The 144,179-nt window shown below is 42.8% G+C and overlaps 1 protein-coding gene, 1 long non-coding RNA gene and 1 pseudogene across 7 annotated transcripts; 1 reads left to right on the top strand and 2 right to left on the bottom strand.

The window, feature by feature from the left end:
* Positions 1–43,840: 43,840 nt before the first annotated feature.
* Positions 43,841–69,896, bottom strand: LOC138749323 (uncharacterized). The gene is made up of 4 exons (XM_069910539.1): positions 69,863–69,896; positions 69,685–69,720; positions 51,591–51,626; positions 43,841–45,007 (listed from the first exon to the last, which is right to left on the bottom strand). The coding sequence occupies exons 1-4, from the start codon at positions 69,894–69,896 to the stop codon at positions 44,265–44,267; spliced, it is 849 nt and encodes a 282-aa protein (XP_069766640.1). The 3' UTR covers positions 43,841–44,264.
* Positions 46,838–46,958, top strand: LOC138750039 (5S ribosomal RNA; annotated as a pseudogene).
* Positions 69,897–78,136: 8,240 nt separating the features above from the next.
* On the bottom strand, positions 78,137–143,250 carry LOC138749868 (uncharacterized). 6 transcript variants are annotated; one of them, XR_011348905.1, is made up of 4 exons: positions 143,097–143,250; positions 139,390–139,509; positions 104,736–104,980; positions 78,137–79,549 (listed from the first exon to the last, which is right to left on the bottom strand). It is a non-coding gene; the product is annotated as an uncharacterized lncRNA (long non-coding RNA). The 6 variants fall into 6 exon arrangements; XR_011348903.1 differs by lacking the exon at positions 78,137–79,549 and adding an exon at positions 87,688–88,438; XR_011348901.1 differs by lacking the exon at positions 78,137–79,549 and adding an exon at positions 97,961–99,353.
* Between the last annotated feature and the right edge of the window lie 929 nt (positions 143,251–144,179).

Below are 144,179 nucleotides of genomic sequence, written 5' to 3'. Positions count from 1 at the left end.
TCACATATACAAATAAATAAATAATTCATTCTAAACTTCAAACCCTTCTCACTTATATATGGTTCCACTAGAGCTGGCAACTGCTGTGTTTCTCAACAGGAAATTGGGTCTCTGGCCTTCTTTCTGATGACTATAATCCCACAATTTCCTTGCTGGCTCTGAAGGAGATTTCACTGTTGGCTTTAACTTCTGCAGTGGACTACTCTCAGTGATTGATTGGTTGACAGCACAGCCATTACAGGGGCAGAGTATAGCTCAGCATAATGTGTAACCACATGGTGACCATATTTTGACCACCTGGAACCGCACCAGTGATTGGGACCCGGGTTCGAATCTTGCGCTGTCTGTAAGGAGTTTGTATGTTCGCCCTGTGTCTGCATGGGTTTCCCCTGAAGGCTCTGGTTTCCTCCCACCGTTCAAAACATACTGGGGTTGTCGGTCAATTGAGTGTAATTGGGTTGTGTGGGCTGAAAGGGCCTGTATGTCTGTGCTGTATGTAGATGTGAAAATCAGAAATAATGTGCTTACTTTGAAGTACGGCTCAATATGCAGTCACAACTTTCCTATTCTCTCCGCTAATGCATTAACCTTTTAGCATCCAAAAATGCTTGGGGCTCTTTGCTGTACTTTTCTTTGTATGGATCATTTGCCCTGTTGTAATATTGTAGTTGAAGACATTTACTTTCAGGTCAGCCCCATACATGGCACAACATTTTATCCAGACTCTCCGGTCATTTTACGAATGATATTGGAGTTCTTCTTGGACATAAAAGCAATACATCATTTGGGGTCAAGAGCTTCGTTTTGCTACTCTAGGTAAGCTCAGTGTAGAGGAGATTAATATTTTGGAAGCAGCTTAGATGGCCTATTAGACTAGCAATTAATGGGTTGTCTTATAAGGAAAGTTTGAAAGGCCAGGCTGAAGTTTAGAAGAATGAGAAACAAATTGTTTGAAATATATAACTTGGTGATAATCTTGAGAGAATGGCTGCTAAGAGGACATTTCCTCATGAGGGAGAATATTGACTAAGGATCACTGCTTTAAAAAAGACATCAACATTTAAGACAGAGGAGAAATTTTCTCTCAGAGGACTGAGCAGCTTTGGAACTTTTCCTCAAACAGTGCTGGAAGTAGAGTCTTTGAATAATTTGTTTAGTCAAAGGTGGAAAGATTACACAGGAAAGACAGGAGTGCAGAGTTGAGACTGTGGTCAAATCAACCAGAAGCTTATTAAATGTGAAATCATGCTCAAGTGGTCAAGTGGCTCCTAAATCATATGTTGGTGTGCTCCTTGGCATTGACATGGATTGGTGGCCAGTTGATTAGCTCCCAAAAACACATCGCGAGTTTCCTATTGCAGCGTCATGTGTTTGTAATGTGCAGGTGTGGTCTCAGCAACAGGGACCTAGAGTGAGTCACTGGTGGTGGCATGGAGGAGGAGCTGAACAGATGGATCAATACTCTAAGTGTTAACTGACACCCTGTTTATTCTTGCAAGGAACTGCTTGTAAGTTATGTGGTAATAAATGAAAAGCATGATAGAAGAACACGCTGAAATCTTTAAAACGAGAGCTACGTAGATGTAATAATGATTTAATAGACAGTAAACACAATGAAGCAAAACCGCAGACATTTGCAGATAAATGAAAAGTGCGAGTACATGTCAGCCATTGGAATACCAGAAATTTGCCCTTACAGAATTCACAAATTACTCCCCCAAAAATTAAATAAAATTCACTCTCACAGAATTGATGTGAAAAAATATTAAATAAAGGATCAATTTTTGCAACTTACATTTCTTGACGTGTGTGCAGACGACACAGCTTCACCATTCAGAAATACTTGGAACAAGACCTCTGAAACCTGTATAGTATTGAGAGTAAGAAGTGATCTGTCTTATTGGGTATCTAAGGGCAGCAAAAACATTTTTAAGTTGCGATGCTTATTTTGATAAGCATCTTAGTTTAATGTGGTGATAGGAACAGATCTATTGTCTCAGAGAATAAAGGAGAACCTTTTATAGAAGGCACATCCTGACTAAAATCTAACCTCATCACCGTATGGGAGAAGAGGGGCCCCATGCTGGCTGGAGTTTGGTCCCTTTTAGTTCCAACGGAAAATAACCAGTATCAGCCAAAACAAGTCCAACAAACATTGCTTACTGTATGCCAAACAAATCAAGTATCTTAAGCTCAAGTTTATTTGTCACATTATGTCCAGTTGAGTGAGAAAGGTTCTTCCCTCACCTGTTTAAAAGAATTTCTCAAACATTTATCCAGCAGTATAACCATCACAATTTACAGAGAATAAGACTGCAAGAAAAGAAAGAGTAATCAGTACCAAGCAAGGGGTGCATAATAGCACTGTTATGGGGTTCATTCAGGAATCTGATGGCTGTGGGGAAGAAATGGTCATGAAGCCTCTGGGTGCACGCTTTCACACTCTTGAGCCTTCTCCCCAATGGGAGGACAGAGACCATTTTCATAGGTTGCGGTGAATCCTTCAGCATGTTGGCTCTCTTTCCTCATCGATGGGAGATGTTGATGGAATCTATGGAGGGCATTGTGTTCTGAACTGCAACCATGACCTTCTGCAGCCTCTTCTGAACAGAGCAGAGCACCTCCCATTGGGCACTGTGATTCTGGAACTACCAGCACCTGAAATGCAGTCACTGGTCATTTATCAAGTTGTTGCCCAAGGACACTTTGCTGTGTGGACATTGATTGGAAGTTTTATGCTCCTTAACTACCAAAGCTAAACTTTTCACGAACAGTCAATGTAGGGGTTTCTGCCTTTAAGACCAAAACATTATTCCTTGTCTTGTGTTCCAAAAACTTTGTTTAGCCAGTGTAATTCCCTTCCAATCTTTCAATCCTTGATTACATCACACCTTGAAGTGAAGCTTATTTGCCAAAGATCTGCCCAAGTTTTACCCCATGTCCTTTTTGCCACTTCCTCAGTTCGCTGTGATCTGAGAATTTAATAGCCTTGCTTTGAGGCTGTGATTGGAGTTCTGAACAAATACCCTCTTGAACACAAATCCCTAGGATGCTTCACTCCAATCTTTCTCCTAACTGTTCACTACTTACTTACCAGCTGCAGAACCACACCAGGAACTGGCTGTTGAGGCTTCATTAATATCTATGAGACCAACTTACAAAACAACACAGGTATATGAAATGGGAACCAAAGTAGACCATTCAGTCCTTCAAATCTAGTCCATCATTCATGCATGATTTTCTCAGCATCATTTTCCTCCCTATTTCCATATCCTTTGATTTTTAATATCCAAATATCCATTGATTTCTGTTTTAAAGCAACCTTTTTCTTCCACTCACATACCACTTTAAATGATCCCCATGCCATTGATGCTCCATGATTAATAAGGGATTGTTACACCACTGAGCACCCATCGGGAATGGTTAAAGTTGGATGTGAGTAGAAAGAAAAAGGCTGAGCACCACTGTTTTAAAGGAACCCAGTGATTGCAATTCACCATTCTCTGAGTGAGCCAATCTAATATTCATCTTCTTCATTGTTTGCAGCGTCTTTGCTTTCAATGACCGATCTACAAGGACATTTCCCAATCGAACGCTATTTAAATAATATACCGCTATCCTTTTCTTTCTACCGCAGCAGATACCCCCACGTTTATCCACGTCATCTTCCGACTGGCCTGTTTTGGCACACTCATCAAATCTGTCATGGTTTTCATGAATTTTGTCTTTGCTCATTTTCATAATTCACATTCCCATTCAGCAAACTTCAAAATATTATGTGTGGTTTCCTTGCAAAAAACTATTAAGCTATATTTTGGTGCCGAAACACAGACTCCTGCGTTATCCCAAAAGAGGCCCATTTTCTCCAACCATCTATCTAATCCATGTCCTTCTACTATTGCCCAACATCTTGTGCTTTAATTCTGAATTCCCTGCTCCTGAATTCATAGCGTCTTGTAATGAAGGCAGATGCGGTATTTGCATGATCACTTGTCCATTGGCTTTCAGGGAAACAGGGAAGCCACCTATAGGTAGCATCAACACTGCCCAGTCTTTCATCAGACAGTAAATACACTGCCTTTCTCGTTTGTGTTATTTTTAACACTATATTTAACACTATTTTTAACACTATATTCCATTTTCCATATTGCTACTTATCCAATTGAACCATGAGATCACATATCAAGAAAACTCACAAGCAGCATTCTCTACCTCAGTCCTTTGAGACCACTGAACTGGGCCCCATTTCAATTTCAGTCTGATTCACTGCTAGGCAGAAGCCCCTCCAACAAATTTTTTTGCTCATTTGGGTCTTAGATTAGGTGCCTTCACCCTTGAGCCCTGATTTCATTAATGTTTCTACGTGGAAGCTGTTACGTATGAAACAAAGACACCCTCTTTTTAAACAGAAATTAATACTCCTAATTGATAAGGTCCAAAGAGTCTATTTTGTTCAGTGCAATTAAATAACAATGATTGCGTAAAGGCTTGTTAGATAATCCTGCATCAATATGGAACACCTCAATTGCATTACATTGAGATAAATTACAATGAATTACAATCTTTTTAATTATACTGCAGATGTGATTTTAATAAAATAAAATTTGCTTTGATTTATTTATATAATTCCATTAGTGTAATGGTAACTGGTTGGGTTGTGATACAGAGTGTAGTTGTACCAATGGTTCAGATTATTCAACAATGGCTGTGTGCCTGTAGTTAATATGATTTACTTCACTGACTGACTAAATTGGTGATTTTAATTTTCAAGCAATAATTGCTCACCTCACTGTGTAATGTGTATCTAAAGCAATTCTGCTGGAGATAATGGTTAAAATGCAATTTTCAATTCACTAGAACTCTCTCAGTAAGAAAATGACTAAATGCATTCCACCATCTCTTTATTCAGCTCTCGCTCCTTCTTATTTTTTTCTCAGATATGTGCATCTACTGGAACACTGCTGCTTTGTATTCATCCTCTCTATCTCGTTCTTACTTGAAGCTCCTTCTCCCTGTCTCTTCAGTGTAGGAATTCCCTGCTAACTCCCATTGTGCTCATTTCTAACAGGGTTTTTCCAAACATACTAAATTTTACATTGGATAACTTTAGTCGGCATTAATACCTTGGGGGTAAATTCATTTAAACAGAGCAGAAAGCAAGAGCAGTATTTTAACTGGTTATTAAGAAGAGAAAGATTCAATTAAGATTCGGGGTTTTAACATTCCATATCATTACAATCATGTGCTCACACAGTAAGCAGTCAGATTTAGCCCAGGTTTTTATCAACACATGCTAACAATAATCAGTGTGATTAAAGTTGTTGTTTCAATGCATCAAAGAATCACCTAGCCAATAAAATAATGCTTTGTCCATTCTGGTCCTCTGTCCAATACTTGCAATGATACCTTCTCTATCATTATCCCTATCCATGATAGGCCGAATTAATGCTATTAAGATGATGGTCTTACCTAAATTTTTATATATATTCCAAGCTATACCTATTTTTGTTCCTAAATCTCTTTTTGATAAGGTCGATTCTAAATTGTCTTCATATATCTGGCAAAACAAGAATCCTAGATTGGGAAAAAAATATTTACAGAAATCTAAACTGGAGGGAGGATTGGCATTACCCAACTTTAGAGTTTATTATTGGGCAATTAATATTAGTTACTTAAGGTATTGGTTGAATTATTCAGAATTATCTCTAAATCCCCATTGGGTAAATTTAGAAATTAAACTGGTACAAAATTTCTCAATTAGTTCTATTTTGGGAGCTGCTCTCCCTTTTACTCTTACTAAACTATATAAACTAATTGATAATCCAATGGCTAAACATACACTACGTATATGGTTTCAATTCCGGAGATTTTTTGGCCTAAGTCATTTTATCTTGGAAACCCCTATTGTACTAAATTTCTTTTTTCATCCCTCTCTAATTGATCAACCTTATTTACTCTGGAAAGTTAAAGGTATAACATGCTTTTCGGATTTATTCTTGGATAACTCTTTCATGTCATTTGAACAATTGTCCATGAAATATGATTTACCTCGATCTCATTTCTTTCGATATTTGCAGATTAGGAGTTTCTTAGTTTCGACTTTACCCTCTTTTCCCAATCGGGAGATTACGACTGTTTTAGAGGATATACTATATTCAAAATTCCCTCCAAAAGGTGTGATATCTAAATTATATAATATAATTACAAAAATAAATTCTGGGACTTTTGAAAAATTTAAAAATGATTGGGAAAGAGAACTCAACCTTCATATTTCCAATGAAAATTGGAATAAAATTCTGCGACTGGTAAACTCCTCTTCTCTATGTGCAAAACATTCACTGATACAGTTTAAAGTTGTTCATAGAGCTCATATGTCTAAAGATAAACTCCATCGGTTTTATTTTCATATCGATCCTATATGTGATAAATGTCAATTGGAAATAGCTTCCCTTACACATATGTTTTGGTCCTGTCCCTCTTTACAGAATTATTAGAAGGAATTTTTTTCCATTATATCTACCATTTTGAATATTGACTTACAACCACATCCCATTACTGCAATTTTTGGATTACCTATGATAGATTTGACTTATTTATCTCTTCCTGCGGATCGTATGATTGCTTTTCTTACACTAATGGCTAGAAGATCTATACTATTGAATTGGAAAGAGGTTAATCCTCCCACTGTTTTCCAATGGTTTACCCAAACTATACTATGTTTAAATTTAGAGAAAATTAGAAACTCTGTCTATGAATCCCCTTCTAAGTTTGAGTTAACCTGGCGACCATTTATTCAATATTTTCATTTGTGGTGAGCTGATCTGGCTCTGTTTTCTTTTTATGATTATGTATGATAATTGGGCTGTTAGATGAGATCGGAGTGATCAGCGTGGTTTAGCTATATCGGTAGGTTTTTTTTTAAGTTTTTAATTCAGATTTGTTTTTTCTTCCTTTTTGGGGTTTTTTTTTCTCTCTTTTTTTATATATTTTTATTAATTATATCATTTTTTTAGAGATAGTTCATACTCTAAACTGATCTAAATTTTTTTGGATATATTTTTATTCTGCAATATTATTATTTAATCTCTGTATTAATTCATTATTTACTATGTATTTTTCATATCTCTTTGAACTGTATGTGTTTATAAATTATAATAATAATAAAAAGATTGGAAAAAAAAGACACCTTCTCTATCAACTTACATATATTCTTGATGCAATGTATAGAATACAGTGGCATGGTTAACAGATGCTTCCTCATGGTGTCAGAGACCTGGATTCAGATCTGACCAGTGCAGTCTGCATGGTGTTTTCACATCCTCACAAAAGAATATTCTCTCTCTCTCTCTCTCTCACTCGCATGCAAACAAGAGCTAGAGAGAGTGAGACACACTAATGAATTAAATTAGTAACTAGATTATGGAGCTGTGCACCTGCAGTCAGGAGATCTCAAGGCCAATTAACAATGGAGCTGGTTGAAGATGGCAGGTGCTGGGAGATAAATAGGACTCAAGAATATCTATCCATGACTTAACAAGGTGAGATGTGTAACATCAATTGCCATGCATTGATGTCTTTAGACGCACATGCAGACATTCCCCAAACATTCATATATTCCCAAAACATAAAGCTGCTAATGATTATTGGACTTGAAGAGCTCCTGCGGTGATATCACAAACCAGCATTGATTTACCTCTGATATCCACACTTGTCTCCAGCAAATCCATCCATTGGACTGTGCCCCTTTTAATGCCTGGTGCGTTCCGTTTTAATGAGCACATGTTTGAACAAATGTTGCTTGGTGGGTCTGTGCATTCACTCTCACCCCAGCTTTAGAATTCAGCTGTATGATGAATGTTTGAGCTAAGATTGCGATGTGATCCTGGTGAAATGCAAACTTGAAATTGTTGAGCAGGTTACAGTGAGAAGGCACCACTTAATAGTGCTAAAAGCTTCCATTGCTTTACTAATGATTCGATGGTCAGTATCCTGACATCCCTTTTGTTACTGGGACATAACCTGAGCTATTTTCCACTTTGTGAGGTTAACGATAAATGAGTTTATTGTCATAAATATTGTGTAATGTGCATATGCACCAAAATGTACATATGGACAGTGTTGTAACTGGAATGGCTTGACTTTGATACACACTTGGAATACTGTACACCTCATTACAGGAAAGATGTGGCTGCTCTAGAGAGGAGATATTCAAGGATGCTGCCTGGATTGGAGAGCATGCCTTGTGAGGACAGATTGAATGAACTTGGTCTTCTCCTTGGAGTGACAGAGGGAGAAGGGTGACCTGATTGAGGTGTTGAGGATAAGAGACATTGATCATGTGGATGGTCAGAGGCTTTTGCCCCAGGGTTGAAATGGCTAACACCATTGGGCAAAGTTGCTTTTAACTAAGCACAGGGGAATACAAGAGATAGGTTCTCCACCCAGCGAGTGGTGGGGGCATGGAATGCATTGCCTGCAATGGCGGTGGAGGCAGGTACAATAGGATCCTTGAAGAGACTATTAGATAGGTACATGGAAGAGAGAAAAATGGAGGGTTGTACAGTGAGAAACTTCTAAGTAGTTGGTAGATCAGTACAACATTGTGGGCCTCTACTATGCTATAGAATTCTATTTTTGACGTCCAATGTAATAGAAAAAAAAACAGAAAATTCTGGAAATACTCAGCAGGTTGGGAGGAAACGAGGTGAAGAGAGAACTAATGTTTCAAATCAAAGGCCCTTCATTGGAATTGGGAAGGGGGGAAAAGAAGGTTGTTACATTGAAGGGAAGTTGAAGGAGGGAATGCCTCATTAGGGTAAACTGTAAATGAATGGACATAGTTATAGACTGAGAAACATAGACAAAGAATGAAGAAGTTGCAAAATGCTGAGAAAGAAGACATGTCCAGTAGGTCAGATTGGACATGTTCTTCACTTCCAGAGATTAAAAATGAGGAGATTAAAAACAAACAAACTGAACCAGTATCACTGGTGTACAATGGATGGACATGGAGACATAAGTTACCTGATGCCAGCTCAGTCTGTAGAGGTGCTAGCAAGCCATGTTTGCTGGCAGACATTGAAGCTTTCACTACTTTCAGTTAATATTAAGAGAGCGTCAGTGTTATCAGAGGTCTCAAGGTCCCAGTAGCACTAACTGCTACTGTGATGAAATGCTTTGAAATGTCAGTTATGGCCAGAATTAACATGTAGCTAAGCAAAGATCTGGACCCACTACAATTCACCCATCATCACATACACTCCATGCCAGATGCAATATCGCTGGCTCTCCACTCAGCTCTGGATCGCCTCGAAAACAGCAACTCATACAAATGGCTGCTCTTCATCGACAACAGCTCAGCCTTCAATACCATTATTCCTTCAGTGATAGTCAAGAACCTGCAAACTTTAGGCTTCTGTACCCCCCTCTGCAACTGGATCCTTGACTTTCTCATTGGAAGACCACAGGCAGTATAAATTGGAAACAACGTCTCCTCCTCATTGATTATCAACACAGGCACATCTCAAGAATACAGGCTTAGCTCACTGCTCTATCCGTTATACACCCACGACTGTGTGGCCAGGCACAATTCCAATGCTATCTACAAGTTTGCGAATGACACCACAGTTGTCAGGAGAATCACAAATGGCAATGAGGAAGCATACAGGAGGGAGAGAGATCAGCTCGTTGAATGGTGTAACGACAACAACCTTTCGCTCAACGTCAGCGAAACCAAGGAAATGATTGTGGACTTCAGGAGGAAGTCAGGGGAACATAACCTAGTCCTCATCAAGGGCTCAGTAGTGGAGAGGGTCAAGAACTTCAAATTCCTGAGTGTCAACATCTCCGAGGATCTGTCCTGGGGCCTCCACATTGAGGCAATCACAAAGAAAGCTCACCAGTGGCTAAACTTTGTGAGTTGTCTGAGGAGATGTGGTATGTCACCGACGAATCTCGTAAACTTCTTCAGGTGTACCATGGAGAGCATTCTGGCTGGTTGCATCGCTGCCAGTTATGGAGGCACCAATAATCAGGACAAAAATAAACTCACAGGCACCAGACTTCACTCCATCGAGGACATCTGCATGAGACGGTGTCTTAAAAAAGCAGCATCTATCCTCAAAGACCCCCACCACCCAGGCCATGCCCTCTTCACTCTGCTACCATTGGGATAAATGTAGATGAGCACTCAGTGGCACAAGGACAGCTTCTTCCCCGTTGCCATCAGATTCCTGAATGATCAATGAACCAAAGGCACTGCCTGACTTTTCATGCACAATTATTGTTATTTTTTTTTATATTGTTGTAAGATGTGACGCTGCTGCAAAACACCAAATTTCATGACTTGTTCATGTAAATAAACCTTGTAATAGATCTGTGTTAATAGTATATTTAGGTTAAGATTAGCTATATTTCTTATAAATATGTTTTGAATAATGTAGTAGGGTTGGTGACAGGGTTACACACATTATTGTGCTCAGAGCAAAGTGTCATCTTGGAGTTGGAGTGTCTGGAGGAACCATAATACCATTAATACCATAATGGAACTGAAGTGTTTTTAATTAAAACTCAAGAAATGTTTAGAGGCATTTTGTGTTGACACAATATTCTTGGAGAGACATATAAATTAGACTTTCTGGAACCATAACCACTAAAGGCCTCTTGAACAAGAGAAATGAAACTCAGAGCCATTTGAGTGATATACTTAAGCCTCTTGAAAAAGAGTCATGTCGTCTGCAAGCCAGAGTGGGAAGATCACATGATTTACAAGAAACTGAGGTTTAAAATTCCAATAACTGATACATGTTTTCCTGGAATTAAGACTGCCCTCGTCGGTGATGCAATTTCTTATGATTTTTAAGAGTATCTATATATATATATGTCCAAAGGCAGAGGTATTTTTAGACCAGAAGAAGAAGAAGAAGACTGACGGTATTCCCTAGAGAAGGAGGAGGTGCTGTCTGTGGCTTTAGAGTAAGCGACCACTTCTGATCATCTCTTTTTGTTACTAGAGGGCAGTCTCATCATGGAAAGAAGCTCCAGAACTCCTTAAAAGAGGAAGTGAAGAAAACCAGCATGAGAGTTTAAAAAGAAATCTCTTCCTGGGGAAATAACTCAACAATATTTTACTGCTTTATGCAACAATTTAAAAGAATGATGTTTCATAATCACTTCTGAACTACAATTTAATATACCTTCAAGTTCAACATGACTTTCAAATACTGAGCCTTAAAACTAACTTTTCAGACTCAAATTTAAACTGAAATAGTTTGGACTTTAAGACACAGACACATTATATTTGCGCATAGTGGGGTTTAATCTTAGTAAGTTTAGAGTTAGGTGAGAACTGTCATGTGGTTATTAGTTTAATAAAAACTATTATTTTGAATTTACCACTGTCTGGTGAATCTTCCATTGCTGTTCCTGTGTTAGTACTAATGGGGGTCAGTTGGTTCGTAACAATCCTGATTCTGATTGCAGGAATTAGCAAAGGATATCTGGGATAGCTGCCAGTTTTAGCATAGAATATCAAGGCATTTGTCAGTATAAGCAGATAATTTCCTGAAGTTTTGCCATACTAACTACTGGACCAAACTAGCACAGGATGTCTTGTTTGTCAGTATTAACAGGTAGAGTCTGAAGGTGTGTCAAGATCAGGATATCTGGGACAGTGTCAATATTAGCCTAGATGAAGAGGATTCTCAATATATTCGTACAAGATGACTGGGGGTGTGTGAATATTAGCATAGGGTGACTGGAAGTGTATTGATATTAGCAGATGATGCCTGGGAGTATGTCAATATTAGGACCAGGATATCCTGAGGTGTGTCAGTATTATCATGTGGTGTCTGGAGTTGTGTCAATATTAGTATAGGATATTTTGGAGTTGACTGAGAGCATGAAAAATATTAGTACAAGCTGACTGCAGGTATATCAACTCTAGAAAAGAATTTCTGCAAGTGTGTGGGAGTCCGACAGGTTGAGGGTAGGTGAGCTGAACGTGTGTCAATAATACAGTGGCTCTTTGGGAACATGTCAATATAAGCACAAGATGTCTTAGACTGCATTAATTGTAACAAGGGATATCTGGGAGTGTTTCAATGCTTGTCAATATTAATAGATGACGTCTCTGAATGTGCCATCTTTAGCGGATGATATCTGGGAGCTTGTCAACAATATCGCAGGGAGTGTGTAGTGTTAATGTAAGAGATCAGGGTATTTGGTCAGTATTAACAGGCAATTTCTTGGTCTCTCTAACCAAAAGGATGTCATTGTCAATAATAGCCAAGGAAACAAGTGAGCATGTTAATGTCGGTCAGGAATGTATGAAAATGGGTTTAGATTCACTGAAGATATCTGAATTGTGTCAGCATTAGCGTTTGATGTCTGTGTGTTAACATCAGCAGGTAATGCATGACAGTGCGCTAATTTTGGCATGAGTTGTCTGGGAGTGTATCAATAATAGCAGGTGATACTTGAGGGCTCCAATTATTAGCAATGAATATGAGGGAATGTGTCAATATTGAATAGGATAACAGAATGTATGTCATTTATATTAGTACAGGATGCTTGTAAATAAGATGTCTTGAAATAGACTAGATTTTAATGCCATAGCTCATATCATATTGAAAATCAAAAGGTGCAGTTGCTAGAAATTTGAAATGAGAACAGAAAATGCTGGAACTGCTCAGAGAGAAACAGTTCACGTTTTATTCCACGTTTTATTCCACGTCCCTGGTTAGGGTGTGACACAGCTAGATGGAGATGTCCTCTAATAACATGGAGGTTAACTGATTTATTTAATTATCCACAGATGTTTCCTGACCTGCTGCGTGCTTCCAGCATTTTAGTTTATTATTTCATGTGTTAATATTGACAGGTAACATCTGTAAATACGAGCAGAGGATTCCCCAGTGGGCTGGCACTATTTGGCGTGTTTTAGAGTTTGTCAATATTAGCGATGGGTGTGTGCAAATATCCCACTATGACTTGTTCAGAAGTTTCTGCAATGAACAATCATAGGAGACACGAGAGATTGGAGATCCTGAAATGGAGCAAAAATTTAACAGCTGGAGGAACTCTGCAGGTCAAAAAGTATGGGACTAAAGTGCGGATGCCTTCCACTCCAGATCATCTAAAATGTGCTTTCTATAGGGGAGGCACAGTTAGCGTAGTGAGGGAGGGCACGGTTAGCATAGTGAGGGGGGATGGCACGGTTAACGTAGTGGGGGGGCGGCACAGTTAGCATAGTGAGGGGGGGCAGCATGGTTAGCATAGTGAGGGAAGGCACGGTTAGCATAGTGAGGGGGGATGGCACGGTTAGCATAGTGGGTGGGACGGCACGGTTAACGTAGTGGGGGGGCGGCACAGTTAGCATAGTAGGGGGGGCAGCATGGTTAGCGTAGTGAGGGAGGGCACGGTTAGCAGAGTGAGGGGGGATGGCATGGTTAGCATAGTGGGGGGGGTCGGCACAGTTAGCATAGTGAGGGGGGGCAGCATGGTTAGCGTAGTGAGGGAGGGCACGGTTAGCATAGTGAGGGGGGATGGCACGGTTAGCATAGTGAGGGGGGATGGCACGGTTAGCATAGTGGGGGGGAACGGCACGGTTAGCGTAGTGGGGGGGGGCGGCACAGTTAGTATAGTGAGGGGGACAGCACAGTTAGCGTAGTGGGGGGGCACGGTTAGCGTAGTGAGGGGGGCACGGTTAGCGTAGTATGGGGGTGGCACGGTTGGTGTAGTGAGGGGGAGTTGCACGGTTAGCGTAGTGAGGGTGGGGCGGCACAGTTAGCGTAGTGAGGGGGCGACACGGTTAGCGTAGTGAGGGTGGGGCACGGTTAGCGTAGTGAGGGTGGGGCACGGTTAGCATAGTGAGGGGGTGGCAGCATGGTTATCATTGTGAGGGGGGGCATGGTTAGTGTAGTGAGGGGGGATGGCACGGTTAATGTAGTGGGGGGGCGGCACAGTTAGCATAGTGAGGGGGGGCAGCATGGTTAGCGTAGTGAGGGGGGGCACAGTTAGCGTAGTGAGGGGGGGCAGCATGGTTAGCGTAGTGGGGGGGGCGGCTCGGTTAGCGTAGTGAGGGTGGGGCACGGTTAGCATAGTGAGGAGGGGCAGCATGGTTAGCGTAGTGAGGGAGGGCACGGTTAGCATAGTTAGGGGGGATGGCACGGTTAGCATAGTGGGGGGGACGGCACGGTTAGCATAGTGGGGGGGGCGGCACAGTTAGTATAGTGAGGGGGGACAGCACAGTTAGCTTAGTGGGGAGGCACGGTTAGCGTAGTGAGGGGGGCATGGTTAGCGTAGTGTGGGGGGCGGCACGGTTGGCATAGTGAGGGGGAGTGGCACGGTTAGCGTATTGAGGGTGGGGCGGCACAGTTAGCGTAGTGATGGGGGGCGACACTGTTAGCGTAGTGGGGAGGCACGGTTAGCATAGTGAGGGGGGCATGGTTAGCGTAGTGTGGGGGGCGGCACGGTTGGCATAGTGAGGGGGAGTGGCACGGTTAGCGTATTGAGGGTGGGGCGGCACAGTTAGCGTAGTGAGGGGGGGCGACATTGTTAGCGTAGTGAGGGGGGCACGGTTAGCATAGTGAGGGGGGCATGGTTAGCGTAGTGAGGGGAGTGGCACGGTTAGCGTAGTGAGGGGGGCTGCACAGGTAATATAGCTGTGTGATAGTACAGATCTATCACCAATGTACATAGTGTATATAGTTACTGTATCTAGACTGTGCTTACAGCGATTGGCTGAGAGCTAAGCCACACCTATTGTCTGGGCCTTAAAGGGTTGTGTCCCTAGCCAGGTCGGATCATTCCGGACTGGTCGGCCACCTGTGAAGAGCTCCTGTCTTTTGCTAATAAAAGCCTTGGTTTGGATCAACAAGTCTTTGGTTCTTTCGACGAGCTCTACAAGCTGTTACAGGGTTCAAATCCCGCGCTGTCTGTAAGAAGTTTGTACATTCTCCCAATGTCTTCAAGGGTTTTCTCCAGTTTCCTCCCACCCTACAAAATGTACCTGGGTTGTAGGTCAATTGGGTGCAATCGGGCAGCACAAGTTTGTGAGCCAAAAAGGCCTGTTACCATGCTGTATGTCTAAATTTAAGAAATGTGGATTTCCCCTTACTGTCCTTAATAAAGCCCATACCCTTATCTCCTCTATTCCTCGTATTTCCACTCTCATCCCACCTCACCCCCCCCCCCCAAAGCAGAACAAGGATAGATTCCCTCTAGTTCTCAGTGTCAATCCCACCTCCTCCACATCCAACACAATATCTGCCAAGATTTTTGCCAACTTCAACACGATTCCACTACCAGCCACATCTTTCCTTCTCTACCCCTATCCCAGGATCGGTGCCAGAACAAATGTTAGAGGGGTGCAATAGCCTGTTGAGGGGGGAGGGTGCTATTGGATGCTGGGACCTATCTGCCAACTAATGTTAACACCACCTACCCTTCCGATGTAGACAAGGGCACTGCCTTTATTGCATCAGGTGTCACTAGATGCTATTAATGCTTGACACACACTACTGAAGCACCTGGGGTCCAGTGGAGAATCGCTAGCATGCGCCATGCTAGACACTAGTGACACGGGAGAGGGTGGGGGTGGGTCTGAATGCAAGCGATGGCCGCAACTGTATGGGGGGCACTGCACCTTGCTTGGGGGGGCAATGTCCTCGGATGCCCTCCCTTGGCACCGACCCTGCCCTATCCACTTTTTTCAGGGATAAGTCTGTCCAAGACGCTCTAGTACACATTTCCCTACCCATCCACTCTATCCATGATGAAAAAACAGACCTTTTTGGTGATGCAGAACTTTGCATGCACATCGTTCAACCTAATCTACTCCATTTAGTGTACTCGGTCTGGCTTCCTCTACATCAGTGAGGCTAAACACATACTGGGTAGCTGCTTCACCAAACACTTGCTTTGCTTGTGGGTGTAAACGAGCTTCCTGTGCCCAAACTCCCCCAACCATTTCAGTAATGATAAGTCTGTTCTTACCTCATCCACTGTCAGGGAGAGGTCACATGGGAACTTGAAGAACAACACATTGTATTCACCCTGTACAACCTTAAACCTAATGGCATAAAAATCAATTTTTCCAAGTTTAGTTTAAGTTCCCCACCAATGTTCCTTCAAATTTTTAGATGTCAGTTGGGCACAAAAATCTTACTTTGGGCAATTTTTTTCCTGGGACTAAGGTGTGTGTGCACTGAATGCTTGTGCAAATGTAAGCTTGAAATTGTTTCAAGATCATTTTGGCACAGCCTATCTCTCATGGTTATTGGCATGTTTCAATCTAATATGTCCGATTGCATTCAACAAAGTAACATATTTAGTTCAGAAAAACCGACAAACTAGTTCATAGAAACAGTTAGCTAAGAGATTATTTTCAACAAGTATAATTATTAATTGCTAGATTATTTTAGGTAACTAACCTTTTGTGCCCAAAGTAATTTCCTTTGTGCACTGGTAACAAAATGTGTGCGCACACACACACGCGCACACACGCGCACACACGCGCGCACACACACACACACACACACACACACACACACACACACACACACACACACACACACACACACACACACACATTAGAGGGAACAGTGCCTCACAGTTTCCAGCTTTTCTTTACCTATTCCTGTACTCACTTTTCCCCCTCTATAACTTTTCTTCACCAACAACCCCCCCAACCCCCCCACCCCCACCCCTATGGCCTCTCCCTCTATCTCCCTCTCCACATCTCACACCTTCTGTCCTGTCACCTCTGGGCCCTTCCTCTAAATTCTCTCAGCCTCCCCCCCCCCACCAATATGCATAATCTCACCCCATTCCCATTAGTCTTGATAAAGTCCAGAATTATTAAAACACTGACTGACCATGATGATGAGTTCCTCCAGCAATCCTGCATCTGCTCAAGATTCCAGCAAGTGTAGCTTTAGTGACTGCATGCCTATCAGTGAGGACTCGCTGGTGCAAAGGGCCTGTTCTCGTGCTGAGCAGTCTTAAGCTGGAGAATTTAATACTGAGTCTGGAATGTTGCCACATTTGGAGATGGAAGATTAATATTGCTTCTTGAGCTTTCATTGGGCTGTTGTTGTAACAGTGGAAAAGGCCACAAACAAAGAGGTTGGAGTGGAAGAGAGGTGATGAATTTTTGTAGGCAACTGGAAGCCCAAGGTCACTTAAGTACTGAACTGATGGGAATCAACCCAGGTATTGCAGATAGGAGATGATGGTTGCGAGGGAGGTGCATGTTAAGGTTTTGGATGAGTGAGGGGATAATGGAGGAACTGCTCAGCCAATGGAGCACTGAAATTGCTCAGTCTGGAGTTAATATACGAGAGTTCAAAATCTTTTGGAAGTCAGCCAGTCCAGATATAGGTGATAAAATGTAAGTGGAATTCGGCAGCAGTGCAGATGATTCGAATATGGGATTGAAGGTTCAAATCTGATCATAAACATTGTCGTGTTTGCAAGCAACCTATTTTCACGAGAATCTGCAAAGAACTTGGACATGAGCCTGAACCTATGAGACTGAGGCCTTTGTAAAAGGAGTAATAGAAGTAGTGAATGGTCCTACCAGGTTGCATGTTCAGTCGTCAATGAACTAATGAGGCATTGCATAAACTGTCAGAGGGATTGGCCTTCCATTTATGGAGTCTGTATAATGCACTATTATGAATCATAAATCCACAGAAATAGCATTTTTCCCCAAGTTTTAAGATTCACGTTGGATCTATCTCCAATCGCATTAATTTATGGTATTTTAAAAACAGCAGCCTCAGCAAAATGTGGAATGTTTTGGTCTATCATTAAGGAAACCATAAAGCAAATTTGTTTCTGGTCTGAGCACTGAGGCAGTCAGCCAAAAAATATGTATGAGTTGGGCAGGGAAGAACATTTAACTAGGATCACACATTTTAGTGTCATGGCTTAATAACTGAACAATTAATGCTATAAATTCACAATAAATTAGCTATTTCCTTCAGGTACAAAAGTAAAATCTAGTAGATGCTGAAAATCGGAAATAAGGACAGAATATATTGGAAATACTCAGCTTTCTTCAGTAGCTATTTAGGTTCTGAGATGGTTATGGGTAAGTCTGGACTTTGCAGAGGGATCACATTATAAAATTATTAAGCAGGAGCAGGGAAAAATAAAATGGGATCTGGGGTTAGTCACATCTGCCAAGTGGAAGTCATTTAACATCCAACTGGTCAGAATTCAGGAATGCTCCAGTGAAGGAAAAAAGAAAGGATGGCAAAGTTCAAGAACTTTGGATAGTGAGAGATGTGGTAAATTCAGTCAAGAATTAAAAGAAAATGTATCTAAGATTTACAAAGCTAAAATCAGACAGAGCTCTCAAGAAATATAAAGAAAGGGACAACATGGTTGGCATAGTGGTTAAAGCAATGCCTTTACAGCGCCAGCGATCGGGACCAGACCTGAGTTTGTACATTCTCCTCATGTCTGGGGGCTCTGGTTTCCTCTCACCCTTCAAAAATGGACCAAGGTGCAAGTTAATGGGGTGTCAACTGGGCATAATGGACTCGTGGGCCAAATTGGCCTGATACAGTGCTGTATATCAGGAAAGAACTCAAAACAGGGAATCCAAAGACAGAAAAGGGGGCATTCAAAAGTCCGTGGCAAGTAAGATTTAGGAAAATCTCAACAATATTATACATACATTTTTTTTAAAACCATAGCTAGGGAGAGGTTAGGACTTCTCAAGGACAAAGAAGGGAATTTATGGCTGGAACCAAAGTGGCAAGATGCTAAATGAATACTTTGCATCAGTATTCACTAAGACAAACATGCAGGATTGGGAATCATTGAGAGGTAATTATTGAGAGTAATTTTCAACGGCACACTGAAATCAACAAAGGGGAGGTGTCTAGCCAATTGAAGAGTATTAAGGTGGATTCCCCCAGATTCTGATTAGACACTATTTACTGTATTGCCATGATGGGAACTATCCCAGGTTTATTTAGAAAGGCAAGAGAGATCGCTGGTGTCTTTTGTATCCTCTCTAGCCACAGGCAAGGTTCCAAAGGTTTAAGAAGACAATGAGGATAATTCAGAAAATTACAAATTGGTGAGTCTTGGGAAGCAAATGGAGAGGTTTTCTTAGGGATTGAATTTACTTGGATATGAAAAAAAAACATTTGGCTTATTCAGGATATTCAGCATGGCCTTGTGCACAGGTGGTGATATCTTACAAACTTGATTGAGTCTTTTGAGGAGGTGACAAAGGTGATGGCTGGGGCTAGTGCTGTGCATGTTGTTTACATGGATCCCAGTCAGACGTGTGGCGACGTCCCTTATAGTGGGCTGATTCAGAAGATTAAGACTCATGGGATCAACAGTGATTTGGTAGACTGAATTCAAAATTGACTTGGCCATGGAACAGAGGGTGGAGAGGTCAGTGGCGTTCCATGGGAATTAACACAAAAATTTGTTAACACAAACTCTGTTTGTCATATGTAAAAATGATCTGGAAAAAATGTCGATGGACTAGTTAGTAAGTTTGCAGATGACACAAAAATTAGTGGAGCTGTAAATAGTGAAGGAGGGTTGTCAAAGGGTACAGAGGGATATAGATCAGTGGGAGATATGGGCAGAGAAATGGCAAATGGAGTTTAACAGAGACAAATGAAAGGTGTTGCATTTTGAGAGGTCAAATGTAAGGGGCAAGTGTACAGTAAATGGCAGCACATTTTAGAGCATTGATGTGCAGAGAGATCATGGAATGCAAGATCATAGCTCCCTGAATGTGGCAACACAAAGAGATCGCTTGGTAGTTGGGACAGCGAGTACAAAAGTCAGGAAGTCATGTGGCATTTGTATTAAATTCTTAAGTATTGTGCTCAGTCAAGTCACTATATTACAGGAGGGCTGTGAGGGTTTTGGGGGGGGGGGGTGAAGAAAATGTTCTCCTAGATGTTGCATAGATTCAAGTGTATTAGCTAAGAGGTTGGATGAACTTAGACATGTTTCTCTTGGAGTGTCAGAGGCTGAGGGGGGTGGAACCTGATAAGATTATATAGAATTATGAGGCAGTGTCTTGGAAATATCAGCTACTAGAGATGAGATGAAATGGAGAAGGTTTAAAGGAGATTTACAAGGCAAGTTTTTCTTACAGAGCATGGTAGTAACTGGAACCCCCTGCCAGCTGGGGCCGATGTAAGCAGATACAATAGTGAGGTTTATGAGCCATTTAGGGAGATGCATGAACACAGAGAGAATGGTGAGATATGGTAAAAAAACAAAAATCCTAGAGAAACTCAGCGGGTCTCACAGCATTCATAGGGAGGCAATGATAAATGACCAACATTTCAGGCCTAAACCCTTCATCAAGGTATAAGCAAAACCCAAGTAGGCACCTGAATATAAAGACTGGGAGAAAAGGAGCACAGACCAATGAGAAAACGGTGATAAATGGGCATGGATAGGAGGAGAGGATAAATGAAAATTGATCAGGGGAGGGGGTGGTTCATTCAATGGACTGTGGGCAGGCAAAAGGGTCAGCATCATGGTTAGTACAGACAAGATGAGCAGAAGAGCCTGTTCCTGTGCTGCACTGTTCTATATTCTGTCTGTGAAGAGAGAAACATAGAGTTAACATTTCCGGTAGTTAATAACTTACATCAAAGGTAATTTCTGGTTCAGTATTTCCACCATTTTCATATTTTAAGTTCCTCCAAAAGTCCATCCAGAATCACAAACAGAAATGAGGAAGTGTACAAGAAAGAGATAGGTCAGCTACTTGAGTCGGGTCACACCAACATTAGCAAAACCAGGGAGTTGATTGTGAACTTCAAGAAAATATCTGGAGAACATGATCCAGTCCTCATCAAGGGCTCAGTAGTGGAGAAGGTCAATGATTTCAAATTCCTGGGTGTCAACATCTCTGAAGATCCGTTCTGGAGCTTCCATGTAGATACAATCACTAAGAATGTTTGTGTGGTGTCTGAGGAGATTCAGTATGTCTCTGAAGGCTCAAAGACTTCTGTAGATAGACCATGGCGAGCATTCTAGCTGGCTACATCACTGCCTGGTATGGAGGTGGCAACTCTCAGGAGAAGAATAAACTTCAGAGGGTTGTTAACTTGGCCTGTGACATCACAGGCACCAAACTTCACTCCATTGAGAATATCTACAAGAGGCGCTGTCTTAAAAAAGCAGCCTCTATTCTCAAAGATCCCACCACCCAGGCCATGTCCTCTTCACTCTGCAGTGAATCAGGATAAAAGTACATGAGCCTAAAGACCAGCATTCATTTGCACAAGGGACAGCTTCTTTCCCGCTGAGCACTAGTTTTATTTATTTTTGTGCAGTCAAGTCATCTTTATTTATCGTTCATACCATGCTTGCACAGTAAAGACGAGATAGTGTTTCTCCAGGACCACAGAGCATTATTTACATAATATGAATAGCTTAAATACATTGAAATATTAAAATATTAAGACATATGGAGTAAAAGTCCATGGCACACTATCCACAAATCTTCTGGGAATTCAGCATCTAATGGCTTGGGGGGAAAAACTGTTGCCCAATCTGGACACAAGGGCCCAGGTGCTATGGTACCTCCTACCAGATGGCAGAAGGGAGAACAGTTTACATGAGGGGTGTGTGGAGTCCTTCACATGCATTGAGTGTTGTAGATGTCCTTCATGGTGGGAAGAGAGCCACCAATGACCTTTTTCCACTAACTTCACTATCCTTGGCAGGGTCTTGCAATCTGAGGTGGTACAGCTTCCAAACCAGGCAGTGATGCAGTTGCACAGGATGATCTCGATACATCCTATGTAGAATGTAGTGAGGATGGAAAGTGAGAGATTAACTTTCCTCAGCCTTCACAGGAAGTAGAGGCGCTGCTTGGCTTTCTTGACTATGGAGCTTGTGTTATGGTACCAGGTAAGATTCTCCACCGTGCATTCCAAGGACTTGATAGTCTTGACGACCTCAATGGTGGAGCCGTCAATGGTCAGTGAAACGTGGTCCCCCCGGGCCCTCCTGAAGCCGACAGCCATCTCTTTTGTTTTATTAACATTCAGATACAGGTTGTCAGCTCTGCACCAGTCCGTTTGCAACTATACCTCATTTCTGTACGCTGACTCGTCATTCTTAATGATCAGTCCCACCACTGTTGTGTTGTCAGCGAACTTGATAATATGGTTCGAGCTGTGTTTAGCTGCACAGTTGTGGGTCAGCAGAGAGAACAGCAGTGAATTAAGCATGGATCCTGGGAGGCTCCCATGCTCAGTGTGATGGTCCTGGAGGTGATATATAAGGTGTTTGTACTGTGATGTCGCAAAACAAGAATTTTTTTTAACTTGTTCATGTCAATAAATTATGATTCTGATTCTGAAACATGCCACTATATCCTCATTAATTCTAGCTCAATTTTATGGGACTCCTGTATAGCAGCTCTATGGAAATACCCTCATCCCATGCACTGCATCCAAACAAGGCGGCAGCTCACTGCCACATTCTAAAGGGCACTCGGGAATGGCAGCCCACTTTGGTCATATCTATGAGACCCATACACTTTAACAAAAAGGCTCATTAGATATCACAAAAAATAATCTGCGGCAGGAACTCAGTGGATTGAGGAGTATTAGTGAAGTAAAATAACAGCATTTTGGGTCAGAAGACTTTACTTCTCCTTCTCTCATTTCTGCTGCTTGGCCAACTGAGTTCCTCTAGCAGATTGATTTTTTGCAACATCTGCAGCCCCGTATTTCACAATGTTTGCATTTCTTTATGATCTCTCTCTCCAGTTCACTTCATTTCATAATTCTAAAAACAAAAACCATGTGTTCATTCCTTCACTGCCATCAATTAATCAGAGGACCTAATTTACATCAATCCTGGCCTCACCCTATTAACACATTTCCTTTGTTCTAGTCACCACTCCCACAATTAAACACTAATTAGCCCTTTCAAACTGCAGCACCTGGATTGCCCTCCTGGGACCCGGGTGAGATTACAGGGTGCTGTATGCACCTTTTAAATTGCAAGGGGATCAACCCATTAAATCACCAACCCGGCAATTTAAGGGGGATCCCACCCCCATGATGACGCGGTAAGTGACGCTTCATGCACTCTTGGGAACTATCACCAGTCAGTCTCCCCGCCCCTGTCGCCAACCCCCTCAGTCGCAATAACCCCCCCCCATTAGTCACCCACCTTCAATCATCACCCCTCCAGTTATTCACCCCACCCCTGTCAGTCACACCCCCACCGTCAATCAACACCACCCCGTCAATTGCACGCCCTCCTCCCCTCAGCAAACATTGAGTTGTCATTGCGAACGGGAGTGGTGTGCGCGACAGTTCATGGCCCTCCACTCTTCCCCGCCATGGCAGTGATCTCTCACTCTCCCCCCATGGCAGCAACCTCACTCCTCCCGGTTATGGGCCCCCCCTCTCCCGCACCACCCCCCCCCCCACGGCAGCAACATCTTACCCCCCACCCCCACCTCGGGCCCTACAGCAGCAACCCCGATTGCAGCAGGCACTTCAGCCAGGGGTTTCCTTGTAACACCAGCGCACAAATGCTGATATCACCAGAGTAACCGGGTCGGCCATTTCCCTTTTCAAACCACCAGACCAGGATACCAAGGTAAGGTTTACTGGGTTCCCTGACTACCTCTGAGGTAGGTCAGGGACCCAGTTGGACCTTTTCAAATCGCCATGTAACTGGGTCACTAACCTAGTTAACCCCATTTTAGATGGCAGTTTGAAAGGACCTATTGATTTTCTCACATTTTTGGCACTCCAAAAGGGATCTAACCCATAACATTAATTCTGTTTCCTTTATCACAGATGCTGACTAACATGTTGAATGTTTCCATCATTTTATGTTATCGTTAAAATTGAGTTTGCTTTGTGGATATTTTGCGACATTTTTACTATGATAAAGTATGACAAGAATATGAGAGCAACTTTCAGTGGTTAGTCAAGCACAAAATACACCATCTGGATCAATTTATGTTGTTTGTGGGCCAATACAATTAATTATGTTTTAGGTAATGATGGCCTGTATTATGGAATTGGTGAACAATGTTATGCTGTGAGTGAGTAGATAACATCTGGGTATACCACATGCAAGCCATTAACTAAATACATCATTAACGAGAACAATAGAGATGTCAGTGCTTGAACACCAGCTAACCCAGGCATTACTGTGCTACTAAAATTTCGGCTACCAAATTGAAGGGCATTACTGCCGCAAGTACAGACCATGGAGAGTAGGGAAAGGGAAGACAGCGATCCCTGCTTGTGTGGGGTCCTACATCCAGGTCGTGATGCCAATGGCCACGTACAGGCTTTAAATAACCTGTTAAAGGAGCCAACGGTGTTTCTATTAAACATCTTGAAAATCACAGTGGTCCGAGCCCAAGATGGCACCACCCCGATTTGGCAGCAGACCTTGCGGGATCAGCAGACCAGTGCGGGGCACCAGAAGCAGGAGGACATCTCCCAACGAGAAGGATAAGTCAGGAGACATCCGTACAGGGAAGATGACCACGGCACCGGATCAGCCAAGTGGTTAGCAGCTGAAAGATCCAAACAAGATTTCGGCTGCTGGAGACTGCCTTGTGGGAATCCGGCATCAGGACCTGGATTCAGGGCTCCTGAAGGGGCCTCGGGTGCTGAATGCTTCCTGATTGTACTGGAAGTTTGGATCTGGGTTCACCAGTGGATCAAGCAGGAGACTGTAAGGCTGCAGAGGTTGTGGATGCGACTACACAGATATTCGGTGATTCTGAAGGGACTCCCTTTTGCTTCGCTTCCTCTTAATGTCGGGGGTGTTGATCTATGCTAGTGCCTGCCACCTTGTGTTCCTTTATAGCTGGCAAAAATTGACGAACTTTGTCTACGATTGCATTTTGTGTATTAGTACATGACAATAAAGGAATCTTGAATGTTGGCTTTTATTGCATGGAGAATGGAATATTGAAATCGTTAAGCCTTACTACAACAGTGCAGAATTTAGAAAGAGACAATATCTAAAGGACTAAGCAGTCTTGTTCTCCGATTGAGGATAAAATTGCTTTCATTGAAGCATCTTGGAGAAAGTTCATTCGGTTGATTCTTAAATCAAGGGTTGCCTTATGGGGAAAGGTTGAGCAGATTTGAGCCTGTACTCAATGGAATTTAGAAGAGTGAAAGATGAACTTACTGAAAAGTCAATGATTATTCCCAGGGTTTTTCAGAAAGGACCAGGATAACAATGGCCTTTCTTGCAGAATATCATCAAGGGAGCTACAACAAAAAAGGATTAAGTATATGTTGTGTACTTGGAGAGAAAGTAAACTGGTTTACACAATGACCTCATCAAGTCACCTATATTTATCGTTCATACCATGCTTGCACGGCAAAGATGAGATAGCGTTTCCCTAGGAGCATATTTACATAAATATAAGTTAGAATAGAAGTTACACATATCAAAATATTTAGATGTATATAGTAAAAGCCCATGGTACACTATTCACAAATGTCCTAGGAATTCAGGAGGCTGATGGCTTGGGGAATAAAACCATTGTCCAATTTGGACATAAGGGCCCGAGTGCTATGGTACCTCCAACCAAATGACAGAAGGGAGAACATGAGGGCTGTGTGGAGTCCTTCACAATGTTTATTGCCTTTTGCCTGTATTGTAGATGTGTTGTGTTCTCGCACCAACCCTCTTTTCAATCTTCTTCAGCATGATGCTGAACCAAGCCATGAAAGACCCCAACAATGAAGACGCTGTTTACATCCGGTACTGCACGGATGGCAGTCTCTTCAATCTGAGGCGCCTGCAAGCTCACACCAAGACACAAGAGAAACTTGTCCGTGAACTACTCTTTGCAGACGATGCCGCTTTAATTGCCCATTCAGAGCCAGCTCTTCAGCGCTTGACGTCCTGCTTTGCGGAAACTGCCAAAATGTTTGGCCTGGAAGTCAGCCTGAAGAAAACTGAGGTCCTCCATCAGCCAGCTCCCCACCATGACTACCAGCCCCCCCACATCTCCATCGGGCACACAAAACTCAAAACGGTCAACCAGTTTACCTATCTCGGCTGCACCATTTCATCAGATGCAAGGATCGACAATGAGATAGACAACAGACTCGCCAAGGCAAATAGCGCCTTTGGAAGACTACACAAAAGAGTCTGGAAAAACAACCAACTGAAAAACCTCACAAAGATAAGCGTATACAGAGCCGTTGTCATACCCACACTCCTGTTCGGCTCCGAATCATGGGTCCTCTACCGGCACCACCTACGGCTCCTAGAACGCTTCCACCAGCATTGTCTCCGCTCCATCCTCAACATCCATTGGAGCGCTCACACCCCTAACGTCGAGGTACTCGAGATGGCAGAGGTCGACAGCATCGAGTCCACGCTGCTGAAGATCCAGCTGCGCTGGATGGGTCACGTCTCCAGAATGGAGGACCATCGCCTTCCCAAGATCGTATTATATGGCGAGCTCTCCACTGGCCACCGTGACAGAGGTGCACCAAAGAAAAGGTACAAGGACTGCCTAAAGAAATCTCTTGGTGCCTGCCACATTGACCACCGCCAGTGGGCTGATAACGCCTCAAACCGTGCATCTTGGCGCCTCACAGTTTGGCGGGCAGCAGCCTCCTTTGAAGAAGACCGCAGAGCCCACCTCACTGACAAAAGGCAAAGGAGGAAAAACCCAACACCCAACCCCAACCAACCAATTTTCCCTTGCAACCGCTGCAATCGTGTCTGCCTGTCCCGCATCGGACTTGTCAGCCACAAACGAGCCTGCAGCTGACGTGGACTTTTTACCCCCTCCATAAATCTTCGTCCGCGAAGCCAAGCCAAAGAAGAAGAAGAAAAAAAGAAGAAGATGTGTTGTAGATGTGTTGTAGATGTCCTTCATGGTAGGAAGAAGCCCCCAATGAAAAGCGTGCAATAAGGGAACAGCTGTCATCATGGGAGACTTTAATTTGCATATAGATTGGACTAGTCAAATTGGTAAAAATATTGAGGAGGAGGAATTCCTTGAATGTTTACGGGACGGTTATCTAGACCAATATGTCGAGGAACCAACTCGGAAGCAGGCCATTTTAGATTGGATATTATGCAATGATAAGGGGCTAATCAACAATCTTGTTGTACGAGGCCCTTTGGGTAGTAGCGATCACAATATGATCGAATTCTCACTCGACATGGAGAGTGATGAAATTAAAACCGAGACTAAGGTCCTGAATTTAAATAAAGGGAATTATGATGGTATGAGACGGGAGTTGAGTAAGATTGATTGGGTGGTGTTTATGGGGGAGTTGACTGTGGATAGACAATGGAAAGCATTCACAGATCTAATGGAGAAATTGCAAAAATCGTTTATACCGGTTTGGCATAAAAATAAACCAAAAAAGGTGACTCAACCGTGGATAACAAGGGAAATTAGAGACAGCATTGGAGAGAGCATATCAATTAGCCAAAAAAAGTACCACAACCGAAGACTGGGAGCAGTTCAAGATGCACCAAAGGAGGACAAAGGGATTAATCAAGAGAGCAAAAATAAATTACGAAAGTAAGCTTGCGGCAAATATAAAAACCGACTGCAAAAGCTTTTATAAATATGTCAAGAGGAAAAGATTGGTGAAATCCAGAGTAGTTCCTTTGCAGTTGGAATCAGGGGAATATATAATGGGGAATAAGGAAATGGCAGAACAATTAAATTCTTACTTTAGTTCTGTTTTTACAAGAGAGGATACAAATAACCTCCCAAGGATGTTGGGAAACATAGAGACTAATGCAAGGGAGGAACTGAAATAAATCAGTATCTCTAAGGACATGGTCTTGGGGAAATTGATGGGATTGAAGGCAGATAAATCCCAAGGGCCTGATAATCTACATCCTAGGGTACTTAAGGAAGTGGCCATTCAGATAGCAGATGCTTTAAGAATTATTTTCCAGAACTCGATAGACTCAGGATCAGTACCTATGGATTGGAGGGTAGCTAATGTTACCCCACTATTTAAAAAGGGGGGGTAGAGAAAAAGTGGGGAATTATAGGCCGGTGAGCCTTACATCAGTAGTGGGCAAAATGATGGAATCCATTATTAAGGATGTAATAGCGGAGCATATGACTAGCAGAGAAGGGATCGGACAGAGTCAACATGGATTTACAAAAGGTAAATCGTGCTTGACAAATCTATTGGAATTCTTTGAGATGGTAACAGGTAAAATAGATGGGGGAGAGCTAGTATACCTGGACTTCCAAAAGGCCTTTGATAAGGTCCCGCATAAATGACTGGCTTACAAAATCAAGGCTCATGGGATTGGGGGAAAAGTATTGATGTGGATTGAGAACTGGCTGGCAGGTAGAAGACAGAGAGTTGGGATAAATGGCTCATTTTCTGAGTGGCAGGCGGTGACCAGTGGGGTGCCACAGGGATCTGTACTGGGACCCCAGCTGTTCACAATTTACATTAATGATCTGGATGAGGGGATTGGATGTAATATCTCCAAATTTGCAGATGACACTAAGCAAGGAGGTGTTGTGTGCACGGAAGAGAGGGTCAGGAAGCTCCAGTGTGATTTGGATAAATTGAGGGACTGGGCAGATACATGGCAAATGCACTACAATGTGGATAAATGTGAGGTTATCCATTTTGGTAATACAAACCGGAGGGCAGATTACTATTTGAATGGCAATAGATTAAGAGATGGGGAAGCGCAGAGAGACCTAGGGGTACTTGTCCACCAGTCTCTGAAGGCGAGCATGCAGGTACAGCAGGCGGTTAAAAAGGCAAATGGTATGTTGGCCTTCATATCAAGAGGGTTTGAGTATAGGAACAAGGATACCTTACTGCAGCTGTACAGGGCCTTGGTGAGGCCCCACCTGGAGTATTATGTGCAGTTTTCGTCACCTTATCTAAGGAAGGATGTTCTTGCAATGGAGGGAGTGCAGAGGCGATTCACCAGGCTGATACCTGGAATGGCAGGAATGACTTATGAGGAAAGATTGCACAAATTGGGATTGTAATCGCTGGAGTTTAGAAGATTGAGAGGGGATCTCATAGAGACATATAAAATTCTGGCAGGACTGGACAGAATGGATGCAGATGGGACGTTTCCAATGATGGGAAAATCCAGAACCCGGGGCCATGGTTTGAGGATAATAGGCAAACCATTTACGACCGAGATGAGGAGGAATTTTTTGACCCAGAGGGTGGTGAATCTGTGGAATTCATTGCCACAGAGGGCCGTAGAGGCAGGTTCATTAAATATATTTAAGAGGGAATTAGATCTATTTCTTCAATATAAGGGTATTAAAAGTTACGGAGAGAAGGTGGGGACGGGGTACTGAACTTTAAGATCAGCCATGATCTCGTTGAATGGCGGAGCAGGCTCAATGGGTCGAATGACCTACTCCTGCTCCTATCTTCTATGTCTATGTCTTAATGATCTTTGCCACTGACTTCACTATCCCCTGCAGGTCTTGCAAACCGAGGAGGTAGAGCTACCAAACCAGGCAGTGATGCAGTTGCACAGGATGTTCTCAATACATCTTCTGTAGAACGTAGTGAGGATGGAGGGTCAGACATGGACTTTCCTCAGCCCGTGCTCAGTTTGATGGCCCTGAAGGTGGTATTACCGATCTGCACTGCCTGAGCACTCCCTGACAGGAAGTTGAGAATCCAATTGCAGAGGGAGGTGTTTAGACCCAGCTGGCTCCACTTCCTTATCAGATACTGTGGTACAATTGTGTTGAATGCTGAGTTGAAGTCAATAAACAGCATTCAAACATACTAGTTATCATATTGAAAGCATTCAGTAGTATTTGTATAAAAGGCAAATCACACATACAGTCTCCCCGGATAATCTGCAGACTTTTCTACATGATTTAGCATACTCATTGCATGAGCATCTACACCAGCCATTTGCAACGGGGTCCCCACGTCCACCCCCCACTGGGGGCTACTGCACATTTATGGGGGGCCAAGGACTGAAATCCTAATTTTTTTAATGTTTGTTCTGTAGTCGGTAGGAGAGGAGAATGAAGGAAACTAACTAAACTTGACTGCTTCACAGGTAAAGGGCCCCAAAAACTTCAAGCCAGGTCCTAAGGGGGCCATGGCAATAAAAAGATTGAGAATGGCTGGTCTACACCACCTATTAGCCAATCCCCATGTCCATGGTAACAGGAGAGAACATTTCTTCAGTCCATGGCTCCATCTCCAATGAACAGAGATTCTCAAACATTCATTTGAAGACTTATGAGGGAGTGGAAGGGTAGGGCTAATCAAGTACAGCACAGTTAGTATAGCAGTTAGTGCAACACCTTGACAGTATCAGCGATCGGGACCAGGCTTCAAATCCTGCGCTGTCTGTAAGGAGTTTGTGTGTTCTCCCTATGTCTGCATGAGTTTTCCCCAGAGAAGCTCCCGTTTCCTCCCACCATTTAAAAAGTTCTGAGTGGTTGTAGGTTAATGGGGTGTAAATTGGCCAAAATAGCCTGTTACCTTGCTATATGTCTGAATGTCTAAAGCACACATGTCAAACTCTGGCCCGCGGGCCAAATTTGGCCCGCGATATAATTATATTTGGCCCGCAAGATCATTTCAAAAATGTATTAGAGGTGGCCCGCTGGCCGCCGCGCCAGTATAGCGCATGCACAGTAATACAACAAATCCCAGAATGCATTGGTGTCAGCCTGCTAATTGCCCCCACCTCCTCTGTTTACGTTGCAGGGTCTCACCGTGGACTCTGGTTTTGGGGCCTGGCCGGTGTCAGGGGAAGCCAAGGCCGCTTCCCAGCGCCTGGAACCGGAGGGCTCGGGCCTGACCTCACCAGGACCGTTGCCCACTCCCCCTCCCTGCCGCAGGCCGATCCGCGACTCATGGTGACGGGGCCGCTGATCCGCCGAGATGCCGCCCTGCAGCGAGAGCCGATGCCCCCGCACTGTCGTTGTCCAACCCGATCACCCGCAAACCCCGCCCTCCCGCACACAGGCCTGAGTAAGGATTATGAACTTTAATCTCAGGATAAAACGAGCTTCCAATAGTTTCATGTCACAGTGATAAATATATTCCTGGTTAAAAATGGTCCTGCACCTGGATACAAGCTCATTAGGCATAAAACTTGAAAAGTGTGTAAATCAAAGGATATCTGTACCAATGGAAAAAGGGCATGGCAAATAACCCTGCTAGAGTTCATGCCCACAATCAGTCACCCATTTGATTGTTTCAGGAATCATGTTATTCTCCCACATTCTCAATAGCCCTCAGATTTTACTATTCGACAGCACACTCGCAACATTTGACAAATCCTCTATAGAGAAATATTATTTATTGAATATTTTATTTCTCATTTGTTAATGCTTCTGGAAAGAGTTTATCCAAAACTATTATTAAACATTTATTTTAATAAGAAAAATTTAACATTACATATGTTGAAAGAAGAGAAAACATGCAGATGTTGTTGAAAATTTTCAATAAATATTTAGTTCGGCCCTCGACTTAGTCCAAGTTTTTAATTTTGGCCCTCCGTGAATTTGAGTTTGACACCCCTGGTCTAAAGTAAGAAATTTGGGATCAGGATGCCCAAAGGAATGGATGGAAAGGAGAATAGGGAGGAAGGTGAAGGCAGAGTCAAAACAGAGAGCATTGTCAGACTGGAGAGTTAATCTCAGAAGGATTTTAAACATACAGATATCTGCTCTACATGAGGCAAACTTCCTGTGGAATTGGCATGAAATTATTAATAGGTAAGGGAGGAAGAGTGAGCAGCTTCAACTGGGTTTAACAGCTCAGTAATTCCACAAGCACTACAGCAATCTGTATTCAGTTGAGTGGTTTTGCTGAGTATTTTTCAGGATGGAAGTGCAGACTTAAATCACTCCTGTCTGTTTATTGATGAAGGAACTGTGCTCAAAACTACAGCTACTGATTGCACTCCTTAAACCCTCGAAATCTAATTGTGTTGATTTTATCTCTGGTCAGATTTCATTGTGCTGGCAATCTCCTTTTGGAGGTATCAGATAATTTAACAGGTCTGCACCGAAGATTTCAAAGTCCAAGAGCTGGGATCTCCTTCAATGACTTCTCTCTGTCTTACATAGGAGGAGACTTCTCTACTATAAAAAAAAAATTCCTAACAGATTTTTCATTGTCATTGCATGCACTTCCAAGAGCTAGAATACCGCACACAGTTTTGGACAGCACATTGCACCGATGATCAGGCTGCACGTCATGATGTGTTGGGTTTTCCAGGCTGCTGAGGGAAATGGGCACTAGCCACCTGTTCTGGGAGCTTCACATCCAAAACTTCCTCCAGGGTCTCTTGGTCTGGGCTGGACAACTATAATCGCCTATCCCTCAGCTTTCCTGTCCTTTCCTACTCTGTTCAAAAGAAAACAACATCCTTTCTGTTATTCCCCTCATGACAAATACTCCAAGCCGCTCATTATTCTCATAAACCTCTACAATTTTTAATTTGCTCATCTACTTGTGGCTTTTTATACACATTCTGTACTGACTTAACATTCCTTCCCTGACATTTCTTGTCTGATTGAATGACTGCCTTAACCACAAGGTAACCAGAATTGCACATGATAGGTGACATCAAACCACTAATTGACATGTTTAATGGTGGACTATTCTTGGAAATTCAGTAACAAAATATTCCAGATGCAGAAAATCTAAATTAAGACCAAAAAGTGCCGTCTAAACTGAATTCCAGCAAATACACTGATGACCCTGAAACTTTGCCTTTTCATGGATGCTGTCTGACCAACTGAGTATTTCTGGAATTTTCTGCCCTTTTCACCACTTTGCTTGCATGTCTGCTGTTCCTGGCCAGCTGGTCCTAATACCTTGTTATTGTAGTTCTGGGATAATAGGACAATTCTCCTCCCTTCCACCTCTCATCAAGGGCTTCAGTCTGAGAATCTGGTCCACTTTCTCCACACTGTCTTTGATTGGTTCCCAAGGCAGGTTCAGTCTCCCGCTACAATGCGCATTCCTATAAAACTTATCTTTAAATAACCCAAGATACAAATAACATTGGGCCTCTGGTTGATGTGTGTATCCAAGCAAAAGAAAGTGTTGGATGTTTGAAGTGATCACTAAAATGAATTGGCTCCACAAAATTAACATCTTAGTGTCATCACTCCAGAGACACATGGGTGAAATGCACATTGTGATTTCTACTCTCCAGTTCCCATGATTCCACATTAGTTTTCAAGTAGATTTGTTCCTGAATAAAACATGATAGTGACCAACAAAGCAAAGAACTCCATAATTGCTAGCTTGTATACATCTACATGGAAATGCATTATATTTCATTATGGCCATCTTCATATCCCAATGTAAGCTGAGCACCAAGGGATGTAAAGCTACCTTAAACTCTGCCATCGGGGCCAGGTTTCTAACCATCATTCTGCCTGCTTCCCTACTCTGCAATCTCCACATTTGGAAACTGATCAGGTCAGAGTTCCACATTCAGCAAGTGTCTTACACTGCTCCATCTACAGCAGCAGAATCCTTGTATCAGACTGGATGATAGGCAGTTAGTTACAATCGATGCACTCCAGCACCAAAATCTCAATTAGTTTCTCGTGAAAATATCTGAGATGTATTTCCAGACTCCTGGGGTAATGTTACAAATCGTAACCTTTACAATATATTCAGGGCCACTCTATTACAGAGAAGTCTTTCACAAGCCCACATTGGCTATGGCATCCTATTAGGTCTGATTGATTCTATAGAGCAGTGGATTAACAGCTCATGTTATTAGTGGAGCCTTTCCCCCAATATTATCACAAGTTACTGCAAATCCTGCAGTTTCACAGTGCAGATTAGGACCTACTACTTCAAACTATCGTAAGCTGCCACGCTTCTTTCTGTGGCAATTTTCCTAATCTTCTCTCTGGCCATTGGTTAATGTCCTGCTGGTGCCCTCATTCTGTGATTATACTCACCCTTTCCCCACTTCCCACCACCCCCAACTATTTTCAAGCTCAAGATTCTTTCTCCCTGAGGATCTAGACTCTGTAGTTCACATTTGGAGATCCACAACCGGAATCTTAGAAGGGCAGTTGTGGCAAGGCTTGAACACCATCACATCCTATAGTGCCCTCAATAATGTTTGGGACAAAGGCACTTTTTTTTTCTTTATTTCCCCCTGTGTTCCACAGTTTTAAATTTGTAATCAAACAATTCACATGTGATTAAAGTACATATTCCAGATTTTATTTAAGGGTATTTATTTACATTTTGGTTTGACCATGTAGAAATTACAGCATGTTTTATACATAGTCCCCTCATTTCAGGGCACCATAATATCTGGAACATAGCAATACTATGTATATTAAACTAGTCACATTCAGTACTTTGTAGTACTTTCTGAGGAACTTCTTCACAGAGAGTGGTGGGATTGTGGAAAGTGCTGCCAGCTGAAGTAATGAATGCAGGCTCAATTTTAACATTTAGGAAGAATTTGGACAGGTACATAGATGGGAGAGGTATGGAGGGGTATGGACTGGGTGCAGGTCAGTGGGACTAGGCAAAAAAAAATAGTTCAGCACAGACTAGAGGCGCCAAAGAGGCCTGTTTTTGTGCTGTAATGTTCTATGGTACTATATTTAAACAGCATTTAGAAATACACGTAAATGGGCAAGGTATTGAAGATTACAGACATTATGCAGGCATATAGTTAGCATAATTGGACATGGAGGTGATGGGCTGAAGGGCCCATTTCAATGCTATTCTACTGTATGACCTGTGGTTGTAGTTCCTAATGGTCCATTTCCAGCTGCATTTGTTTTGGGGTTGATTAAGCAGAGCCTACCACCATTGTGAGGTTGAGCCTAAGCAGGTAGTACGTCCAATAAAGCTCAGTGCAAGGCAGGGATGCGTGTGAGGGGAACCAGCAGAGACAAACGTTACCCATAAGCGTATCAGGAGGAGTGACTATGCTCACATTCTCCCTGTGATTAATCGGGCTTCCTCCAGGTGTGACAGTTCCCTTGCACATCCCAAAGTTGTGCAAATTGGGAGGTTAATTGGCCACTGTAAATTTCCCCTCATGTATAGGTGAGTGGTAGAATCTTGGGGGAAGTTGGTAGGAATGTGCAGAGAATAAAATAAGGTTAATACAGGACTAGTGTTAATGGGTATGATAGTAAGCATGAACTCAGTTGGCTGAGGGGCTTCTATCCAAACTATATGATGCTACAACTATGGATTTAAAAAGGGTCATTCTGTTGGTTGGGAAGCCTTGGATTCTAGCTAGAAATGTCCTCCCTCCCAATTGGCTATGAACTAGGATCATGGCCCTCTACCACCTCCCAAGACTTCAACGAAAATGTCAAACTAAAACATCAAACAGTCTGCTGATATAGCTTCTCCTTCCTCAGCATCATTTGGGGCCCCAATCAGTCATCAATTCACTTGTAAATTTGCAAGAGTTATCTACTACATCTGGTGCTCACGGTGTGGTCTCCTCTACATTGGAGACATTGGATGCACACTGGCAGATCACTTTATTGAGCACCTGGGCTCAGTCCACCACAATAATGGGGATCTCCCAGTGACCACTCATTTGAATTCTCCATCCCATTCCCTTGCTGACATTTCTACCCATGATCTCATGCACTGCCAGACAGAGTCCACCCGTAAATTGGAGGAACAACCCCTCATTTTCTGACTGAGCACCCTCTAACTAGATGGCATTAATATCGACCTCTGGGTTTTGTTAAACAACCCACCCCCCACCCTCTTGCTTCCCCTGTCCTCTCTCCATTGTCTTTCTCTTTTCGCACAGATATGATCAATTCTACCTTGTCCCTTATCACATCCAATTAGCACCTTTTGTTGTTCTGGATTCCTCCCCCATTGTTTGAATTCTGAGACTTTCTGATATATCCTGCTGTAGAGCTCGTCGAAAGAATCAAAGACTTGTTGATCCAAACCAAGGCTTTTATTAGCAAAAGACAGGAGCTCTTCACAGGTGGCCGACCAGTCCGGAATGATCCGACCTGGCTAGGGACACAACCCTTTAAGGCCCAGACAATAGGCGTGGCTAAGCTCTCAGCCAATCGCTGTAAGCACAGTCATTACACTCTAGATACTATAACTATATACATTGGTGATAGGTCTCTACTATCACACCTGCTTTTGCTTTTTCTGATTTTCCTTGAAGAAGAGCTCAGGCCCAAAACGTTGGCGATATATCTTTGTCTCCTAGAGACGTTGAATAGACCAGCTGAGTTCCTCCAGCATTTTGGTGCTTTTTTTCTACAATCACGGCATCTGCAGCTGATTGTGTTTCTCTCTGCTAATGGAGCTTGTCCAAGTTAGACATGATGTACCTGATCTCAATATGGAGAGACTGCAGAAAGCATCCATCTATTCACATCCCAACGTGATTCACCACCTTGGGAGAAGAAGGGAAGGTTGGAGGTGAAAGGTAACTGTGTTAAACTAACAGTTAAATATTTATATTTTATAAAATATTCACAAACAGAAGTTCCAGACGGACGATGATCGGAATGCACAAAGACAAAATTTTTATCATGAAATCATTTTGTGATGAGTGAAGATTGGTAAGAACTTCTCCACAATCTCCATCAGTACTGAAGCAGCACAGGGCTGTGTTCTTAGCCCCCTGCTGTACTCACTTTACATCTATGACTGTGTAGCTCGGTATGACAATATCACCATCTACAAATTTGCTGTCAATACCATGATAGTGGGTTGTATAAAAGAAAGGGATGAGACATCATAGAGGATTGAGATTGAAAACTTGGCTGAATGATGCACCAACAACAACCTTGCACTCAATGTCACTAAAACTAAGGAGCTGATAGTTGACTTCAGGAAAAGAAATTCAGTGATCATTGGGGGATCAGAGGTGGAGAGGGTGAGCACATTTAGGTTCTTGAGAGTCACTATCTTGGAGGATCTTTTCTGAACTCAACACACCAAAAGCATCATGAAGAAAGCATGGCACTACTTCCTCAGGAGTTTGCAGAGGTTTGGTATTACACTAGAAATCCTGGCAAATTTCTTCAGATGTGTGGTGGAAAGTGTACTGACCGGCTGCATCACAGTCTGGTATGGGGACAGAAATACAAACAAACTGACTGTGCAATACAGGGAGAGCAAAGAAAATCAATAAAGTGCACAAGTAAGGGTCTTTAAATTAGTCTTTAATTGAGTTTGTTGTTGAGGGGTCTGATGGAGGAGGGGTAGCAACTGTTCCTGAACCTAGTGGTGCGAGATTTATGGCATCTATACCTCTTGCCTGATGGGAGCAGCAAGAACAGAGTGTGTGCTGGGTGGTGAGGATCTTTGATAATTGCTGCTGCCCTCCGACGGCAATGTTCCCTGTAGATTTACTCAATATTGCGGAAGGTTTTGCCTGTAATGTCCTGGGCTTTGTCCACGACCTTTGCAGGGCTTTACGCTCAGGGGTATTGGTGTCCCCATACCAGACTGTGATGCACCCGGTCAGTTCACGTTATTTGTTTATAGTTCTTTTGATTCACATTCATGTTGTGTGCAGTTAAATTTTGCACTACGAATTAGTGGTAATTCTGCTGTGCCTGCAGGAAGAGGGAATCTCAGAGTTGTATGCAATGTCATGGAAATACTCTGACAATAAATAAATCTGAAATGTGAAAGTTGTTAGGTGCATCAAGAAACTGCCAAATCCACTTTGTCACAGGTTAAGCCTATCTTCTATCTCCAGAAACTCATCCAATTGCCTCTTTCGCCCATTGTGTTGGGTTCCAATGTAATCTATTCTCATGTATAAAGCATTAAAGTGAATGGAATTTCACAAATTAACAAATTCACTCAGAGATGCCAAATTTTGGCAGTTTCAGCATTCACCGACCAGCATGACCATCCCTGACTGCTCTTAAGAATGTGATGGTGAAGATATTCCCACAATACTAATCGTTAACAAGTTCCAGGACTTAGTCTTGGTGATATTAGAAAATGCCATAATAGAATCCTTGGTCAATACAACTTTTGAAGGTATAAAAAAATGTGCCTAGAAATAGGATTTCACATTTTTCATGAACTAAGACATAATTGCACTGTACTATGAAATGATTGCCTCCAAAAAAAGACCAAAAGGTGCTTTTGTGTAGTTTCTGCTTCAAAATAGTGTGTTAAATTCTTATCTGCCCTGGTCTTATCACTGCGTTCCTGCAGCCATCAGCACTTTCCAGTGCAGTCAGTAGAGAAATGTGACAGTATTTAACATCCCATTGCGGCCAAACAGATGAGGCACAAGTGCTGCTGGTCGTCAAGCAAAGCAAGATGTCCATGCAGGAATACTGCTGACTTGTTATGTTCCAGGCTGGAGGAAGACATGCTGATTGTTGCACCAAACCATAACGCAGACAACCCAAAAGCTTTGTGGAGAACAAATGAAGTCTAAGAACTTCCTGGATAATGAGAGATGAAGTCTCAAGCACTAGAAATAATTGTATCTCTCAATACTTGTACTGTATATGTATTGTTTGTTGGTACATATGTCATGTCTGGTTGTGTGTTTGTGTGTTTTGCACCGAGGACCAGAGAAAGCTGTTTCGTCAGGTTGTACTTGTGCAATCAGATGACAATAAACTACACTTGAAGTGTAAGATGTTGTACTTTGGCAGAGAGATGTTTATGGTGGAGTAGGAGAGGAAATAGAGAGGAAATAGAGAAGGCAGAAGGTGAAGAGAAAGCATTGTGGGGAGGAGGAAGATAGGGAGGCCCACAACCCAATTTCAGGAGTATCTAGTACTAATTGAAGCTGGCTGGTGCTGCTTGAAACCATATCTCCACCTCTGAAAGGGAGGAGCTTTCTGACTGTTTCGACTGGAGGGGCTCATTGCAGAGGATTTGGAAGAAGCTGTGGAAAAGTTCAGCTTTTGAGTTCAATGCTCAAGCTAACCTCACAAAACTGAACACACTCCACCAAAAGAAGAAACCTATCATAATCTGACTTTTAATGCAATTCCACAAGGTTTGGTGCTCTTTATAGTTATTTCAAAATTATGACTGGTTTTGAAGAAACTTTGATTACAGCTTTTGCAGAAATTGATACTTTAGAGGAATACAACTTGGAGGATAACATGAAATGCCACATCGAGAGCTGGAGGTGAGTGGCTGGGTGCCAGTGTCAGCAACGGCTGAAAAATAGGGACTGTTGTCCCCGACCCATCCATGATCCATGATATTTTGTGCTTTGTACTACACCATTTCATTCAACATACTCAAATGTTTTTTTTTCCCTGGAACATGTCCTTAAGTGCTCTGCAGCAGTACCTGAGTGCAATCTACCCTTTCAATGCAGGCTTATTTCAGCCTGGTATCCCATCACACGCGGATCCTATCTAGCTACTAAATTAAGTCGTGTCAATATCTAAATTGACTGATGAAAGTGTGAAACCAAATGACAATTTGACATCAGCCACTCTCTCCTTTTGACTTGGCCAGAACTAACTTCCACCTTTCAAGGTCAGCAAATGAGCATATAGGTTGTCTCAGTGAATTCACGCTGTTTCCAGTTTCCACCTATGTAACTATCACCAGAAGATTTTGCCAGGTTCTCAAGATTCTGATAAACTATCCAATTTGCAATGTTTCACCCCAAAAGCAAAGTAATCCATTCTTCATGGTGTCAGCAATTTTGGCTAGGGTTGCATTATTGTAATTGGCTTGCAAGTATATTCCTAAAAATGTTTGGAACTTTGAATAGAATCATTGAATGATAAATAGGATTATCAACTTCCACACTTTAATGAACTAATATCTTCTCAAGAGGTTTGTTGTTACAATTATATCATCATTTTGAATGCACACTAACTGGCTGTTTTCAAACATATTAACTGAAAAAGGAACGGGCAGTCCAATATATTATAATTAGTCTCAAAAGATGGATTTTCTTAACATAATTACCACTTCACAATTTTCTTTTTCAGCATTTGTGTAATCTGAACTATCAATGGAAATGAACTTCTCTGCAATATTTGCATCTTATTATGAACATGCCAACTAGTGGCAAAGTAATAAAGACATTATGTAGATTAACTGAATGGCCAGTATTTCTATACAGTAGTATAGTAATATTAGGTAATACAGGGATTTCAAGCCTGGCATCTGAAGAGTAAGACACTTCCAAACAAAATTCAGATCTGGCCTCCAGATGATCAGCAAAGTTACATTCCCAACAAGTACCTAATAAGATCAAGGAGTTGAAAAGGGTAGGCAAGATGGGAGAAATTTACAATAGGTTGCCAGTGGTAAAATGGGCCTGAGCCATTCTTCAAGGCATCTGAGATCTGTCAAATCCCCGGGATTCCCATTGACCTCAGTGTCAGATTTTCAACATTCCTGACAAAGGGCTCAGGCCTGAATCCTTGAGTGCCATTTACTTCCTATGGATGCTATGTGACCTGCTTTCCCAAAGAGAGTTGGGGATGGAAAATAAATGCTGCGCTTGCCAGCCTTCTCCAGATCGGGACAATGAATAAAATCAAAACATCCAACCAGGAAAGAACAATGAGGGGACCAGAGCCCAGGGATTCAATCACTGGCAACAAGCTACAATGAAATGGAGACAGATGGCTTGGTATTTCTGCTAGCTTTATACACAGTTTTGTCTCTAATTCTACTGCCTGCATTGGCAACTAGATTGCAGATGATAGTTGTCTAACATGCATAACAGCTGTTGTACAAAGAGTAAATGGGCAGGGAGATTCTCTGCACTGGAGAGAACTGTACAATGCAGACAGAAGGGCTTGAATGGATTTGATCAGTGACTGGTCCTGTGAGGAATGGAATGACTAATTACTATAATTACAAATGACCTGTTCACTACTATTTCATCATCTCATAAATTTAGTCATTCCCTCAATAAATCTTCACCTTTTCCTCCCATCCACTCATTCCGAAGACCTTATTCCCTCAGTTCCCTTCTTCCACATCTGCCAACGTGTGCACCCTTCGCATATAACTACAGGAGTTGTAAATTACCACCTTAATTTCATTATACTCCAGTACAGAGCCCTTGTCCAGGTGAAACGACAATTTTCTTTTACCTTTGTTGGTTCAGTAATCATATTAATTGCTGCAAAGTTAAGATCAAATCCAGATAGAGTCACTGTTTTATGAGCAGACAACATTTTATTGTTTGCTTCCACACCTATCTGAACTACTGCGTACACCTTTGTAGTATCCTTTCTCTGCTTAGCACCCCAAGAACACATTGGATTGTACAGTAACTTGTTTCCTTAAATCTCTCACCCATTCCCTTGCCAACAACATGTTGGATATCCATTCTGACGACTGCCTCTTCCATATCTCTCTGTCCAGGTGACAAACCCAAGATTCTCTCAAATAATCCACCAGTCTTTGTATGTCCTTTTCTAATTTCCTCCTGATTTCCCTTTGTGCCCTCTCCAGTTTTCATCAAAGTCACAAATGACTCCTGATTTCAAATCTGCATTTGTATATTAACATGTATCAATGAAAAGGCTATTGAAATATTCATTATACTGGAACAATACTGCATAACACTATACCTTTAAACATTCTTCACATCCTTAGTACTTTTCTCCAATTCCCACTCCCTATTCTTAACTTTACTAAGTTAAAGTTGGTAAACTTAGTAAAGTTCACCAACATCCATTATTTTCCCTCTTACTGTTAATAGCAAACATCATTCACATTTCTCTATTTCTTTTAGCCCTTAGTTTCATCACTGATTTCTCAAAAATTACTTTGAAAGCTAATAGCCTGAATACACCTGACATTGTCTGGTCTTGGAAGGTAAGCATGCTCAGGCCTGGTCAGTACTTGGAGGGGAGACTGCCTGGGAACATCAGGTGCTGCAGGTTTCTGCGAGGGGCACTGAACAACTACTGCCTTACAGTAGACAAAAGTTCAAGAATTTCATGTATGTTACATTCTAAATGTACTATTACATAACAATAATGGAACCTTTAGCTTTAAATTCAGCTGATTAGTAGGAATAATAGACTCTGGTCAGTCTGGACCAAGGCAAGGCTATTAGCCACATTAGTTAAGAAAGATAAAGGATGTGTTCAGTGCCTAAGCAATATTAAATACTGAGATAGTGAACTACACACCTCTGTTAGACGAGGGATGGGGGGAGGGGTGTGGGGAAAGGGATAGCAGTGTGTAGTGTAGCAAAACCAATCTCCTGTAATCAATCCCATGACATCCATGTACAGTGATCTCAAATGATCAATAAGTCTCTGGGTCAACAGGGATTCGATTTATCTACTTAAATGTAACTATTTGTAGGCTGAGATCATAGGATGAGATCTGAAGGAAGTGTCCCGATATTGAAAAAGATATGATATCTTTTACCTGAAAAGATTTTGTGGGCTTTTAGGATATTAAATTTTCCATTGTCAAGTCCCTCTGCTTGACAATAAAATACAACAGCATCCTTTATAATCCATAATAGTTGTTTGCTAATTTGTTGCTATGGTGACTGATCAGTGATTGATTCAACTTGATCATCGACCAGATATAAATTGAGGTCCCAGATCCACAGGGACTTTTGTTAATCTCATCATTCTGGTGAAAGCAACTTCTCCTGCCTTTCCCAGCTGCTCCCTTCAACATACCCCAATGGCCAATATCAAAAGCATCAAAATTAATTACGGTAGTTCTACCAGAGTAAAGCAATCAGATTTGGCATCCACATCAAATACAGAAACTATTGCCACTGCTAATGCATTTCAATGTGAAATATCTCAGCTGAAACATTTTCTGAGCCTTAGTTTTGATTATAAATGTCAGATGATGAGAACAAGCCCACATGCGCTTACCCTTTCTCCTCTCTTCTGTTCCTGAAGAAGTTGGGAAGCATTGAATTTTAATTTTAATGAGCAAGTCCTAAATACTGCCAATAAAAGACTCTGCTTTCTAACCATGGGATCGCATCTCTGCAACGTGGAACAAAAGCAGAAAATGCTGGAAACATTCAGCAGGTCGTCGGCAGCTAGTGGAAAGCAAAACAGTTCACATTTCAGGTGCTTTGTCAGTTGATAACTATGAAGAGTTCTCCTTCTGAAACTTTAATATTTTTTTTCCCATGGATGCTATTTCTGGGTTTTTTTTCTGATTTCCAGCATCTGCCACTTCAAATTTTGATGCTCGCATGAAATCACTGAAGTGGTGGAGCAAAGTCATTGGCATTTAGGGAGAGCCAACATCTTTAGGTCACGTAAGGAGGTGCTTCTGTGATGCAGATGGCCATGTCAAACAACCAAGTGTGTCGGCTGTGGCTCAACTGACAGCAAGCATCAAAGGGGAGATGATGGGCAGGTGAGAGAGAGTAAGTGGCAGAGATACCGGGAAATAAGGAGGGGGGGGGGGCGGGGAATTGGACTGACGAGATTGCTCTGCTGGGAACTGGTGTTGATGAAATGAGTGGAGTGACCTCCTTAGGAGTTGCAATAAGTAACATGATTCATGGAAGCTGTGATCATGGGTGTAAATCCCATACCATTGATGGAAGCACTTTAATACAATCCCACACTGGTGGAGGAGTTACCCTATATAAGGCCCATTAAACTACCAGAAGATCCCATGGTGCAATACCTAAAAGTGCTGGAGAAACTCAGCAGATCACGCAGCATCAAAAGGAAGTAAAGGGTAACCAATGTTTTGGACCTGAGCTGTTTAGGTTCAGTTCTGAAATGTTTGTTACCCTTTACATCCTGTAGATGCTGCGTGATCTGCTGAGCTTCTCCAGGACCTTTTGGTATTGCACTCAACCCCAGCATCTGCAAACATTTTTGTTTAACAAAGATTCCATGGGATAATTTTGAAAAATACCAACAAATGTCAGAGAACAGCAACAAGCATCAGGAATCCACACCACCCAGCACACACTCTGTTCTCACTGCTGCCACAAGACTCGCACCACCAGGTTCAGGAACAGCTGTTACCACCATCAGACTCCTCAACAATAAACTCAATTAGAGACTCATTTAAGGGGTCTTACTTTTGCATATTATTTTTCTTCCTTTCTGTATTGCCCAGTCAGTTTGTTTACATTTCTTTATTTATTTACATGTGTATGCTGGGGTACAGTTTTTTTGCACCTCAAATAAGTGGCAATTCTGCCTCACCCTTAGGTAAAAGAATCTCAGGGTTGTATGTGATGTCATGTACGTACTCTGACCAATAAACCTGAAATCTGAACTATCCATAGTTCTTCTTTGGCTTGGCTTCACGGACGAAGATTTATGGAGGGATATGTCCACGTCTGCTGCAGGCTCGTTGGTGACTGACAAGTCCGATGCGGGACAAGCAGGCACGGTTGCAGCGGTTGCAAGGGAAAATTGGTTGGTTGGGGTTGGGTGTTGGGTTTTTCCTCCTTTGTCTTTTGTCAGTGAGGTGGGCTCTGTGGTCCTCTTCAAAGGAGGTTGCTGCCCGCCAAACTGTGAGGTGCCAAGATGCACGGTTGGAGGCAAGATCAGCCCACTGGTGGTGGTCAATGTGGCAGGCACCAAGAGATTTCTTTAAGCAGTCCTTGTACCTCTTCTTTGATGCACCTCTGTCTCGGTGGCCAGTGGAGAGTTCACCATAGAACACGATCTTGGGAAGGCGATGGTCCTCCATTCTGGAGATGTGACCCACCCAGCGCAGTTGGGTCTTCAGCAGCATGGATTCAATGCTTGCAGACTCTGCCAGCTCGAGTACTTCGACCTTGGTGATGAAGTCATTCCAATGAATGTTGAGGATGGAGCAGAGACAGCGCTGATGGAAGCGTTCTAGGAGCCATAAGTGATGCCGAACAGGAGCGTGGGTATGACAATGGCTCTGTACACACTGATCTTTGTGTGTTTCTTCAGGTGGTTGTTTTTCCAGACTCTTTTCACTATTTGCCTTGGCGAGTCTGTTGTCTATCTCTTTGTCGATCCTTCCATCAGATGAAATGGTGCAGCTGAGGTAGGTAAACTGGTTGACTATCCATAGACAAGTGGCTAAAATCACAAAAGAGAGAATGTGATTACCGTCACAGCTGCTTCTGAAATCTTTTCTGCACTAATTATACTTTCTACATCACAGCAGCACTCCATGTCACACTGTCACATTGGTTGTACAGCACCATGGGATGTGAATGATGTTATGTAAATTCATGGCTTTAAATAAGATTCAGCATTATTTCACAACTAATTAGAACACTAAAGGGTAGATGATTATTTTCAATGCTTAAAAAGTAACCACTGAGAGGCCTGGGGACTTTCCTGTGAAAGGAACAGTTAGGATTTGTGAATGACACAACATGCCCTTCATGACTCAGACAAAGCTGCTCCCTTCTGACAGACTTTAACAGCTTTAAATTTGAATAACACAAGAAATTAAAGGAACAAACTTGATCTGATTAGGTTCTGAATGTCAGCAGGTGTGCAAATAGAGGCAGACCATCTTCACTTGAAGCTGAGGGCTATCTACAGATAACAGCTGAGTGCTTATCTCATTCACTCACACAGAAACAAAAAGAGTCTGTTTGGAACGCAGCCAGAAAAAAATGCATTATATATTTGAGATCTCATAACCAAAATGTAATGAGGAAATGATTTCAATCAGTGCAGAAAATGCTGGAAATATTCTGCAGGGTGAGCAGCATCTGCAGAGGGAGAAACAAGTTGATGAGAGGTGAGTAGATTAGCAGAAACTGGAGAAGTCGATACAGTTGGAGAGTGATCAGAGGGAAAATCAAGTGTTTTTCCTCCAATTTACGGGTGGTCTTGGTGGGATAGTGCACGAAGCCATGGGCAGGGGAGCGGGGCGAAGAACTGAAATGGTTGACCACTGGGAGATCCCTGTCACTGGTGTGGACAGAGCAAATGTGCTCAGTGAAGCATTCTCCCAGTTTGTGCCCAGTCTCTCCGACGTACAGAAGGCCAAAGGAAGCACCGGATGCAGAAGATCACTCCCGCAGTTCATGTGAAGTTTTGCTTCATTTGGGACCCCCCAAATTGTGTTGAGAGGAAGTGTTGGCTCAAGTTTTGCACTTCCTACAGCCATAGGGAAGTTGCTGGGGGCTGCAATTGGTGGGGAAGGATGTGTGCCCAGGGAGTCACGGAGGGAGCAGACCCTATGGAAGGCAGAAAGGAGAGGGCGAGATGTATCTGGTAGTGGGATCATGTTTGTAGGGGCTGGAAATTAAAAGAATAACTTGTTGGATGCAGTTGGATTAGGTGTTCCTCCAATTTGCAGGTTGCCTCGGTTCAGCAGTGCAAGTCCATGTCAGTGTGTGAATGAGGTGTGGAACTGAAATGGTTGGCCACGGGGAGGTCACCGTTATTGCAACAGATGGAACAGGGGGGGGGGGGGTCAATAAAACGATCTCCCAGTCTGCGTCCAGTTTCTCTGATGTAGAGGAGATGACATTGGGAGCACTGAATGCAGTAGATGACCCCTGGAGATTCAAAGTGAAGTGTTACTTTACTTGGAAGGACTGTTTGGGGTCCCCAGTGTTGGTGAGGGAGGATGTGTGGGTGCAGGTGTAGCATTTCCAGCGCTCGCAGGCGTAGTTACCGAGGGAGTGATTAGTGGGAAGGAATGAGTGTACAAATGAGTCTCAGAAGGAGCAGTTTCTGCAGAAAGGGGAAGAGAGGGGAATGTATGTCTGGTGGTAGAAATTGCTGAGGATAATATGTTGGATGCAGAGGCTAGTCCCTTTTTATTCTGCCCATGTTCCCATAATCTCCCATGTGATTCTATCTCTCACCGACACATTTGTGGCATTTTACAGTGGCAAATTAACCTTCCAATCCCCACATCCCTGAGAAGTGGGAGGAAACTATACCTATGGCCATACTAGCCTAAAAAAAAACCCAATCTTGTCTGATCTTAGAAGCTAAGCAGGCTCAGGCCTGGTCAGTTCTTGGATGGGAGACTGCCTGAGAATACCAGGTGCTATTGGCTTTAGGGACAGCACAGTTGGCATAGGGAGTGCCTCGGTTGGTGAAGTGGTTAGCGCAACATCTTTACAGCACCTGCAATCGGGACCAGGGATCGAATCCCACACACTGTCTATAAGGAGTTTGCACAGTCTCCCCATGTCCGCGTGGGTTTTTCCTGGGGGCTCCATTTCCTCCCACTATTCAAAAGATATCGGGGATGTAAGTTAATTGGGTGTAAATTGGGTGACATAGACTCGTGGACCGAAATGGCCTGTTACCATGCTGTACATTTAAATTAAAAATAAACAGGAATAGCCTCGAGGATCCAAGCAGTCACAGGGAGAATCAGCAAACTCCACACAGACAGCACCAGAGAACACAACTGAATTTAGATGACTACCATTGTGAGGCAGCGGCACTACTAATTGCAGGACTCTGCTTCCATAAAAGGCATTACAGTTCGTATCTTACAAATGCATCAGAAATCATAGTTGAAAGACTTGGTTATTTGAACTGACATCAGCTTCTATGGTTCTTACTTTGCAGATCTATAAGAGCTTATTCCTTCCAACACCCAGCAACCAGCAGGTGAAAGGAGACAATGGGAGCCAATCTGGGATAAGCAACATTTCTGGCCAGGGAAATATGTTAATTGTCTTTAGTCTTTATGCATAGAGACAGAAACTCCAGCTTTTTCATATGCTGCAGATTCACAGTTTGTGGAGACGCTGTAATTCACTGTTGAACTGTTTCACTTTTGTTCATGCAATTATAAAAATTATCTGTTTGTTTTCACTTCAGCCAGATTCTGTTCAACCTTCTACTTCATGGCTGCCGGTGAGGACTCACCCAAATATTTGAACTCACTCCTTTTTCAACATCTCACATCAATCAGTCCTTGTATCTATTCTGTTACCTACTTACTGATCTCAACTGTTTGCTTTCTCCACAAACTCTGCAAATGATTTAAGACTGCAGAGTTCAGGTTATCTGACAACTGAAACCCATACCATTAACTATCTCAGCAATAGCCAATTGATAAGTTTTCTACAGGTGCACCATCAATAGCACACTTGCTAGGTGCATCAGAGCGTGATATAAGAGCTGCTTGGCTCAACATCAGATGAAACCACAGAAAATGATGAACGCTCTCAGAACCTAACACAAATTTCCCTCTCCTCTCAGGACTCCATTTGTATCTTCCATTGCCAAGGAAAGCTAGTCAACAATTCACACTCTGAACATATTCACTTCTCCCCTTGCGGAGAAGGCTAAGACCATGAAAGCACGCTCCAACAGGCTAAAAAAAAGTTTATTTAATTGTTGTGTTAATAAAATTATGTTTGATTACTGACCCTTGTGTCCAGACTCGTCTCTCTTTGAACCCACCAAAACTGACACTTTCTCAACTATCCACACATCTGCACCCTGGCAAAAGCCAAGATATTAATACAGTGAAGAGAATCACAAGATCCTTAAGACATAAAAAGATCCATATTTTATTGCATAGTACCTTAGCGGAAGACTAATCCCACTCATAAGCCTTCAATACTACCATCTCCCAGCATGCCACTCTAGAATGCCAACCCTGATAATGTAGTCCAGAATATCAACAAATGCCACACCAGGTTACGCCATTCTACAAAACCAGTCAAATCACACCAATCTTGAACAGAAAAATCGTGTTGTTTCACCACGCCAATGTTGATCTTGTGTGGATAAAACAAGCAGATTTTCTGACCTGAGCTTTGGGCTCTGTCCCAAAATGTTAGCTGTCCATTTACTTCTGTGGATGCCATTCAACTATCCTGCACAGAATGTTTTAAAGTGCCAGTCACCAAGAATTTGACTCTTCAAAACCCCAACCATGAGAACACCAGCCTAGCATACCTTTTCCGTTTATGTGTTTTCAAAACACCATGGCCGATCATTGGTTGTGAATACCAAGTCCAATTTTGCTCATGTAATCATATTGTTCCCAAGTACTGTCAAGTTCCCACACTGTGATAAATGGAATAAAATTAATAAGAAAATATGCAAGGATATTTATGGTATTAAGAGCAATCAGTAAGATCCCTGAAGTCCACTATGCCTGTCAGATGTGCATTACAAACTCATGTTATCTAATGTAATATTAAACCTCCTTGACACCATCCACTGTCTAATGAAAATCATTAAAAACCCCAGACCAAGAGATCTCCATCTCTGAACAATATACAAAGAGAGACAAGATATTAACATGATTTGTTGAGGAGGCCTTGACCTCACAATGACTGAAACAGTAAGCACTGTACAATTCTCAGTTTTATTGTTGCCTTCTGTCAATTTGTTCCTCTCTATCTCTAAATAATTGCCCTCTCGCTTTTTCACTCTTTTCTCTCAGATTTATATTGTAAACACTCGTTTTCCCTCTCTGCTGTACAAACGTCAGGATTTATCTCAACTCCAAACAACAGGAAGGTTTGGATTGAGTGTCCTGCTGGCTGCATCACAGTGTGGTACAGTTACTGCAGAGAAATGGATCTGAGACCAATCCATTGGACCATATGAGTGGCAAAGAAGATCACTGGGGTCTCCTTTCCCGCCCCCCCTCCCCCCCCATCAACATGATGGGATTGTTGTCTGAAGAGGATGCGTAAAATCATTGAGGACCCATTCCACCTTGCACACAACATCTTTCAGCTGCTCCCATCGGGAAAGTGGTACAGGAGGATCAGAGCCAGCACCACCAGACCGAAGGACAGCAGTGAGAACACTGAACATCCAAAGGAACTATTCACACTAAACATCCGAGACACTCATATTCATGAAATAATATTTATTTACTTATTTGTATAGATGTATACTTGTCCTGTTTATGCATTGCTTGACTGTTTGTGTGTTATGTCTGGTTGTGTGTCTGTGTGTTTTGTACTGAGGAATGGGGAACACTGTTTCGTCTGGTTGTATCTGCACAATCAGATGACGATAAACTTGAGTTGAAATGTAAAGCTATATAAATCTGAAGCAGGTCCATCTCCTTGTAAACGGGGCTCATCAGAAGTAGAATTAGTTCTGGGCACTTAGCTTGCCTTCCATGGACAGTTCACTCACATACATTATGCTCTCACTGCCTGTGATATTCCAGGGTCAACACTGGCCTCTCCAGTTCCCCATTTTTGGAAAAAATTAAGTGAAATAAGGCCTGGAGAGCAATAGGGAATGAGAAGCCTTTCCTTACATGAAGGATGAATGGAGACCAACTGCTTCCTCCCTTCCTCGACATTCTTCCATCCAGTACAATGCTTCTCTCCCTCTCCCATGGCCTACATGATCCTCCACAGCCTTCCTTCCACTTCATCTTCCATCCCTTTTCCTCTACCATGTTCCATTAGTCACCTGCCCTCTGCTCCTCCACACTGCCAGGCCACAGCTTGAGCATGAGGACTACCTTGCCAGAGATTATTCAGCCTCTCCTTGACATTCAGCTTCACCCCCACCCCTTCCCCAACCCAATCTCCAGAATGCTTTCACACGTCTTCATTTCCTTGTGCCCTTTCCAAGTTTATCTTGCCCAAGTGGCCTATCCTGCTGCCCTTCCAACCACGATCCCTTTGAACTGCCCCTTCCTTCTGTTGTCAGCCTCTTGAATGGACCTCCCATTAGTAAAAGTTAATGCCATGCACTACTTAACTGTAGGTTTTAGAAATCTACCCTGTACATTTGTCTCAAGTGACACGATACCATGCACTTTTGTCTTAATGTAACACGATGATTTTATTTAATCTTGCACTGCCTTATTTGGTATGTTGAGGTTTCCTATTTTCCAAGTTAAAAACTCACCAAATTGCTGGAGGAACTCAACTGGTCTTTTCAGCATCTTAGGAAACCGCGTTATCGCCTGCTCACGTTTCAGAAGAGGCAAATTTACTTTTTATGCAGAGAATGGAGATTCCCGAGCTGGATTCCAAAGGTGAAGGAGGCGGGGCATGTAGTGCAGTAGCGCGGCTCGCCACTGTGATGTGGAACAAACGCTCCGGGGAGTGAAAGCGCCCTATACACAACAATGGCGACTGAGGAGCAAGTACAAGCGCCAGTGGAGATCTGTTCAAGCAGTCTTAGAACTCAGGCACATCTTTTGCGCATACAGATGGGTTCTTTAAAATTCACACTCTTGGGTCGCGGGCTGACGGGTGTCAAAGCCCTCCCCTTTAGAACCACTTTCAGTGGCAATCCTTTTACACAAGAAGTGGAGTAACTTCGCTCCACCTCTGACACTAACCCCCACCCCCCCACCAGGTGGAGGGGACATGGAGCAAGTTGGACCAGCCAATCCTCCTTTTATGAAGGTAAGTGGAGAGATTTAAAGGCAGAAGAAACGTGTCTTTACAAATCACTAATTTTCACTATAAAAAGCCTACAGCATCTGTAGACTTTTGTGTTCCTATTTTCCAATGTTCACTGATATCATGAACATTTCTTTCTCAGGTATTATCCTCCTTTTTACATTGCAATTCTGTGAACTCGACCAAGAAGCCACACAGACAGCTGGTACAAGAGAACCCCTGCAAATTTATTTCCAAGTCATACTTGAACCTGACTGCGGTTACAGGATTTAAAACTTGGAATTCCCTATTCCTTCTCAAAGAGCCAGGGATGATAATAAGACACTCACCTTGCAGGCCCGCATTCCTTACATCCACTTTTCGTTCTGAGGAGACAACAGAGGCACAATTGTAAAATTTCTGAGGAAAAAAAAGAGATGTTTTGACCTCAGTGTCAAGTCAATTTGATAACAGCCTATTGTGTGCTTCAGGATCTTTTAACTGTTAAACATGCTTTGAAATGTAAGTTTTAGTTGTTGTTGGACAATTCCTAATGATAATCAGGAGGGAATGGATTGAATAAGAATCAAGCATCAGTAGTTTGCTGACATTCATAAACAATGCTAAGGGATGAGGAGTCATGTGATGGAGTAGTGGCCGGTCGGGGAACTCCAGCCCTCTCCGGAAAAGTAAAAAAAAAGACATGGAAAAAACAAAGGCACAAACACAAAAACCAAAATAAAGTGAAAGTAAAGGTGTGGAGAAAATGGCAGCGAAGAAAGAAAAGCCAAAAGCAACGGGAAGAAGAGAAGAAGAAAAGACGTCGGAAAAAGAAGGTGAAGGCCTTACCTGTGCGAGGAGGCCCGCCGTAGAGAGAGAAGCCCACTCCCTAAGGTCAGTTGAAGCCCCGAACTCGGGACTACAAAAATGGCTCACGGAGCCAAACAAAAGTACGCAACCGCGCATGCGCAAGGAGTCGCGCATGCGCGGATGCGCAAGACAAAAATAACACTGACGGGAGGGGGGACCAGCTGAGGAGTCGATCTCCACAACTGAAATTGACAACCACAACAAAGCAGCAAGAGGAAAACATAGAAAACAACGAGAACAAGAAAGAGAGTAAAAAGAAATCAAAGAAACAACAGATGACCAACCCAGAGGAAGAAGACCAGCATCAAGACACTTCTAGTAAAAATAAGAAGACCAAAAATACCCAACAAAATAAAACAAACAAACCAACAAGAAAACCAGAAGAGACAGAGGTAAATGACACAGATCCTGGATTGGACTCAGAAGAAGAAGAGGAAGAACACAGAGAAATGGAAGATGAAGGGAAGGGCAAGTAGATGGATACATTTTTTTTTAAAAGAATATATGGAATCAGTAAAAGAATGGCAGTCACAAGCATTCAGTGAAATAAAAAGAAGAGTAAAAAGTATAGAAGAAAAAATGAATAGATTAGAGATGATTATGTCAGATATAGGAAAAAGAGTGGACAAGGTGGAAGAACGAGAAACAGCCGTAGAAATGGAAGTAGAGGACTTAAAAAAGAAATTAGAAGAATCTGATAAAAAAGTTAAAGAAACACAAGAGCTGTTAGCTCAGAAGATAGATATAATGGAAAATTATAATAGAAGAAACAATATAAAGATAGTGGGCCTTAAGGAAAATGAAGAAGGCAAGAATATGAGAGAATTTATAAAAGAATGGATCCCCAGGGTCCTAGGAAGACCAGAATTACAGGAAGAAATGGAAATAGGGCACATAGAACATTAGCCTCTAAACCACAACCACAACAAAAACCAAGATCCATTCTAGTAAAATTCCTAAGATATACAACAAGAGAAAATATATTGGAGAAAGCAATGAGGAAAATAAGAGAAGACAAAAAACCACTGGAATACAAAGGTCAAATTTTTTTTTTCTATCCAGATATAAGTTTTGAACTCCTGAAGAAGAGGAAGGAGTTTAATACAGCAAAAACGATCCTATGGAAAAAAGGATATAAATTTATGCTAAAGTATCCAGTGGTACTTAAAATAGTTATTCCAGGACAGCAAAACAGACTATTCTTGGATCCGGAGGAAGTACAAAAATTTGCAGAACAACTACAAAACAGACAGAGAGATGAAGACATGTAACGAGAACAAAAATGACCACAAACTATATGTATGTGTGCATGTAGGTATATATATATATTCTTTGGCTTGGCTTCGCGGACGAAGATTTATGGAGGGGGTAAAAAGTCCACGTCAGCTGCAGGCTCGTTTGTGGCTGACAAGTCCGATGCGGGACAGGCAGACACGATTGCAGCGGTTGCAGGGGAAAATTGGTTGGTTGGGGTTGGGTGTTGGGTTTTTCCTCCTTTGCCTTTTGTCAGTGAGGTGGGCTCTGCGGTCTTCTTCAAAGGAGGTTGCTGCCCGCCAAACTGTGAGGCGCCAAGATGCACGGTTTGAGGCGTTATCAGCCCACTGGCGGTGGTCAATGTGGCAGGCACCAAGAGATTTCTTTAGGCAGTCCTTGTACCTTTTCTTTGGTGCACCTCTGTCACCGTGGCCAGTGGAGAGCTCGCCATATAACACGATCTTGGGAAGGCGATGGTCCTCCATTCTGGAGACGTGACCCATCCAGCGCAGCTGGATCTTCAGCAGCGTGGACTCGATGCTGTCGACCTCTGCCATCTCGAGTACTTCGACGTTAGGGATGTAAGCGCTCCAATAGATGTTGAGGATGGAGCGGAGACAACACTGGTGGAAGCGTTCTAGGAGCCGTAGGTGGTGCCGGTAGAGGACCCATGATTCGGAGCCGAACAGGAGTGTGGGTATGACAACGGCTCTGTATACGCTTATCTTTGTGAGGTTTTTCAGTTGGTTGTTTTTCCAGACTCTTTTGTGTAGTCTTCCAAAGGCGCTATTTGCCTTCCATCGGGCACACAAAACTCAAAACGGTCAACCAGTTTACCTATCTCGGCTGCACCATTTCATCAGATGCAAGGATTGAAAATTATATATATATATATATATATATGTGTGTGTGTATATTTGTATGTATGAAGATCCAGCTGCGCAGGGTGGGTCACGTCTCCAGAATGGAGGACCATCGCCTTCCCAAGATCGTGTTATATGGCGAGCTCTCCACTGGCCACCGTGGCAGAGGTGCACCAAAGAAGAGGTACAAGGACTACCTAAAGAAATCTCTTGGTGCCTGCCACATTGACCACCACCAGTGGGCTGATATCGCCTCAAACCGTGCATCTTGGCGCCTCACAGTTCGGCGGGCAGCAACCTCTTTTGAAGAAGACCGCAGAGCCCACCTCACTGAAAAAAGACAAAGGAGGAAAAACCCAACACCCAATCCCAACCAACCAATTTTCCCCTGCAACCGCTGCAACCGTGTCTGCCTGTCCCGCATCGGACTTGTCAGCCACAAACGAGCCTGCAGCTGACGTGGAGATTTACCCCCTCCATAAATCTTCGTCCGCGAAGCCAAGCCAAAGAAGAATTAAAAAATATAGAGTATAGGTAAGAAGTAAGAAGGGAAAGAAAGGGAAGAAAGGAAGTATGGGGGGAATTAAGAGAGTGACCTTTGTTATATATGAAGATTAAAATCTTTTCTGGGGGGGCTGGGTGGGAAAGAATTACGGTCACTGCGAAATCAGTTGACGCTTCCGAGTGAATTTGCAAATCCAAATGGAGAGGGGAGATGTGGTTGCCCGACAAGGGACAAAGGGCAACTCAGGAAGGGGAGGGGATAGTGGGGTTAAAGGAATTTTAGATAGGAGAATAATGGAAATATTTTATGTTTTAGAAATGTTTGTCTTATAATGTGTTCAAAAAAAAGAAAGCAGAAATGGATAAGAAGGAAAGGTGAAGATGAGGAAACAGAAAGGAAAGATAAACGAAGTATGAAATGGCTATGTTGAACTATATGACTTTAAATATTAAAGGAATACATAACCTAATCAAAAGGAAGAAACCGTTAAATTTACTGAAAAAAAGAAAAAATTGATATAGCATTCGTACAAGAAACACACTTAACTGAAGTGGAACACAAGAAATTAAAGAGAGATTGGATAGGACATGTAACAGCAGCATCATATAATTCAAAAGCTAGAAGAGTAGCTGTATTAATCAGTAAAAATGTGCCAATCAAAATAGAAGAGGAAATAATAGATCCAGCAGGGAGATATGTAATGATAAAATGTCAGATATATTTGGAGTTTTGGAATTTACTCAATGTATATTCGCCTAATGAAGAAGATCAAAAATTTATGCAAGATATCTTTTTGAAGATAGCAGATATGCAAAGGAACATACTAATAGGAGGGGATTTCAACCTTAATTTGGATTCAAACATGGATAAAACTGGGAAAAAAATTAACAGAAAGAACAAAGTAACCACATTTATAATTAAATCGATGCAAGAAATGCAACTTTTGGATATATGGAGGAAACAACACCCAAAGGAAAAGGAATATTCATACTATTCGGGTAGACATAAAACATACTCAAGAATAGACCTATTCCTGTTATCAGCTCGCATGCAAGACAGAGTTAGGAAAACAGAATATAAAGCTAGACTATTATCGGACCATTCATCCCTGTTATTGGCAATAGAGTTAGAGGACATCCCACCAAGAATGTATAGATGGAGATTAAACTCCATGCTACTTAAAAGGCAGGATTTTAGAGAATTAATTGAACGACAAATTAAAATGTACTTTGAAATAAATACGGAATCAGTGATAGATAAGTTCATACTATGGGACGCAATGAAAGCGTTCATCAGAGGGCAAATAATAAGTTATGTAACTAAGATGAAGAAGGACTACAATCAGGAAACAGAGCAGTTGGAAAGGGAAATAGCAAATATAGAAAAAGAATTAGCAATGAAGGAAGACACAACTAAAAGAAGAGAATTGGCAGATAAAAAAATAAAATATGAAACACTACAAACATATAAGGTGGAGAAGAACATAATGAAGACAAAACAGAAATATTATGAACTAGGAGAAAAAACGCACAAAATTCTAGCGTGGCAGCTTAAGACAGAACAAACTAAGAGAATGGTATTGGCATTAAGGAAAAAAGACAAGCAAATCACATATAATCCAACAGAGATTAATGAAAACTTCAGAGAATTCTACGAACAATTATATCAAACTGAAAACGAAGGGAAAGAAGACAAAATAGATGAAATTTTAACTAAAATTGAACTACCGAAGTTACAAACAGAGGAACAAAATAAATTAACAAAACCATTTGAAATAGAAGAAATACATGAGATAATAAAAAAAACTACCGAACAATAAAACACCAGGAGAGGATGGATTCCCAATAGAATTCTATAAAACATTTAAAGATTTACTAATTCCTCCCCTTCTGGAAGTAATCAACCAGATTGATAAAACACAAAGCTTACCAGATTCATGCAAAACAGCAATAATTACAGTAATACCAAAGACAGGGAAAGATCCACTCACACCAGCGTCATATAGAGCAATATCTTTACTTAACACAGATTATAAGATAATAGCTAAACTATTAGCAAACAGATTAGCCGACTATGTACCAAAAATAGTAAATCTAGACCAAACTGGATTTATTAAAAAAAGACGAACAACAGACAATATCTGTAAATTTATTAACTTAATTCATGCAGTAGAAGGAAATAAAACTCCAACAGTAGCGTTTGCTTTAGACGCAGAGAAGGCCTTTGAGAGAGTAGAATGGAATTATTTATTCAAAGTACTACAAAAATTCAGCCTACCAGAGAAATATATTAATTGGATTAAAGCATTATATAAGGGGCCATTGGCGAAAGTGACAGTAAATGGATATATAACAAAACAATTTAACTTAAGCAGATCAACAAGGGAGGGATGCCCACTATCTCCCTTATTGTTCGCATTAGTCATAGAACCACTAGCAGAACTGATAAGAACAGAAAATAAAATAAAAGGGATAAAAATAAAAGACAAGGAATATAAAATCAGTCTATTTGCAGATGACGTTATAATATACTTAGCAGAACAAGAAATATCAATAAAAGAATTACATAGGAAATTGAAGGAATATGGAGAAGTGTCGGGGTACAAGATTAACGCAAATAAAAGTGAAGCAATGCCAATGAATAATGCGGATTGCTCAAAATTTAAGAAAGAATCACCATTCAGATGGCAAACGCAAGCAATACGATACCTAGGTATACAAATAAATAAAAACCTCAGCCATCTATTTAAACTCAATTATTATCCACTAATGAAAAAATTACAAGACGACTTAGAACATTGGAAAAACTTACCACTAACACTGATAGGAAGGATAAACTGTATTAAAATGAATATTTTCCCAAGGATACAATACCTATTTCAGACATTACCAATATGCTTAACAGAGAAATTCTTCAAGGAGTTAAAGAAAATAATAAGGAAATTTTTATGGAAAGGGGGGAAACTGAGGATAGCACTAGATAAATTAACAGAATGGTATAAACAAGGAGGCTTACAACTACCAAACTTTAAAAATTATTATAGAGCTGCACAATTAAGATACCTATCAGATTTTTATCAAACAAGGGAAAAGCCAGATTGGACTAGATTAGAACTAGATAAAATAGGGGAGAAGATACCTGAACATATATTATATAAATGGGATTAAAAATTGGTACAACATAAGAATTCTCCAGTATTGCATCATCTGCTCAACATTTGGAAGAAGATTCATGTAGAAAGGAATAAAACAAATTACCAACTACCAAAACTAATACTGACGCAAAATCAGCCAATCCCTTTTACAATAGATAACCTTTCCTTTAGAGAATGGGAGAAAAAAGGGATCAAAAGAATAGAAAATTGTTTTTCGGGAAATAAATTATTATCCTTTGAACAAGTGAAGGATAAATATAATATAACTCACAATACAGTGTTGGCATACTACCAACTGAAATCCTACTTGAAGGACAAATTGGGAGGCAGTCTGAGGTTACCAGAGGGAAGTAATTTTGAATATTTGATGACAGACACAATGATAATCAAAAAATTTGTAACAAACATGTATATTAAACTACAAGAAAAGGAGAATAATGAAACAAATAGTAAAACTAAACAAAAATGGGAACAAGATCTAAACATAAAGATAAAGAATGAAACATGGGAGAAGTTATGCTCTGGAACTATGAGAAATACAATAAACACAAGGTTACGTATGATACAATATAACTGGATACACAGGCTATACATTACACCTCAAAAGTTAAATAAATGGGACCCAACAGTATCTGACAGATGTTTTCGCTGTAAAAAGGAAATGGGAACAACAATTCATGCAATTTGGACATGTGAGAAAGTGAAAAAATTTTGGGAAGATCTAAACCAGATATTAAATAAAAGCACAAAAAGCAATATACCAAAAAACCCAGAGATCTTCCTCCTAAGTAACATAAAAAACAAAGAATTTGGACTCGATTTGGATGGAGCACAAAAAAGATTTGTTATGATAGCACTAGCTGTAGCAAAAAAATGTATTATGTCAACCTGGAAATTAGAAGATAACTTGAGAATACAACAATGGTATATAGAAATGAATAAATGTATTCCATTAGAAAAAATAACATATAATTTAAGAAATAACATACAATATTTGAACAAATATGGGAGCCATACATGAAACACAATAGAGAAAACCTACCGTGGACATCTACCACCTAAAATGACAGAAGGAGAAGAGAATGAAAAGAACTGATTCAGTGGAATTTCTTGTTTATTTTTATTGAGTGACAACATTGTTTGACGGGTTTAATGTATCTTATATTCTGAACTTTAAATAAATGGGAGGGGAGGTGAGGGAGGGAGGGAGGGGAGGAGGGAAGGGGGAGAAAATGACACTGTATATATTTAAGAAGGAAATGTATGTATCTTGATAAATATGGTTTATAGTGTGAAAAATAAAAAATTTTAAAAAAACATTGCTAAGGGATCCAATGCATTAATAAACAGGTAACAGAAGAGTGGCAGTGGTAGGGAATATTGGCAGAGGACTAGGTGTGGGACAGTTTGTGTGTGTCGTGCAGCTCTGAATAGTAAGGAAGCGTCCCAGCCAGAGTCCAAGCACACTGAGATCGAGTGAGAGAAGAAATAATTGTAACAATACAAGCGTCTTCAATCACTGGGTTAGCTCCAGCTGCCAAATTATCGAGCAATTTAAATCAAAAAAGAACAACATCTTTCCAGAAACCTGGAAAGGATAAGTTTGGGAAGCAGCTTTGATTCTTTCTCAGGATTCATGAATATTTCAACAAACTATTTGCATTTGGCCTCTGCTGAGAAGGCAAAAGAAAGCTGAAGAACTTCAGCTGTATCTCACAGGCGGGACATAGACGGGTGACTACATCCACACAGTGAAATGTTCATTAGTAAGGCAAATACTGACTTTCCGAAGAAAGGTTCATTTTCTATTAAAAGCCACATTCAGTCAACATAAACATTTGCAGTTGTTGTTTGAATCTGAAGAGGTTGGCTCAGAAGCTTAACTCCCTTTTAACTGAAGCATTGACCAGTAAATTTACCAAAGACCTGGATTCTTGTCTTGGCTGGTGCCATCATGCTGGCTCACCTTGGTGAGTGGTGGGAGTAGGATCAGCAGTTCAGGGGCCCACACAGTCACAGGGAGTATGTGGAAACTCCTAAAAGACGGCACCAGGGGTCACAATGTAACCAGGCCACTGGAGTTGTGAGGGTGGAAGCATAAAGACTATTTTACACGTTAATAGATTAAGATCCTGGAACACCAGAGGCATGGATTTAACTTTGACGGCTGGAGAAAAACTGCAACCCACTTATTAAAGTTTTGGACTCAGCTTGTCATAATTATGACAACACAAGAGGAAATATGTCCCTTCAGGACCATACCAGTGTTCGTGGCACTAATCCTATTAGTCATTTTTTCAAAGTTCAAAGTCAGAGGGCATATATAAGATCACATTCAACCCTAAGATTCTTTTACTCCTGTGGGCCAGGCAGAATTTCTAACACAGGACAAAAAAAAATTCAAAATTTTTGCTTCCTGAAAATGTTGTCTCTACCCATATTTTTCTTCTTCTTTCTTTGGCTTGGCTTCGCGGACGAAGATTTATGGAGGGGGTAAAAAAGTCCACGTCAGCTGCAGGCTCGTTTGTGGCTGACCAGTCCGATGCGGGACAGGCAGACACGATTGCAGCGGTTGCAAGGGAAAATTGGTTGGTTGGGGTTGGGTGTTGGGTTTTTCCTCCTTTGCCTTTTGTCAGTGAGGTGGGCTCTGCGGTCTTCTTCAAAGGAGGCTGCTGCCCGCCAAACTGTGAGGCGCCAAGATGCACGGTTTGAGGCGTTATCAGCCCACTGGCGGTGGTCAATGTGGCAGGCACCAAGAGATTTCTTTAGGCAGTCCTTGTACCTTTTCTTTGGTGCACCTCTGTCACGGTGGCCAGTGGAGAGCTCGCCATATAATACGATCTTGGGAAGGCGATGGTCCTCCATTCTGGAGACGTGACCCATCCAGCGCAGCTGGATCTTCAGCAGCGTGGACTCGATGCTGTCGACCTCTGCCATCTCGAGTACCTCGACGTTAGGGGTGTGAGCGCTCCAATGGATGTTGAGGATGGAGCGGAGACAACGCTGGTGGAAGCGTTCTAGGAGCCGTAGGTGGTGCCGGTAGAGGACCCATGATTCGGAGCCGAACAGGAGTGTGGGTATGACAACGGCTCTGTATACGCTTATCTTTGTGAGGTTTTTCAGTTGGTTGTTTTTCCAGACTCTTTTGTGTAGTCTTCCAAAGGCGCTATTTGCCTTGGCGAGTCTGTTGTCTATCTCATTGTCGATCCTTGCATCTGATGAAATGGTGCAGCCGAGATAGGTAAACTGGTTGACCGTTTTGAGTTTTGTGTGCCCGATGGAGATGTGGGGGGGCTGGTAGTCATGGTGGGGAGCTGGCTGATGGAGGACCTCAGTTTTCTTCAGGCTGACTTCCAGGCCAAACATTTTGGCAGTTTCCGCAAAGCAGGACGTCAAGCGCTGAAGAGCTGGCTCTGAATGGGCAACTAAAGCGGCATCATCTGCAAAGAGTAGTTCACGGACAAGTTTCTCTTGTGTCTTGGTGTGAGCTTGCAGGCGCCTCAGATTGAAGAGACTGCCATCCGTGCGGTACCGGATGTAAACAGCGTCTTCATTGTTGGGGTCTTTCATGGCTTGGTTCAGCATCATGCTGAAGAAGATTGAAAAGAGGGTTGGTGCGAGAACACAGCCTTGCTTCACGCCATTGTTAATGGAGAAGGGTTCAGAGAGCTCATTGCTGTATCTGACCCGACCTTGTTGGTTTTCGTGCAGTTGGATAATCATGTTGAGGAACTTTGGGGGACATCCGATGCGCTCTAGTATTTGCCAAAGCCCTTTCCTGCTCACGGTGTCGAAGGCTTTGGTGAGGTCAACAAAGGTGATGTAGAGTCCTTTGTTTTGTTCTCTGCACTTTTCTTGGAGCTGTCTGAGGGCAAAGACCATATACTCCTTAAAAAATGTACTAAACCCTCCCTACCCGTAATCCTCTATTTTTCTTCCAACCATGCGACTGTCTAAGGGTCTCTTAAATGCCCATAATGTTTCAGCCTCCACCACCATCCCTGGCAAGGCATTCTAGGCACCCACAACTTTCTGATTCCTTCCCTAAACTTCCAGAGGCTCTGATAGCTCAGTGTTTAGAGCATTGGTCTTGTAAATCAGGGGTCATGAGTTTGTTCTTTGCTGGGGCCTCATTTTTGTGAGGGGCGCTTGACAAAATGGCAACACTCTCTCTCTTCCTTACAGTAGACAAAATTAAAGAGTTTCATGTATGCTACATTCTAAAAGAATTATTACATGACAATAATGGAACCTTTACCTCCTTTCACTTTGTAGGAATTGTCCTCTGGTATTTGCTATTCCTTCTCTGGGGGAAAAAAGCACTGGCTGTCCACCCTATCTATGCCTCTCATAATCTTGTAGACCTCTATTCAGTCTCCTCCCATTCTTCTATGCCCCAAAGGGAAAAGTCCCAGCTCTGCTAACCTTGCCTCATAAGACTTATTTTCCAATCCAGCAACGTCCTGGTAAATCTCCTCTGCACCCTCTTCCACATCCTTCTTGTAATGAGGTGACCAAAACTGAATTTTGAATCTGTTGAGATTCAAAAGCCCTTGGATTTCAAGAAATTGGAGCCCCTAAATGAAACCTAAACAGTTACGGGAAGAACGTGCAAACTCCACACACACCAATGGAAGACAGCATTGAACCCAGGTCACTGGAGCTGTGAGCAAACAACACTACCAACTCTGCCTCTGCACCCTCATGGACATCCAACCAACACAGACTCTCCTTATATGATAGACTCATCATCTCAGGATCGTCTGATCAAATATTGCTGCATTCTCTTTATAGAAAATGTATCATTTTTTAAGACGAGGCAAGAATTATTCAAAGTTCAGATTTATCGTTAGAATGCATGCATGGCATCACGTTCAACCACACAATACTTCAAGTGTGCCTAAGGCCTGATGTAAGTGTATTCAAATCCTCAGTGAAATGTACAAGATGGCAAATTTTTTCCTTATATATGAACAGCCTTGCACAACAGCCACTTATTAGGATAACTCAATCAGTCTGTGTAGTCTGCCTTGGTTTTAAGAGTGCATAGGTGCTGTGATTCTCAACATCAACCTTGTTACAAAGTCATCCGAAATAAACTGATTGTTCTCCTAATCGTGAAGCCCAAATCTGGACGCAAAGACTCAAAACGAAGGTATAAATTTGGACAACAAGATCTACCAGTTCCCTGCTTGGCAAACGTGTCAAAGGGGAAAGGAGGGTCCAACCATACCCGAGCATTACTTGTTCCCTTCCCTTTACAAGCCAATAGATAAGAGTCTTTAGGTCAGTCCAATTAGTGGCTGATCTACCCCTGATTTATGGAGCAGATCTGAGAAGAAGGTTTTGCTCAATAACTAAAATTCACACCATAAAACATCCAAACGTACCATGAAATTTCATTAGTTCTGATCAGCTCTGCTGTACTGAGCCCTTCTCTCCAGTCACCTTTCAAACCTAACATCAGCAGATGTGTGCAGTATGCTACAGTCTGGTAGGGATGGTCGGGGAGCTGCTGTTAACTGCTGAATGTCCCTAAAGTAATATTATAGTGCAGCTTTGTACAATGCTAATTGAGCTGGCCAGATGCTGACCTACAAGAGGATCTGACCCCTGTCAGTAATGGAAGTAGAGCAGAACAAAGGACAGATTTGTTTATCTGACCTCCTAACTTCTTTGCAATGACTATTTCTTCACAGCAAACTCATCAATAATGTCCTTGGTTTCAACAACCCTTTTTCATTGCTGCTCTTTTTACTCCTAGCAGAAAACCCAGGAGTGATGCTTGATTTGATCGGAAATGGTGCAGAATTACACCTCTTCAGTTAGTCATCAAGAGGTCCCTTGTGGTTCTTTTTTCATCTATTTGTCTGTGTAATGAGTGCTGCTGGGATATTCAACAGCAGCTGGTTCCTTTGCCACCTTAGAGCTGGTTCGTATTCCAAGAATGGCCCTGAGTCAGAATGAATCAAGTAATGCCACTTGACCAATTCAATACTAGAAACAAAATGGCATCACATGCCCTGCATGAGAGTGAGAATTGGTTTGAAGGTCCTGCCTCATCAGTATATCCATTGACCTCCAGATCAGAAACAACTGTCTGGTTATTCCTTTCCTTGTTTCTAATTAACCAGTGACTCCAAGGGCTTTAGCCACAGCATTTGATTGGTCAAAAGTGTGGGCAACAGTTCTGCTAAAGGGGCAGGCATGTAGGGCTAGCTCTAAGCAGGGTCCAGAGAAGTACAGGGGTGCAGGGGAGGGTAGCAGCTCCTGAAGAGAACTGCACATGAAGGTCTACGGGAGGTTCAACCATTGTACACTTCCGATGGGTCTTATAACTATTAAAACGAAGCTGCCAATCTTCACTTCAACAATTTTTTTTAGCCACAGCTGGGTAAGATCCACACAGGAAACTCAAGGACCAGAATGACTGAAATCCAAGAGGAACTAGAGGTGCTGAATCCAGACCCAACAAAGGAAGCATATAATAACAAAATAAATGTATATGTTGGAAAACAGAAATAAAAGCGGAGTCTGCTCAGCAAGTCAGACAGCGACAGTGGAGAGAAAAAAAACAGTTAATGTTTCCAGTTTCAGGCTCTACTCACCCTTACAATGGAGAGGATCGCGCAGTTACAAAAAGACAGCAGAAGAGCTGACGGAAACCATAATTTGTGGGCAAATCTTGTCTGAATCCAGCATAGCCAATAGGCATGTACAAAAAATTATACTGTACCATTAGGACTGGAACTCGGTCTTCACACTGGGCCAAAGCCCAGAGGAAGTTGCCGACAAATCGTGTTTAATTTAGGAGTTTCAAGAGAAGAGACAAACTCTGACTCCTCTTGCCCATATATATCCTTTCAGTGTTAGTCAGGCAAATCCAGATTCAAAACAGTGCAGCACAGACAGAAAGTTCAAGTTCATTATCACATGCACCATGATATGGCAAGAAAGTTTGCATTGTGATCAGTCCAGCTAGATATCCCATTCATGGTACAGTAAGTGAAACACAGTAAAGAAGTACAGAGTTACAAAGAGAGAGGAGAGTGAGTTCAGCAAGCAAAGGCAACGTAATTTTACTATTGCAAGATTCATTCCAGTCTGTTTATGGCAGGAAGGAAACTGTCATTGAATATGGTGGTGTGCAATCTCACCCACATGAATGTTTCATCCAACAGGAGGGTGAACGGAGTGTGGCTGGGACGGGATGAAGGTGAAGAATGTGCCTGGAATGGGATGAGTGTGAAGAATGTTCCTGGGATGGGATGAGTGTGAAGATTGTGGCTGGGATGGGATGAGTGTGAAGAGTGTGTCTTGGACAGGATGAATGTGAAGAGTGTGGCTGGGACAGGATGAGTGTGAAGAATGTGGGTAGGACAGGATTAGTTTGAAGAGAGTGGCATGGACAGGATTAGTGTGAAGAGTGTGGCTGGGATGGGATGAGATTGAAGAGTGTGGCTGGGGCAGGATGAGTGTGAAGAGCGTGGCTGGGTCAGGATGAGTGTGAAGAGCATGGCTAGGGTGGGATGAGTGTGAAGAACGTGGCTGGGGCGGGATGAGTGTGAAGAGCGTGGCTGGGGCGGGATGAGTGTGAAGAGCGTGCCTGGGGTGGGATGAGTGTGAATAGCGTGGCTGGGGTGGGATGAGTGTGAAGAGCGTGGCTGGGGCGGGATGAGTGTGAAGAGCATGGCTGGGGCGGGATAAGAGTGAAGAATCCGCCTGGGATGGGATGAGTGTGGCCGAATTGGGAGGAGTGTGAAGAGTGTGCCTGGGCCGGGATGAGTGTGAAGAGCGTGGCTGGGGTGGGATGAGTGTGCAGAGCGTGGCTGGGGCGGGATGAGTGTGAAGAGCGTGGCTGGGGCGGGATGAGTGTGCAGAGCGTGGCTGGGGCGGGATGAGTGTGAAGAGCATTGCTGGGGCGGGATGAGTGTGAAGAGCGTGGCTGGGGCGGGATGAGTGTGAAGAGCATTGCTGGGGCGGGATGAGTGTGAAGAGCGTGGCTGGGGCGGGATGAGTGTGCAGAGCGTGGCTGGGGCGGGATGAGTGTGAAGAGCGTGGCTGGGGCGGGATGAGTGTGCAGAGCGTGGCTGGGGCGGGATGAGTGTGAAGAGCATTGCTGGGGCGGGATGAGTGTGAAGAGCGTGGCTGGGATGGGATGAGTGTGCAGAGCATGGCTGGGATGGGATGAGAGTGAAGAGCGTGGCTGGGGTGGGATGAGTGGGGATAGCATGGCTGGGAGGGATGAGTGTGAAGAGCGTGGCTGGGGTGGGATGAGTGTGCAGAGCGTGGCTGGGGCGGGATGAGTGTGAAGAGCGTGGCTGGGGCGGGATGAGTGTGCAGAGCGTGGCTGGGGCGGGATGAGTGTGAAGAGCATTGCTGGGGCGGGATGAGTGTGAAGAGCGTGGCTGGGGCGGGATGAGTGTGAAGAGCATTGCTGGGGCGGGATGAGTGTGAAGAGCGTGGCTGGGGCGGGATGAGTGTAAAGAGTGTGGCTGGGGCGGGATGAGTGTGAAGAGCGTGGCTGGGGCAGGATGAATGTGAAGAGCGTGGCTGGGGTGGGATGAGTGTGAAGAATCCGCCTGGGATGGGATGAGTGTGGCTGAATTGGGAGGAGTGTGAAGAGTGTGCCTGGGCCGGGATGAGTGTGAAGAGCGTGGCTGGGATGAGATGTGTGTGGAGAGCGTGGCTGGGGCGGGATGAGTGTGCAGAGCGTGGCTGGGGTGGGATGAGTGTGGAGAGCATGGCTGGGATGGGATGAGTGTGAAGAGCATGGCTGTGGCGGGATGAGTGTGAAGAGCGTGGCTGGGATGGGATGAGTGTGGAGAGTGTGGCTGGGGCGGGATGAGTGCAGAGCGTGGCTGGGATGAGATGTGTGTGGAGAGCGTGGCTGGGGCGGGATGAGTGTGCAGAGCGTGGCTGGGGTGGGATGAGTGTGGAGAGCATGGCTGGGATGGGATGAGTGTGAAGAGCATGGCTGTGGCGGGATGAGTGTGAAGAGCGTGGCTGGGATGGGATGAGTGTGGAGAGCGTGGCTGGGGCGGGATGAGTGTGCAGAGCGTGGCTGGGGTGGGATGAGTGTGGAGAGCATGGCTGGGATGGGATGAGTGTGAAGAGCATGGCTGTGGCGGGATGAGTGTGAAGAGCGTGGCTGGGATGGGATGAGTGTGGAGAGTGTGGCTGGGGCGGGATGAGTGCAGAGCGTGGCTGGGATGAGATGTGTGTGGAGAGCGTGGCTGGGGCGGGATGAGTGTGAAGAGCGTGGCTGGGACGGGATGAGTGTGGAGAGTGTGGCTGGGGCGGGATGAGTGCAGAGCGTGGCTGGGATGGGATGAGTGTGAAGAGCATGGCTGGGGCGGGATGAGTAACACATATTGGACATGAGGGCAGTCACCACACCAAGCAGCACAGAGATGGTCCCAACAAGAAGCAAGTGTCAGACATAGAAAGAGATTTGATCAGAATACTGAGTAGTTTAGACACAGCCTCAGTACAGTGGAAGACAAAGACCAAAGCAATAGAGATAGCAGATACTTCACACACACAAATGCATTCATGAACCCCCCCCCGCCCCCCCAACACACACACACACACACACACGCGCACACACACGCGCACACACACACACACACACACACACACACACACACACACACACACACACACACACACACACACACACACACACACACACACACACACACACACACACAGCATAGCCCTCAGTACAAACAGACATAAGCAGAGTACAACACTGACATATATCAATCAATGAGAGTTGACACACAAGGAACTGCAGATGGTGGAATGTAGAGCTAAAAATAATCTGCTGACAAAACAGAGGAGCTCATGCAGAATCAGTGGGAGAAAAAGAACTGATGTCGTCTTGAGTCAGCACACTTTGTATCGACAGGGAGTAGGTCCTCCTCAGGATCAGTGTAGTAATCTATGTGTGAAGCCACAGGAGATGGGTACTTCTCATCTGCATTTATCTTGGAGAAGGACTTGGACATGAGTGAGTCCAGGGAAGAGAACAGTGATATCCTGGAGCACGTCATATTTTCGGAGGAGATTTTGGCAGTTCTGAAATGCATAAAGATGGACAAATCCCCAGGTCCTGACCAGGTATATATTGATATGTTGTGTGAAGCAAGGGAAAAATTTGCCAGGAGTCTAGCAGCAATTTGTTATCACCTTTGGCTAAAAGTGAGGTCCCAGGTGGGTGGATAATGTTGTGCTTGTATTGAAACAGGGCTGTAAGAACATGTCAAGAAACTACAGGTCAGTGGCAGTTCAGATTGCCAAACTACAGGAAGCAAGTGATTAAGCTTGCAAGGGTGCAAGAAAGATTCATAGGAATGTTGCCAGGACTAGAGTTATCGGGAGAGGTTGGATAGGTTGAGACAGGTTTCCCTGGAATAATAACAGCTGAGAGTAAGCAGAAAACTGGAGAACTCAGAGGCTGAGGGGTGAATGTTTAGGCTTATAAAATAATGAAGGGCATAGATAGGGCAGACTTTTCTTCCCCCAGAGTACTGTCAGGTGTGTTCAAAATTAAAAGATACATCTTTACTGCAAGAAGGGGCGGATTTAAAGGAGTTCTTGGAGGCATTTTTTTCCATATAGAGCGTGGGGTGTATGGAATGAGCTGCTTAGGAATGGTGGAGGGGGGTACAATTGCAATTCCCGAAGACAATTTGACAGGTGAAGGGATATAGGCCAAACCAAGCAAATGGGACCATCTTGGCTAGTCATCTTGGTCAGCATGAACAACTTAGGCTGAAGGGCCTGTTTCTACGCTGTACAAGTACATATGAAACACAGTGCAGTACTAAGATACACAATTTGAGTGCAGTACAGACAATCTCAGAGCACAGTGAATGGAATTGGTTATTACAGTATTGAAATGACACAGTGAAAGAGATGGGTGCTTTATCCAGGCAAGTCAACCCACACAAAAGTACAAAAGATACTGTAAAAGTAAAACAAAAGTACAGAATATGGTGCAACAGAGAAAACTTCAGTTAAAATAGTGCAGAGTAAGGTAGGCTGGATATATCAACTTTTACAAATGAGAGGTCAGTTCAGGTAGAGTGTGTTTTCTGCACAAGGAGGAGGAGAAGAGTGTGACAAGGTGTTGTGTGTGGAGGAAACGTGGCCTCTCTGCCTGTCTGGAATGTGTGTATTGCGATGGCACTTGTCCTCACATGTCTGGAACTTATTTGGAAGTCACCCATTAGTGCACACTTTGCCATTGGCTAATTTCAATCACCTTGGGTCATTATTGCCAACAAGCACAGACTAGCACTGTATATAGTACCAGCACACAGCACATTTTCTCTCTCTCTGCTTCGTGGTCCAAGCTCCTGACATCACTCCATACCAGGGTGCTACTGTGGATATTGCTGGAAGTGTTGTGGGAAAGGTGTGCATTACACTGAGGCTGAGCCATAGTATTGCTATAGTATAGATCAATACTTACAGACTGGAGTGAACTAGGATTCACTGGTAAGTTGAGCTGATGGCTGGCTCCGCCCCCATCTGCTCACGTAACCCTGGTTTCCCACTTAAACCCAGAACCCTTCTAAAGACTGCTGTGAAACCCTACCCATAGTTATAAGCTAATAAATGTGTATGTTCTCCTTCAGTTGCGAGAGCTTTTATTCACGCTACAATTGTATTACCTTATTCCCTAAATGATGGAAGCGCTACTCAAGCCTGGTACGTTGCTGACAGACCCTCTGTCCCCCGACGCAGCTGAGGAGTTCATATACTGGCTAGACTGCTTCCATGCCTACCTGAACACGACCAGAGACGTCTTCCACACTGATGAACTCAGGAGGTCCGCACTCGTTTCAAGGATAGGAATGAAAAGTTATGCAGTCATCAGGGACTGCACTACATATGATGCTGCCATCGAGGCTTTGAAGGATCAGTACCTGAAATCACAAATCAAAGTCCTAGTGAGGCACCAACTTGCTCTATGTCGCCAACAGCCAGGAGATACCATTGATGACTACCTGCTGGATCTGTGGACGCTTGCCAAGAAGTGCAGTTACGGGCTGCGTTCGTGAGGAAGAACAGATCCGGGACACCCTAGTCACGGGGGTCCGCTCGAGGTACATGAGGCAGCAACTGCTCGATTTGGGTAAGAAGGACCTGGCTAGTCTCATTGAACTGGCCAAATCATTGGAACAGGCCAAGGTTGAGAATGCTCAAAGCCAGCGAGCTCACTCATCCAGGTGACCCCTTCCAAGGACCAGCTTCTCCTGCTACCCCACCCCTAACAGCTGCCGCTTCCTGTGCTAGGGAGGGCTTTTTCTGCAGCAAGAGCCAGCATCCCCAATCTCATTGCCAGGCTAAAGACTCAGTGTGTCCCAGCTGTGGCAAGAAAGGGCATTGGATGAGGGTTTGCCATGCAAGTGGAAGCCCGCGACCTGCACCACTCCCAGATCTTATTCCAGCCCCAAGCTGTCTGCCCTGAATTCACCTGAACCCACTTGCTGCATTACATGCCAACAGAGGGTGGCTGAGGAAGTGAGGAAACAGCACGAAAAGGCTCGGTGGCCATCTTGCCGCAATTTTTTTTTTGTTTTTTTAAATTTTCTGCGGCGATTCAGCCGACATTGTGAGAACGAGCAGAGCGGACGCCACCCCGCTCCAGGAGGTTGACGCCATCTTACCCATGCAGGACAACCCAGGACAGTGGGGGCCACTTGAGTGAGGAGTATGGAGTCTCCGGAGACCTCGCCTCGATAGTCATAGATTAGGACAGGCCTCACCAGCTCAGCAACTCCACAGTGACTGTAAAGATAAATGGACATTCCACTAAATGTCTAATCGACACATGCTCTACTGAAAGCTTCATAGAGCTCTCCACCAACAATTATGACATTGCCTATTGGCTAGGAGCTCTTAATGACCCTCCAGTTGCCTTATCCAAAGGAAGCTGTGCCTCTGCACACACCAGCCAACTATGGTCACTGCATAATGAGCTCTGCAAGCCAGGGGTTACCAGCATGGCTCATTTTATCAAGGCACGCAATCTGCCCTACTCCATGGAAGACATCAGGGAAATGACCAGGTCTTGCCAGGTATGCGTGGGGTGCAAGCCGTACTTCAACCGTCCTGCAAAGGTGCACCTGATCAAGTCATTCAGGCTTTCGAATGGCTCAGTTTCAATTTTAAGGGACCTCTCTATCATTGATGAGTATGCCCACTTCCCATTCGCTGTTCCTTGTCCAGACTCGTTCACTTCATCAGTCATAAAGGCCCTAGATTCCATTTTCGCCCTGTTCAGGTATCCCAGCTATATTCATAGCAACTGGGGCTCATCCTTTAGGAGTGATGAGCCACGTCAATATTTGCTGGGGGCATCGCATCCAGCAGAACTACTAGCTACAACCCCTGGGGAATGGGCAGATTGAAAAAGAGAACGCCACAGTCTGGAAGGCTGTCAAACTAGCCCTGAAGTCAAAAGGCTTTCCAGACTCACGCTGGCAGGAAGTCCTCCCTATGGCACTCCATTTCATCCGGTCACTACTATGTACTGCTTCCAACACTATTTCTCACGAGCTCCTATTCAATTGCAAAAGAAGGTCGGCATTGGAAACTACACTCCCAACCTGGCTCACCACTCCTGGTCCAGTCCTTCTCAGGAAGCAATTGAGGAGAAGCAAGACTGACCCCCTGGTGGAAAGGGTGAAACTGCTCCATGCCAATCCCACATACGCCTATGAGGAGTACCTGGATGGCAGAACAGAGGGTCCATTGCCTCAAGTGCTCTGCGAGCCACGGAGCTCATTCTCACCGCCCCCAGTCAGGGCCTCGGGAGATTCGGTTCAGGAGGAAAGTGCATCCCCCTCCATCGTTGAGCCAGAGACCCAGCCCGCCTCTCCTCCCTCACAAGGGGAACAGGTGACCCAAGAAGTCCAAGCTCCCCCAGTGGTAAGGCACTCGACCAGGATCTCCAGACCCCTAGACAGCTTAAATCTGCAAATTTTTAAATAATTGTATATTTTTCAACTTTTTTTTTCTGAACCCATGTTCAGTCCCTAAATTCTACAGGAAGTGGTGAATGCAGTGAACTGGGATTCACTGGTAGTGTGTTGTGCTGATGGCTGGCCCTGCCTCCTGGCTCCGTCCCCCATTTCACATATAACCCTGGTTTCTCGCCTAAACCCAAAACCATTCTGAAGACTACTGCGAAACCCTACCCATAGTTATAAGCTAATAAATGCATTTGTTCTCCCTCCAGTTATGAGATCCTTTATTCGTGCTACCCAGAGCGCCACAACCCTTTTGGTCAGAGAACCGCGTGCGTGTGTGTGTAGAAGAGTCCCTGTTTGTATTATGTGAGCGGGCCAACTATAGGTTTACTGTTGTCGGAGTCCATTCAAAGTCCAAGGTAAATGTCTACATTGTCACTGAAGGGAAATAATGATCAAGAACCATTTAATGATCTCCCGTTTGTTTCCCGTGCGTTAATAAAAGTTACACGTGATTGTAACACTTGTGTCCAGACTCATCTCTCTGTGAACCCACCAAACCTGATACTCTTCTCAACATGACACGAGGGTCATGGGGTAGCAAGAAGTGTTGATAGAGTCAATGGAGAGGTTGGTTTGAATGCAGCACAGAGACAGACTCAAAAAGAGTAGAGTTCATATCGTAGAGCAAGATCCCACAGAGTAAGGACATGCAAAGTCCACAAAATGTTCAGAAGAGGTGCATTAGAAATTCTACAAAATGCAGTCAATGCCGTAAACTACCAGAGATTTTTAAAAAACTATAAACATTTGCAAGCCCTGATATCTCCTTTACCTCTTCTATCTTGTTCACTGCAAGAAGCATCTCATTTACTCTCCAGCGTCCACTCTGAGATGATTGTGATTAACCTTTGTTTTTTTTGAGGCATTTCATAGTATTGCCTGCTTTTACGTTGAATGTCCATTGTGTTCTCAAGGATTACTCCACTACGATGAATGATGGCATTCCACTGTGCCTATCCTGCACTGAAATTGTTCTTTAATGGTGGAAACTGCAGGAAACCCACTATTTACAGTATTTTCTGTGAAAGTTGGTATTAAACTGAACAAAACACATTGCCCAGTCATCTGGTTTAACAGGATAAGTAGATCAAATCACCTTAAAACACTGACATTGCAGAACAAAAGCGCACAGCTTGGGCGAGAAAAGTAGCTTTGATGAAGGGTCCAGGCCAAACTTAAAATAGCTTGGCATTAGGGGAGAGTTTCACATTCTGTGGCATATGTATCAATAGCAGATTAAAGTGTAACTTGTGTTTAAACAAGATGAATAGGTGTTTCACAGCAGAATATGACACAAGCCACATGAAAGAGTTGTCTCCAAGCAATAACTTAAAGAAAGGTGGAGAGGTTCAAGGAAGTAAATTCTGAAACTCAGGCTCTAAGCAGCAGATATCACAGTAACAATTGGAGATGCACGAGATAGCAGGATTAAGGGAGCTCAGAGATGAAGGAGAAGTGGAGGACAGTTTGCTTCCTTGTTTTTATCTTGAGTGAGAAATTAATATAGTAGGTCTGACGCTTTGATCCAATTTTGGTTGGCGTCAAATTTACTGATAATGTCTTCAAGTGAGTGAAATATGACACCAAAAAAATGAGGATAAATCAGGACAGGAAGTGCCCAGCCCAATCCAGACCTCGAAAGAGGACGTGACTTGGTCATTCAACAACCCAACAATCCACCTCTCTGGGTCATTCTATAAATATCGCTGCAACCTACAACTTTTTTTTGGCACGCTAAGATATAACAGCACTTCTAATCCATTAATCATGACTATTTCTGGTTTAACTTCTGTGCTCTCTGATGAAATCCTCCTCACAGCACAGAAGTAGGACCTAAATCTGTCAGTTGTTTGCACGTTTAAAAGAAGGGAGTGAGAGATGGGAGGGAGTTAAACTGTTGTCTGGTTGCAACCCCACTCATCGCAGGGAGGAAAAGGTAGACTCCAAACAAATTTCTGATTAGGGTGAACAAGTTGAAGGGCAAGTTGAAGCAGTCATCAGATGTTCTTGTCCAAAGAATCAGTCATTTAGCGACACTCTAAAGAATAAAATTCACTGTCAGGCGACTGTCCTGATAAGAGTTTTGAACCCAGGAAAAGTGATTTGCTGAAGGGAAATCAAATGCCTGCAGCAAGAATACATAATTTGGGGTGAATTAAAAATTAACCAAAAGATTGACTGGTATTCTTTGCTCAAAGTACTACAGGGCACAATGAGTAAGATGAACCTTTAATACAGACTGTAATCTGGAGAGGAAATCCTGATGTATTTCTTTAAAAACATATCCTTTTCATCTGAACCTACGCTATATGTCATGTCTTTAAAGTAACAAGCTGTTGAAGACCCCAACAATGAAGACGCTGTTTACATCCGGTACCGCACGGATGGCAGTCTCTTCAATCTGAGGCGCCTGCAAGCTCACACCAAGACACAAGAGAAATTTGTCCGTGAACTACACTTTGCAGATGATGCCGCTTTAGTTGCCCATTCAGAGCCAGCTCTTCAGAGCTTGACGTCCTGCTTTGCGGAAACTGCCAAAATGTTTGGCCTGGAAGTCAGCCTGAAGAAAACTGAGGTCCTCCATCAGCCAGCTCCCCACCATGACTACCAGCCCCCCCACATCTCCATCGGGCACACAAAACTCAAAATGGTCAACCAGTTTACCTATCTCGGCTGCACCATTTCATCAGATGCAAGGATCGACAATGAGATAGACAACAGACTCGCCAAGGCAAATAGCGCCTTTGGAAGACTACACAAAAGAGTCTGGAAAAACAACCAACTGAAAAACCTCACAAAGATAAGCGTATACAGAGCCGTTGTCATACCCACACTCCTGTTCGGCTCCGAATCATGGGTCCTCTACCGGCACCACCTACGGCTCCTAGAACGCTTCCACCAGCGTTGTCTCCGCTCCATCCTCAACATCCATTGGAGCGCTTACACCCCTAACGTCGAAGTACTCGAGATGGCAGAGGTCGACAGCATCGAGTCCACGCTTATGAAGATCCAGCTGCGCTGGATGGGTCACGTCTCCAGAATGGAGGACCATCGCCTTCCCAAGATCGTATTATATGGCGAGCTCTCCACTGGCCACCGTGACAGAGGTGCACCAAAGAAAAGGTACAAGGACTGCCTAAAGAAATCTCCTGGTGCCTGCCACATTGACCACCGCCAGTGGGCTGATAACGCCTCAAACCGTGCATCTTGGCGCCTCACAGTTTGGCGGGCAGCAACCTCCTTTGAAGAAGACCGCAGAGCCCACCTCACTGACAAAAGGCAAAGGAGGAAAAACCCAACACCCAACCCCAACCAACCAATTTTCCCTTGCAACCGCTGCAATCGTGTCTGCCTGTCCCACATCGGATTTGTCAGCCACAAACGAGCCTGCAGCTGACGTGGACTTTTTACCCCCTCCATAAATCTTCGTCCGCGAAGCCAAGCCAAAGAAAGAAAGTAACAAGCTGTTGAATAAGCAACATGATGACAGAGGTATACTAATTCTGTAGCCAGCACATTTCCAGATATGAATAAAATGGAAATGTTCATTAACAAATTTTTACACAGCTAAATTCATAAAAACATTCTCCATCAAAGCATTTTTGTTTTGTGAAATGTTGGACAATGAATATATATAACAAACAAGAAACAGGGTGACACAGTTAAAGGGAAGGTTATGTTAATCAAATTATCATGTGAGATTTTCAGATGGTAATAAGAGAGCAAAAGCCATTTTATAGAGTAAAAAAAGTGTGACCTTAAAGGCGGAGATTCTCTGCCCTCACGTCGCTGTCCCTACCTTCATAAATGCTCTGCGAGCAGCTCCAAGACATCGACTCCAATCCTTCTTCAGGCTTTGTGGCAGAGGTGGAGTGCAGCGCTCCACCTCACTTCATAAATGTGCTTCCGCTGCAAGCAGTGGGCTAGGGGCGTGCTGATGATGTTCCGATGACGCTGTCAGCCTGCGACCCGAGACTTCATATTCACATGCAAACACGGTGGTATATCAGATGCATGAGAATGAATACTCATGGCACAATCATTCATACTTAGTAATTAATGTGGATCCTGGAACTGGGATGTCATCACCCTTTGCCCACTCCCGTCATATTCAAACACAGATGAACGGTTGCCACCCAAACCAGTCACACTCTGCTTTGATTCTGATGCATTCACACTTCACTGCCTTTGTTCTCCTTTGCCATAAGTTTTAAAGCTAGAGGTTTGATGATATTGAGGAATTACTATAACTGGCTCAGTCAAGAATCCTTTACTGTGTATTATTGGGATTGCACTGTGTAATCAGATCTGCTTTAAAAATAATCTGTGATACTCTGAGCATGACAAGACATGGGAGACAATGTTGTAGAGCATGGTTGTAATGGTGACGTCCTTGGCGGTTTCGTTGTGCTGTAAGAGATGGTAGTTCCACGCTGAGTGACAGCGAGCCTCCCGCACAGAGTGAAAGATCTCACTTATTTCTGCTCCTCTCACTCACCCACCCTCCCCCTCCATGACCTCCTCACTCACTCAGGGTGAAGGGGGCTGGATGAGGTGGAACAATGCGAGCACCTCCGGCCACTTCTCTGCTTCCAGCGCCGAGCCAGAGGGGCAGCGCTGGCCAAAAAAAGGATCAATGACCGTCTTCATTACCCATAGTCCCACACGCAGTTGGAACCTCTCTGCATTTCCCAGAGTATTTATACCATCATGTTGATGGGAGACACCACGGCAAGTTGCCCCACCTACATCAACTCCAGAGGACGCATAAAAATGACACTGAAGCAGTGATCCTCCATAAAAAGAGAAAGAGAGACAAAAATAGCTGCAGTTAAGTATTAAAGTTTTGCAAGGAATACCTCACAAGAAGTCTAAGGCACTACAGGGTACAGTCAAACCATTTGGCAGAACGTATCATCACCAGAACTCACCAACTCGCACTGAGATCGTGTTTAGCTAGAGGGGACCTCTGTGTCCGATCCTTCTTGCACAGCTAGAGTTTCACTCTCACTGCATGATGCCCTCAGATGGCTATGATGACGATAAGACGATCACTCACGTCCCTATGGATATTGGATTTGCAATGATCTGAAAAAGGGTGGAGGGGTCCTGTAGAGTTATTTTTTTAACCAGCTAGGTAACAGAGCACTGTCTGATCCATATGCTTTTCCCAGGGACGCATACAGAGACGGGCATCAAATGCTGCTGGAAGATCACCATAACAGTGAATCATCTTTCATTTGGCCAAAAGGTGTTGGTATTCCAGTGCAACGAGATGCCTTTAATGGAATGCAGGCACCTAGCACATTTCAGGCTTCAGGAGAATGTACTGAGGGATGCATTGAAGCATAGGGCAAAAGCTTTGTGGGGAAGGATTGCTATCTGAGGTTCTGCCACCGGACACTGATGTTTAAGTTTAAATTTAGACCTTCTGCACGGCAACAGTTATGGATGTTCTGCTCTTGAATAAATTCAAGAAAGGCATTGATCAGTTTTGGACAGCAGTCTCTTGTGTATCCTACGTTTCTATTTTCTCTATGTTCCCATCAATTCCACCCATATTCTACCACTCACCTTCAGACCAAAGAATTTTATAGTGATCAAGTAACCAATACATCCACGTCTTTGGGATAATGCAAAAAAACCAGCACACAAGGGGGAAGCCCACACAGCCACAGGAAGAGCATGTAAACTCCACACAGATGGCACTGAACATCATGATTAAACTCAAGTTAGTTGAACTGTTACCCTGTTGCCAGATTTGGCATTGTTAAGAAAGCACGTCAACACCTCTGCTCCCTCAAGAGTTTGCAGTATGACATCGGAAACGCTGGCAAATTTCTACAGATGGGTGGTGGAAAGTGAGCTGACCGGCTGTATCATGGCTTTGTATGGGTACACCTATACCTCTGAGTTTAAAGCCCTGCAAAAAGTAGGGAACACAACTCAGGACATCACAGGCAAAACCCTCCCCACCATCGAGAACATCTACAGAGAATGCTGCCATCAGAGAGCATCATTAATCATCAAGGATCTATATCATCCAACACATGATATGTTCTCACTGCTGCCATCAAGGAAGAGGTATCGGTGCCACAAGACTCGAAACTCCAGGTTCAGGAACAGCTGCTCCCCCTCCACCATCAGAACCCTCAACAACAAACTCAATCAGAGACTCATTTAAGGACTCTTTTGCACTTTATTGATTTTGTTTTCTCTCTGCAATTACAGTCAGTTTGTTTACATTTCTTTATTTGTTTACGTGTATGTTGTGTACAGTTTTTTTGCACTACCAATAAGTGATAATTCTGCCTCGCTGCAGGAAAGATAATCTCAGGGTTGTATGTGATGTCATGTACATACTCTGACAATAAATCTGAAAATCTGACAGGAACAGTACATGTTTCATCCAGTAATGGAATTGCCAAGAGATTATGGAAATATGCAAGTTTAAAGACTGCTTAGCTTTTCAATTTGATTTTACTAGGTGGCCAGAGATATTGAAGATTTTTTCTCCTCCCCTGACACAATTGAGACCAACTAGGGTTGACTGGTAGTAAGAAGGGTCCTCGCGATCAGGAAATCCACATATAGCCAGAGTCTCAGTGGTACTGCATGCTAGTCTCAAGGCCCCAAGACCCCAACTCATTCTGGAATGTGTTGTTTGTCTGACTTTGGAAAGATTTAAGGTTCACCCTGAGCTGCAGCATGACCCTGCTCTTTGTGTCAAATTGACTGGCTCCCACCATAGTATCACCCCTCCCCCAACCCCCAGAGGTATGTTCTGAGACAAAACTCGAGAGCCATCAGCTTTGTGAAAGAAGCCATCTGATCTGTTCAAAATGTACCAGGGATGTAGGTTAATTGAATGTAAATTGAGTGGTACAGACTCGTGGGCCGAAATCGCCTGTTTCCTTACTGTTTGTCCAAATTGAAAATTTGGTCTGTCTCAGAGTTGCTGGTCTTCCAGTCCGAGGAACTGTCCACAAGTGAATACTGTAACCAAACCCAGGACCATATCCTGAAGCTTGGTGTAACCAGTGGCAAGGAAAAGATCCTGTCCCATGGGTATGGAACCTGTGTAAAATTTGACTTGAGGAATGCCTATAAATGTGAGTTAATATAATTTTGTTGCAATGCAAATGAAACACTTCCAGGTTTTAAAAATAAACCAATAATTATGAAATTAAAATAATTGCTTCTTCTGCTTGCACTTCTGGCATTCCTGGCAATGGCTAATTGGATACAACAGGAGGATGAGGTTGCCAGATTGGCTTCTGCAGTTGGAAGATATGGGGCAAAGGTTCAGCCAACACACAAAGGAAGCCACGTCACACGGGGGCTACAGCTGACATTGGGAAAACATTTTTTTTTTGACCTGCATGTTTTCTCCAAACTGGAGCCAGCCAGCATCACACGATAGTGAAGCAAAAACTCTTGGACTTGATTGCATGTGTCAGGCTTGAGAATTGTTCTTGGCCTCCTCCAACTGAAGCCAAGCTAACTCACTCTGCATAGTTAGGGACTGAGTAGGTTCAACCATGATTGCATGTTAAGGTGGTTTCCTCTGTGCAAAGTACAGCTCTCAGTGTGGTATATGTCCCTCAAGGCACTGGGCAGAACACAAGATAGGAAAATAAATAATACATATTAAAGGATAGTTAATCAATATTCATAGTTGCAGCTAGTGCAAGAAATAAAATGACATTTCAGATCATTTTGTGGTTCAAGAGTAAATTAGTTCACACTTAGGGTAGAATGTGGAGGTTCAAGATATCTGTTGAAAATATAACTATTCTTGAAAATAAAGGTGCTGGACTTCAGGCTTCTTTCTGAACCTTCTGCCTGAAGATAACAGCAAGATCATGATCGGATGATCGATATATTGTTGGCTGCCTTCTTGTGTCAGTGCCTCACATAGAGGTTTTCAATAGATGGGAGGTCAGCGCCTGTGAGGAACCTACTGTTTTTGCAACTTTCTGCATCCTTCTGCATTCCTGGGCACTTGAGTCTCCAAACCAGGCTGAGGTGCAACCAGTCAGCAGACTTTCCACCATACGCCTTGTAGTGAACTGGGAATTCACTACTGGTGCGATGCTATAAGGACTGACTCCTCCTCCCGCATATCCTGATATAAACCCTGGACCCCCGCCAAAACCCCAGTTCAGTCCACTGACCACGTGTGCCATTCTTATTGAATGAAAGTGTGTTGTACCCTCTCTGGTTTCGAGTGATCTCTGTCATGCTATAATTTTATTCAATGAAGAACGGGATGGAAGTGCTGTTGAAGCCTGCAATGCTCCTCATCGACCCTCTGTCCCCGGCAGAATTCACATATTGGCTGGAGTTAATCATCAAGGATCTATATCATCCAACACATATTGGCTGATATAGATTCCAAATGTACCTGTTGGCCACGCAAGAGGTCTACTCAATGGAGGAGTTCGAGAGGTTGGCACTCCTCTCTCGCGTTGGATCTAAAGGGATCATCAGGGACTGTATGATTTACTCAAAGGCTGTTGAGAAGCTGAAGGCTCGCTACAAAAACGTCGTCCTAGTGGGGCATCAACTCTCTCAACGGAAGCAGCGGCCTGGTGAATCCATTGAGGACTATGTCCTCATCCTACGAGCAGTCGCAAGGAACTGGAGGATGAGCAGATCCGGGACACTCTGGTTGCTGGGATGCAATCTAAATACATTCGACAGCGGTTGCTGGAGAAAGGCAATACGGCACTGCCTGACCACGTACTACTGGCCAAGTTGCTGGAGATAGCCCAACTAAGGGCTGACAATTTGGAAGATGGCAGCACCTTTCATTGGGCCCTAGGTCTGGGAGCAACATCACACATTGTATCGGCTCTGACAGTGGCAGCCTCGGGCACTAAGGAATGCTTCTACTGCAGTTGGCAACAGCACCCAAGAACTCATTGTCCAGCTAAAGACTCCATTGCTCCAGTTGTGGTAAGAAGGGGCATTAGGTGAAAATCTGCAGGGTGAGGGGGAGTGCTGAGAGGTCCAAAGCATACGCAACCCCTGACGGGCCGACTGAGGTAAGCCTGAAACCCAAACCCCCAGTCTCCCGGTGTCAGTGTTGTGCGCCATGGCCTTCCTATGAGACTGCACGGCGATAGCAGCAACACGGAAAAACCCAGTGCCCATCCTGCCGCTTTTCTAAACTGGCGCCACCTTCATCTGACGAGGAGGGAGCGCAGTCATCTTGCTAGCATTCGAATTCCGTGCCATTGACAACAGTGGAAGTAAGAGGAGGGCGGCCAGCTTGCCACATCAAGTGGCCCCCGCCATTTTATCTGCACGAGGATCTGAATGGGGGGAGTGACTCCAGTGAGAGGAATGATGGCGTCTCTGGAGTCTTGGTAGCAATGGTGTTGGACCAGGAGATACCACACCAACTGATCAATTCCACGACAAAAGTGTGGGTTAACGGGTATAAAGAGAAATGCTTAATTGACTCTGTCTCGACTGAGAGCTTCATAGACGCAGCGACAGTCCAAAAGCTCAAAGTGTACCCTGCTAATTATCGTATTTGTTTAGCATCCCCATACACAGTCTGTAAATATTGTTTGGTTCATTTATCTTTACAGGAGGGGATTTCTATAGTTCAAACTGTATGCACTTAAGAATTTATGTGCTCCAGTTTTGCTGGGTCTGGACTTCTTGTGTCACTTTAAAAACGTGACCCTGGAGTATTCTGGTCCTCTCCCTCCCATTACAGTTTGGAATGGAAGGTCTCAAAATTCTGATGCCATTTGCTGTCTCTCCGCACTGAGTATAGATCCACTTCCTCTGTTCCCCAATCTGAGTGCCGATTGCAGACCAATTGCTACAAAAAGCAGGTACTACAGCACAGAGGACCAGGCATTCATCAAGGCTGAGACACAACATTAGCGACCACAGTACCAGCCCACAGAGAGTTCAGGTGGTTGACGTAAAAGGGGAAGAAAAATCCAGGCTAGTAATTGACTATAGCCAAACTATTAATCACTTCACACTCCTGGACGCATACCCCCCTTACATTTCAGATACGGTGAATGAAATTACGCAGTACAAGGTCTATTCAACCATCGACGTTAAAGCTGCTTACCACCAGTTGCCAATCAGTTCTGAGGACCGTCCCAACACCGCTTTTGAGGCTAATAGGAAACCCTATCAGTTTCAGAGGGTCCCATCTGGTATCACGAATGGAGTCTCAATCTTCCAGAGACAGATGGACCAATTTAAGTTTAAGACCACCTTCCCATACCTCAACAAGGTTACAATTTGTGGCCACTCCCTGGAGGACCATGACCCCAAACTCCAGAACTTTCTCCATGCAGCTAAAGCCCGGAACCTCACTTACAACGCCAGTAAGTGAGTGTTCAGGACTTAGACATCTAGCCATCTTGTGCTACGTGGTGGAGAATGGTACCATTGGCCCCGACCCCAACAGGATGCACCCCCAATTGTAACTCCCAATCCCAAGGACCATGAAGGCTTTGAGGACGTGCCTAGGCTTCTTCTCATATTATGCCCAATGGGTCCCTCGATATGCCAACAAGATCCATACCCTCTTACAAACCATTTCTTTTCTACTGACAGCTGAAGCTCAAACAGCTTTCAACTATGTCAGAAGCTATGCATGCAGTGATCAAAAATGTACCTTTTCAGGTGGAAAGCAATGTTTCAGATGTAGCCCTGGCTGCAATGCTTAATCAGGCAGGTAGACTGGTTGCATTTTTTTCTAGGACCTTAGAAGGTCACAAGCTTTGGAATCCATCAGTGGAGAAAGAGGCACAAGCCATTGTACAGGCCATTAGGCACTGGAGGCACTACCTAGTGGGTAGGAAATTCACCCTCCTCACGGGCCAGTAGTTGGTGGCTTTCATGTTCAACAAAACAAAATGAGGCAAAATTAAAAATGACAAAATTGCTAGGTGGAGGATCAAACTGTCCACCTACAACAGTCTACTGACCAGGATCCCTCAATGAGCCTCCAGATGCCCTGGCCAGAGGAAGCTGTGTCTCTGCACATACTGGCCAGTTGCAGTCATTGAACAATGAGCTCTGCCATCCAGGCATCACTCACATGGCTTATTTTGTCAAGGCATGCAATTCACCCTACTCAATTGAGGATATCAGGGAAGTGACCAGGTAAACCCTACTCAATTGAGGATATCAGGGAAGTGACCAGGTAAACCCTACTCAATTGAGGATATCAGGGAAGTGACCAGGTAAACCCTACTCAATTGAGGATATCAGAGAAGTGACCAGGTAAACCCTACTCAATTGAGGATATCGGGAAGTGACCAGGTAAACCCTACTCAATTGAGGATATCAGGGAAGTGACCAGGTAAACCCTACTCAATTGAGGTTATCAGGGAAGTGACTAGGTAAACCCTACTCAATTGAGGATATCAGGGAAGTGACCAGGTAAGCCCTACTCAATTGAGGATATCAGGGAAGTGACCAGGTAAACCCTACTCAATTGAGGATATCAGGGAAGTGACCAGGTTATACCAAGTCTGGGCGGAGTGCAAGCCACACTTCTACCGCCCCAGAAAGATGCATCTGATAAAGGCATCCAGGCTCTTCAATCTGCTCAGTGTTGATTTCAAGGAACCCCTCCCCTCCATGAACAGGAATGTGTACTTTCTCACCGTCATTGATGAGTACTCTTATTTCCCATTCACCATTCCCTGCCCAGACACATCCACGCCGTCCATCACTAGGGCCCTAGACTATTTTCACCCTGTTTGTGGGTATCCTGGCTATATTCATAGCGACTGGGGTTCATCATTTATGAGCGAAGAGCTACGCCAGTTTCTGCTAGTGAGAGGCATTGCATCCAGCAGGACGACTAGCGATAACCCCCAGAGGAACATACAGGTTGGGAAAGAGAATGCTACAGTTTGGAAGGCTCTAAAATTGGCCCTTTGGTCCAAAGGACTTCCAGACTCACACTGGCAGGATGTCCTACCCATGGCACTCCACTCCATTAGATAGCTACTTTGCACTGTGACCAATACGACTCCTCACAAGCTGATGTTTTCTTTCGAGAGAAAATCAACGTCAGGGACATCCCTCCCAGCTTGGCTTATAGCACCAGGACCAGTGCTGCTTTGAAAGCACATGAGGAAGAGCAAATCCAACCCCCTAGTTGAGAAGGTGCACCTACTCCACGCCAACTCCACTTATGCCTACGTGACATACCCGGATGGCAGGGAGGACACTGTCCTAATCAGCAACTGGCACCTGCTGGAACTGAGAGTCCACCACCTCAAGGGGGCCAGAACTCCGGGTTTCTGGAGAAATGCCAAGGGGCTCAGGTGAGCTGTTGCAGGAAGTAGCTCCAGCCACCCCCCAACCAGAGCTAGAACACCCATGCCCAAGACCCCGGAACTGCAGGATGGTCAGGGAGCCCTGGGCCACCCGACACTGCGGCACTCTGCCCTCATTTCCAGATCTCCTGACAGGTTGAACTTGTAAATATTGTAATTTTTTTTGACAATCCAATGTTCTCTGTTTTCACCTGGAGGCTTCATTCAAAAGAAAGGGGTGAATGTAATGAACTGGGAATTTACTACTGGTACAATACCATAAGGACTGGTTCCTCCCCTGACTCCATCCCCACATATCCCGATATAAACCTCAGACCCCCCCCCGCCCCGGCAAAACCCCAGTTCAGTCCACAGATCATGTGTGCCATTCTTATTGAATAAAAGTGCATGGCACTCTCTCTAGTCTTGAGCATTCTCTGTCGCGCTACACATCTGTAGAGGTTCAACAGAGATATGTCACATCTCATCAGGTCCCTGACAAAGTAAAGGCATTGATCTGCCTTCTTCACTGTTGCCTCAATGTGCTGGCACCAGGAGAGGTCCTCCAAATGTGGACTGCCAGCCACTTGAAATTATGAATCCTCTCCACTAGCAAGGACCAAGGAGGGTTGAGGAATGATGATCAAATGTAACCAGGTAGGAGAGTCAGAGGGATTGGATTGGGAGACTTCCACATGGAAGTAGACAAGGAAAAACAAGAAAGGGGGAAGAAACATAAGGATACAACTACTGGAATTTGATAAGTAATGAAAGTGAAAATGGGATCTAATGTAAGATAGACAGTGAGTGTAGGATGAGTTTAAGTGGGTGTTTGATGGTGAGCACGTACATTCTGAGCTGAAGGGCCTGTTTTTGTGCAAGATGTCTCAAGACTCTTCAAGATGGCCTAATTTCTTCTCGACCTTCCCTGTTCTTTACACACCTCGTGGTAATCCAAGAGAAAGCCACTCCACCTCATCAGTATGCCCATTGATCCTTCAAGTTTACTTCTGAGTGGAACTCCCAGAAATTCTCTGGGTAGCTTGCACACCCCTTTCCTCTGGACTCCAGGCGCAGTTGATTCATATACAAATTTGCAAACACCAATTTTTCATAAACATTTAAAAATCTTTCAGGAAAATGAAATCGCAGAAGACAGGCTTTTCGTCATTTGTTTCAACCCATGAAATAGTTATCCCGAGAACACAATCCTTCAAGAGGTGACAATATTAAGTCACCAGTAATTGTCCATAACTTGTATCGTACATGACAGATGGTGGGGAGCTGGCTGATGAAGGACCTCAGTTTTCTTCAGGCTGACTTCCAGGCCAAACATTTTGGCAGTTTCCGCAAAACAGGACTTCATGCGCTGGAGAGCTGGCTCTGAATTGGCAACTAAAGCGGCATCGTCTGCAAAGAGTAGTTCACGGACAAGTTGCTCTTGTGTCTTGGTGTGAGCTTGCAGGCGCCTCAGATTGAAGAGACTGCCATCCGTGCGGTACTGGATGTAAACATCGTCTTCATTGTTGAGGTCTTTATTGGCTTGTTTTAGCATCATGCTGAGGAAGATAGTAAAGAGGGTTGGTGCGAGGGCGCAGCCTTGCTTCACGCTGTTGTCAATGGAGAAGGGTTCAGAGAGCTCATTGCTGTATCTGACCCAACCTTGTTGGTTTTCATGCAGTTGGATAACCATGTTGAGGAACTTGGGGGGGGGGGGGCATCTGAGGCATTGTAGTATTTACCAAAGCCCTTTCCTGCTCACGGTGTCAAAGGCTTTGGTGAGGTCAACAAAGGTGATGTAGAGTCCTTTGTTTTGTTCTCTGCACTTTTCTTGGAGCTGTCTGAGGGCAAAGTCCATGTCAGTAGTTCCTCTGTTTGCGCGAAAGCCACACTGTGATTCTGGGAGGACATTTTCGGCGACACTAGGTATTAGTCTATTAAGGAGCTCCCCCCCCCCACATCTCCATCGGGCACACTGAACTCAAAACGGTCAACCAGTTTACCTACCTCGGCTGCACCATTTTATCTGATGCAAGGATCAACAAAGAGATAAACAACAGACTCGCCAAGGCAAATAGTGCCTTTGGAAGACTACACAAAAGAGTCTGGAAAAACAACCACCTGAAGAAACACACAAAGATCAGCATGTACAGAGCCGTTGTCATACCTACGCTCCTGTTCGGCTCCAAATCATGGGTCCTCTACCGGCATCACCTACGGCTCCTAGAACGCTTCCATCAGCGCTGTCTCCCCTCCATCCTCAACATTGATTGGAATGACTTCATCAACAACATCGAAGTACTCGAGCTGGCAGAGTCCGCAAGCATCGAATCCATGCTGCTGAAGACCCAACTGCGCTGGGTGGGTCACGTCTCCAGAATGGAGGACCATCGCCTTGCCAAGATCGTGTTCTATGGCGAGCTCTCCACTGGCCACCGAGACAGAGGTGCACCAAAGAAGAGGTACAAGGACTGCTTAAAGAAATCTCTTGGTGCCTGCCACATTGACCACCGCTAGTGGGCTGATATCGCCTCCAACCATGCATCTTGGCGCCTCACAGTTCGGCGGGCAGCAACCTCCTTTGAAGAAGACCGCAGAGCTCACCTCACTGACAAAAGACAAAGGAGGAAAAACCCAACCAACCGATTTTCCCTTGCAACCGCTGCATCCGTGCCTGCCTGTCCCGCATCGGAGTTGTCAGTCACCAACGAGCCTGCAGCAGATGTGGACATACCCCTCCATAAATCTTCGTCCACGAAGCCAAGCCAAAGGACATGACAGATATGTTACAACCTCCAAATAAAGTCACTCATTTCTTGACTAGGCATTTTTAGTCTGTAGACCATGTGTGAACATAATTTCAGTAAGACTTCCTTATACATATACCACTTTGTAATAAAGATGAATGTAAATTTATTTATCTAATTACATACTGTAACTTTGTGTTAACATTTCTGCTCTCAGAACTCCAGCTTTCACAGCTATGTAAATTTTAAGTATTCTGCTTTTCTACTTCTTTTGCAGTTGACCACACATTTTCTCCCATTACAGACTCTCTACCATGCTCATATCCCTTACTTTTTATGTGCCCCATTGCACCCCTTTGTGTACTCCTTCTGCCTTATTTTTAAACCTTCTGTTTATTACAGGAGCGCCATTAATAGCTGGAAACTCAGCCTGCACCATCCATTAACTCTCTGGCTGCATATTGAGTTAATGGTTCAAAGCGAAATGTGTACCCTGGTGTGATGAATAAAAGGTGTGTAGATAGGGATCTGCAGTGTAATTCCTTCCTTACTCCATTAACAGAGACCAGAAAATGAAAAGCAGATGATAATTCATCCCATTAAAAATGAACAAAATTGTAATGCGAGTCAGAGCTACAAAGTATGCATTCAATTAATGAGCATGCTGTTAAAACATTCTTCCAGCCTTATTTATTCTACTTGGTTTTAAAGGTAACAAATATCAACTCTAACAGCCTAAATCATGCGTAGGAGGAATCATGGAGTCAACACCTCTGGAATAGGGGAGGGGGAGGTTTTCGGAGAGTCAGTCTGAGAGAAATCTGGAATTACAGATCAGGCAGCTCCGAATTGTTTTTTGGAGCTTAGGCATTTGAGTGGTAGGTAGGGGGGATGGGTGGGGGAGTGTTATTGGGGATGGGAGTGCAGGATGTCAAACAGAGGATTAGGTAAGGGGGTTTGAGGTGGGATCAGGAAGGGGCAGCAGGGGTTTCCCCACGGTGTCATCGAGTGGTTGCACCATACTTCAGTGTGACCCCCCACCTCCGGGATCAGGACTACTAGGGGCAAATAGGTGTGGGTGCTAAAGATGAATGTTGGAGTTTAGACGAGGGAATATGGGGGGGGGGGGGGTCTGGGCCAGGTAGGAGATGTAACTGTCAGGTGAGGTCAGTTGGGGGGGGGTGCTTAATGATGATTGGTGAGATGAGGGGGAGCAGTTTACAGCAGAGCAGTGGGGGAGGGGATGAACAGCGAACAAGAGATTGATATGGAAGGGGAGGTGACATTTTTAAAGAAGACTGATCTCAGGGGAGTTCCTAGAGCTAGACATCTCAGCCTGCACCTTTAAGAGACAAGCAACCGTGACATCCAGGAGCCATGCACGATCCAAAATCATGGTAGTGGCATCATCAAACTTCAATACACGTCCCCAAATTCAGCCTTGGAAGAACAAAAGGAAAATCACAAAATCTGCAGTAATTCATGATTTTCCCCTATGCTATTTTTTTTGTTTAAAACAGTTTCCACGGCGCCCAAAACTATTCTGCTACTTGGCTCAGTTTCTAGGGGTAAAACACATGATTCTGTTAACACCGTGGCATTGTGTGTTCTTTGGCTCAGTTTCTAAGTCAGTGTATTGTCCTTGGTAGTTTGTCATGGAAGTGGGTCCTTCCTAGTATTTTATGACTGTCACACTTTTCAAATGGATTACTAATCAAATTGAGGAGTCCCAGACATCATGTCCTCTCGGTGTGTTGGTTGTGCTGTTGTTTTGTTAGAGAAACTCCTTTAATTTCAACTCCACTGCAACTATCAACTTTCATACTGCATCAAGCTGGCCCTCTTTCCACAACAAATGCTGTGATGAAAAAGCTGTTTTTCAAAAGCCTAATAATCCCTTAAACTCCCTATTATCCACCTGGCCTATTTATTGAATACTTTATGTCAGTTAATGTTTACAATTGTTTTGTCTTAATATTCATCCTTCACCGACGTAATCAGCAATAATGAGGGGGAAAAGTCAAGATTTTTAAGAGTATGGTTTAAGATGTTCTGTTCACAGTTTCTTCTGTTTTTGAACTGCATTGGAATAACGTCAAAACAGAACTGTATTACAATGGGATACATTAAGAATAATGAAAACCTGGGAGTCAATTCCAATCCAATCGCTTGCTATTTTTTATTCTTCCCTTTATATACTAACTTAACATGCAGTCTATTTCAACAGCTATCAGGGTTTTGAAACTCCCCTTGTTACATTAATCAGGGACTGTTCCTGCCCCTCTGCTGTTTATTTTTTTGCTTTAGTAGGATAACTGTGAATATTTATTATCTTTTTTTTGTATCTATTGTCTCTTTTTAATTCAATTAAGTAGATTTTTGTAGTTTTTTTAAAATTACAAAGTACCTGTTCGATTACAGCAACTAAGAATTTTAGTGCACTTGTACTTGGAGGGAAACGATGATGATAAAATTGCCTGCACCGTTAGAAGTCAATGGGTTGAACGTGGTGAAATTGTTCTAAGGTGCATCTATTTCATTGCGAGGAGTACTGTAGGAAAGGCTGATGAGCTTAGAGCGTGGACTGGCACACAGAATAATGACGTTGTGGCCATTCGTGAAATTTGGTTGCAGGAGAGGCAGGACTGGCACCTCAATGTTCCTGGCTTCTGTTACTTTAGACATGACAGAAGTGAGGGGGGGGGGGGTGGGGGATGAAAGTGGGAGGAGTGACCTTGCTCAACAGGGAAAATAACACAGTGCTGCTCAGGCAGGAAAGACCAGACGGCTCCTCGATCAAGGCAATATGGGTGGAGCTGTGGAATGGGAAAGGTATGACCACTTTCGTGGGGTTGTATTATAGACAACCCAATAGTCAGCGAGAATTGGAGGAGCAAATCTGTACAGAGATAGCAGACAGCAAAGTAGTGATAGTACAAGATTATAACTTTCCACATATTGACTGGGACTCCCATACCGTAAAAGGGCTGGATGGCTTGGAGTTTGTCAAATGTGTTCAGGAAAGTTTTCTAAATCAATATATAGAGGTACCAACTAGAGAGGGTGTGGGGAGCAAGACAGGACAGGTGACAGAAGTAGGTGTAGGGGAACATTTTGGGTCCAGTGATCATAATGCCATTAGAATTATGGAGAAGAATAGGTCTGGACCTCGGAACGAGATTCTAAATTGGAGAAAGGCTAAACTTGAGGAAATGAGAAAGGATCTAGAATGTGTGGATTAGGATAAGTTGTTTTCCGGCAAGGGTGTGCGAGGTAAGTGGAGGACCTTCAAAGGTGGAATTTTGAGAGTACAGAGTCTATATGTTCCTGTCAGGATCAAAGGCAAGGTTAGAAGGTATAGAGATTTTGGTTTTCAAGGGATATTGGGGACCTGGTTTGGAAGAGGAGAGAGGTGTATAACAGATATAGGCAGCATGGAGAAAATTAGGTATTTGAGGAGTATAAAAAAATGCAAGAAAAATCTCAAGAAATCAGAAAGGCTAAAAGAAGACATGAGATTGTTTGGCAGACAATGTAAAGAAAAATCCTAAGATTTTCTACAGGTATATAAAGAACAAAAAGTTAGTAAGAGGCAAAATTGGACCCCTTGAAGATCAGAATGGTCGGCTTTGTATGGAACCAAAAGAAATGGGGAGATCTTGCATGTTTTTTTCCTCAGTATTCACTCGAAACAGGCACAGAGTCATGGGAAGTAAGAAAAACATGCAGTGAGGCTGTGGAACCTATACAAAGAGGAGGAAATGTTTGCTGTCTTATAGCTAATAAGGGTAGATAAATCCCCAGGGCCTGACAATATATTCCCTAGGGCCTTGAGGGGGGCTAGTGTAGAAATCACAGGGGCTCTGACAGAAATATTTAAAATGTCTTAACCGGAGGATTGGAGGGTAGCTCACATTGTTCCATTATTTTAAAAAGACTCCAAAGTCACCCCAAAAATTATAGGCCAGTGAGCCTTTCATCAGTGGTAGGTAAATTAATGAAAGATGTTCTAAGAGATCAGATATACAATTATTTGGATAGCCAGGGCCTGATTAAGGATAGTCAACATGGCTTTAGATAGTGTTTAACCAATGTTATAGAGTTTTTCAAGGAGGTTACCAAGAAGGTTGATGAAGGAAAGGCTGTGGATGTTATCTAATAAGGCATTTGACAAAGTCCCGCATGGGAGGTTAGTCAGGAAGGTACAAGCGCTTGGTATTCATAGTGAAATAGTGAATTGGGAGAAGCCAGAGAGTAGTGGTGAATGATTGCTTATCAGATTGGAGGTGTGTGCCTCAGTGATCGATACTGGGACCATTGTTGTTTGTCATCTATATCAATGATCTGGATGATAATGTGTTACATTGGATGAGCAAATTTACAGATGACACTAAGATTGGAGGTGTTTTGGACAGTAAAAAAATGCTTTCAAAGCTTGGAAAGGGATCAGGACCAGGTGGAAAAATGGGCTGAAAAATAGCAGATGGAATTTAATGCAGACAAGTGTGAGGTGTTGCATTTTGGAAGGACAAACCAAGAAAGGACATACATGGTAAATGGCAGGATATGGATAGGGATGTAAAGAAAACTTTTTAGCATATTGGCCTTCATAAATCAAAGTACTGAGTTCATGAATTGGAATGTTATGTTTAAGACATTGGAGAGGCCAAGTTTGGAATATTGTGTGCGGTTTTAGTTGCCTAACTATCGGAAGGATATCAATAAGATAGCGGGCGGAGAAGATTTACTAGGATGTTTCCCAGACTTCAGGGACTGAGTTATAGGGAAAGGACAAACTGGTTTGGAGTTTATTCCCTAGAGTGCAGAATAATGAAGGGTGATTTGAGATTAAAATTATGAGGGGGATAGACAGAGTAAAGGTAGATAGGCTTTTTCCATTGAAGATGGGTGAGATTCAAACAAGAGGACATGGTATCAGGGTGAAAGGGGAAAAATTCACTCAGAGAGTGGTGGGAGCATGGAACAAGCTTCCAGCTAAAATGGTAGATGTGGGCTTGATTTTAACTCTTAAGGGAAATTTGGACAGGAATATCAATGATAGAGTTATGGAGGGCTATGGACTCAGTGCAGGGGTCAGTGGGATTAGGCAAGAAAAAGTGGTTTAGCACAGACTAGAGGGGCCAAAGTGGCCTGTAATTCTTCTATGGTTCTATGATGCTTATGCTCCCTCCTTAAACATTAAGTATTTAAGAGGCTGTCACACATAGCCTTGCTCCTCAGTGCAGTAAACATGTTGCTGGTTAGTAGATGAAGTCAAAATTAACAAAGTATCTGCCAAGACAAATTTCTGGGCTTCAGACTCCATTTCAGTCCTGTGTCCTTTACTTACATTATTTCACCTCCGGTCAGGTTGCTTCCAAATCAAATTTCAAAGCTTCAAAAGGAGAATAATTGACAAACAAATTACCGTATATTTCAGCGTATAAGGCGAAAAAGATTGACGACAATTCAGTGTGTAAGTTGATACTAGGCCAGCCACCACCATCTTGGGCACAGACCCTGTCAATGCAATATTTAAAAAACACCGCCGGCTCCTTTAACAGGCCACTTAAGGTCTGTATGGAACCTTCAACATCAGACTGGGCAGTAAGACCCCGCAGAGCAGTACTGCATCACCACTCCCCACTCTCTCGGGTCCACACCAGGAGCAGCGTTGCCATTACAGCAGCTCTGCCATTGTTTTTTTTTTAGCCTTATGCTATTGTGCATTTAAAAAACATTGAAAGAAGTGAGCAAAGGCACTGGGGAAGCAGTTAGGATAGAAATGAGTGGCAGGCCAAGAAGGCTTGGACAAAGCAATGTCAGAGTTTCAGATACTCAAAGTGGCAGTGACGACTCCTGCTAGCACAATTGGAGGAACTGATCGTGCATATATTGTGCTTGTCAAACACCAGCAAGGAAGATACAGGTGAAGGCTCCCATATCTGGGAACAGAGCCAAACAATTACCTCGACCCAAGCAACAGTGCAGGCCTGACTGAAGGAAGCTTGATATGTTTTTGGTTGATAAACTTTTAAGACTTACAGGACGTGTTTGCATTATGTGTTATTTTTAAATCGGAATATGGTTTAGAATATTGGACATTGAAAATTAGGAATGTTTTGATTGGTTTAATTGGTGAGTTTCAAGTTAGTTGCTGGTTAAAACTTCCTGTCAAAGACAATGTTACAACAATAAACATGAACAAGTTCCCAGAAAATTGTAACTGAAATACTAAACTTCAACAAATTAGATAGTGAAATACATAGAATTTCCTTCTCATGACCATTAAGGGTTATGTGAGTGTAATGTTAGACAGATACTAGAATAGGACACTCCAAGCCTTATACCCCTGCCTTTAGGGAAGAACGGTTAGTGTAGCAGTTAGCACAAAGCTATTACAGCCCCAGCAAGCGGAGTTTGAACCCTGCGCTGTCTGTAAGGAGTTTGTACGTTCTCCCCAAGTCTACGTGGGATTCCTCTGGGTGCTCCAGTTTCCTCCCACCGTTCAAAATGTACCAGGGGTTGCAGGTCAATTGGGCAGAGCTTGGGCTCATGAGACAAAGGGTGCTGTATGTCTAAATTTAAATTTTTTAACAATGTAGCATTGATCTACCAATAACACAGAGAATTGGAAGAGGCTAGTGGAAACTCCACCAGAAATGACAGACATCTTGTTACAGTTCTCCCTTGTGCGTCATTTCATCTTCTATTTCAAATCTTACAGTGACAATAATAAGCCATTTTGTTCTATCAGGTCCATTCCAGCTCACATCGGAGAAATCTTTTTACTTCCCATTACCTCGGAAACGTATCTACTTAAACCTGTCCATCAATTCCCTATGATTCTTTTTTGCTATAAACCTTCAATAAACGAGCCAGCACACCTTTGGAGTGTGCAAAGAATACAGAATGCCCAGTCAAAATCTACATGGTCACAGAGGAAAACGTTTGTGTAGACGCCAGATGAGATTGGGTTTGAAACTGAAGTATATGAGCTTTTTAAAATTTTAGACATACAGCACAGTAACAGGCCATTTCAGCCCAAGTTCATGCCGCCCAATTTACACCCAATTAAGCTACACCCCTGGTATGTTTTGAACATGAGAAGAAACCATGTAGAATGGGGAGAACATACAAACTCCTTACAGACAACACAGGATTTGAACCCTGGACCCTACACCAACCATGAGGTAGGTAGCCTCCACATCCAAGACATCCTCCTCTGCCATTTCCTCCACCTTCTATGTGATCCCACCACCAGACACATATTCCCTTCTCCGCCTTCCGCATGGATCGCTCCCTTCATGACTCTTTTGTGCGCTCCTCTCCTCCCACCAATTGTCCCCTTGGGACCTACCCCTGTTACCACAGAGATGCTCCGCCTGCGCCCACACCTCCTCCCTCAGCTCCATTTGGCGCCCCGAACAGTCCTTCCAAGTGAAGCAACATTTCACTTGTGAATCTGCAGGGGTCATCTACTGCATCTGGAGCTCCTGTTGTGGTTTCCTCTACATCAGAGAGACTAGATGTAGACTGCGAGATCATTTTGTTGAGCACCTCAGTTCTGTCTGCCTCAATAGGGTGGATCTCCCAGTGGCCACCCATTTCAATTCCCTATCCCATGTCTGCCCACGGTCTTATGGACTGCCAGACTGAGACCACCAGCAAACTGAAGGAACAACACCTCATCTTCAGACTGGTCACCCTCCAATATGATAGCATTAATACCAACTTCTCTGGCTTTCATTATAAACCACCCTCTCCCCTTCTTCCCCATTGCATTTCACCTTCCCCCAGCTCTGTCTTTCCCTTTTTCCCATCTCCTTTCGCACAGATGTAATAAATTCTTGCTCTCCCCATATCATATCTAATTAACACCTTTTGTTGGTCTGGATTTCTCCGCAGCAAGAATTGTCTGAATTCTGAGATTTCCTGTTATTCCTTGAAAAAGGGGTCAAGCCCGAAACATTGGGAATATTCTGTATCTTTGTCTCCTATGGGTGCTGAAAGACCAGCTGAGTTCCCACAGCATTTCTGTATGTTTTTACTACAATCACAGCATCTGCAGACTTTTGCGTTTCCCTCGTGACAAGTTCTGCACCAGGAAATTCTTATTGCTGTTTACTTGGCAATGTTTAAAATGGAAGGCTGGTCTTGTTACTTCATGCTTGCACCCATCACTTTAGAGCCTGAATGAAAATTGTTAAAGCAATGCTTCATGGCTGTGTTCTTACAACATTATGATCGATAATGATCCTTCTTTCAGCTTCCCACTTTCTTCCCTATATTCCTATCTCCCCATTTAACGTCCTACGAAAGTACCATGACATCTTTCTCATCAAGTTACTTTCACTGCTTTCTTACCTGAGCTTCTGCACTGTACCATCTCATCCTCCATAATACATTATGCTCTCTGAATCCATTGCTCTGCTATCCTCCCTTAATCTCTCCCCTTCCCTATAAACTCTCCCATCCATTGTCACAGCTGTCCCACTCAATCCAATCCCACCACCCGAATCCCTGATGGGCGTCACTTCTAATTTTGCTCTCATTCAAATCCACTTAATTTCACCGCTCCACCTCTGAAAAAGTTCATTCTTAATTCACTTACATCTGCACTTTTAAAATCTTAATGTTCAGTTCATCATGAATCGCCACATTCTGCAAGCTCCCACTCTTCCCTAGAATAATGTCACCTCCACTGTTGATGCCCAAGCCTCCATTAAAGCCATCACTTTCTCTTTCATCCTTGCTGCTCTCCCAACTCCATCTTTCCTGCCCAAGGTGGCAGACATGAATGGATAATAAGAATCTGATATGGATTACCCAGGAATGCAAAGTAGTACAAGCTCCTGTTTGAGTGAAATGGGATTATCACTGGAAGGGATAGTATAGACAGGAGGAACTGAATGGTCACAGTTACCATTTATCGAGTACCAAGCACAATACAAGCCACAGCCCAGTGATAATTCGATACATTGGAAGAACTAAGGGAAGGCTCATCACAGTCTGTTCCAGAATTCAATGCGTTTGCAAAGACATTGTGATTTTGCAAAGAAGAACCATTCTGACTGCTGGAGAAAAAACAGCTTTTTGAAGCAGCTCTTTGTGACCAACCATTCTGTGTGAATGACTGGGCCCTAAGAGCTGCTTCAAAGTGCAGTTTTTTCTCCAGCAGTCAGAATGATTCTCCCTTGCAAGCCTTCCCTCAGTTCTTCCAATGTATCAAATTGTTGCTGGGCTGTGATTTATGTTGTGCTTGGTGCCTGAGTGAAATGTTAACTGTGACCATTCAGTCCCTCCTATCTATACTATCCCTTAGTGATAATCCCATTTTTCTAAAAAGCAAACTCATAATAAAAGGTAATCTACAACTGTCTTTCCATCATACAAATATTTTTAAACCCCTTTTTTCCCTATCTCAACATCTTCTCAGTCTAAATAGCAAGTGTGAGTTAATAGATGTCTTAACTAGCCTTTGGTTAACTGCTTCTTGTACTTCCATTTCTCCCCCCAGTCTATTGTACCAAACTTCTATTGATAAGGCAAAAAGAGAGTCAGTTTATTACATTCTATATTTTAGAAGCACAAGCACAGTCTATTTATCTTTACCAAGCTGCTGTTACAACAGTGCTTCTTTGGTGACTTGCAATGGGAATTTGTAAAACAGCCTTTCACTGTGAGCATTGAGGCAATGCAAATACTATTTTCAGATAGTACTGTAGCATGTAGAACAAACCCTTGTATGCTGCTACATAATTCCACTCTTCTGAGAGGAATGGCTTGCAACTGTAATGATTTTGTGCAGAAAATAATTCTATATGACCCAAATGGTAGCTTCTACAACAAAATAATTCCCTTCATAGCATATTACAATACTTCTGAATAAACTACAAAATGAAGTGCTTTGAGAAATTGTTAACGTGATAAGACGTTATGTAAAGGCACAAATTATATTCATATTTTAAAGGAAACTGGGCTCACAAGATAAAAATATTCCACACATGACAAAAAAAATCCCATAAACTGTTATAATCACACACAGGGAAGGTGAGGGACACTGCCCTCCAATGTTTTAATAATATATCACCTGGGAATAGAAAACAGCATGGAGGACATAGATAGGAAATTGTTCTGTCCAGGTACTAAAAAAACCAAATGAGATGTGAATTGGATTGTACAGTTAGCAGAGCGGATAGCGCAGTGCTGTTACGGAGCCAGAGGCTAGGACCAGGGTTCAAATCCCTCACTGTCTGTAATGAGTTTGTATGTTCTCCCTATGTCTGTGTGAGTTTCCTCCTGGGGCTCCAGTTTCCTCCATTGGGCAAAAAACGTACCGGGCGTGTACGTCAATTGGGTGTAATTTGGCAGCTCAGGCTTGTGGGCCAAAAGGACCTGTTTCTGAACTGTATGTCTAATTTTTTTTTTAAAGTTAATAACGCATCTCAAAATATTTTAAAACACCAAGCTCTCAATAATTTGCTGGTACGGTATTTAAAAACAGGAGTGATCTCCGTATATATTATAGTGGAAGATCAGCAAAACTCTTTCAGATATTCTACCCTGAACTTTTTGTAACCAACCAATGCTTATTTGTTCAATTGTCCATATCATAATCCTTCACTTGACCAGTATAGATGCAGGAAGGAACTTGGAGCCAACTCTGGTGTGGAGGCCAAAATATATGGTCACAAATAAATGCTCATAACAGTTTTGATTGCGTCTGAAAGTGAAAGAGTTGAAGATTTGCATATAAAGCCAGTGGCCGATGGTGCTAAAAAGTTGATGCAAGTTCTAATTGGCACAGGGCATCATCAAAATCTTGTTAGAAATGAACCTGGTGGGTTTTAACAGGAACACAATTGACAGTGTCCTGTCTGGCTGAATCATTACGTGGTATGGTAACTGCAAAGCATCAAACTGTCAGCCAATGCAGAAGATCATCAAAACAGCCAAGAAGATCACTGAGCTCTCCTTTTACTCCATCGGTAACATTTACCAGAGGCATTGGTTAAATAGGGCTCAAAGAATTATAGAAGACTCTGTCCATCCAGCATACGGTATTTTTGACCCACTACCATCAAGAAGGAGGAAGGAGCATTAAAATCAAGACTGTCAGGCTGGGAAATAGCTCCTTCCCGGAGGCTGTGAGATTGATTAACAGTATCACATAAACAAATGAAAATCTGCCCAAAATATTCATATACATTTATTTAAAAGTATATCGTTATGTATATGTGCTGTGTATTATCATAGAGCGGAGATAATAAATTTAAACTTGAACTTAAAGATTGTGGAATTACAATTGGGGGAAGGGATGGTGAAGATGATATTTCATGGAACTTAAGATCCAAGAGGTGTGGCGATTTGAATGCAGGGCAGATCATGATAAAGTGTGATAACATGGGAGATGGCTGCAGCTGAAGAGTCAGAAGCCCATCAAAATCACTTAAAATTTAGTCAACTGCACAGAAAGAAAACTCACATCACAGTGTTGTCCAGTGCAGTGTCAACTGTCAATAGTCCAGTGTTGGATGGGAAACCACACATTTCAAAAGGAACTGGAAACCCTTTCTCCCATATAATATTCCCAATCTGGCATCAAATCTTCATGGATCAAAAGCCTTGGGTTTCATGTTCGCAGTAAGTAGTGTGTCTCAGGGCAGGATATGCTGCTTGCTGTGCGAAGAAGTCCTGGGTTTTTGGAACCAAAGTTGAGAGAAGATATTTTAGTCACTTTAATCCTGATCTAACGGATCCAGGAGCTGGGAATTGTAGGTGATGCATTTTGATAGAAAGCACCGTGAAATTTTGGAACAGCAACATTGAGTCAGTGATGGTGAATTACAATCACAGAGTCCTGAACTGAAATTATTTTGCAAATGGAAAGTTACAGCAAATGTGCAGTGCAGCATGGCTGGGAATTGGTGGCACACTGAGTAACGTCGATTGTGAATTCAATGCAGGGATTAACATAAATCCAGTGGCGTACCATTCGGTGTATTATTGGTGTTGCCTCCTTCCTGATGTGCTGACGGACTGACTGCTGGTAAAAACTGTACACAATGTACACATGTAAAAAAATAAAAAAATATATAAACTGAATGTCCACTACAGAGAGGGGAAAAAAAAACAAATAAGAAAGTGCATAAGTAAGAGCCCTTAAAAGTGTCACTGATTGAGGTTGTTGTTGAGGAGTCTGATGGTGGAGGGGGAGCAGCTGTTCCTGAACCTGGTGGTGGGAGTCTTGTGGCACCGATACCTCCTTCCTGATGGTAGCAGCAAGAACAGAGTGTGTGCTGAGTGGCGTAGATCCTTGATGATTGCTGCTGCTCTCCAACGACAGAGTTCCCTGTAGGTCATATTTGAGGGATCTTGTTATACAAAGATTTGCTTCCTGCATTGCAAAAGTGATAAGGCTTTCAAAGTACATAAATGGCAATACAGCTCTTCAACATACTCCGAATTTGTGAAAGACCTTGTCTAAATGCAAATCTCCTTTTTATCTTCAGGATTGGATGCTGTGTTGCCTGTAACAATGTGGTGGCTGTTTCCATGTTAGTGAGAGTGTTCTGAACAATACGTGTTGTATTAAGGTTTATTATGGTGACAGTTTTACTGAATTGGTTATTTCCTAATAACTTGTTTCCTTCTCTGATATTTTACTGTGAGCAATTCATCAGGCATAACAGTTCTGTTCTGATATGCTTATTCTGAAGGACTTTCAATCAGCTGCCATGTGCTTGGAATCAGATTTGATTTCACTATTTGTTTTCAGTTATGAATAAAGGACTGCTGATGCATAGTTTAAATGACCACAGTAAATTTCCCCTTGCGTGTATGTGACTGGTAGGATTTGCAGGAAGTTCTGGGTCTATGAGAAGAACAAAATGGGATTAGTGTAGGATTAGCGTAACCAAATATTTGATGGTCATTATAGACAGTGCAAAGGCCCTGCTTCTCTGCCATCCCTCTCTGTGATTCTCAAAAACTACAATTCTATGATGGAGTTAAAGGTGATTAATGCTGAAATGGACATGGAGGGCTGCTCTTCCTTATTCTAGATTGGTCATGCCTATATTATGCCTTTCCTAGGGTTCAGGACCAGGTATATTAGAAAATCAGGCACCTTTGGAATGAGCCTCTCAGAATACTTTGAACCATTCATTCACAACTTCACTATTTTGGCACAGGTTGGGGATAAAAAATTTGAAGGAAGTGCAAGAGTATTACTGCTCTCCTTAAAGGGAGAGCAGGCATTTGGGATGATCGGTCCATGGAATTACTAAGGAAACAGTCCCTCTGGAATGCTGAAAGAGGAAGTTGGGGGGAGGGGGTGGGGGTGGTTGGTGGAGAGGAAGCATCTTTTCTGTTGGCATCATGACCAAAAACCAGAATGCAGCACATATTTGAGAGGGTCTGGATCGTGGATTAGGAATAGTTACCCGGATGAGGACAAGATTCAAGATTCCTTTATTGTCATACACAAAATGTAATGATACATAAAATGTTAACTTTCTTTTATCCGTAAAGGCACATAAAGAGGCACCACTACCATAGCCTGGGACTCCCACCAATAGAAGAATAAGAAGCAAAAGAAAGCTCAGCGCTCCTAGTCTGTACGGGGTCATCAGCATCATAACCGAGCAATAGGGCCCTGTGGAGAAGCAGAGTGTCTACGATGCCACTACAGCTGCTCCAGCAGAGTGCCATTTTTCCTCAGATAACCATAGCAGGGAGAAATCGTCAGCCAAGGAGAAAAGATGGTAGAAATTCTAGTGTGGTCAATGATATTATCAAAGCAGCTGCAACTGAGGTGGCGAGAATGTGTGAATAAAATGATTTCCCTACAGGAAGGCAGGTTTAATGACCCTTTCCATCCATCACACAGAATCTTTGACCTACTCCCATCAAGAAAGAGGTACATGGCAGCATGTTTAATGCAGCAGTTAATGCCACATGATCACAGCAGCAGTGAACTTGGTTTGAATCTAGTGATACCTGTTTGTATGATCTCCCTTGTCTGTGTGTGTTTAAACCAGGTGCTACAGTTTCCTCTCACCCTTCAAAAACATACCCTGTTTACTAGGTTTTATTGGTGAATTTGGGCGGCACCGGCTCATGTGTTAGAAGGACCTGTAACTGTGCTTTATGTCAAAATATAATAGGAAAAAAATTAAAATTAGGGCTGCCAGACTGGGAAATAGATTCTTCCTGCAGGCTGTGAGATTGATGAACAGTATCCTGTAACTGAGTAAATCATCCAAAAATATTTATATATATATTTAATTTAAATTATATATTTAAATTTAGTCATTCAGCACAGTACAGGCCATTTTGGCTCACTAGTCAGTGCTGCCCAATTTATGCCCAATTAACCTACGTTTCCAACAGTGGAAGGAAACCGGAGCCCTCAAGAAAAACCCACTCATTCACGGGGAGAACGTCCAAACTCCTTCCACACAGTGCAGGATTCAATCCCCGGTTCTGATCGCTGGCACTGTAAAGGTGTTGCACTTACCACTATGCCAATCATTCCACCCCAAATACATCTTCATGTATATACATCTTCATGTATATAGGTGATTATTATGTACTGTGTATGTGTGTGCACTGTGGCTGTTTCATTGGGCTAGCCTGAGCGTCAATATAATTATCAGTGGCAATTCTCAAATAAACCACCATGTACTTATGAAAGTGCTACGAGTCACTCAGTAATGTTGGGTCTCAAAGGGAAGTTCATTAGCATTCAGGAAATTATTAGTTTGTTTACCATTTCCCTTCTCAGCCAAACCCATTAAAGATGCTAAGAAGCCTTTAACAGGCTGATTTATCTTTTCAGTCTCTGATTTACCTTTCTGATCTTAATATCTTTGGGACATTTTTGACGAGGTTCTGTACATCATTTACTCACAAAGTGCTTTATTCAGCTGTTAAGGCAGACAAACATTTCTTTACCAAGGGCTAGTGGAAATGCATTTCCTCAGTTTATGAAATATTGTTCAACACAAGATGGGATGTGGTAGTGATCAAGCTATCGTTTTCAATAACCACCCAGTACAAGATTAGGCTAAATCAATGCCTTTAAGCTTACTGCAATTTCTGTTGAAAATTTATCTTAAATAAAACGTAAGATGACAAATCTCTGCAACTCTCTATCCTGAAGGGTTGTGGAGGCAAGAACACAGGATGTATTTAAAGTGGAAGGAGATAAATGTTTGAAAGAAGTTGAGAGAAGAGATAAATCCTGGAGCATTTTGAATGGTGGGGCATGTTTGAAAGGCCAAGGAGCCTACTTTGGCTCCTATTCCCTTATGTCCTAGAGTACATCTCTCTGTTGAAAGCACTGGGCTTAGGAAAAACTTCTCAGGGGGACTATTCATTGCTATAAATCTCCAAAATAGCAGCCATAGCATAATCATTGGGAGAGTTGTGCCAGAATCATCTTGCTGAGGCTGGTTCCATAGATGCAGTGAATGTCTGCTTGGTTAATGCAGAGCCGGCGTATTATAACGTTGATGAGAGTGCAGGGCTGCTAAGACTCAGCTTTGCCTTCATGGAATGCAGAGTCCCTTGGGAACTATTGAGCACTGTGGCTGTTTCATTGGGCTAGTAGAAGGATGCTCTTTCTTCTTAATGATGTTCCAAAGTGTTGATTTGGGCAATGTCTCTTACTGTTTTATTCTTGTTTTTCAGCCTCATAATGGCTTCTTTGACTTTCGTTGGCACAACTGGTTCGCTTGTTGAAAAATGGCAGCAATAGATTCCAAAGGTGATCATAGTCCTAGAAGCAAGCCTAGCTCTGTTATACCTACACCAAAGAAGCAATTATACATTCCTGAGTATTCACAAACATCTGAGAAGCCAAATGTTCCAAGCATTATGGTGGTCTGAAATGAGAGGACTATGTCTACAAAGTGCTGTAATTCAACATGGTCAAACCAAAATATATACAAATAACTTTGAATAAAATCTGGAATGTGCTCTTTAATTAAATATGAATTGTTTGATTACAAATTTAAAACTGTGGAGCACAGGGGTAAATAAAGGAAAAAAAAAATCTTTGCCCCAAACATTATGGAGGTGTAGTGAACTGGGAATTCACTACTGATGTGACTGGCTCCTCCCCTGACTCTGCCCTTGCATATCCCCATATAAACCCTGGAGCCCTGCCAAAACCCCAGTTCAGTCCAAAGACTATTGTGTGTTATTCTGGTCTGGCGTGCTCTCCGTCACGCTATAGGAGGGCACTGTATATTGCAATGATATCGACAGATCTTTTTGTTGTCTCGTAGTTTATGTTGAGGGTTTAGGGTAGAACAGGGAGGTTAAGAGCTTAAAAGCTGTTGGAAAAAACAAATATCAACTGTGAAAATGTCAACTGTGCTAAGGTGGAGGTGATCGAGAGCTTCAAGGTCTTACGAATGGTCAATGTCTTGGTCCTAGACTAACCATAATGATACTACAACCAAGAACGTGCACCAGAGGAAATTTGATATGCCGAGCCCTCTCACCAATTATTCCATATGTATCCGAGAAAGTATACGATCCCATTGCATCACAATTTGGCACTGGAACTGCTCTGCCCAAGACCACAAGAAACTGCAGAAAGTGGTAAATGCAGCTCAAGCCATCACAAAAACCAACCTAGCTTTCATCAACTCCAACTATAGATCTCACTCTCTGAGGAGACCAGGTAAAATATTAAAGGACTCATCCCACCCTAATCATACTCTTTTTTTCCCCCCTTTCCTCAAGCTCAAGACACAAAGATAGACAGCCAGTGCCTTTTTCCCAAGGATAGCAAACACCAGAGGGCAGATGTACAAAGTGAAGGGAGGAACGTTTAAGGGAGATATCAGGGGTAACTTTTTTTTTGCACAGAGAGTTGTGGGAGCCTAGAATGCCTTGCCAGGGATGGTGGTGGAGGCTGAAATATTGGGGCATTTAAAAGACTCTTAAAAAGGGACATGGATGGAAGAAAAATAGAAGGTTATAGGGTAGGGAGGGTTTTGTTTATTTTTGGTAGGATATATGGGTTGGCACAATATTGTGGGCTGAAAGGCCTGTACAATGCTATAATATTCCATGTTCTTTCCATGTGCTTGAGAACACAAGCCACCAGATTCAAGGACAGTTTCTTTCCTGTTATTCTTTGGCTTGGCTTCGTGGACGAAGATTTATGGAGGGGGTAAATGTCCATGTCAGCTGCAGGCTCGTTTGTGGCTGACAAGTCCAATGCGGGACAGGCAGACACGGTTGCAGCAGTTGCAGGGGAAAATTGGTTGGTTGGGGTTGGGTGTTGGGTTTTTCCTCCTTTGCCTTTTGTCAGTGAGGTGGGCTCTTATTAGGCTCTTAAATGGATATCACACTGGCAAAAGAAAGTGCCTTACATTGTCTTTTATAACTGTACTTTTCTTCATTCCCTGTAGGGTTCTGGCACTTTCCTCCATATTCTGCTCTATTTGATGACAGTAACACTATGCCTGGCACTACTGTCTTCTTTATTTGTCTAGCTATTTCTTTATTTGTTATTATTGCCCTATCTGCCGTACAGTTGGATTGTCTGGACTGTATGCAAAATAAAGTATTTTACTAAAGTATTTTACTAAAGTATTTTACACATAGGAATAAAAACCATCCACAACTCTCACTACCAGCACAGGGAATGGGATCGCCAACCATTCACAGAATTAAATGTTGCTTGATTTCTATTAAAATTGCTCTCTCTTACCACATAGGATTGAACATTGCTGGTGGTGGCAGGTGGTTCTGAAGGGAGTTTCAAACGTACATTCATTTAGACAAAGATAGGCATGCATGACTTGTGAGCCCAGAGCTTCCTGAGTGAAATGCAGTGATGTCTCTGCCAATAGCATCCACGTCCAGCAACCAAGTTCAGTCCTGCTTGGGGTTCACTTCTCATGTCCTGTGATAGGGGAGGCTAAAGATGAACAATCTCAAGAGTTGATTCATGCTCTGTAGATAAGGAATCAAAGCAAAAAATTAGTTATTTTATTTTAATATTTTAATTATGCATGGATATTTATTTTAAACATTTTACTTTTTAATTTTTTTAAAAATTTAAACGCACAGAACAGTAACAGGCCATTTCAGCCCACAGGTCCGGAATTTACACCCCATTCTTCTTTGGCTTGGCTTCGCGGACGAAGATTTATGGAGGGGGTAAAAGTCCACGGCAGCTGAAGGCTCGTTTGTGGCTGACAAGTCCGATGCGGGACAGGCAGACACGGTTGCAGCGGCTGCAGGGGAAAATTGGTTGGTTGGGGTTGGGTTTTTCCTCCTTTGCCTTTTGTCAGTGAGGTGGGCTCTGCGGTCTTCTTCAAAGGAGGTTGCTGCCCGCCAAACTGTGAGGCGCCAAGATGCACGGTTTGAGGCGATATCAGCCCACTGGCGGTGGTCAATGTGGCAGGCAACAAGAGATTTCTTTAGGCAGTCCTTGTACCTTTTCTTTGGTGCACCTCTGTCACGGTGGCCAGTGGAGAGCTCGCCATATAACACGATCTTGGGAAGGCGATGGTCCTCCATTCTGGAGACGTGACCCATCCAGCGCAGCTGGATCTTCAGCAGCGTGGACTCGATGCTGTCGACCTCTGCCATCTCGAGTACTTCGACGTTAGGGATGAAAGCGCTCCAATGGATGTTGAGGATGGAGCGGAGACAACGCTGGTGCAAGCGTTCTAGGAGCTGCACGTGATGCCGGTAGAGGACCCATGATTCGGAACATTAACCTACACCCATAGTACATATTTGAAGGATAGGAGGAAACTGGAATCCTCGGAGAAAACCCACGCAGACACAGGGAGAATGTACAAACTCCTTACAGACATTTGGAAGAAGATTCAACCGTGGGATTGGAACCCCAGTCCGGTTCTGATCTCTGGTGCTGTAAAGGTATTGCGCTAACTGCTTGCATTGGCAATATTCTTTTAAAATATATCTGAATGTTGGAAATAGGTACAAACTTAAAATCACATAATTTTGATACAGCAAATTTCAGCTGCTAAAGCAAGTCAGGGATGATCTGGAGAATGATCCTCAGCAAAACAATGTCTGAGGCCAAGTCACCACCTTGGCTTCACTCTGGCAGGTCAGCAAGAAATAGCCAAATAAATATAGTGACTCTAGATGAAGGGCTGAGTCCAGTCCCAATGTGTGGAGTTTTCTACCACTATTTGCATTTGCAGAAGTGGAAAAGTGTGACAGATACTGATGGTTTTCTCTTTGGTTTCATGGCTTTTGAACAAAGCAGTTAATGTCAGGGTGGAGGACATGAGTAGGTGTCTCTGATGGAAAAATAACATGCCTGGCAGAATGAACACATTCAGCAAGATAAGCTGCTGAAGGAGAACTCAGCAGGAGACAGTATTCGCAGGAGGTAGTCAAAGAACAAGGGATGTCAGGGCTTTCACGAAGAATGCTCCGTTTGAGAAGGAGAAGCAGAAGAGAAAACCCATGGGATGGTGACCATGGCAGGGGACCTGTGAGATGTTCTACAGATGAAGAACACACACACACACACAATTTTCTATTCTTTTGATCCCTTTTTTCTCCCATTCTCTAAAAGAAAGGTTATCTATTGTAAAAGGGATTAGCTGATTTTGTGTCAGTATTAGTTTTGGTAGTTGATAATTTGTTTTATTCCTTTCTATATGAATCTTCTTCCAAATGTTGAACAGATGATGCAATACTGGAGAATTCCTACGTTGTACTAATTTTTCATCCCATTTATATAATATATGTTCAGGTATCTTCTCCCCTATTTTATCTAGTTCTAATCTAGTCCAATCTGGCATTTCACTTGTTTGATAAAAATCTGATAGGTATCTTAATTGTGCGGCTCTATAATAATTTTTAAAGTTTGGTAGTTGTAAGCCTCCTTGTTTGTACCATTCTGTTAATTTATCTAGTGCTATCCTCGGTTTCCCCCCTTTCCATAAAAATTTCCTTATTATTTTCTTTAACTCCTTGAAGAATTTCTCTGTTAAGCGTATTGGTAATGTCTGAAATAGGTATTGTATCCTTGGGAAAATGTTCATTTTAATACAGTTTATCCTTCCTATCAGTGTTAGCGGTAAGTCTTTCCAATGCTCTAAGTCGTCTTGTAATTTTTTCATTAGTGGATAATAATTGAGTTTATATAGATGGCCGAGGTTTTTATTTATTTGTATACCTAGGTATCGCATTGCTTGCGTTTGCCATCTGAATGGTGATTCTTCCTTAAATTTTGAGAAATCCGCATTATTCATTGGCATTGCTTCACTATTATTTGCGTTAATCTTGTACCCCGACGCTTCTCCATATTCCTTCAATTTCCCATGTAATTTCTTTTATTGATATTTCTGGTTCTGCTAAGTATACTATAACATCATCTGCAAATAGACTGATTTTATATTCCTTGTCTTTTATTTTTATCCATTTTATTTTATTTTTTGTTCTTATCAGTTCTGCTAACACAAACAATAAGGGAGATAGTGGGCATCCCTGCCTTGTTGATCTACTTAAGTTAAATTGTTTTGATATATATCCATTTACTGTCACTTTCGCCAATGGCCCCTTATATAATGCTTTAATCCAATTAATATATTTCTCTGGTAAGCTGAATTTTTGCAGTACTTTGAATAAATAATTCCATTCTACTCTGTCAAAGGCCTTCTCTGAGTCTAAAGCAATCGCTACTGTTGGAGCTTTATTTCCTTCTACTGCGTGAATTAAGTTAATAAATTTACAGATATTGTCTGTTGTTCGTCTTTTTTTAATAAATCCAGTTTGGTCTAGATTTACTATTTTTGGTACACAGTCGGCTAATCTGTTTGCTAATAGTTTAGCTATTATCTTATAATCTGTGTTAAGTAAAGATATTGGTCTATATGATGCTGGTGTGAGTGGATCTTTCCCTGTCTTTGGTATTACTGTAATTATTGCTGTTTTGCATGAATCTGGTAAGCTTTGTGTTTTATCAATCTGGTTGATTACTTCCAGAAGGGGAGGAATTAATAAATCTTTAAATGTTTTATAGAATTCTATTGGGAATCCATCCTCTCCTGGTGTTTTATAATTCGGTAGTTTTTTTATTATCTCCTATATTTCTTCTATTTCAAATGGTTCTGTTAATTTATTTTGTTCCTCTGTTTGTAATTTCAGTAGTTCAATTTTAGTTAAGAATTCATCTATTTTGTCTTCTCTCCCTTCGTTTTCAGTTTGATATAATTGTTCGTAGAATTCTCTGAAGTTTTCATTAATCTCCGTTGGATTATATGTGATTTGCTTGTCTTTTTTCTTTCATGCCAATACCATTCTCTTAGTTTCTTCTGTCTTAAGCTGCCACGCTAGAATTTTGTGCGTTTTTTCTCCTAGTTCATAATATTTCTGTTTTGTCTTCATTATGTTCTTCTCCACCTTATATGTTTGTAGTGTTTCATATTTTATTTTTTTATCTCCTAATTCTCTTCTTTTAGTTGTGTCTTCCTTCATTGCTAATTCTTTTTCTATATTTGCTATTTCCCTTTCCAACTGCTCTGTTTCCTGATTGTAGTCCTTCTTCATCTTAGTTACATAACTTATTATTTGCCCTCTGATGAACGTTTTTATTGCGTCCCATAGTATAAACTTATCTTTCACTGATTCCGTATTTATTTCAAAGTACATTTTAATTTGTCGTTCAATGAATTCTCTAAAATCCTGCCTTTTAAGTAGCATGGAGCTTAATCTCCATCTATACATTCTTGGTGGAATGTCCTCTAACTCTATTGTCAATAACAGGGTGAGTGGTCCGATAATAGTCTAGCTTTATATTCTGTTTTCCTAACTCTCTCTTGCATGCGAGCTGATAGCCGGAATAGGTCTATTCTTGAGTATGTTTTATGTCTACCCGAATAGTATGAATATTCCTTTTCCTTTGGGTGTTGTTTCCTCCATATATCCAAAAGTTGCATTTCTTGCAATGATTTAATTATAAATGTGGTTACTTTGTTCTTTCTGTTAATTTTTTTCCCAGTTTTATCCATGTATGAATCCAAATTAAGGTTGAAATCCCCTCCTATTAGTATATTCCCTTGCGTGTCTGCTATCTTCAAAAAGATATCTTGCATAAATTTTTGATCTTCTTCATTAGGTGAATATACATTGAGTAAATTCCAAAACTCCGAATATAACTGACATTTTATCATTACATATCTCCCTGCTGGATCTATTATTTCCTCTTCTATTTTGATTGGTATATTTTTACTAATTAATATGGCTACTCCTCTAGCTTTTGAATTATATGACGCTGCTGTTACATGTCCTATCCAATCTCTCTTTAATGTCTTGTGTTCCACTTCAGTTAAGTGTGTTTCTTGTACGAATGCTATATCAATTTTTTCTTTTTTCAGTAAATTTAGCATTTTCTTCCTTTTGATTTGGTTATGTATTCCATTAATATTTAAAGTCATATAGTTCAACATAGCCATTTCATACTTTGTTTACCTTTCCTTTCTGTTTCCTCATCATCACCTTTCCTTCTTATCCATTTTTGCTTTTTTTTTGAACACATTATAAGTCAACATTTCTAAAACATAAAATATTTCCATTATTCTCCTAGCTAAAATTCCTTTAACCCCACTATACCCTCCCCTTCCTGAGTTGCCCTTTGTACCTTGTCGGGCATCCACATCACCCCTCTCCATTTGGATTTGCGAATTCACTCACAAGCGTCAACTAATTTCGCAGTGACCGTAACTCTTCCCAACCCAGCCGCCCCAGAAAAGATTTTAATCTTCATATATATCAAAGGTCACTCTCTTAATTCCCCCCATACTTCCTTTCTTCCCTTTCATTCCCTTCTTAGTTCTTACCTATACTCTATATTTTTTTAATATATACATACACACATACATATAGTCTGTGGTCATTTTTGTTCTCGTTACATATCTTCATCTCTCTGTCTGTTTTGTAGTTGTTCTGCAAATTTTCGTGCTTCCTCCGGATCCAAGAATAGTCTGTTTTGCTGCCCTGAAATAACTCTTTTAAGTACCGCTGGATACTTTAGCACAAATTTATATCCTTTTTTCCATAGGATCGTTTTTGCTGTATTAAACTCCTTCCTCTTCTTCAGGAATTCAAAACTTATATCTGGATAGAAAAAAAAAATTTTGTCCTTTGTATTCCAGTGGTTTTTTGTCTTCTCTTATTTTCCTCATTGCTTTCTCCAATATATTTTCTCTTGTTGTATATCTTAGGAATTTTACTAAAATGGATCTTGGTTTTTGTTGTGGTTGTTGTTTAGGGGCTAATGTTCTATTTCCATTTCTTCCTGTAATTCTGGTCTTCCTAGGACCCTGGGGATCCATTCTTTTATAAATTCTCTCATATTCTTGCCTTCTTCATCTTCCTTAAGGCCCACTATCTTTATATTGTTTCTTCTATTATAGTTTTCTATTATATCTATCTTCTGAGCTAACAGCTCTTGTGTTTCTTTAACTTTTTTATCAGATTCTTCTAATTTATTTTTTAAGTCATCTACTTCCATTTCTATGGCTGTTTCTCGTTCTTCCACCTTGTCCACTCTTTTTCCTATATCCGACATGATCATCTCTAATCTATTCGTTTTTTCTTCTGTACTTTTTACTCTTCTTTTTATTTCACTGTTATATTGTAGTCCCGCGCGCTCCCTTTTAATCCCCCCACCCCGCGCGAGCCGCCAGATGTCCAGGCTACTACCATGCGCCGTTGCCACAGAGGGAACCAATCTCCCGCCATCCCTGCTGTCTCCGTAGAGACGCCGCCCCGCGAGCCGCCGGGTGCCCTGGGCCTCGCACGCACCCACCAACCTCCCCGCCCGGCCTCGAGCTACTCACCCACCTCGCACCGTGCACTGTGATTGCCATTCGTTTACTGATTCCATATATTCTTTAAAAAAATATATATCCATGTACTTGCCCTTCCCTTCATCTTCCATTTCTCTGTCTTCTTCTTCTTCTTCTTCTTCTTCTTCTTCTTCTTCTTCTTCTGAGTCCACTCCAGGATCTGTGTCCTTTACCTCTGTCTCTTCTGGTTTTCTTGTTGGTTTGTTTGTTTTATTTTGTTGGGTATTTTTGGTCTTCTTATTTTTACTAGAAGTGTCTTGATACTGGTCTTCTTCCTCTGGGTTGGTCATCTGTTGTTTCTTTGATTTCTTTTTACTCTCTTCTTTCTTGCTCTCGTTATTTTCTATGTTTTCCTCTTGCTGCTTTGTTGTGGTTGTCAATTTCAGCTGTGGAGATCGACTCCTCAGCTGGTCCCCCCTCCCGTCAGTGTTATTTTTGTCTTGCGCAACAAAACAGTTTAGACTGCAGGCAGTCCGCAATAATGTCCAGGGTGCCGCTGGTAACATTTTGGAATGGGAATGTGCCACTCATTTTCGTTCCGATATTTATCTATCTATCTATCTATTTATTTATTTATTTTACACAGACTGCGTTCCAGGAATTTGGAAATAATTTCCTGAAATGCAGCAGCTGTGTAAAAAAAACCAGAAATTGCTGAGGGAGGACTCTGTACCACTGTGCATCTCAGACAAGAAGATCTAAAAAGGATCCCAATAGACGAAATTTGTCAAGCATCTTAATGCTTGATGAGTTTATATACTAGAGTTTCTGAAGTGAGTTTTAATAACGAACTGCACTCAACAGAAAAGATCCATCTAGATGTGAATCCCTCACCCATGAAATACCTGGGAGCTTTACGAAATGAACCATCCAAAAAAAACAAGAGAGCGAGTCAGCATGAACAGCAATACAAAAAAGAACGGTGCATCACCTCTGTACCATAACTCTCACAAATAAGGAAGGAAACAGCCTTTTTATACACATGTTCCCCCAGACACAGAGAATAGGTAGTGGAAAGCACTGAAGGCAAACACTTAACATTTGTAGCAATGTTCTCTGGAATTCTGTCAATCAGTTTCAGCAATTAGGCTCTTGACACCCTCCTGCTCCTTTCAACATTCTCTCTGCACAGGGATCCAGTGCCATCCTCCTTCAGTTATTCTTTTCCAAGATCCACAGAATGTACAGCTCCTTCTTGTTCCCATCCATGCTTCAAGCTTCCAAAAGCCAAAATTGCTGTCAGTATTACCAGATTTACGCAACTGTTTATTTTCTGTCTGAATCACATTGTTTCATTGAGATCTGGCGAAAATAAATCCAAGTAACAGTCAACTGAGTTTACTTGGTGATAGACTGTTTCAGGGATTGCTCTATTAAGGAAAGTGAAGCCCTATGGTCCTTTTCACTAAAAGACAATCAGTACTTTCACACATTTAGTGCAGGCGTCAAAACCATGCATTTCTTTTCACAATCTAGTATTGTCAAATACCACACAGCCACACCAGAGGTATTCCAGCATTTAAAACAAAATGACAGGGCATGTCTTTAGTAACCTTAAGACAACTTATATTTCTTTGCACCCAAGGAAGTCAATATAAAAGTGAAATCAGGTCCAGTGTGGAAAATGCAGCATTTCCTGCAGATTTGAAAAATATTTTCTTCAACAATGTGGGGACAAAGAAATGGTCTTTTTCCAAGTGTGGTTCCCTCGAAGATCACATGCACCATATTTTTTGGAAACCTATTTTAAGATAATGGTCTTTGGGTAAATCTGTAAAAACAAATAAACTAAAAGGGTACATATAAAACAGTTGGGTGAAGCAGGGTGATTGATATTCCTCTGCGAGTGAGAAATGTTTATTATGTGACTCATGATAGAAGATCTGCTTTGTTGTGGAGGACAGGCAGGAAGTGCAAGTATATGGAAAATGCTGCAAAATATAATCAATTACATATTTTAATGTCCTCATTCATTATTAAAAGATAACTGTCAATTTGTCTTAGGTTTGATTAATAGATGCAATCAGGAGCTAGTTCAAGACAGGCATAGCAATCAGCATAATGTTAACCCATCCAGTGCTGCATGAACATGCAGCTCAGGGTTTCGGTAATATGTTTATTATGTTTGCCATCAAATCACAGGCTGTGTGCCGCACAAACCAAATTAATTAACAAAGGACTACATATAGTTCCAGCAATTGTCATCAGACGATTTGGCAAAATGAACTTCCTCACAGCAGGAGAAAACAATTAGACTTTCTTCTTTGGCTTGGCTTCGCGGACGAAGATTTATGGAGGGGGTAAAAAGTCCACGTCAGCTGCAGGCTCGTTTGTGGCTGACAAGTCCGATGCGGGACAGGCAGACACGGTTGCAGCGGCTGCAGGGGAAAATTGGTTGGTTGGGGTTGGGTGTTTGCCTTTTGCCAGTGAGGTGGGCTCTGCGGTCTTCTTCAAAGGAGGTTGCTGCCCGCCAAACTGTGAGGCGCCAAGATGCACGGTTTGAGGCGAGATCAGCCCACTGGCGGTGGTCAATGTGGCTAGTGTGGAATTATAATCAAAACCACACCGCATACTAATATTATGACAGTAGGCATGGAACTAGATATCATCAAAAAAAACTGGACACCTCTACAAGCACATCATTTCTGATTTGTTTAAATTCCACTGATGCCTCAGTCAGTCTACAGAAAGAAATACACTAACATTCCAGGAGCAGGAGACAGAAAGCAGAAGTGATGGATGCAACTAAGTATTGCAAAGAACAAGCCTTCATGATAAGTATTAACAATGGAGAACTCCACTTTCTCTTATCCCAGACCTGTTGATCATGACCTTCAAGTGTGGGTGACTAGGAAATAAAGCTTTACGTTCAAGCTAGGAACCATTCTTCCACAAATACAAGTGCCAAATTTAATTAGAATTCTCCTGTATAAAACTTGGTTCACATAGCATGGCACTTTCTACACAGGCCAATTTAATTCTGATGTAAAACTAAACGTGAAGAAAAATCAAGATTGATCTCAAGTTGCAGTCCATTTGTTTCCTTCATCCCAATGCACAATACATTTTGGTTTTGGTCCCAGATGCCAGATTCATGACAGGTCATTGTTACACAAAGGGACATAAAATATTTGGCTCCTACTTTTACTTCCCCACCCACCCTAGTAGTGATCCCTCTACCCAAACGGTGTGCTCCCTGTGCAGTATCCTTTGGTCATCAACCTGCTAAAGTGTCCATCTCCAGCAAACAACCCACTACCCCACACCACCCCATACATCAGTGGCCAAAGCACCCCTCACCCATTACCTTTCTGTTCCCAGACTGACCCCTATCCTCCAGGTTCTGGACAGAAAATGCTGGAAACATTCGGTTTGTCATTGTGGAGAGAGAAACAGAGTTAATATTTCAAGTTGAAATGTTGAACACTCAGCACTGATTCCCTCCCCATGTCTGGGTTTATCTCCTTCTGATCTGCACTTATCAGTGTTTTCTATAGTTTCCCACTGTAACACACACAAGGCAGCCATGTATACCTGTCACTATTATCCGATTGGACGTAACTCCTTTGTTCTATCTCATTCGTGTAAATGTCTGGCCTACCTAGATCTGTTTAAACAATAGTTCAATCTCATGAGCTGTTCAATAAAAATGAATGTGCTAAGAAATAACACTTCTGTCTCTCATTTATACTTGTGCAAGTGTAAGCGGTAGTGATTATTTGAAAAGCCACATAATGTGGGCTGGTCTCGTTTTACAGGTGATGCACAGCTACAGAATATTATTTGAACAATAGCATCAGAGCAGACTCTGCCTCCAGTTATTACACAATTTTAACTCTGTGGGAAGGTGGATGAAATTCTTGCAAGCCCTTGGAATGAATTTTTTTCTGATGTTGAAACACAGCCACAAGTTTAAGTTTCCTTGGACCTTGATGCAGACTAGTGTAGAAATTGCAGGGGCCCTGGCAGAAATATTTAAAGTGACTTTGCCACAGGTGAGGTGCCAGAGGATTGGAGGGGAGTTCAAGTTGTTCTGTTGTTTAAAAAAGGCTCCAAAAGTAAACCATGAAATTACAGGTCAGTGAGCCTGACGTCAGTAGTAGGTAAATTATTGGAAGGTGTTCTGAGAGATTGGATATACAAGTATTTGGACAGCCTGGGACCAGTTAAGGATTGTCAGCATGGATTTGTGCACAGTAGGCTGTGTTTAATGAATCTTATAGAGCTTTTCGAGAAGATTATAAAGAAAGTAGATGAAGGAAAGTCTGTGGATGTTGTCTACATGGACTTTATTAAGGCCTTTGACAAGGTCCCACGTGGGAGGTTAGTTCAGTAGGTTCAGACACTAGGTATCTATGGAGAGGTTGTAAACTGGATTCGAAATTGGCTGAGTGGGAGAAGCCAGAGAGTGAGAGTGGATGGCTGCTTCTCAGACTGGAGGCCTGTGATGAGTGGTGTGCCTCAGGGATTGGAGCTGAGACCATTGTTGTTTGTTGTCTCTGTCAATGATCTGGATGATAATGTGGTATATTGGATGAGCAAGTTTGTAGATGACACTAAGATTGGAGGTGTTGTGGACAGTGAGGAAGGCTTTCAAAACTTGCAGAGGGATCTGGACCAGCTGGAAAAATAGGCCACAAATTGGCAGATGGAATTTAATGCAGACAAGTGTGAGGTACTGGATTTTGGACGGACAAACCAAGGTAGGACATACACAGAAAATGGTAGGAGACTGAGGAGTGCAGATTGATCTGGTAAACTTGTACCTCTCACTTTGTTCGTTTTAGATTGGTCACAGTGTTTGAGCTACCGAAAGAAAACAGAGACACACATGCCAAGAGCACTTCAGTTTATACAAATCTTTATTACAAAATCTTAACCTGATTTCAAACTACAATATGCAAGCCCTTCCCAATTATACTTATCAACGCCTGGACTGGTCCCAACTGCCAAAGCGAGGCAACGACCGCACACTTGTAGTAGGTTGTCGGGGCACCGGTAGCAGCTTCTCCACCTCCCCCGACTGGGACATTGGTTGGACTCTAGAAGTTCTTCTTCTTGCTGAGAGACGTTTCCACCCCTCAGAGAGTCTAAAACTTCAGCAGCGGGACCATGGTTTATATTCCCCAAAAATTGTTTACTCATAGCTTATCACTTTGAATAAATGGTTTACTTATCTTCAAGGTCTCGCCTGACAGTCTGCGACCAACAAAAGACAACTGCATCTCTGGGCCTCATGGTGTAAATTAGATTATGTCTGCTGATTCATATGCATCTCTGGCTCCCATGGTGAAATTTAGATTATGCATACATTATTCTCAAAGTAGGTTACTTGATACTCAGCCTTGAATAAGCAAAAGCATGGTTTAAACCCCCATTACACAGAGGAACAGGGTTGTAAAGAAAGTTTTTGGCATCTTTGCCTTCATAAATCAAAGTATTGGGTACAGGAGCTGGAATATTATTGTGAGGTTATACAAGACATTGGTGAAACTAAATTTGGAGTATTGTGTGCAGTTCTGGTCACCTAACTACAGGAAGGATATCAGGAAGACTGAAAAAGTACAGATAAGATTTACTAGGATGCTGTCAGGTCTTCAGGAGTTGAGTTACAGGGAAAGATTAAACAGGTTAGGACTTTATTCCTTGGAGCCTACAACAATGAGGGGAGATTTGATAGAGGTTTACTAAATTATGAGGGGTATAGACAGAGTAAATGCGAGTGGGCTCTCTCCACTTAGATTAGGAGAAATAAATACGAGAGGACAAGGCTTTAGAATGAAAGGGGAAAGATTTAGGGGGGAACATTAGGGAAAATTTCTTCTCTCAGAGACTGGATGGAGTGTGAAACGAGTAGCCATCTGATGTGGCAAATGCAGTCTCGATCATCTTTTAAGAATAAATTGGATAGATACATGAATGACAAAGCAAAGGCAAGCATGGAAGCAACGTTTTGGGGTTTATTTAGGATCCTGATGGCTGCAGGGAAGTCCACACCTTTAAACCTGTTGGTGCACCATTTCATTCTCTTGAGTCTTTAGCCCAATGGGAGGAAGGAGAAGAGAGTGTGCCCTGAGTGTGATGATCCTTTGGCATGATGGAAGAGAGAGGTTTGTGTGATATACTGATTCACCACTTTCTATAACTTCTTCCAATCTTAAGCAGAGCAGCTTTCATACCACACCACGATGTACCCAGCAAGTATGCTTTTGATGGTGCAGCTGTAGAGACACAAGCTGAAATTCTGAAGTCTTTGAGGAAAGTAGAGATATTGGAGTTGTTTCTTGGCCTGCATGTCAATGTGATTAATCCAGATCAGGTCAATGGAAATGTTCATTCCCAAGAAATGAAGATTGGTCAACTCTCTCCACTTCATTGCCATTAATGTGGATAGGGATTAGGGCTGTGACACCTCTCATGATCATCTCCATTTTGAGAGAGTAATATCACTTTTTATTGCAGAAGGATATGAGATCAAGAGATTGACCTTTCATGATTGGACTGGCATGAATGGACACGATCACAGGATATCATCTGCTTGGTGTTGCAACCAGGCAAGAACAATCTTCAATGGGAGAATACGGTTTACTGGTGAAATGTGAGAAAAGTACCAAAAAAATAGCCCTATGCCAGGAAAGATACGTTGAAATCAATGCTGGCATTACTAATTTGAGGTTGCAAGAGAGGCTGCTTTAAGAAGTTAAACGAAACTGAATGTAAATAGATGACGCTTGTCAAGCATGATGAAGCAGCACAAGGTCACTGGGGAGTTTGGAGTACAAAATATTCCAGCTGTACTTAAAGTTAGCGAATTCCCAAGGCACACTTGAAGCAAGGAATAGAGAGGACAAAACCAACAGAATGACAAAGCCTCTTGTCTTGGAGCTGTGGAAGGAAGCACAAGAGCGAGCTTTGCCCGGCTATTTGGTTAAGATCAGCAGCTGCTGTAGAAAAAACAAACAACTTTATAGTCAAATGCTTTGGGGAAAAACAATTGCCTGCACAAAGACGTGCAGGCAATAAAGACAGAAGAATTTCTCAAGATCTGAATAACTCAAGAGGTAAGATATGCTGGAATTAGATTAGCAACTGGTCCAGAGGTAACAGGGGTACAGAGGTAACCAGCATTGGAAGATCATTATAAGTGACATCTTATAACTTGGGCAGAAGAGTGAGCCTGGACATGGAAACCAATGAGTGCGATGACAAAGATGAAGCAGGACACCGGAAAGGAACATTACACCTAATCAGTGTTACAAGCCATTTTAAACATGTGTTTACCAGTGGCCATCCTTGGAAATTTAATTGTAAAATGCTCGATATCTGAAATAAAAATAGAAAATGCAGGGAGCACTTCGCAGGTCAGACTGCAATAACCTTTCAGAATAGGTGATATACGTTGAAATTAATATTCACTCTTATTCTCACCTGCTGCCTGACCAGCTGTGTATGTTCAGCATCCTCTATTGTTGTTATGAACTAGCTGGTGATAGGGAATGACAAGTGAAGGAGAATATTAAATCAGACTTGCCAAAGTCGTAGAGCCAATTCATTAAGTCATGACCACTACTGCCGCCATGTGATGGAAAAATTGCTATTGCAGGCATTTCACCAAAATCAACCACCATAGAACCATCTGCAGTTAGCACAGGCTTCTGAATTTCTGTTTGAAAACTTCTTGTGCTATGCTGATCTTAAATGGAAAATGATTCTCAATGATTTGACCAAATGTTAATAATCCATTTTGGACACAACCTGTTTACGTTAGCTGAGATAAGGACCTTTGTAGTTACCTGAGGAACTGGTGCAGAATTCAGAAAATGGTAGACCACCCTTCAATGCAGCACCCATTAACAAAATCCAGTGCACCAAAACCACACAATCTTAGACATGCACATAGATGAAAGAAAAATAGAGGGTTATTAGGCAGGGAGGGTTGAATACTCTTTTAGCTTATATAGCTCAGCACATCATTACTATTAATGTTCTATGTCGCTGACAAGTACAGGTAAATATGCCATAGTCTTGGAGAGATAGAACTTGGAAACAGACACTCTGACCCATTAAGTTCACATCAATCATAAAGAACCCACTGTAACATTAATCCTACCCAACCCATCTTATTCTCTGCACATTTTCATGAACTCTCTCCCCAGATTACACTACTCACCTACAAAATAGAGGCCAATTTTTCAGTGGTAAATTAGCCCACCAATCTGCACATTTTTTTGAAATGTGGAAGGAAACCAAAGTCCTGGAAAAAAAGCAATCAGCTGGAGGTAGAACACACAGACACTACTGGAAATTAGGATGGAGCACTGGTCACCAGAGTTCTAAGCAGGATCGGTGCCAAGGGGGAGGGGGAATTCGTGGGCATTGCTCCCCCCAAACAAAGTATTATGATCCCCCACCCACTCGCGCCCATTGCCCCCCACCAAAATCAGGTATTGTAACTTCCCACCCCCACCTGCATCACCAGCGTGCATCAAGCATCACTAGTGTCACGTCGCTAGTGTCTAGCGTTACTAGACTCCAGCCGCTAGTGACACTAGATGCATGCTAGAGACTTTCCACGCAACATATGCGGTGCATTTGTCTGCTACATCGGAGGGACGGAGGATGTTCATGGTAGACAGCCCCCGTGCGTTTTCAAGCATCAGATTGTAACCCCTGCGATTACCCTAATGTCTCCTGCTAAAACTTGCTCTGGCACTGACCCTGACTCTATGGCAGCAGTTGTACTAACTGTGCCATTGTACCGCAGAGTCTAGAGCAAGTGTCTGCTTTATTGTCACGTAGGTGAATTACTAATGTTAGGGAGTATTGATAAAGAGTGGCATAAAAAGCTGTCCGATACACGTCAAAAGATCGCATGTGGTCTTTAATCATGGCATAACGTTTTGGCCAGCAGAGCCGATTACATCAAGCAGGATCTGTTGAAGACAGCAAATGTACATTGATAGAGTGCCTTGTTATATGAGTATGAATGAATAAAGAAAAAACACTGCTTGAGTAGCAAAGGAAAAGGAAAACAGACTGAAAACAACGGTATTTGTGCCAGGAGTCTCAGACACTAGACAACGAACTGCATGTCAATTATCATCATCTTCAGTACAGAATTATATAACTAATAAACTCTCAAATTTTACTTGTAAAATCAGTTGTCGATCATCTTGTCTTGGCCAAGGACTATTCCATCTTACAGGACGTAACTGAGTACTGCAAGAAGGAACACTACTCATTTCAGGGAAGGGATCACCAGCACTTCTGTTTGCAGGCATTATAATCCCACGAAATACAACATACAGGGTGGCATCTGGAGGGTGGTTGCTCCCAGATGACACGCTGCTGGCAACAATGATGCAGAATGGCAAATGAGTTGTTGAAGTATTCAGGGCCATAACATGACAGAGAAGGCATCTGAGTCATCCTTGTTGATAGTTCCTTTGTGCACTTTGTGCCTGAGCCCGTGAAGGAGCAATATTCTAGCTATTGTGTAACCATTGTAAATTCACTTGTAGTATATGCTCAATAAAACATGAATAGGATTCCTAGCAACTTCCAATGGCACCTTCTGCTTGTCAAGGGATTAATATTATGTGGTGGATGAAAATCTGAACAAAAAGCATCAATTTTTCTAACAACTCAGCAGAGTAAACAGAATTAATTGAGAAGAGTATAAAAAGAATTTTAAAAAATTAAGATCCAATGGGCTGGGCGTGATTGTCAGAGATTATTTTAAAATAAAAGCAACATCTGGAAATATTAAAGATTTATTTGGTTGGAATTGTCTATTCTGAAAATATTATTCAGAAAAGATGAAAAGACAACCTATTAATTATTAAAGAGATAAAGAACTGGATTCTAGGGAATCATGATCAAAAACAGGTTGGGTCCAGCTTTCCTTCCACTGGAATTGGAGAGAGGCTTGGGAAGATTTATTATAACCATATAACCATTTACGGAGCGGAAACAGGCCATGTTGGCCTTTCGAGTCCGTACTGGTTCACTGATTTTGTGCGCCCTCTTCAGGCAATGGTCCCAGTAGATCACTTCGATGGAGGAGGGGGGGGCGAAGGGACACTCCATTGATCCTCTCTGCCACTCTTTTTGCAAACAAAGTCTGAAACTCATGAAAAATTCAAACATAAACTTGATAAAGTTAATAATGAGAAGTTAGCAAGAAACAAGATCAGGGCACCTGGTCACTTCATTCAAAACCTATGCACAATATACTCTAGACTACTCTCACCTTTCCCTTGAATTTTCTTTTCAGTGTTTATAAAAGATCCAAACCTCTTCATTTAGAATCTAAAAACAGGGAACTAGGACTTTTCATAAACATATCGTTTGGGTTGCCCAGCTCAGTGGCATAATCACCAATCCAGTTTGAATTGGACAAGAGAAAGGCTGGAAAATTGATGTCAGTTGAAACCCTGCCTCACTTGCAATATGGATGAACCTGGAGTATGAATAGAGATGAAATCACATTTATTCCCAGGCCTGATCACCCTATTCCTTTCACAATAGATTTTCTTTGGAAAGAATTAATTTATTTTCTCTGGTCCAGGGAAATAGATTTCATGTTACTCATTAACAAATGGATAGATGGAGATGTTGCTGGTGTCGTTTTCAACAGACATTTGTTGTTCGAGAAGTCAGTGGATATGAAACAAATAACCCTTTAAGCATTAATGTTTAAATGATTACAGAATTGTCCTAGTACAAGCTTTAGTAATGGTTGAGAAGATTTATTTATGAAGCAAACTAATGAATAGATTAGTATTGATGAATAAGTTTTAACCCTTGACCTGATGGTCATTGTCAGTTTGTTCCTTACAGAAGTTTGTTATTTGCACATTTGTTGCTGTATACCCGACATGGTAATTGTCTTTATACATTGAAAATACTTGTGAAAAAGAAAAATTTTAAAAAAACTTTATTGGCTGTAAGTATTTTACCATTTCCAGTGGTCCTAAAGGGAATAATATAAAAGCAACTCTCTTTCACTCTATAAGTATTGGATTATATGGAATCACCTGCCAAACAGGCTATGATATAGCTTAATGGTGATAATGTATAAACATATCAGTTCTTGTTAGAAGTTAGTCAATTGTAAATAAATTACATTAATGTCAATTATTTCCAGAGGCCACGTGGTTTAAATAGTCATCACTACCTTTATAAAGAACTGCTTTTTTGAACATGTGAATGTTTTGCTGACTTTAAAGCAAACAATCATTAGTTTTGATTCTGAGCCAAATGTAGACATCTGTTACTATAGGTGCAGGAACCAAAAAATGCGTAGTTTGGGATCGATGGTTTGGCTGCGGGCAACGGCGGCACTCTGTGGTCCGGAGGCCGTGCGCATTCTGTCGCTGCCGATGCGCACGCGCTATTCACTGAGGAAGTGGGTGCTGGGTTTCACGGGGCTGGATATTAGTTTGCCTGCATTGGCTGGTATGGTGGGTTAGACGGTGGGTGAGTAGGGCTCCAATATTTTCTGTTGACCATTAGCAAGGGCGTTACGATATTATCAGGAACGCTATTGTTAGACATTAGGAGTCCTTTAGGGTTCATGAATAAACAGTTTTAAAAACACATCTGGACTTCAATAAGAATTTGTTCTAACGCATCACAGTAAAAAGCCTACTTAGCTTCCAAGCGGCTTTTTTAAAAAATGGATAGTAGTTGCTACAATAGGTTTCTTACTATTTACTATGTATAGATCTATAATTACTGGGAAAATGTGGTTGCATTTATACAGAATTTTTCACAATTTAAGAATGCTCTGGCTGACATAAGAAATATAACAGTTAATCTGCACACAACAAGGTGCCACAACAGCAGTGGAATAATAACCACTATCTTTATGGTAAAGTTGGAAGATCATTATTGCTTTGAACATCAGGAACACCCATATTTTTTCAATCTATGCCATAAAATCTTTTCAACAATCCAGGATGCCCCTAATTTGATACATCAACCAAAGGTACACCTCCAACAGTACAGATTCTCCCAGTAATGTACTAAGAGCATCATCCAAGAATTGCATTTAGTTCTCCATCATGATAGTTGAATCCAAACCTTCTGTCTCAAAGTTATGATGGTTACATTGAGAAAGGAGCTAAAAATTTGAAAGTGAGGCTGTAAAGTGCACCTTTCATCTTATAGGCGTGTGAGATGTTGCTTTTAAGTAATAAATAACAATTAATAATTAACAATATTTTATTAGCAACTCACAACCTCATGGAGCAGCCATTTTTGAATCTAACCTGCGGTGTAGCACTCATCTCTGACTCCCTCTAGTGTTCAAGAGTGTCACTAGTACTCTGTCACCACAGTGTGGGTTAACTCAAATAGGATGATAGAATCATGTGGCTGGATTGAAGAAATAGAGCTATTTCCAGAGAGAAAATTCATGATTGCAACCTATTATTATTTAGATTTTAAAAGAGCACAGTACCCAGATACAGAGAGGATAAGAACATAAAGAACTATTTGCAAATGTTGTACCTTTTATGTCTCTGAGATATCCATATGATTTTTCAAATAACTACTTTCATTATTGAAATGCAGTCACTGCAATTAAGTAAAACAGTTGTAGAGTTAACAAAATAATTTTTACTGTCGGTGCAAATGTTCAATGCATAAAGTGTAACAGGCCATGTGACCCAGTGTTGTTGGCAGGAACCTCAATTTCATCTTCCTCCCCCCGGCCCTTACAACAGATGCATCGGACAGAGCGGATAGCGCGGTGCTGGAGCAGTGGGCTGATGAAGAGTGGCACCCCCTGGCTTTTTTCAGCAAACATCTCCGGACACCAGAACTCAAATCATGAGCTGTTGACCCTGTACCTGGCAATAAGACATTTCCGGTACAGATTAGAAGGAAGGGTTTTCGTCACCTACACAGACCACAAACCATTCACCGATGCACTCAGCAAGGTTTCGGACCAGTGGTCAGCAAGGCAACAATGACACCTCTCCTACATTTCCGAAAATGCGACAGACATTCACCACGTTGCAGGCAAAATCAACGTGGTGGCTGATGCGTTGTACAGACCGGCCGTCACCGCTACCTCAGGAGGCTCGATGTTGCTCAGCTAGCCAAAGACCAAGCAGAGCATGTGGACATCCAGGCCTTCCGGAGCACCATCACCAGCCTGAAGGTTAGCAATTTCTGTCCTTCACCGGGTAGCCCGACTTTACTGTGCGACACATCCACAGACTTCCCCAGACCCATCCTACCCGCAACTTGGCGACGGCAGGTGTTCAACCAAATACACGGTCTGTCACATCCTTTCATAAGGTCTGCCTGCTGTCTGACAAATTCTTGTGGCACAATTTCCACCATGGTGCAACCTGTGGGCTAAGCTTGTTTGGACTGCCAAAGCACCAAAGTTCACAGACACACCAAGGCCCTGTTCCAGAGCTTCAACCTGGTGCAGCACTGTTTTGATCACATGCACGTGGGCATCATCAGTGCACTCCTCGTGAGTCAAGGTATGTGGTATTTATTCACAGTAATCAATTGTTTTACCCATTAGCTGGAAGTGATACCCCAGCCCACATATGACACAGAGATTTGTGTCAGAGCTTTCTTGTCCACTTGGGTCACATGCTTTGGATTCCTGACCCACATCACCTTGGACCGAGGGGCCCAGTTCATGTCCTCGCTCTGGGCCATCCTAGCCAAGTTCTGAGGCCGTCAGTTACACCACATTATGGCCTAACATCCTCAGGCAAATAGCCTCGCTGAACATTTCCACTGCCACCTGAAAGCTCAACTAGAAGGCCCTAATTGGATGAACAAACTCCCATGGGTGCTGTTAGGAATTCGCACAGCGCCAAAAGGCCTACCAGCATCATCAGCCAAGATGGTGTACCATATCCTGGGACATTCACTTCATCCCTCCAGGCCCACAACCCAGTACTCGAGACATCCTCCAGCAATTGAGGGAACAAACAGGTAGACAGAAACCTCCGCCACCTTCCCAGCACACTCTCCATCCTGCCTCGTCCCGGCAAACCTGGAGTCCACAGAATTCATTTTTGTGCGGAGAGGACAGCAAGGGACACCCCTACTACAAAGGCCTATTTAAGGCGTTGCAGCTTGATGATATAATTTTCACCTTGGACTTTGGCGGGTGGCAGGACAGGTTTACAATTGACCACCTCAAGGCAGTGCATCTGGACTCAAACCAGCTCGCCCTGGATCCCCAGGTCAGACACAGAGGCCGTCTGCTCAAATACAGTATGGTAACTTGCTTAAAGGGTGGTAGCGATTTTGGAGTGGAGGGGGGTGGTGTAATGGGCTGAGCGACTGTGCAGTTTGACAGGCCGAATCGCCGCCCCAGTCGTCCCATACAAGATGGCACGGGCCCCCCTTCCCTTCCAAGGAGAAGCCTGTGGTTGGCAACACACGTTGCACGGGGAGCAATGCCGCTTCAGTGTTGTGTGCTGCTGGACAGGGAGTGACGCCATGGCACGCTGACTTCACTTCCAAAGGCCAGCGCACCCCTTACTGGAAGTGGGCGGTTTCCTTGAACAGTGCAAGTTACTCAGAATAAAGTTCAGTTACTGGTTCACCTCATGCTGTGTGGACGTGTCTCATTTTGGTAGCGCTGCTGTTAGCTTAATAATTAGTTTTTATAGCGTCTATCTCGTGGAAAGGTGATCAGTTAAGGAGCATCAGCCTGATAACAAGGGGTAAAACACAGGATTCTGTTGACACCGTGGTGAAGTGACAAAACACAGAAATGCTGGAGGTATCTTTACCTTTGCTACATCAAGGCACTGTTTGACCTGCTGAGTTTCTCTAGCATTTGTGTGTTTTTTAGCATTTGTGTGTTTTTTCAGCCTGATAACAAAATGTGTGTAGGATATAGTGCATCATATTGTTCCACACAGTGTTACAATGGATTTAAACCTGAAATTACAAAGCATTAAATAAATATTTATATGGCTCACTGTTTTTCATTGGAAAAGAGTTGAAAACATGCACAAGCAAAGTAAAAATAGAAAAGAAAATCTCAATATAGTTCTTTATCCAATCTCAAACTTCCTAGTAGAACTGCAATTTTTAATAAGACATTTAGATTGGTATATGTTTAGAGGGATATGGCCCCATATAGGCAAATTGAACGAGCTTACATCGACACTTTGGTCAGCGTATCTGCCAAGCCTACCGGCCACCATCCTGTCAACTATCTACAGGAGGTCTATCAACAGCATCCATGCTGGCTGTATCAAAGTGTGGGGCAGTTGCTGTAGAGCAGGGTGTCAAACTCAAATTCACGGAGGGCCAAAATTAAAAACTTGGACTAAGTCGAGGGCCGAACTAAATATTTATTGAAAATTTTCAACAACATCTGCATGTTTTCTCTTCTTTCAACATATGTAATGTTAAACTTTTTCTTATTAAAATAAATGTTTAATAATAGTTTTGGATAAACTCTTTCCAGAAGCATTAACAAATGAGAAATAAAATATTCAATAAATAATATTTCTCTATAGAGGATTTGTCAAATGTTGCGAGTGTGCAGTCGAATAGTAAAATCTGAGGGCTATTGAGAATGTGGGAGAATAACATGATTCCTGAAACAATCAAATGGGTGACTGATTGTGAGCATGAACTCTAGCAGGGTTATTTGCCATGCCCTTTTTCCATTGGTACAGATATCCTTTGATTTACACACTTTTCAAATTTTATGCCTAATGAGCTTGTATCCAGGTGCAGGACCATTTTTAACCAGGAATATATTTATCACTGTGACATGAAACTATTGGAAGCTCGTTTTATCCTGAGATTAAAGTTCATAATACTTATTCAGGCCTGTGTGCGGGAGGGCGGGGTTTGCGGGCGATCGGGTTGGACAACGACATTGCAGGGGCATCGGCTCTCGCTGCAGGGTGGCATCTCGGCGGATCAGCGGCCCCATCACTGTGAGTCGCGGGTTGGCCTGCGGCAGGGAGGGGGAGTGGGCAACGGTCCTGGCGAGGTCAAGCCCAAGGCCTTTGGTTCCGGGCGCTGGGAAGCGGCCTTGGCTTCCCCTGACACCGGCCAGGCCCCAAAACCAGAGTCCACGGTGAGACCCTGCAACGTAAACAGAGGAGGTGGGGGCGATTAGCAGGCTGACGCCAATGCATTCTGGGATTTGTTGTATTACTGTGCATGCGCTATACTGGCGCGGCTGCCAGTGGGCCACCTCTAATACATTTTTGAAATGATCTTGCGGGCCAAATATAATTATATCGCGGGCCAAATTTGGCCCGCGGGCCAGAGTTTGACGTGTGCTGTAGAGCATTTGATTGGAGGCCAATCCACAGGACTATAAAAGCAGCAGAGAGGATCACTGGGGTCTCCCTCAGACGTGACCTGCTGGGATCATTGTTTGAAGAGGGTGCAGAAAATCCTGGAGAACCCCTACCATATCTAAAGCATCTAAAGCTACTCCCGTCAGGAAAGAAAAACATAAGAATCAGAGCCAGAACCACCAGGCTGAGAAACAGCTTCTTCCTGCTGCAGTGAAACTGCTGAATGACAGAATAAACTGCTCATAATAAACCTCCAAGACTCAACTATTTATTAAACACACACACACACACACACACACACACACACACACCCACCCCCACCCCTTCGATGTATTGTTTATCTGTATGTGTGTTATGTTGTGTTTTTGCACCGAAAATCAGAATGTCGTTTCATCAGGTTGTACTTGTACAATCGGATGATAATAAACTTGAATTTAAAAATATACAAGTTGGATTGAAGGGGCCCGTTTGCATGTTGTAAAATTGTAATATTGTAAAAAGCTTGACAACCCTTCCTGCCTTTTTCTCTTCCCCACTGTTTCTGAGCTTGAAGACTAAGAATTCAAGTCACAACTCTGAGATAATCAGGGTTCACTGTGACATGGAGACTATGCTTTTCAAAGGAGCAGTTGAACAAAGATTCTGTCTCCCTCTTCAAGTGGATTTAAGAGACCATGGCAAATGGAGCTGAAGTACAGGGATGTGCTTTCTCCTCAGCCACTTTAAATGAAGTTATGAGAGAGCAATTGAAGTAGTAGCTGGTGAAGAACAAGACTGATTCAAATCAGTGACATTTATGGTTCAATTACCAATAACTCCAAACAAAATCTAGCAAGATTACAAGAGTTACATTATCGTATGGCAGAGTCATTAGTCTCTGTGCATTCTTCATTGAATGGTCACACAATTTCTCCCAAGACCTTGGTTTATTTTTAACAACATAAGATTAATAAAATTGAATTAATTTTCTTTACAGAAAAGGAGATTAAAAAAGAGAATAATGTGGGCATTTTAATAATGTGAAAGGAAAATACACTAAAAATGTTATGACAAATTGGCAATTAAGCAAATTGTTTAGGAGTTTCACTTCACACTGCAGCAAACTATATGAAATAGAAGGATGCTCCAAATGCTTTGATAATGTGCAAAGCTATGGCTTCATCTCTCAAGATGCATTTAATTATTGTTCAAATCTAACTTGAATAGAAGGCTCACAAATGGGCTGATGCCAGGGCTTGGCAAGTTTACCTCCTTTATTCAAAATTTCCCAACAGGCTGGGAAATCAATGAAGACAAATGCATCTCATGAGGAAGATACTTCATTCGTACCCGCAGACAGAGAGTAGGCAAGTTGCTATTGCAGCTGGTTGCGCTGGCCTGCAGGGATCTTAAGAGTCCAACGTGAAAGTAACGTAAATTACTCATTGGTAAGACCAAGTTACAAATGTGGCATTGGCCCCTTTACCTGTACCCCAAACCAGATTAAATATTTAGATGTGCTAACCTTTCAAGAAAAACTTATTTACTGGGTACTCTGAGATGCTTCTTGCAGTCAGATAGGGTACAGTTTAATGGAAATGCTGAAGAAACACACAGCTGATGGAGTGAATTGACAAATTATGTACTGGGAATGTTAACCAAGACAAGTAGCAAGAGAAGGCTGCAGTTCTTTAAGACAGAGAGTTGCCTCAATGGACTTCAAACCTGTTGTCATGGTGCAAGTAGCCATATTCTAGGGGCTTTTTGCCAGGTTTTCAGGTCATGATCTGAAATACCCATACCATTCTCATCACAGGCCCACGAATAACTTGTTGGCGCAGGGCTGCAGACTCCTCCTGATTAGCAAATGTGCAGGCACACCAATTGGGATTTTTGCAGCCTGCCCATCAAGGGGATACTTGTGGGTTACTTGAAAGAACATCTCCTATCCATGAAGCAGTTAGTCTTCCAGCAGCCACAAGGGTAGCACTAATTGAAATGTTACAAACATTATTTGAAAAATTGTAAAAAGGGAGTATTAGTGCATAGATAATGGAAAATTGAGTATGAATTTCCATTTCATGAATTCATTGTACATTGAATAAGATATTCTACGTAGTTGTGCAATTATTTCCATATGCCAATTAATCTTTTCTGTTCCTTGTTTGAGGGCAGAGTTAACATGTTAGTCAGGCAACTAGATTGATGTATTTAAGCAAGAATGAATGCAAAACACAAAGCTAATGCCTTTAGACAGGTATAAAAAGCTCTAACACAGTCTTACCACAACACTCACTGATTCTGCTCCTGAAGTGATAAACAGAGAATACCATACCTGTGAGAGACGTGCTGTTTCAAGAGAAGTTTCCACTGACTCTTACTATATTTCTTAACATGCCATGGGGCCACAAGATTAGCAACAATTATAAAATCTTGCATTAAAGATTGATCCATGTTCTGAGCTGCAGACCAGTCCTACTGACTATTGTTTAATGTTGGAAAGGTTGAACAAATAAAGATATTTTGAGAATTTGTGTTTGCTGTGATTCATTTTCAGCAAAATTCCAACAATGCTATAAAGTGTTGCCACATTGAATCAGGTCTCACATGCAGGCCATTCAACACAAACAAGGCTGGGGATATGTAGCAGGTCATACAGCATCCATAGGAAGTAAAAGGCAGGCAATGTTATCAGACCTGATTAAGAAGGTGAGGAGAGTGGGAAAGGAGCGGAGGAAGCAGGTGCAGATGGGAGAAAGAGGAAACTGAGGTGATGGGGAGGGGGCAGAGGGCTGATAAAGATAGGAAGGAGCTGGGGGAGCTGGAGGAAGGGAATCAGAAGGATGAGGGAAAGTAAGACACCAGAGACTGGGGTTAATGGAAATCGGAGAAGTCAATATTAACAGAGAACACTGTTAAGATATTTTCATAAGTGTAATGGTGATTTTCATTGTCCCCCATCACACAACAAAGTATCAAACATCAGAAGATTAGTGTGGAGTCATGCCTTCTTTCACAAGTTGCTGGATGAGAAAAGTCTGGCAATCATAAATGCTTGTTGGGGGAAAACTCACAAGAGACTAGTAACTGATGCACTTGAAGCATGTGGATCCTGAGTTAAATGGTAAGAATCAAAATTCTTGCATTCAATGTTAGCTAAACCAAGGAGTTGATTGTGGACTTCAGGAGGAAGTCAGAACATGAACCAGTCCTCATCGAGGGCTCAGCAGAGAAGATGGTCAAGAAATTATTGGATGCCAACATATCTGAGGATCCGACCTGGAGGTTCCATATCGATGCAATCATGAAGGCGGCTCCCAGCGGCTATACTTTGTGAGGAGTTTGAGGAGATTCGGTAAGTCACCAAAGACTCAAAAAACAGGTGTACCTTGGAGAGCATTCCAGTTACATCACTGTCTGGTATGGAGGTGTCAATGCTCAGGACAAGAAAAAAACTCCAGAGGTTTGTTAACTCTGCCTGCAACATCAGTCTTCACTCTATCGAGGACATCATCTTAAGAGATGGTGTCTTAAGAAAGCAGCCTCTACTCTCAAAGACTCCCACCACCCAGGCCACTCTCTTCACTCTGCTACCATCTGGAAAAAGGTATAGGAGCCTCAAGACGACCACTCAGTGGCACAAGGACTGCTTCTTTCCATCTGCCATCAGATTCCTGAATGATCAATAAATCACAGACACTGCCTGACTTTGATTATTTTCTTTTATTTATTTTGTAGATAGTTTATATAAAAGTTTACACTATGATGTAATAAATTCTGATTCTGAAATAAATGGTCTCTTCCCACAAAAGCCATGTGTGGGAGAGGATGGAAGGTGTAAACCCTTTCCTCTTTGAAGATACCAATTGATGAGCAAAGAGAGACAGGGAATTAAGAGCATTTTCAAACAGTGCCTTAAATTTATTAAATGTATTCCTTAATCAACTGAAATGATGATCCGTTTAACCCAAATGAGAAAATAAAATATAAAGTGCTCTTATTTCAGAGCTCATTGAGCAGCCCTACTGTTTTGTATGAATTGAACCTAAATATCCATTTGTCTACTTGACTGCAAGTGTCCTTAAGTGGGCTATTTGATGAGTACTTGCAGGTTTGCAAATGGCAAGACCTGAATGCCAAAGTTGTATTCATCTCTGATTAGATATATTCAAAATACAGCATGTACATGATGGGCAGATGACACTAACTCAATTTCTTCTGTTTACAGTCCTTAGGGCTCAAAGATTACCTGGTTCCATTATGGTTTCATGGATCTTCAGGTGACCGATGACATCAATGTGGATAAATTATCTTCTCCACAGAGGTCAGGGGGTTCCTGAGAGGCAGTTTGTATAGTGGTGCACTCTTTCTGCCATTTAAATGGTGCTTCTACCTGGAATATACTTTGTGGCCAGAATTCTCAATAATCAGAGGCCAAGTTGTAATTTTTGAGGCATTTTCCACACATTCTAAAATCTTTTTTTCTGTCTATCTGATTATGTCTTTCCATGACAGAGTTTGGAATAGAATGTCTGTTTCAGGAGTGGAATGGGTTGGATTGTAATCTGGTATTGGCCAAGTGAACAACTTTAATGCTGGGGACATTGGTCTTGGGGAGGATGGTGACAATGGTTCTTCCTTCCAGTCAAGAAAGGGGGAATTTGCAGAGACAGTGTTAGGACAGTGCAGCTAGTGTAGCAGTTCGCACAACGCCTTTATAGCACCAGTGACCAGGATTGGGTTTTTTTTTAACTAGGTCTGAAGTCTTGATATTCAAATTCCCTTTCTTTCAATTGACCACAGGATGTGCTGACACATTGAAGGTAACAGTGAATTTCATCATTAATGTCTGCCACTGCCAAGATTCTGTTTATTGTTATTTACACAAAACGGACAAAAAAATTCTTTCCTTTATGGAAAGCTGCGCATGTTTTCCAAGGTCTTAATGTAAATGCTTGTGGTTGAAGGGCATGAGGGTACAGCCAGGACATGTTGCTAAAGGCCTTTTGTCTTTTGAATCTTGTGTGGCGGCTCACCACAAGGCAGGCGAACCAGCCCTGCTAGTAAGCCACGCGGTGGGACAGCTGGCCAAAATGGCGTCGTCGGGGGTTTCCCTTCTTTCCAGCACAGGGCTCGGAAACCAGCGCTGGGGGACCACGTGACGCCCAGGTGACATCAGCGCCCTCTAGTGCAGTTCTCAGCCAAGTCCGGGCTGGGAGTATAAGTGCAGCCCAGCAGCCTGCAATAAACAAATCTGCTCACTGAGTTCAACCCGTCTGGTTGTGTGTGTTATTGCAGGAGCAGTGTAGCCGCCACTACAATTGGTGACCCCGACTGGTTTAAACGTCTTTGAACCCATCATGAGCGAGCCTGGGATCAGCGCTATAGTCATAAAACTGCCTGAATTCTGGGTTCAGGAGCCGGAGACCTGGTTCGGCCACACGGAGGCCCAGTTTCAACTCCACCAGATTTCGTCCGACACGACCAAATTCTACCATGTGGTCACTGCCTTGGACCAGGCCACCGCCAGACGCATGCTGCACCTTGTTCAGCACCCATCCACCGAGGACAAGTACGAGACAATTAAGCGAGTGCTTACCGGGTCCCTCGGACTATCCAGACACCAGCGTGCCGCTCGGATGCTGCACCTCGACGCCCTGGGGGACAGGTCCTCCATGGAACTCGTGGATGCTCATGCTCATGGGTGAGCACACCAACTGCCCACTCTTCGAGCGCATCTTCCTCGAACATATGCCAGGAGACATCTGACCGCTGCTGGTCCAGGAGAGCTTCACTGACCCAAGGAAGGTCGCCCAGAAGGCCCAGGAGCTAAGGCTTGCATGATTCTCTGAAGGCTCAGTGGTCCAGCAGGTCCCAAGGCATGGGCACGACCACCCCAAGCCCGCCCCCAGCACTGCAGTAGAGCACCCAGCCCCTGCAGGGGCCCTCAAGAGCATAACCAAGGCCACAGCATCCGCTTCAGGCCTCTGCTTCTACCACCAGCGTTGGGGAGCCAAGGCTCGGAAGTGTTGTCAGCCCTGCTCTTTCCAGGGAAATGACCAGGCTGGCTGCTGTTAATGGCTGCGGCGGCTGGCCAAGGACACAACCTTCTCTACCTGCAGGACTCAGTCAGCAGCCAGCGGTTCCTCATTACCATTGAAGCCAAGATCAGTGTCATCCCGGCCACAGCCATCGAATCCAGGAACCGACCTTATGGACCTCCCCTCCGTGCGGCCAATGCAATGGCAATCCGGACGTATGGAGACAAGACAATCCACTTCCAGGTCAGCCAACAGAATTTCACGTGGAGGTTCACCGTCTTGTCCCTCCCGACTGCCATTCTGCGTGCAGTCTTCCTCCTCATACATGGGCTTCTGGTGGACATTCGAGGTAGGCGCCTGGTGGACGCCCATACCTTCCAGGCCATTTGCCTCGATGCCTCCTGCTTGGAGCAATCGCAATGGCCACAATCAGCACGCCCAGAGACGAGTTCCAGCGGATCCTGGTCGAATTCCTAACACTCCTCAAGCCACAGTTCTCCGCTGCCTCATCGCACCATGGAGTGTTCCACCACATCCCCACCCAGGGCCCGCCGGTTAATGCCAAGGCACACAGGCTCCTGCCTGACAAGCTCCAGGTAGCGAAGGGCGAGTTTTCGCACCTGTTGGGAGCTGGGGATCATTTGGCGGTCCGACAGCCCGTGGGCCTCACCGCTCCACCTGGTCTCGAAAGCTTCCGGTGGCTGGCGTCCCTGCGGAGACTATCAACAGCTCAACAAGGCAACCGTTCCTGACCATTACCCCATCCCTCACATCCAGGACTTTACGGCCAACCTGCATGGCGCGAGGGTCTTCTCCAAGCTTGACCTGGTGCGTGGATATCACCAGATCCCGGTGCACCCTGGGGACATACCAAGACGACCATCATCACCCACTTTGGCTTGTTCGAATTCCTGCGCATGCTGTTTGGTCTCAAGAACGCTGCTCAGACCTTCCAGCGCCTCATGGACTCTGTGGGCAGGGACTTGGATTTCGTCTTTATTCATTGGGATGATATCTTCATTGCCAGCAAGGACCGGGCGCAACACAAGGCCCACCTACATGCCCTTTTCCCCCGGCTGGCCAACTTCGGCCTTACCATCAACCCGGCCAAGTGCCAGTTCGGGAAAAAGTCCATGGAGTTCCTGGGCCATACCATCACGGCCAAAGGAGCCATGCCCACCGCTGCGAAGGTCACTGCTATCAGGGAGTTCCCATGCCCGGACAGCCTCAAGGGGCTGCAGGAGCTCACGGGTATGGTCAACTTTTACAACCACTTCATCCCAGGAGCTGCGTGCATCATGCAGTCGCTGTTCATCCTCATCGCAGCCAAGCACAAGACACTCGCTTGGAATCCAGAAATCTGCACTGCACCAAGGATGCCCTCGTAAAGGCCGCCATGCTCGCACACCCGCACACCAACTTGCATATGGCACTCTCTGTCGATGTCTCTGCCACAGCCATCAGTGCTGTCCTGGAGTAGCAGGTGAATGGACATTGGAAGCCAATGGCATTTTTCAGCCGCCTGCTCCACCCATCAGAACACAAGTACTTCGACCACGATTTACTGGGAATGTACCTGGCAGTGCTGCATTTCCGCTATTTTTTTTGGAGGGGAGGACTTTTACCATTTTCACCAACCACAAACTCCTCACCCAGGAGCTTGTGATGGCAAAGGATCCCTGGTCGGCCCGCCATCAGCGTCACCTCTCCTTCATGTCGAAGTTTACCACTGACATTTAGCACGGCAGAGAAGGACAATGTGGTTGTCGATGCACTCTCGTGACCAGCCATCTGCGTGCTGATGCCCAGCCTCGACTTCAACCAGCTCGCCCGGGACCAGGAAGCTGATGAGGAGACGGAGGCCTTCAAGACTGCCATCACTGCCCTGCAGTTCTGAGATCTCCCGACTCCAAGCGGCGAAGGCACCATCCTGTGAGATATCTCCTTGGCCACCCCGCGGCCAGTGGTTCCCCAGCAGTGGCGCAGGCAGGTCTTCTGTCACATCCACGACCTTTCACATCCATCCATCAGGTCCACGGTCTGGACGATGGCAGAACAGTTCATATAGCATGGGCTGCGGAAGCAGATCGCAGGCTGGGCCAGAACATCCACCCATTGCCAGACGTCCAAGGTGCACAGGCACACCAGGGTACCTGTAGAAAAGTTCGAGCAAGCCTGGGAACAGTTCAGCCACATTCACGTGGACATCGTCATGCCCTTACCCGTTTCTCGGGGCAACCGTTACCTGTTTACGGTGGTGGACCGCACCACTCGCTGGCCCAAGGCGATCCCGATGCCAGATGCCTCCAGTGACTCCTGCTCCCGAGCACTGTTGCATGGTTGGGTTTCCCGGTTCAGCATCCCGGTTCACCTCACCAGCGATCGGGGTGCCCAGTTCACATCTGCGCTCTGGGCACAACTTGCCAACCAGCTACACCGCACCACGGCCTACCACCCGCAGGCCAATGGATTGGTCGAACGTCTGCACCGCCACCTTAAGTCGGCACTCATGGCCCGCCTCACCGGTCCCGAATGGACGGACGAACTGCCTTGGGTGCTCCTGGGCATCCGCTCCACTCCCAAGGAAGATCTACAGGCGTCATCAGCTGAGCTGGTCTACGGTGCGCCGCTGGCACTACCTGGTGAGTTTGACAATGTACCTCACAATCCCCAGCAGTCGCCGCACAAACTACTTCCTCACCTCAGGGCACGCTTTGACTCCTTTGAACCTCCACCGCTGCCCAGGCATGGTACCCGCCTGTCTCACATTCCCGGCGAACTGCTTTCCGTGGAGTACATTTTCGTTCGGCGGGGCCCAACCACGGCACCTCTGAGGTGACCATATGAGGGGCCGTACAGGGTTGTACAGCGTTCCGGCTCTACATTTATGCTGGACGTGAGTGGTAGGAGGGAATTGTTTACCATGGACAGGCTGAAGCCAGCACAGCTCGATTCCACCGAGCCCATGGTCGTTGTCCAGCCCAAGAAACGAGGGCGCCCGGCAAAAAAAGGACATTGGTGCCGGTTCTGGGGGGGCTGTGTGGTGGCTCACCATAAGGCAGGTTAACCGGCCCCACTTGTAAGCCACACGACGGGGCAGCCAGCCAAAATGGCGCCGTCGGGGGTTTCCCTTCTTTCTAGCACGGGGCTTGGAAACCTGCGCTGGGGGACCACATGGCGCCCAGGTGACGTCAGCGCCCTCCAGCGCAGTTCTCAGCCAGGTCCGGGCTGGGCGTTTAAGTGCAGCCCAGCAGTCTGCAATAAACGAGTCTGCTCACTGAGCTCAACCCGTCTGGTTTGTGTGTGTTATTGCAGGAGCAGAGTAGCCGCTGCTATACTTGTATGATTCAGTGATCAAATCAACCACTTGAACGCACACATATGCAAAGCATTGTCAGCAGACTACAACTCGACTACTGATGTGTATTTGACATAAATTGAAGTTTATTTTTAAAACATTTTTATTGATGTTTATTTAATGCAAAATTGAACAGTAGTTATATATTGTACTATAAAATATAAGAGATGAAAAAAACCTCATAATTCAGGACCCCCTACCACTAAGCACAGTTAAAAGTTGACATGTGAGAATCAAATGACAACAACCTGGAGATGGACAGCACAGCACCAACACTTCAGAACAACCCGAATTCTTTAGGTTACGATAATAGTCCATAAATGGGCCCCATGTCTTTTCAAAGTTAACATTTGAATCTTTAATAGCATGTTTAAGTTTAAAAAAAATTAGATAAGACATAATATCATTTAACCATTGCATGTCTGGCGATCAATGAAATAAAAGATAAAATTCGGTTTTGAGTTGGAGTCAGTAAAATGTAATCATCTTGAAATGAGCCGAAAAGAGCAAAGGGCAAGGTTCTCATTTAAACTTGAGAATCACCAGTAATGTTTGAAAGATATCTTTCCAACATTTTTCTAAACTAGGGCAAGTCCAGAACACATGAACCAAATAGGCATCATCGATTTTACATTTGTCACAGAGGATTTATATCTGAATAAAAACTAGATCATTTAACTTTAGACATAAGTACTCTATGAACCACTGTACATTGCCACAAACAGTGTCATGCTCAAAAGGAGGTCATATCAATCAAATTACAAATGGAGTCCCACACCTCATCTGAGAATGAAAGATTCAAATCCTGTTCCCAGTCGTTTTTGATTTTAACTAATGAGGTTATCCTTAAATCAAACAAATTATTATAAATAAGAGATATTAAACCTTTATGAGAGAGTTGTAAATCAAAAATGGTATCAAGGATATTTTTCCTCAGGAATTCGTGGAAAATCAGGGATCTGAGATTGAACAAAATGTCTAACTTTTAAATATCTAAAAAAAATGAGTGTTTGGTAAGTTAAATTTTACCATCATTATTCAAAGGAAGCAAAATTGTTTCAAATAAAAAACATTTAATACCCAATCTGTGCCAGTCATTAAAGACAGTACCTTGCAAAGAAGGTTGAAAAAGATGATTAGATATAATAGGGCTGGCAAGAGAAAAACTCTGAAATCCAAAAAAACCTTCTAAATTGTCCCCATATTCTCAAACTATCTCTAATTATCAGATTATCGGTTAATTTATATTAAAAAACAGACCCTAAAATTGCCAACATAGGAGTATTTTTAGTAAAATTAAGTTCCATTTCTACCCATGGAGGGTGGTCAAGTATTGAAGTGTAATAAGAGAAACAAATTCATTATATCGACCGCCCAATAATAAAATCTAAAATTAGGGAATGCCAATCCACCATTCCTTTTCGCTTTTTGAAGATGAGCTGTATTTAAGTGAGGGTGTCTTCTTTGCCAAATATAGGAAGATATAATTGAATCCAATGAGTCAAAAAAGAATTTTGGAATGAAAATTGGTATACATTGGAAAGATACAAAAATTTAGGTAAAATGTCCATTTTAATAGAATTAATATGACCAATCATGGAAATAGATAAAGGTGACCATCTCGATAGCAGTAATTTGACCTGATTAAAATTTTTCTTAAAACTATGCTTATAATTCCTAGTAATTGTAATACCGAGATAAGTAAATTGATCCTTCACAATCTTAAAAGGAAAATTAGAATATCTTGATATAGAACCATTTAAAGGTAAAAATTCACTTTTCTACAGATTCATCTTATACCCAAAAACTGACTAATATGAGAAAACAAAGTTAATATGCTTGGTAAAGAAACATTTGGATTAGATACAAAAAGCAAAAGGTCAACTTCCTTTAAGGAAACTTTATGTTCAATGCCATTCCTATGGATCCCTATAAAATCTCTACTTTCACAAAGAGTAACTGCTAGAGATTCTAATACCAAGTCAAAAAGTAATGGACTTAAAGGATAACCTTGATGAGTACCCCATTGAAGATTAAAAGATTTTGATTGCTGTAAATTAGCAAGAATTGAGGCAGTAGTAAATAAATATAACACATTTAATCCATTTAATAAAACATGGTCCAAAATTAAATTTTTCCAAAAGTGGCAAATAGATAACCCCAATCAAAAGCCTTTATACATCTGAAGAAAGAACACATTCAGGGGCAAGAGTTGGAGGTAAATGTAAAATGTTCAAAGAAAAGAATGGACTCAGTAGAATTTCTGGTGTATTTTTGTTGAATGACAACATTGTCTGACTGGTTTAATGCAACCTAGATTGTATACCTAAAATGGATGAGGGGGGGGGGTGGGGGTGTGGCTTGGGAGGAGGGAGGTGGGGGGGAGAAAAAGTCACTGTATATGTGTGAAAAAGAAAAAGTGTATATCATGGTTAATGTGATTTATGGTGTGAAAAATAAAAAAAAAATTAAAAATAAATAAATAAACAGTTTATATTAAAATATGAATAATAGGTTTTAATAAAACCAGTTTGATCTTCAGAAATGATTAATGGTAAAATACTCTCCAATCTCTAAGCTAATATGCAAAATGAACAATTTCCATTAGTTTTGAAGATTAGTTCCATTGTCTCAGGAAGTTTATTGCTTTCAGATTTATTGTCAGAGTACGTACATGACATCGTATACAACCCTAAGATTATTTTTTTCTGTGGGCGTGGCAGAATTACCACTAATTGTTAGTGCAAAAAATAAACTGTACAAAACGTAAACTTGTAAACAATCAAAAGAACCGTAAACAGATTACAAATGTAAGCAAACTTACTGTGGAAATGAAATGCATCAAGATGAAAAGTGTTGGGCAATGAGACAGCCAAGTTTGACACAAACCTTCACTGATATTGGCTCTATTGTAGACCCATTGGTTAGGCTCATGGCTTGTATGCTATTGTGAAGCAAACACAAAATAGAAACCAATTAGTTCGCGTAGCTGATTTTTAAAGAAGAGGTTCAAAAGACTTTAAATAGTAGCTGGTGGTGATCCATGCATTTCTTTTGGAATTGAAATACAGAGAAGATCAAGATGGTCAAAAATGCACTTTGGTCACTAGAAGGAAGAAACAGAGGGCGACCCTGGTAATAACATTCATGTGGTAGACTTTCTTGATGCTGTTCATGATATATGACAGTTTCTGGTATATCCTTCCTGTTTATGCTTGTCTAGTCAATATTTTAAAAAGACCCTCACATGTCATTGCTTCTAAAAGTCTAGATATGAACATGGTCCTTGTAAGCTTTGGGTGAGTAGGATCTTCTTCTCATCTTTTGCCACTGTTCTCGATGGCTGTCTGCTATGTTTTAGAAGCTTATGCTCCCTTTCCGTACCATCCATCAAGAGAAACAGTGAGACCTGACATTTACCCAGTGAAAAATAAGTTAAGACTGCAGAAAGGTCAAAGAAGAAACATTGCAAATATGCGCAGAGTCTCAAGCAAGCGGCAAGGCTGCAAACCTGCCTGTAAAAGAATCCAGTTTGAATGCAATTTGCATTTTAAATAGTGGTGTTGCAAAGGGGAGAAGCAGTGGTAAAAACTGGTTGGTCTCGATGCAAACAAAGATTAATATTTTAGGAGCAAGGAACTTAGAAAACCTGGCCGGAATATTACAAAAGAGCATTATTATGAATATAACGTGAGAAAGTCTCAGGCCCGAAAGGTAGTTGATAGCTAATGCAAATCCTGGTGGTGAACTCCATGGAGCTAAATTTTTGATGTCCAACAACTTTGCTCTATTCAATCAAATGTTGCAATTGCACATTTTTTATATGAGGATAAATTTATTTGCCACAGAATCTAGCTTCAAGGTCTCCAATAAAATGAACCCCAAATTCCTGAGACCAGCAATGATATCAGAGGCTGGTAGAGAAGCTGTGCTTGGTGGGACTCAGCACCCCTCTCCGTAACTGAATTTTGGACTTCTTAACAGAAAGACCACAGACTCTTCAGGTTGGTAGCAGAACGTTGAGCGCCAAATGACGCTGAGCACTGGCACACTTCAGGGGTGTGTGCTCAATATGACTGCATTGTCAGATCCTGCTCCAACGGTGTCATCATGTCTGCAGTAGTTGTCCTCATCAGCAATAAGGATGAGTTGCACTACAAAGAGGTGTAAAATCTCATGACATGGAGTGAGAGAGACACCCTGAGTCTCACCATAGACAAGATAAAGGAGATGATCGCGGACTTCAGGAGGACCAGCAACTTTCCACCCTCTTCTACTCATCAATAACTGGGTAGTGGAGAGAGTAAAGAACACCAAGTTCCTTGGAGGCCACTTAACAAATGACCAATCGTGGATACACATCTCACTTGTCAGGAATGCGCAACAGCAACTGAAATTCCTGAGAAGATGGAGGTTGGCAAGACTACCTGCCACCTTTCTAAAGGAGCTCTATCAAGAGTGTTCTGGCTGGCTGTAAAGCATTGGATCTGAGCTCAATCCACAGGACCTTGACCAACAGAGAAGATCAATGGGGTCTCCCCCCTTATCCACCCCAATTGATGTGATCTACCAGAATCGTTGACTGAAGAGGGCTCACAAAAATCACTAAGGACCCCATCACCTCACATATAGCATCTTCCAGTTGCTCCCATTGCAAAAGAGATACAGCAGTATCAGAGCCAGAACCACCAGGCTGAGGAACAGCTTTCTCCCGCAGGTAGAGAACGCTGAATAACTGATCCCTCTGAGGATCTTCTATTATTTGACAATATTTATTTATTTTTATATATGTATTGCATATTGACCACTTGTGAATATGTGTCTATAGATGTGTTTGCACGTCTATACACTGAGGAACGTCAGTCCATTTGTACCTCACAATTGTATGATAATAATAAGCTTGATCTTGAACTATAAGGTTTCTTTACCTTATTTTCTATCTGATATTAATTGTCAAGAAAGAGCTGGAAGTTAGATGATTTTTAATTCCCTGGAACAATGGGGCTGATGCAAGTTTTCAACTTATAAATAATTCCCAGATGGACTTCTGTTAGGTGTTGAATGAGCGGCAGTTTAGAAGAATCAAGGAGTGCAATGTATGAACACTTCCATGTTTTCCAGTATGTAGCACGATGCCTTCCCTCACAAAGCATTGCTGCTTGCCGTCTCTATAACCTAACTTTTTGCAGGTCTATTACTTTGAGTTTTTTTTGGTCTTACCTCATTACTCGCAGAAACTACAGCCAATGTAATTTGGTATGCCCTGATTTTGCTCAAAGAGCATTGCATCAGGGCATCATCATAAATCGGTGCGAACTAGAAGGGTCGATATGGCCTGTTTCCGTACTGTAAATTGTTAGATGGTTGTTGTTATATGTACCAATAAGTTGGGAGAGTGCAATTGTGAGATCAATGAGCACAAGCTCAACTGGGTCTGTATTGTGGCTAGGGTGCCAGGTCATTGAGCCAGTGTTTGTTGGGGTTGATGTGGAGTTGGGATAGGGATTAGGACACTGGTACAGTCTTGTTCAGGGCCAAACTTGGTGGTGGCATGGGAACAGGACTTGAACCATGCTATTTTTGTAATGGTAGTGAGGCAAGGGGAGGTGGGTCAGATAAGGATGAGAGATTGGCATGTGGTAGTGATGATCTTTGGAAGCTGCTTCGAGAATGACATCACAAGCACATCCCAGTATAGAAACATGTCAGGAGAATGGCGTGACTGATGCTAGAAACCTCCAGTCAAGTGACCTGACCCTTGATTTGTTTGTTTTCATGCTTCCCTCCACATAAAGTTACAAGTTTCACAGAAGCACTGAGAAAAACAGATGTCATTGCATCTTCAGACACAAGTACACAGCAGGCTTTAGCTGTTCTTGCTCAAATGTGCTCCCCTGCTGCAAGAAAAAAAGCATTTTGCATTGACCTTCACATATTTAATGGATTTCTGTGGTAAGCATGGAGCCTCATGTGATGGCAGGATGTAGAAAACATCAATGATAAACTGAAGTTCCATGATACCAGACTCAGAGGCAGGTTAGGGAAAGATGGGCTTTGAATTTTCTTAATGGTTTATGCAGGGAAAGTAAATGTTTTATTTTTAATAAAAAATCATGCAGAAATCCATGTCTTCTGAAAGCATGTTTTGAATCACATGCGTGTCAAAAATGTTCAAATCTACTGAAGATTTTGGTACAGCAACCATCAGGCTATGAATAGACCCCCATACTCAAGTTCTCACTATCCCTATCAAACATGCAGCCACTTGCAATGCACTCCAGCACAACATTAGAGTGTTGAAGCGATTCTTTCAGGAGTGGCTTGTGGTCTCCTGGACTTGCCCCTTGGCAAGCTCAAGGGCCCATCTTTTCAGTTGGAGATATGAGAAAAAAAAATTAAGTTCTAGTTCCAGTGTGGAAAGGGTTGAATTGAATTGCCAATATTCAGGTTAGAAGGAGGTTCATGCTCAAGTGTAGCAAAACTTCGATTAGATTCAGCAACAGGTTGAAAATTGACAAGTAATAATTGCACCTGTGCCAGCAACGGGTGTTTGTCTAGAAGAGAGGAGGCAACCACTTCCTACTGACATTCCACGGCATTAACATCACTGAATTTCACCCAGATCAACAGTAACTTTGGGTTGCTCACTGGCCACCATTTCCATCCATTATGCTTCCTACATTGAGATAGTACAGGATACTATCACCAATGTATATATATTTACATATAGTAGTAGTGATTGGCTGAGAGCCGTAGCCACGCCCACCGGCAGGTCATAAAGGGATGCTCCTAACCAGTCCCAGGTCAGTCTGGACTGGTCGACCTCGATGTAATACGCTCCAGTCTTTTGCTAATAAAAGCCTTGGATTGAGTCAATAAGTTCTTTGAGTCATTCGATTCGCTACATACATTGATTAATTTATTATACATTGCAAAGGCCAGCAATTAATTATTTTCTGCTTTCTAGAAGAATGTTATTGCTTTCTTACATTCCTCTGTTCAAATCTGATACCAAGATTTTCCACACAGGTGCATCTGACATATCTTCACTACCTCAAAGCAACCAAAGATGTGTCTCAACTACTGACTCAGCACTATACCAAAATGTGAATACATATTATTACTATGTATTTATTTTCCTCTTCCTTTTATATAATTAGATTTTTTTCTCTTTTTATGTGCTGTAATTTATGGTTGTTTTATGTACCTGGGAAACTCTACCAAACAAGACTTTCATTACATCAGTAAATTGTACTGACCTATTTGACAATATACTATTCATACATCTTCCACAACCATAGCTTGCTCTCTAACTTATGGAAGTCCCTCTACTGAGCTTCATCCATTTCATTGACTTTTGCTCCCAACCTCTGCTCTCTCAGAGAGGCTGGCAATCCCCTAATCCTCAATTTCAACCCTGCATTCTTTATATTCAAAAGGTATCCCAATATGATTCACACCCTCTTCCCTTTTGACGTTCTCAAGCGACTGTTCTCTCCACAATCAATCATCCCAACTCCATCAACCATTCCCTTCCTGTGGCATTTCAAATGCAATCATGCTGGGTCTGCGCACTCTCTCGCTCTCTAGCTCTTTTTATGCCTACAAGGCTGC

The sequence above is a fragment of the Narcine bancroftii genome, chromosome 14 (genome assembly GCF_036971445.1).
Source record: "Narcine bancroftii isolate sNarBan1 chromosome 14, sNarBan1.hap1, whole genome shotgun sequence".
Taxonomy (NCBI): domain Eukaryota; kingdom Metazoa; phylum Chordata; class Chondrichthyes; order Torpediniformes; family Narcinidae; genus Narcine; species Narcine bancroftii.
The sequence above is the reverse complement of the archived record's forward strand: the minus strand, read 5'-3'. Positions and strand labels throughout refer to the sequence as shown.

Excerpts from the sequence above, each read along its gene's own strand:
- LOC138749323 (XM_069910539.1), bottom strand. The coding sequence starts at position 69,896 with ATGGTATCTCCTGGCTGTTGGCGACATAGAGCAA. Across the intron at positions 69,721-69,862 it reads CTGTTGGCGACATAGAGCAA|TTCATCAGTGTGGAAGACGT; the intron begins GTTGGTGCCTCA and ends GGACCTCCTGAG. Across the intron at positions 51,627-69,684 it reads ACGTCTCTGGTCGTGTTCAG|AACGAAAAGTGGATGTAAGG; the intron begins GTAGGCATGGAA and ends TTGTCTCCTCAG.